General features: G+C 31.8%; 3 protein-coding genes and 1 long non-coding RNA gene across 5 annotated transcripts; 2 read left to right on the top strand and 2 right to left on the bottom strand.

Annotated features, from left to right (window-relative positions):
* The first annotated feature begins 26938 nt into the window (after positions 1 to 26938).
* Positions 26939 to 33668, top strand: LOC127705720 (uncharacterized). Its single transcript, XR_007983942.1, has 3 exons — positions 26939 to 27097; positions 28076 to 28180; positions 30278 to 33668. It is a non-coding gene; the product is annotated as an uncharacterized LOC127705720 (long non-coding RNA).
* Positions 33669 to 38551: 4883 nt separating this feature from the next.
* LOC127705712 (stefin-C-like) lies at positions 38552 to 42098 on the bottom strand. The gene is made up of 3 exons (XM_052210091.1): positions 41870 to 42098; positions 41158 to 41262; positions 38552 to 38859 (listed from the first exon to the last, which is right to left on the bottom strand). The coding sequence occupies exons 1-3, from the start codon at positions 41951 to 41953 to the stop codon at positions 38743 to 38745; spliced, it is 306 nt and encodes a 101-aa protein (XP_052066051.1). The 5' UTR covers positions 41954 to 42098; the 3' UTR covers positions 38552 to 38742.
* Positions 42099 to 56735: 14637 nt separating this feature from the next.
* On the top strand, positions 56736 to 65920 carry LOC127705688 (uncharacterized). Of its 2 annotated transcripts, XM_052210041.1 has the most exons (11): positions 56736 to 56762; positions 57638 to 57703; positions 57965 to 58078; positions 58544 to 58609; positions 59410 to 59564; positions 59917 to 59994; positions 61062 to 61336; positions 61772 to 61986; positions 62805 to 62991; positions 63898 to 64101; positions 65183 to 65920. In XM_052210041.1, the coding sequence occupies exons 1-11, from the start codon at positions 56751 to 56753 to the stop codon at positions 65428 to 65430; spliced, it is 1620 nt and encodes a 539-aa protein (XP_052066001.1). In that variant the 5' UTR covers positions 56736 to 56750; the 3' UTR covers positions 65431 to 65920. The 2 variants fall into 2 exon arrangements, with proteins under 2 accessions (XP_052066001.1, XP_052066002.1); XM_052210042.1 differs by lacking the exons at positions 57965 to 58078; positions 58544 to 58609.
* A 2489-nt stretch (positions 65921 to 68409) lies between these two features.
* On the bottom strand, positions 68410 to 74121 carry LOC127705691 (uncharacterized). The gene is made up of 4 exons (XM_052210046.1): positions 72994 to 74121; positions 72176 to 72341; positions 71609 to 71902; positions 68410 to 70306 (listed from the first exon to the last, which is right to left on the bottom strand). The coding sequence occupies exons 1-4, from the start codon at positions 73190 to 73192 to the stop codon at positions 69514 to 69516; spliced, it is 1452 nt and encodes a 483-aa protein (XP_052066006.1). The 5' UTR covers positions 73193 to 74121; the 3' UTR covers positions 68410 to 69513.
* Between the last annotated feature and the right edge of the window lie 70058 nt (positions 74122 to 144179).

Here is a 144179-nt window from a genome sequence, read left to right as displayed (position 1 = left end):
AGTTTCATATGACTTCAACGTTTAGTTTATCCACTTTAGATTAATCACATTTAAATAGCGTTGGTTTCGTAGTAAGTGACTGTTGCCCGTTCATATTGTTCGTAATAATTAATGATGATATGATGCTCAAACAATACAATATAAATTCTAAAACAAAATGTTAAACTTAATTTTAAAACTTACCTGAATTTTACGATTTGAATGTATTCACAGTGTAGCATAACATCTAGTGCTTATCTACCAACAAATCTTATACATTGCCCCGTTTACTCAAATGCACTATTTATTCTATACGGTGATAGTAAGGGTATTTTAAATTAATTTGTAGATATGTTATTCAGTCTGAAAATTCATATGTGAAGCTATAAAAATATTTCATGTCGTGATACACATAAATATGTATAATACAAAGGGAGCGATTCTACGGGAAAAACATGATATAAAAACGAAGACATTCTTAAAATTGTAATTTTCGTGATATTATTTTGCAGGTGAGAACTCTAGGTGAAGATTATAGTTATCTGCTCCTCAAAATATTCCAGCCCTTAACTATTAAAGGGCAAGCAAAACCTGCTGTGTTACAAGGACTGCAAGTCATTGGACCAATTGATGCAGAATACTAAGCAAACATTTGTGAATGACTGATTGTTTTTTTTTTTTTTATTTCTATGTTCCGTTTTATCTGATTTGTATGTATACTTGTTCATTATTTTCAAAACAATTTTTTTTATGTTATTTTTCATTCCGTTATAACACGTAAAATACCTAAACAGAATGGATCAATCATGCAGTTTTGTCTAATCTTATTTTATTTGTGTCTCAACATTCTGTAAAGTATGACTGGTGTGAGACTTTGTCTCAACATATTTTTAACTTCAAGAATTTTTCTTAAGGTAGATTATGTGTCATCCAATCTGCCTTAACACATTCGTAGCTTAAATTTGTCTCAATCGATTCTTAACATTCTAATTTTTACAATTATAACATTATTTTGTAAACAAATATAAGGTCACACGAAACAAATTAAGCTAAATAAACATGATAGACTCCAATATCATAACATCTCCCGCCTTAAAAAAGTTTGAGTGTAACGAGAATTTTTCATGAACAATATATACAAAACTATATAGAATATGCATGTTTGCAGTGTTTTGATAAGATCTAGATAAGCATCTGGTAGCAAATTATCTGTACCTTTAATATATTTCCCAATAACATCTTATTCCTGTAACAATAAACTCCACCTAGTCAAACTCTGGTTCCTGTTCTCATTTTCTGAATGCAGGTTAAAGATTATGACTGGTGTGAGACTGTGTCTCAACATATTCTTAGCTTTTTTTTAATTTTAGCTGATGTGTCTGAAAAAGTCACCCAATCTGCTTTAATACATTCTTAGCATAAATTTGTATTAACAGATTGTAAGCATTCTAATTTTGTATTTGCAGATTCTTAACAGTCTAATTTTGAAATAAACCATGATAACAGATTCTTATAATTTATTATTTTTCGGTATATGTCTTAAACTGTGTAACAAATTTATATTGAATAAAATGTTTTGGCATAAGGTCTTATGCATTAACAGTTTGATACAAATATATAGTACTGAGGTCTTCCGACCATTCATTTATTAACAAAAGTTTTTTTTTTCTTAGGGCATACATAAAGGCCACAGTAGTTAGTATACTGTTGTTCGAAAGTCACAAATCGATTGAGAGAAAACAAATCAAGGTAACAAACTAAAACCGATGGAAACACATTAATTATAAGAGGAAAACAGCAGGAACAACAGGAACACTGGAGTGCAACCAAAATAAACGTCAACATACATAGAAACGAACTATTTTATAATAACTAATGACAATTAATAATTTCTAATCATTTCATCAGTATATATGATTGTTCCAGTAATTTCTAGATTTTACAATAATAACATTATTTTTGCAAACAACTATAAGGCCACACAAAACAAATTAGGCGAAAATAAGTAAACATGATTACTACAATATCATAACACCTCCCCGTTAAAAGAAGTTTGAGTGTAACGAGAATTTTCATGAACATTATGTACAAAAATATATAGTACATGTATGTTTGCAGTGGTTTGACAAAATCTGGATTAAGCATCGGGTTTGTCATGATCGTGCTCCAATTTAACCATGGCTAAAGTTGCATCTGGTTTACTCTCACCTTCAAAAGTACGTGCATGCTATGTATAAAAAAATATGACACACTATATTATGTTTTTGCGCTGACCTGCAGTTTTTACAATATAATTCAAATCATTGATCGTAACCTCTATTGTATAAGGACCTCAGTATTTAGATATATTTGTAAATAATGTCACGAGACTGGCAAAAATACATATACCTTATCATTAGGCTCAAAAACTGTGTCCCTGTGATCTTTATCATTCCGTATGTTCATCTTATTCTAAACAGTTTTTTTAATTTGAGCAATTTGATAAGCAGAATACAATTTCTCTTTAAATCTATAAATAAAGTCTAGAAGATTCAAGTCATAGTGTTCAGTAAGCCATTTGTCCTTAACCAATTCCAAAGGTCCCCTTACAGTATGGCCAAGCACCAACTCAAACAGGCTTAAACCTTGGAATTCTTGAACAGTCTCTTGGACCGCAAAAAATTACAATAAGTACCATCATCAAAGTCCCTATTTCATTGAAAACTAAAAGCTCTAATCATTTTCTTCAATATTTGATGAAAACGTTTCACGGCACCTTGACCGATACCAAGAAATTCCAAACTAGTAAACACCAAGCTGAAATAAACCTCATGCATCTACATGTAATACTAAATGATCACTTTTTTTTAATTTCAGATGTGCCTATAGGTAACCTATTTAAAACGGAATAGCACATCCTTATTTTTACGGAGATGTTGTTCACCGTGCCCGAAAATTTAGAAACGATCATGGTAAAATTATCGATCCTTTAAATAAACTTATTCTAAAAGAGTATCATGTTATCAATTCAACACTGTCATTAGATCTTTGAATATTGTTTTTATTGGTATAAATATTGATTTTGTTATCTGTTAATTAAAAGAAAAAATACATATTACTGTTATATACATATGCACTTTCATGGATTTACATTATGTCGACTCCTGTATCTTGGCATTTCACAAGGTCATGTTTTATCTCAGACTGTTTATGACGTCTTTACACTTAATCCATTGGATTTTGGATGTGTACGTATTGATAATCTAGTCTAAGATGCATGATTTTTTTTTAATTTAGTTGTTATTGGCTTTGAACTAGCTGCCAGTAACTGCAAGTACTCTCAGATCTGTACTTCGTGTATTTTTGTTGTTGGGATGTACAAGTGTCCAGTCATGTCCACGTCTTTTTGTTATATGTATTTCTATTTGTATCCGTTTGATGAGTTACGCCTTTTCAACTGATTTTTATAGTTCGTTCTGATGTTTTACTGTTACAACACTGTCCCAAGTTCCGGGGAGGCTTGGGATCCAGCTAACATGTTTAACCCCGCCAAATTATGTAGGTATGTGCCTGTCCTAAGTCAGGAGCCTGTAATTCAGTGGTTGTCGTTCGTTGCTGTGTTACCTATTGTTTTTTGTTCATTTTTTAGTACATAAATGAGGCCGTTAGTTTTCTCGTCTGAAGTGTTTTACATTAATTTTGTGATTTCGGGGCCTTTTATAGCTGACAATGCGATATAGGCTTTGCTTATTGTTTAAGGCCGCATACCGGAAATATGTGTTTAATCGATTAATTTTCACAAATGAGACAAAAGTTATATTTTATCTTATGAACCGATACAAATATTGATGATAGTGTATAAGAAATAGGAGAGTCTGTAACCTTTATCATGTATATTGCAGTCTTCTTCATTTAAAAACTTCAAAAAATACCAAACGGATTATCGGATTTCTATATTATGTTGATAACATACTTTCCACTGCAAGTTATAAAAAGACGGCTAGCTACGATTTTTGTTTTGTGCATCAAGTAAAGCAATCAAAACATGTACAAAATGTCCTTTTTCGTCGTTTATATAAAGTTGATCAGTTTTTGGAAACCCATCAACTTACTGATTCCAACACAAAGAATCCACTTGTTATATCCCTGCTGAAAATTATATTTTAATAGAGAAAGGCGCTTCTGACGCGTGAAATTAAAAAATGTTATCTTTAATTTCTACTTGTTTCATAAACACATTCCTTTGACCCATGACCAGTTTAAATGTTATTTATCAGCATTTTTTTTTATTTAAATCACAGTTGTCATCGATTGGAAACATTTAATTGTCATAATGCAACAGTTAGCGTGTAAATATACAATCAGAGCATTTAAGGTTGTACCATGATAGTAACGCCTATCTATTGTTAAACGAGATATATACCGTTTTATTCCAATGATCTCATTATCATTATCATTATCAATTTTTTTAGGTCTCTAAGGTATTTTAGATATATTAATCGATTTGAAATTGTCTGGATCTAATATTTTTAAATTCAAAATCTGAGTGAAATTGCTCACCGTTTTATTGCAGCAATATTACAAACGTCGGAAGTTTGAAATGGAATTACAAACACGCATATATGATTCAAACTTTGACACACTTTCATAATACTGCTTAAAAAAGAACAGAACGATCTTCTCTGTCTTATTTGTCTTATAATGAAATTCAACCAGTCCACACTACATGCATTTTAAATATTCACTAATCAAATTATACGTCAAAACACGTTCAAAAGTAAGAACTTTATAACAATTCATCCTCTTAAACAAAATTACCAAAAATAGGATGAAAAGATATTAAAAAGATATGAAGCTAATTTCAAATAGTTTTTTATTATAGCTTTAACATTTGCAGTTGAGGTATTACATGTGATACATAAAGGTTTGGCTTCTTGTCCTTTTTGTAAATAGAAGAGCGAGAATCTATATTATTTCTTGTGTCAATTCGAAGATTAATGAGCCAATTTTGTCAAGTTATTTATGAAGATACATATATTTTCGAAGAACTTTCCTGGTTGAAAAAAATTGCTATTTTTAGGTTCTCTACTTTTAAAATTTTCCTCAGAGTTCAGAATTTTTGTGATTTTACTTTTAATGTAATTTTGTTTCCGCTTTTTCTAATATCTAAAATAAGACTATGCCTAAATTAAGTGGTAGTTCAATTTGGACTTTTGAATATATCCATTTATTAAGTTGTTCCCAAACATCACATACTTCGGACATGTCGAGAATATGTGTTCTATATTTTCTACCGAGTCCGTACAGAAAGTTCATTTATTGTTTTGTGAGACTTTTATTTTGAAGAGTAATTCATTTGTTCCCAAAATTTTGTGATTGATCCTGTCTTGGAGCCACTGTAATTTTGAATTGTTAGTAATGTAAAATGGCAGTCTATAAACTTTATTCCAAATAATAGTATGTATATTTAGGATTAAGGACCAGTTTTCTTGTTATAAACAAACTCATCACAAATACCAGGATTGAAATTTTGTATTTACGCCAGACACGCGCTCCCTCTACAAAAGACTCATCAGTGACGCTCGAATCAATCAAAGGTTAAAAGGCAAAAAAAAAAACAGAAGAAAGTTAATGAGCTTTGAAGACCAAAAATTCCTAAAAGTTTGCCAAAAACAGCTAAGATAATCTATTCCTGAAATAGAAAAGCCTTAGTATTTCAAAAAATCTAAGTTTTGTAAACAGTTAATTTATAATTATGACCATATCAATGATAATGCATGTCAACACAGAAGTGCTGACTACTTGGCTGATGATACTCTCGGGGAATAAAAACTTCACCAGTAGTGGCATCGACCCAGTGGTTGTAAATAAACGCATCATAGATACCAGAATTGAAATTTTGTATTTACGCCAGACGCGCGTTTTGTCTATAAAAGACTCATCAGTGACGCTCGAATCAAAAAAAAGTTTAAAAGGCCAAAACTTGAAGTTGAAGGTTGCCAAATACAGCGAAGGTAATATATTCCTGAGGTAGAAAAGACTTAGTATTTCAAAAATTCAAAGTTTGGTAAACATTTAATTTATAATTATGACCATATCAATGATAATTCATGTCAAGACAGAAGTGCTGACTACTGGGCTGGTGATATCCCCGGGGAATAAAAACTCAAGCAGCAGTGGCATCGACCCAGTGGTTGTAAATAAACTTATCATAGATACCAAGATTGAAATTTTGTATTTACGTCTACAAAAGACTCATCAGTGACGCTGGAATGTAATATTTGCTATTTTATCTCTTGAAAACATTGTACATTTCTTTTGATCCTTTTGTAGAGTTTTAAAAATATAGCAATATTAGTTTGTATAATTGGCCCATGTCGTGTATTTAAATTCATGGCAATTTACTACAGCCCCGAAATTTTGTATATTCAATGAGTAATAAAAAAAATGCATAGATTCTAATTTTTCTGATGTTACCATTGTGTCTAATATTTGTATTTCTGCTTTAGTTTTCTGTGGTAGATGGGAGATAACTCAAATAGTTACTCAGCCAATTTTGCCACTACAACGGACCTATATTGAGAACGACACAATGATATTTTTGTTCACCGAATACTTTCAAAACATTTTTTAGTCCACCGGTATACATTTGTATGTCCCCTTTGGTCAGGAATCTGATTACAGTAGTTGTCGTCTGTTTATGTAGTTCATACGTGTTTCTCGTTTCTCGTTTTTATATAGATTAGACCGTTGGTTTTTCCGTTTGAATGGTTTTACACTATAATTTTTAGAGGCCCTTTATAGCTTGCTGTTCGGTGTGAGCCAACGCTCCGTGTTGAAGGCCGTACCTTGACCTATAATGGTTTACTTTTATAAATTGTAACTTGGAAGGAGAGTTGTCTCATTGGCACTCATACCACATCTTCCTATATCTATATAGCCCCCAAAGTTGGAAACATTCTTCACATTATCAAGTTTTCATTTGTTTTACTATGTATCGTGTCGAAGGTGAAAAAAAAACGCAATAAATATATAAATCAGTATTTTCCTCTTAAATATTTGATTCATAAAATGTCCTGATAGTGTCTACAAGCACAATACAAAGAAAAGAGGAAGTCAACTGTTGTGTTTCTAAATTTAATAAAAGCTTAAAATTCTAGCTTTTTTACCTATTAATTAAATCCTCAAATTTGACAGCAATAAATCAAACTATCAAACAACCTGGCATTCTCTAAACTCAATGTGTATTTGAGATACTGTAGAGTTTTATGAACATCCAAGTCGATTTGAAAAAGTTATAGAAATAATTAAGGGTTATTATCTGGATTTGATCAACACTGAACATTCTAGCTTGTTTTATCTATTAATTAAATTCTTTAATTTGACAGCAATGAACCAAACAACCAAATAACCAGGAATTTTGTAAGGTCAATATAAAATTGAGTAAGATTGGCTGATTCAGACCGTCTAGACTAAATTTGAAGGTCAAGACTTGTCGGAACAGGTAGAAACTGGTCGATACTGAGTCAAGACTGGTCGAGACAGGTCAAAACTGAGTCGAGAATGTTCGCGATAGGTCGAGATTGGTCGAGCATTTGTCGAGACCATTTCAGACTATATCAAGATTATCAAGTACTGAATGTGACTTATTAAGTAAATTCGAGACCAAAGTCGAGTACAGTTAGTTAAAGTTAAGTACTGTTAAGTACTGTCAATAATATGTCGAGTCTCTTCAAGGACAATATGTACAAAATATTGTCTTTTCAGACTCTGAGCAGTTTGTAGTGATAGTAGTATGAAATGGTGTAGTTTTTGAAGGACAGTCCTTTATAAATTTTCATCTCATTGTTTACACACATATATAAAGTTGTATAGTTGTATATAAAAGCTTTATACATGCATATACATGTATGCCTTGTATACGTTTATTTGAAACACTATTTCATTCTATATGTGCCTGACTTAAGTCACTGGTTATTGTTGGTTCATGTCTGTCACATTTGTTTTTCATAAATAGATCATGTTCTAGTGATGCCTTTCACCGGAAAAGTTCTTGAATCATGTGCGCCTTTATGACGTCATTTACTAGATTGATGGTATCGCATGTATCTCTGCGCTATTAAAATTCATCAAGCGTCTTCGTAATTGTCATTATGCAAGCTGATCAAAATTCCCTAATGACAGCATTGTTGATTATCAATTATAAAACATTAGTTTTCCGAATAGTTGGTGCAATATAACATCATCCTTTTTCAACCACTCGCTCTAAGTGGGAAGGAGGTGACGATGCTCCTAAACGCACGAATGATGTTCACTTAAACCAAAGTTTTTACGGAAATGCAACGAACTCGAAAGTGGTCTATTGTTTTGTTATAAACTAGGCCATAAGTTTTCCTAAACATCTTGAATGTTGGAATGATTAACTACTTAACATTACATTTATAGTATTATAAAATGCTTTTAATTTGTTATCAGAATTGTTGCAAACAGGTTCTAGACAGTTCATGTCAAAAAACATGCACATAATGTTAGCTGGCAATAATTAAAGTTTCGTTTTCAAATTCTTTAAAAAATTGAAACAGGGGTAGGGGTATAAACTGTACTGTAAAAGGAGACTTAGAGTATATGCAGTGATTTCTTTAAGGCTATAATTCTGATAAATAAGTATTGTTGTGAAAAAAAGTGTTTTTAGAGAGTTATCTATTTGAATAAATGTTTGTATAGGTTGCACTTTGTAAATACAGCTGTTTCTCAAACCACGCCTCTTTTGGGGAACATATAACATCCATAGATAATTTGATTTGTTGACATACTGGTTCCCAGATATGATCTCTATGTTTCATCTCATAGAGACATCACTTGGGACTGTTGCCAGTATAAAAAACATACCGTATAGCGGGTTATTTTCGCGGGTGTAAAATTTCGCCATTTTCATTGAATAAAGTATACAAAATATTTTAGCGGTTTTTATTTTGGCGGATTCAAAATTTTTATCAATACCTTTGCATGTACACTTTTAATTTGGCGGAATTTTTTTTGGCTATTAATTCTATTCGCGAAAATAAGCGAAAATTTTCACCCCGCGAAAAATGAATTCTGAAGCCGGCAAAAAGTAAAGGTTGGGGTAGTACAAAATTTCGGTATAAGTTCAAACTCAACAAGTTCGGGGCATATAACTGTTGAAAATATGCCGCACAGCCCTATATTTTGACCTTTGAATAAAATAGAAGTGCATATCAACTTTCTATTCTAAGATATCATTTTTCACGAAACATAGTAAAAGTGTCACAGTTTTAGCCGCAAAGGGAGTTCCTATGGGAAATTGCATTGTCTATATTTACAGAAATGCAACCTATACGATATGTGTTTTCTCATTGTTGAAGGTTTTCCTATAATTTTATATATCCATTTGATTTAAACGTTGGTGGATATGTGTTTCATTGGTATTCGGACTACTTGTTTTATTATTATAATGCATCAAGTAAAACTTACTTTAAATATGTATGTCTATCTGTTCAATGCTGTTGTACTATGTCAGGCTGAGCTGAGTCTTTATTTAGCAAACTACACGAAATCGTAGACTTTGCTCCAAGTAGCAATGTTTGTACTCCAAACAGGGTGTCTGCGAACAAATTAAGAAGCAAAGTAAGGTATTAAAAATAGTAGGATATGAGATACATGAAAGCATGAAGCACCAAAACTGATCGATCGCATGCATAAAATACTTTTCATAGATTTGCATGTTTTGATATTACAAAAAAATTATCATTTGTATATCGATCATAGGACAGCTGCGTACATTTGCAACGGGCTAAAACGTTTTAACAGGCGCTAACTTTCACCCTTACCTAAGATAGCAGTGTACCATTACAACATGAAAAGACACACTATAAAATACTAATTGTAATGGCTTACTCGATCATAAAGATATATATACAAAAACAAGTAAACAAACACTGAACGGATAAGTTTGATCTATGACATATAATATAAATACAATATTAATAACAAAAAGAAAAAGATACAGCAACGGTGTCAAAAAGATAACTCTAACCTGGGACAAAATGATCACAATACGAGTACTGAATTGAAAATGTATTGTCATACTAACTACTTATGAAAGGTGGTACTTAATAATAATAGTGAGACTAGATATATAAAAAAAATTAGGTAAACGTCGAATTACAGAAATGCATTACGTTGTGTCAATATGTCAACTTAACACGAAAAAACGATTTGAGAGTACTCGCAGCTACTGAAAAAAAAAATAGTACAGCAGAGACTAAAATAAATTGTAACACATCCCAAAGATTAAGTGTTTTAACGCAATGAACAGTTAGAGAAGACTTGGTTTGTGTAATGTCAAAATAAAAGTATCGACCGATAGAAGGTTTGTTAAGACCAACATAATATTGAATATGTTCAATGTTATATATAGATAAAGCAATCTCTAAGTAGAAAATAAACATCATACCACATCTTCTTTTTTGATATTGATGGGTATTTAAACATCTTAAAAAACATTCGGAAAGATTATATACCTATATGAAGTTATTTTCTTTCAAAAAAATAGGTCATTATTTTGCAGTATCAACCATTTTTCAATGAAATGTGCTCCAAGGCATAAATAATGACCTGATTAAAAACACTACTATAATTGTTTGTTTACAGATTTTATTCATTTTATTTTACATGAATTAATCATAAAGAAAAATTGAAACAAAAGTTGCAAGTCACAGTTTTTTTGTCACTCTCGTCTGTTGAACATTCTACCGCAGCACTACCAACTGGTGCACCGGCAGCTTTTGATGGTTTTGCCTTCTTACTTCTATATGACGGTCTAAATCCATACAAGAAGTTCGAAGCCTCTATTTGTTGATCGGCAGGAGTCCTTTAGTAAACTCCTACTGCTTTACTACAATGACCTGCAATATATAGCTTAATTTTTTTTTTATGTTAGCACTTTCTTAAAGAACTACATACATTTGTATTCATAATCACACCTACATGGAATAAAACTCAAAGTTTGACCAGTAACTCAAACATGACGGACAAACAGACGAGCGGACGAGTAATGGTAAACCTGATTACCCAAAACATGATCGGGACAGAGACAATTATTTATCTTGATACGTTTCCCGAAGTAAAAGCAATTGAAAAAACATTGAAAAAGAACCTATACATTTTTGTTACAATTATCAGTTCTCGGCATCCGGCCGACGGGGTTACTTATCCAGACACACCCATCCCTCGGTGTATACCTAATACTGATATAACTGGACAATGATTACACACTTTTATTTCTTAATTATTGAGGGGTTTTTTAGTGAATTATTTTCACCTTATTTGCATATACATTATAATTGAAATGTTGGGCGTGGTTATAACCAAACTCATTTGAACAGAGTCTCCCACTTTAACATGTTTAATGATCGGTAAAATAGGATAGAAATTTCTGCTAAATCGTTAAAAACAGAATATTTTTCGACGGTATATAAGTCCGATAATGCATATTTTAAGGTTTTTCTTGTAATAGAACACACCTCGAGGTGCAGAATATTTTTAAACATATTTAGGAAAATATCCACTGTAAAGATATACAACAATGTAGTAAATGTATTAAAGGCTTTAAATGAATGTGTGCAGAAAAGAAATCTTACAATCGTAACAATGCGTACAATCTCAATAGAATCAGCCGTAAGTTTTCGATACGAGGAGTGTAGAGTATCATAACATCGGATTTTAATGAGAATGCAATGCATACAGCTGAAAGATCCTTTAACGTATGTGGTAATTCATAACATATTATTGAATGTTTTATGTCAAATTAAAAAAACGATTAAAAGAACTTCTATTGGATAATGACTGCATCTCTAACGATTAACGAATGTTTTCTTCAACGAGGTACACAAATACACTTGTGTAAAGAAAACATGTTTCATATAGACAGTATGAACATTACCATAGATCATATCATGTCATAGCTTAATGTCCCATCTTATATTTCATTAAAACATTTAATGATAACATATAAAAAGCCATGTGTATAAATGGTAACGACGAAGAATTACAACAATCATATTAGTCAATGCTTTGTTCGACGTTCATTATGTGAAAATTACATTGATCTGATAACAAATCTTTTGCCATAAATCAAAATCGAACTAACCTTTCGACAATAATAAACGAGTTTATGTATTGCTAATGTTATTGGTGCAATGGGGGAGAACAATATTGTCTTGTATTTGATATCTGAGAGCTTAATATTTTTTGTTGTTATAAAACAGAGATACAATTTTCTGTCAATGGATTGTAACTGGCAAATTGATCGTTACTATTTGAAAGTAGCCCATTTCCGATGCTTTGATCGAATATCCTAAGCCCACATCAAAGTTCGATACCAATGTTAACCTTGAATGGATTTTGCTATAATTTTCTGTCTTTTATAGTTATGTTCACTAGTGAATACATTTTAACCTCAATGGTTTTTTTTATCTAAACATCACCTTGAAAGTCGGAACACTAAATTAAGCAATCATGAGGTCAATTTCCAGAATTATTCACTGCGTTATATACAGGACTGTTTACACAGTCAGTTTAAAGTCAATTCAATACTGTTTTATATTCTTTCAGGCCATCCGGTATGATGTTTTTGTGTACAGGTAAAGATAACGAATAAACTGTCTGAACATGGACTGAGCAGTTATTATTTGAGTGCACACAAATTGTTTGAAGTGTTATGCATTTACTGCAGAGGATAAGTCTGAAAATGACTGAAAGACTAAAAATAACTTATAACATTGATCTCATTTCAAATGTTTTGCCGTAAATCAAAATCGAAATAACCTTTTGACAATTATAAACGAGTTTTTTTTCAGAACGTAGATACAAGTATCTTGTCTTGGGGAGGGATAAATCCTACTTTGTAAAGAATCACTCTGATTCAAACAAAAAATTCCATGAAACTGACATTATCAAGATGCTTGATTTCTTGATTGACAACATATTTGTTACGTTTGGAGGACGTGTTTTTCAACAGACTGTCGGCATTCCAATAGGAACCAATTGTGCCCCTCTTCTTGCCGACTTGTTTCTTTATTAATTGAGGCTGACTTCATACAGGAACTCTTTAGGAAGAAAGATAAGAAGTTAGCAATATCCTTTAACTTTACTTTCCGCTATATAGATGATGTTCTCTCACTAAATAATTCAAAATTTGGTGACTATGTTGAACGCATCTGTCCCATCGAACTAGAGATAAAGGATACAACAGTTACAGTCAAGTCTACCACATATCTTGACTTACATCTATAAATTGACAATGAGGGTCGGTTGAAAACAAAACTTTACGACATAAGAGATTATTTCATCTTCCCAATTGTGAACTTTCCATTTCTATGTAGCAACATTCCAGCAGCGCCTGCATACGGAGTATATATCTCCCAGTTGATACGATATTCCCAGGCTTGTATTTCCTATCATGATTTCCTTGATAGACGGTTGCTGCTCACAAGCAAGCTATTAAACCAAGAGTTCCAAATGGTGAGATTGAAATCATCCCTTCGTAAATTTTACATCTTATGTGGAACTCTGATATTACGTTAAATCGTTTTATTATAACTTGATGATATATTGTCTTTATATAATATGGTTTTGACATTATGTAATGATGTTTTGATATAACTCAATATGGAATAGTCATTACTTAATGATATTTCGATATTTCACGATATGGTTTCGTATTGACTTGGTATAGTTTGGTCATTACTTGATATGGTTTTGTCATTACTTGATATGGTTTTGTCATTACTCGATGTGGTTTCACTAGTATTTAATGTGGATGTTTCATTAGGCAATGTGGTTTTAATATTGCTTGATGTGTATATAACTTAACGCAATGTACTTGTTTCATTACATGATGTGGTTTTGTTATTTCGTAATGATGATTTGCCAATTCTTTATATGGCTCTAACATTACGTAATGATGTTTTAAAAATTTGACGATTTTACACTACATGATATGTTTGTTTCAGTATTTGATGTGGTCCTTTCATTCTTTGATGTGGTTATCACATTACTTGATGAGGTAAAACCACGTGACTGATTCGGAAAAATTAGTTCTATTTTTAGATAGATTTCCAGGTTTTATGTGCCTTTGATGAGTGTAGTTACGAGTTAGGGTTCAAATTAAAGTTCGGGTTACTGTTCGAGTTAAATTGTGAGTTAGTCTTCGATTTAAGTTAGAACTCAAGCCATTATTAGAATTAAAGTTCCAGTTAGCATTGATCGGGTTTCGAGTTGAATTTCGAATTTGAGCTTCAGAAAAGAGGGCTAAGGGTATGCGTACAAAACATAAACAATGTTACAGTATACAAAACACAACATAGAAATTGAAATAAAGTTAGATGTGGTGTGGTTGCCAATGAGACAATTATCCACCAGAGTTTAAATGCAATGGCTGGAAGCAACCATAGGCAACCGTACAGCCTTTTACGCACCGTATAGTCATAAAAGGCTACAAGAGGCCACCACGTGAAAGTGTGAAACAATTCAAACGAGAAAATCAATGGTCTAATTTATAATTAAACAATCTACGAAAAACAAATATGACACACATGAAACAACGACAACCATTGAACTACATGCTCCTGACTTGGGACAAGCACATAAGGAAAGTGCAAGCGGCGGAGTTAAACATGAACATGATGAATGTGAACTCTAAACCCTAATCTAACCTCGGACTATAGTGTAACAGCACAACATAAGAATAAAATGTAAAAAAAACAGTTTCAATTGGCTTAATTCAATAGATCGGTATGACTGGATAATATAAATCCATCGGAGTGATCTCACGTGCTCCGAAAAGGTAGGCAGATTATGCTCAATGTGTGGCACCCGTCGTGTTATTCGTGAAATAAAAAATCGAGTGATTTGGTTTTATTTGGTAGTTCACATTCGAGGAAAAGATGACGGGGTTGTGGTTACCACAACTGGAACATATTCGTCGTTACCTGTGAAACAGATATTCCCAAACATTTGTTATTTCAATCAGTAGGATGTATATCAGAGAATGCAATTTATCAAAATAAAAGATATATATTCGTATATGTTCAAATGATCATACACGATAACAAAAAATCAGAGAATTCATATTTTATAAAATTGATGCTTTGTCGCTTAGTCCACACTGAGTTATTCTTCAAACTCAAGATAAAGCATCTAGAGAAAAACAATCTTTTTAATGTTGTTTTTACCGATAAATGTACAGATAATTGTACATTACGCTTTTACACTGACAGAAGCAATATCAGGCGAGACAAGGATTCCGTGGAATATTTTACGAATGTATTATATAATATTGCTTCCATATGCATTTGAGAACTAAGGGAAAACTAGACAAAATTATTACCCCCCCCCTTCCCCCACTCCACTCTAGACACTCTAGAGTAACTACAAAAAGTTAAGCATGGGAGCACATAGGTTTATGATTCACTGTAGAACTACCTCTTATACAAATAAATATTCGAAAAATGACAAGGTTCAACTTTCTCCCAAAAGAGCAAATATCAATAAAAATCAAAACCCTTACCACATGCATATCTTTAATATATGTACAAACAGCCAGCAATGTAAAGACTTCCTAGCATTCAAACTGTAGCAGGAGTTATCAGGAAACGTTTTGCACCTCTTATGCAAGTATATACTCCAAATATGACAAAGTTCAACTATCTCCCAGAAGAGCAAATATCAATAAAAATCAAAACCCGGACCACATAGATATAGGAAGATGTGGTATGAGTGCCAATGAGACAACTCTCCATCCAAGTAACAATTTATAAAAGTAAACCGTTATAGGTCAAGGTACGGCCTTCAACACGGAGCCTTGGCCTAGTGTAAAACCATTTAAACGGGATAACCAGCGGTCTAATCTATATAAAAACGAGAAACGAGAAACACGTATGACTACATAAACAGACGACAACTACTGTACATCAGATTCCTGGCTTAGGACAGGTGCAAACATTTGCATCGGGATTAAACGTTTTAATGGTACCAAACCTTCTCCCTTTTCTGAAACAATAGTATAACATCACAACATAGAAAGACATACTATAAAATATCAATTGGAAAGCTTAACTCAATCAAAAAACGCAAATTAACACACAATGAACGAATAAATCTGATCTGTGATAACTGAATGCAAATACATAGTTAATAAAAATTATAAGGGATAAATAATTAAGGTCAAAAGTAATTAACAGGTTTAAACAAAGTTAAAGTATGATACCACTGTGAAATGTTAAACAATATTTAGAAAATCATCACTTTTGAAAAAAACCTGCGTCAAATTATACACAGGTAAATGAAAATAATTGTGTTGTTAAGTATACTTCTTCTTCTGTGTTTATAAAATCCTCCGTTTAGGAGTACCAAGAAATTTCTTTAATATCAATAAAACTTATCTAACACTTGGTACATATGGGGTGAATATCAACAATAAAACTATACAATTAGTGCTAGATGAAACTTCCTGTACAGGTGCAAGAACAGTATTTAAGGAGAAATGAAATAATTCTGATGTTCATAGTACGAAGAAGTGAAAATTTGTAGTTACGCACATCTTCCATATATGTACAAACATGCAGCAAAGTGAAAACTTCATAGCATTCAAACTGTAGGAGGAGTTATGCCCATAACGGGACGGACGGAATGACGGAGGGACAGATGGACGGACGGACGGACAGGGGTAAAACAATATGTTCCCTTTAAGTTGCAGGGTCATAAAAAAACGGCAGGACCAAGTGGTTTGGGGATATCCCTCGTATGTCCGAAAGGCTGTAAAATTTATTGTACTTTTTTCTTATTTTTGTCTGCCGTAATTCCCCCTTATCATACCAAATAACTCTGAACAACAACTCGAACTTTTATTTGAACTTTAACTCAATGGATAGCGAAATTCATCCAAAGCACATTCAACAAACGACATACGAAAATCGGGTTAAAAATAGAACATATTTTGTCCGAAATGGTCACGTGGTTTTACCTCATCAAGTAATGTGATAACCACATCAAAGAATTAAAGGACCACATCAAATACTGAAACAAACACATCATGTAGTGTAAAATCGTCAAATTTTGAAACATCATTACGTAATGTTAAAGCCATATAAAGAATTGGCAAATCATCATTACCAAATAACAAAACCACATCATGTAATGGAACAACTACATTGGGTTAAGTTACACACACATCAATCAATATCAAAACCACATTGCCTAATGAATCAACCACATTGAATAATTGTGAAACCAAATCGAGTAATGAAAAAACAATATCAAGTAATGACAAAACTGTATCAAGTCAGTACAAAACCATATCGTGAAATATCGAAATATCATTAAGTAATGACTATTCCATATTGAGTTATATTAAAACATCATTACGTAATGTCAAAACCATATTATGTAAAGACAAAATATCATCAAGTTATAATAAAACAACATAACGTAATATCAGACTTCCACATAAGACAGCTGTGGCGTTCCATAGTTATTGAATAACCGTTTCACTGATGATATCTTATATGTTCCTTTTTTCGTAGCTACAATCCACTTCCCTTTTCACCACGAATGTGACCTACCGAATTAGACTATTTACCGGGTTTGTAATATAACATGAGCAACACGACGGGTGCCACATGTGGAGCAGGATCTACTAACCCTTCCGGAGCCTCTGAGATCACCCCCAGTTTTTTGGTGGGGTTCATGTTGCTTAGTCTTTAGTTTTCTATGTTGTGTCTTTCGTAGTATTATTTGTCTGTTTGTCTTTTTATTTTTTTAGCCATGGCGTTGTCAGTTTATTTTCGATCTATGAAATTGACTGTCCCTCTGGTATCTTTTGCTCCTCTTTTATTAATGTATTGTTCAGTTTTTTGCATGTTAGTGCTCTGAAGATAAAAATTACATGTTCAGATTAATATGTTTTAACTAGTTATAGCTCTTCATATGCCTCGCTTCTTTTACATCCTTTGTTCTCATAAATTCGGCTTTGAGCGATCCTGGTGAAAGTAAATCCAGAAAAGAGCTTTGAACGCATGCAATCTATAAGATCTTTTTATTTCTTTCCAGATAAAATATGAAATGATAGTGGCATTGGTCGTTGCGACAAATAAGACCTATCTTATTCGTTAAAGACATCACCAATTGTGACCTGAACATATTTTGTTTTCATTGGTAATAATATATGTGCGATGTAATTATTCACCTTTCTGAAGTATTCTTGTTCTGACATGATTTTTTTGTTGAGTCTAAGTCTAAAGCGCTTAAAAACATGTTAAAGCCCGAAACATTTTATATGTGCCTGTCCTGAGTCAGGAGTCTGTATTTCAGTGGTTGTCATTGCTTTATGTCTGAACATTTGTACATATAAATATTTATATTTATCATTTATCTCAATCATTCTAGACTTGTTTGTACACTATAAAAATTGTCGTGAGCGATTTATTTTTCGAGACTTTCGCGATTAGAAAAATAACTCGAATTTAAATCGTCGCAAATATGTAAAACTTGTATCTTCCCGTTTCTAAGTACATCGAGAAAAAACGAAAATCGGGAAATTAAATCGCCGCGAAATGGGATTGTAAGGGCTAAACGCGACATAAGGTATCAGCGAAAATGATTTGGTTTACAGTACTTCTTTTCAGTAACTGTATAATGAATTGAATCATTTCTTTTACAACATATAAAAATAATGTTAAGTTAGATTGCTCGTAAAATAAAATATAATGTGTATAAAAACTATAATAAAACATCTACACACTCGAGGGGCCTCGGTGGCCAAGTGGTCTAAGTAGTTCTACTACTAGCCAGTTAACACTGAGATTGTGAGTTAGAACCCCACTCGTGCGGGTGCACTCGACTCCAATCCTAATTGACTAGGATTGTCAGTTTTCCTATCGAAGGTCGGTGGTTTTCTCTGGGCACTCCGGCTTCCTCCACCTATAAATACTGACCGCCACGAAATAGTCAAAATGTGGCGCTTAAAAGTGGCGTTAAAACACCAACAATCAACCATCAATCTACACACGCTTATAACACATATCTTTAATCTATCTACATATTCGCCTCTCGTGACAAGCTTAGAGTCCTGGACATAAGGATAAGTGATTGCTGCTGAAATTAATCAAAGGTTTGAGTTCAAAATGCCGTTCTGGGACAAACATTTGTCAGAATAAAAATCTTATTCTATCACAGTTTGGTTTAATTTCAGACTGTATCCTATCTCGTCTTTTTCATTAAACGCATCAGGTTCTAAAGTATGCAGCTGGTGGATCCAAAGGTTCTCTCTTTTCTTACATGTCTTAGACCACATCAAATTAATATTTGAATCTTCAGACACTTTCCCTAAGTAAGGGTAGCGAGAGAGCTAACTACATTTTTTTTAGAAGGTTGATTTTTGGCAGGCGAAAGTATTTTTTACTAACGAGCTGTTTTATTTTTGGAAAAATTTAAGAAAATAAATTCTAGGAAAAGTATTTTATGCAAACGAGCGATCTAAACTTTACATAGTTTTTTGTGCTTCGTGATTTCATATATCTCATATCATTCTTCTAACATAACCCAACGCATCCAGTTTTCAGTACAAAAATGGTAACCTAGTAGCAAATAATACAACTTCTTGTAGTCTGATAAAATAAAGATCCAGCTGTTCAAAACATGAAACAGTACAACAGCATTGAACAGGTAGACATCGATGTTTGATATCAGTTTTACATGATGCATTATAAAGATAAGGAGATGAGGTATGATTGCCAGTTTAACAACTACACACCATAAGGTGAGAATAATTTTTATAAAGTCGGTTTGTTTACGACTTAAATGCAACAGCTAAACATACGAGCCGGTTATAGTATATACATGTATCATTCGAAAGCTTATCTATACTTTCTGTTTTGCGCAGTCGTCAATAAATCTTATGGTGCAGGTTTTGTTAAATCAAGGTCAAATGTCAATATTAAGCATTCCTTAATTCTCTGTAAGAATAGAACAGAATACAAGAATAGAACAGAATACAAGAATAGAACACAATACCAGAATTCTAAATCAGGTGCATATTAAAATATAAATTGCGCAATAGTTACTGCAAATTGCAATTTAAGAAAAACCGTCAGAAATGATAAAATTGCGCTAAAAGCAAAAACAAATTTATGTATCAGTAATTATATGATCAAAATAAAATAAAATTTTATCTTTTATAGGTGAAGGAAATGTTTGCTTTCATTTTTAACTGCAATTAGGGTAGTATTGGACAGAAATCTGCCTTCTAAAGAAGGTTTTACAGTTGCTCTTAAAACCACTATCTGCATATATGGATCATAGGGTGGGGGGGCGGGGGGGGGGGGGGGGGTCTACCCTATTTGAAAAAGGGGCAATAAAAGTTAGTAAGGAAAAAAAAAACAAGCCTTTGATATATATAATGGAAATATATTTTTTTTGATGTCGAAACAAGTTTATTCTCGTTCAATCTTCGAATAGATATTATTGCACCACACTCTTTACATTACCAATCAAGTTTTTATTTAGGAACGCAAGTCTTGTTATTGTGCCATGGTTAATGTTTGTTTACCTATTTTAAACGTTTTATAGTGACTAAGATTATAACACAATGTTGACTGTTATCTATTATGTCTGTTTGTTTTGTTCACACATCGTTGTCAATATAATGGAATTTTATGCGACTGTCATACAAGTGAGAAGTTTAGCTAGATATAAAACCAGGTTTATTCCACCATTTTTTACATAGGTAAATGCCTGTACCAAGTCAGGAATATGACAGTTGTTGTCCATTCGTTTGATGTGTTTGAGCCTTTGTTTTTGCCATTTGATTGGGGACTTTCCGTTTTGAATTTTCCTCGAAGTTTGGTATATTTGTGATTTAACTATTTATTACATATTAATTAAGTAAATTATTTGTTTTATCAAATATGACTGAAAATTTGTATCGTGGAAGATTGATAACCCTTCCTGACCAACTTCTATCTCCACTGGTTTAAGGTAGTGTTCGTACATTTTGTGGTTATGTTTTGAGAACTATTGTTTGTTTGTCCTTCGTTTTTCACTTTGTTCATGGTGCTATATGTGTATTTATAGGAACTGTAGGAAGCATCTTGTCACAACGCCAATTCGTGTTTTATTCTTTCCATTCATATATCCATTTATTAGTCTAAAAAACTTTATAATGAGTATTACTCCTCTTATATCGCTTGTTTACTTTTACTGATGTTCAAAGTTTTGAAGTGCACATTTCAGCCGATGATCCTATTGGTAAGCTATTTTCAAGCAAAAACCATTTTAGATGTTGTTTATTTTAATGTAAAACAGCCTGTATTCAAAGTGACAAAAATTCCTTGTTAATGTTATACTCATCATAAATCTGCATAACTTCATTGATATTCGTGCAGATGTTATTTAATATTGTGCTTTCCGTATACATGAATTACATTATACTAGAACACAACCGCTACATCGCGTTCCGTGGACTGAATTAAGTGTCTAATTATGTATGAGCCTTATTTTAAACTGGATTTTTAGTATTAGTATTGCCATATTATAAAGTCATGCTGATCACAAGATGCACGGTTTTCTATGCTTTTTTCATAATCGTTCTCTTTGAACCCGTCGATCTGGAACTTATTAATTATTAATTATATTCTTTAGTTGGAAAAAAGGGCCTGGAATGGTGTAATTTTAATCAACACCATTGTCCTATATTAGTTACATATGAAGTTGTAATTTTTTATTTGTCGTTTTACCCTATGCCAGCCTACATTATTTTGTATTATAGATTCTTGTATCCTGTAGTCTCGACTTAATTTAAAAGGAGGGATTTTTAGGGTTGATTTGTGTTGTATGATTTATGAGCATTATTTGGTAAGAACTTTTTTAAGCTGACTATGATAAATGACAAATAATTCGAATAATATTACGAACATATGTATATCTGATCAAACAAAGGCAGGTGGGTATGAAGAGTTAACAAAAATCAATACAACTTTTGTTGATAGGATCACCTTTCAAATTGTTTATGATATAAGTTTTATTTTTGTATACTGATTTAGAAAAAATAATTGGCAGTGATTAATGCATTTATTTTTCTATGATTTACTACAATAGGTAAGCCATGTTTTTAATAAATGTCCCCTAGATATCCGTTAAACAGTAACAGACATGCTATCTTTGCAATGGTCTGACCGAAATATATATTTTTCAGCATTCAATATTCACAAAAACGTCAAGTTGGTCTGTTTTCATAAATAAAGTTTCTAATATATTTTCAAATTTGACATGTTTATATCTTTGTAACACTTAAGACATTGAAATTCTTTAATATATTTACATATTACCAAATGCAATTAATTTCATAACATGTTTACGCTTGTATATAAAAATACTTGATGTTTTTTTTATCTTTTTTTCTAATTCGGAGAAATAGATCTTTGTCAATTAAAATTGGAAAGCGGAAAACTTTCGTCAGCGGCAATCCATTCTTAGTTAATAGTATCTAATCTCAGTGACACAGATTTAGTAATAAAAATAATAAACTGAAGACTACTGTCAGTTTATACATGATAACGTCAATTCGTTGATATACTTTCATAGACACAATGATAACAATTATGAACGACAGACGTTTGGTCCATCTACAAAAGACTCATCAGTGACGCTAAAATTGAAAAAAATAAAAAAAGTCAAATAAATTACGATGGTCAAGATCTTGAAGATCCTTAATTAAGCACACTTTGAGAAATAACATTTAAACACCAAACCTCATCATTTCTTTTTTTATCCAGAAAAGAACTCTTGTGCAAAAATTTTGTTTGAATTTTCTATATATGAAGCGCTTTTCTTGATTTACCTTCATGGTACATTTGGAACATTCAAAGTCAAATAATTGAGAGCCCAGTTTAATTTTTTTTATGAAAAAAGGACCTTAAACATACTTTTTCTAAATGAATTGTTTATTTTTTTTTTCCAAACGTTTTATAACCGACCATACGGATAATGTTTATCTCATTTTTGAAGGCTGTACGTTTGCCTATATCTGCTTACTTTCAAAATTCATTTTTTTATACTATACAAGTATTACATAAAATTTACATTATCAATGTTCCATGCAAATGAGGTAGGGACAGATGAACTCTGCCACAAAGACATGTACACTTTGCTACCATTCCATACACCAAATATATTTGATCCACTACTTATGCGATGTTATAGTTTCTGAGATAAGGACTTGACCATTGCAACTTAACCTTGCCATTGATCAATATTATGTGATCGAGGTCAGGTGACCCATGTGTGACTGACATGTAGACCTTGCAAGCATATCATATATTAGTAACAATAATGTTTAAGCTTGCTTTAAACCAGGTTTAGTCCACCATTTTCTACTTAAGAAAATGCCTGTACCGAGTCAGGAATATGACAATCGTTACACATTCGTTTAATGTGTTTGAGCTTTTAATTTTGCCATTTGATTTTTCCTCGGAGTTCGAATAGTTTACTGTGTTGCTGCCGCCACCATCAGATTGTATGCTTAAAACAAATTCGATTAAAAAGAACAACTGAAATTAGAACTCTAACCTTAATTTGGTTGATGAGATGAAACGTATTAGCTTCTGCAAGATTCGGCAATATTTGTATGTTCTTTTGATCTGATTAAAAATTTGATCAATATTTATTCGCGTAATCGTGTTTATATATTAAGCTCCTAGCTATATATGAGGATAACGAAATCAGAGAACTATAGTTAAGTTAGATTGATGTTTTTAACCGCCTTCTTTTTGTAGATAATCTTTAACATGTTTAACTGCATGTCAATTGTAGGTCTATTTATGCTCAATAAGGCATATAAGTGTTTAACATGGAGTGATTAACCTGTTTCAAATTGTTATATTTTCAAATATTCTTTAAAGGAGACCTCCTCCCCTTTTTCACCGAGTGCAGTCTTTCTTATTTCTGTAAAGTAAATATATACTCAGGCCTGCTACTTCAATCCATTCTGCGATAACATAACATCAGTTTTGGAGCTAAATACAATTAAATGTGCTTCCACACTCACCAAAATAAAAATGAATATATACCCAGAAAATCATTATGAACACCTTCTGATAAAAGTCAGGAAAAAACATTTTGAAAGGGCAACTTATAAATGTTTATATCTAAATACATGTTTTAGAGATCACTTGTATTGCATTTTATGTAAAAAAATCAAATTTTGAAATTTTTATAGGTCACGGTCATTGTTATTTAACAGCTGAATAAAAAATGTAAATTTGCACTCTATAATACAAATGTCAATTAAATTTACTTTAAACGCATATATGTAGGGACAGCCAGCTGTCTAAACATGACTCTGCGTTTTCTTTGAAATTTTTGCTTTGACCTTTAACCCAAATTTAAGAAAATCGTGACCACTGTAGAAATCGACGACACGAATATTTCTATGAGACCTGTTCTCCTCTTTCCAATGATATAAAAAAACAGCAGTGTGTAGTTTCATTAACCCAAATCGATCAAATTCGTTTATTGGGCACCCTGCTAAAATAACATAGTAGATATTTACTAAAGGCCACTGTGGAGACTTAAACGAAGACCAAAACCAATACCGCAAAGTTAAGCTATCATTCGAACAAAAACTTATGGCCTGATTTAGGGACAATAAAATAAACGAAAACAAAAATGATTACAACGACCATTGATTTACACGTTCCTGACTTTTGACATTCCTATACTTAAAATGGCAAGGTCAAAATGTTTTCCGATGGCAAACTGTTCTCCTCACCTGTGATAGTGGTGTAACAGAATAATATAAATACACTTTATAAAAAACTCAGCTGAAAAGGGTTTAGAAATATTTAATTGGTTAATAAATTAAATCAGATATTTGACTTCAAAGGTTTTTTTCTGATGTTAAGTCACGTAATTCTGAAACCACACAGGACTAGGGGGAGGTGAACATTGTGAAAACCAAAATAGAAATGATAAGTGTGCGATGAGAATGTAAAGTGTCATAAAATTGCTGCTGGTCGAAATATGGAAACAAATTGAGGAGAAGAATATTCAAAGTGAGGGTGAAATGTTTTGTAACTGTCTTATTTATGGCTTTTGTCAGAAGTTTTATCCAAGATGATAATTACAAAAACTATATGTTCTTGATAACTGCAGATTCAAGCAAAAACGTTAGCCTACATCTGATGACGCAACATAAAGTTACATCTGAAGAAATTATCAAGTAAACAAAAGAAAACATGTCAATTGAATGTGTCTACTAAATATGGTCAAGTTGGAGAAAATATGTCAGAGGGTTGGGCTTTCAATGCACGAAAAACCAAAAAAATCTTCATCAAGCAAGAGTTTTTGGTAAAAAGTTTACTTATGCTCAAATAATGGAAAGAAGAGGGTCCTTAATAAGTAACAGAAGAAATCCAAACAACAACATTATTTTCCTTGGAGTTCGGTATTTTTGTTATTTTACTTTGAGAAGACTAGAATCAAAATAAATGAATTTCTTACAGAATAGCTAATAGCTGGTTACTCGTCAGGAATATCGAGGAAGAACGTATAGTTTAACATCCATATCGAGCTTGAAGGCTTTTTGATACATGTTATATGAGCGATCATGACAAAATTAGATGATTTATAATTCAATCTTTTTTTCTGGTATACCAGTATTAAAACAAAAACCCTAGATTATATTTAGCTGACCTGATCTTAAGTGTCATGTAGGTAGAAATAAGAAAACAAAAACGAGTTTGTATTGACATTTTATCATAATTGACACGTGTACACCAAACCTGAAAAAATATGTTCTTGCCCTAAATAACTGTTACATGTTTATTTAGATCTACAAATTAGTTTACTTTAATTTGTTAAATTTCAATGTTTTAACTTAAATAAGCAAATATCATTCGCTGTAAGATGATGAACAAAAAACAAAATATCTGAGAGTCAAACTATATGTTTCTGTTTGTGAAATCAGGAAGATTAACTACAAGTACTGTCTTGACACTTTGGATCTCTCATCTGTTCAAGTTGGTATCACTAGGAGATGTTTTTCCACAATCCTGGCGAGCCTCATTGGAGGATATAATAGATGATATGTCGCATTCGAATGTAAATTGATCAGCCAACAAAAGTATGATATCAGAAATCGCATTTCTGTTTTCTAACTTGTACAAATAGAGTTTCCTTTTTTCCTGATTCTATTTTGATTCCAATACAATATCGACATTACTGTTAAAGTAACAGAATATCATTTTCTCCTTTAATAGTGTTTAACCATGTAAATTGCTATTGACAACAATTTGATATTAGAATAACAAAATATAAAGGTGCCAGCATTAAATAGCATGATAAAGACAATAAGTGTACGTTTTTATACATCATATATAGCTCTAGAAAAGAAAATATACAAAAATAGACGTCCAGATATTATTAGTATCCAGCACTTAGTTATATTGAATTAATGCTCAAAGCTTTGAAACTCATTTTTTTAAAAAAAAGCAGGAACTTGTGAAGGAATTAGATATCAGGAATAAGTCTACCTTTTGAAGAGTTGATATAACTTTGTATACAACATAGTTTTCTCGTTGCAATTTCAACAATAACGGTGAATAGTAATTGACTATTATTATATTATTGCATTACTTCTATGCAATAATCCCGAAATGGTCAAGTAAATTTTTGTGTAGATAACAAACCAATATTCATAACAATTGTACGTATAATAACCAGACACTTTAATGTTGAAATTTAATAAAGTTTCAACAATTGTCTGCTGATAATTCAATGAGCTAAAGATCAACAATGACAACTCCTTCCTGTTGTTTTGCCATAAAGTTAATTCATAACATATCTTTACAGCATTTTTGAACCGTAACACAACTTAAAGGACATGCGCCAAGTTAGAGTAAACATGTATTTAAAAGTAGTGTGACATAATACGTGTCATATCTTTAAAAAGAACACAATGGGACAATGTTATGGAAGTTATGGAAAACAACCACTGCTTGGAGCCTTTGGCGTGGAAACACGAAGTGATGATAGAATACAACCCTTAGTAGATTGTAATGAACAGGTAAACACTATGTTGCATTCCTTGTAAATGAAAAATAGATTTAGTTGACTGGTTATTATAAATTCTGATTTTTGAAGAAGTAACGTTAACATAAAGTGTAACGCATTCCGTATGTAGACGTTAGAAAACTATTTCTGTCTAAATTTGGTTTATATATATGAACGAAAAGTTTCTCACTGTTAATTGTCTGTTGTTCTGTTCTGTCTTCAGCAGACTGATTGAATGACAATTGTGTGCACGTAATTGTGTTCCTGCATTTACTTGTTCACTTATTGTTATTTATCTTTAAATTTGTTAAAAAATTAGCTGTCGGTGAACTTTCATTGTTTTCGAAGTGACATTCCTGTTTGCATAATATAATCTTCTCCACACCATTTCATGTCAGTATGTACAAAAGATTTTCAGAAGCGTATGTAAAATCAAATTGTATGTTAGAGATTAGCCTTATTTAAGATGAATTTCAAAAACTTCAGATTAGTTTCTACATTTTCCACAATTTTTATATATTTATATAATGTCTAAATAATAGCCAACGCTAAGTGACTTGTTACATGCCAACCATATATCTGACGGGGCGATGAATCATATGAAGAAATGTAGGAAGGTTTATAATTTCTTTATACCCAGTTTAAAAACTCAGAGGTTGTTTTCGGAAGTTGCAAACATTCTAAAATTAAATTTAAATGATTTTACATTATTTGTTGAAATGTGCATCTTGTGCAGTAGAATTGGTACCGTTAATGATACTTCTAAAACGAGCATCGATTTATGTTCTTTTGTATATATATGTTGTTTAACTGTAAATAGAGTGATATGTTGAGATCCGAATAACGACGTCAAAAGTTGCTCACACTATTTGTGATAATCTGTGTATAAATATATCTATGGTTGATACGTGGATATATAGAACTATTTGTTGTGTTTTTTTCTGTCTACTAAACGTTTTCCAACATCGTCTTTTATTCATATTTAATGCAGATGAAAGAAGCTGTGCAGAATTCAATGAATGGAAAAAATCCTGGTGAGTTGAGATCGCTTACCTATCGAACTGCACTTGCAGCAGGGACTTTTTTCATTGTGAAGGTAAGACACTGACTGATTTTTGCACTGATATGAAAGTGCACAATATAACTACCATATTCGTTTTCTAATTTTATAAATTGCTGCTATGTTTGCTTCATGCAAGCACAAAAGTATGTCTGCATGTATACAACTGTTGTTATCATCGAAATTTACATAGAAATTATGCAGAGCATTGCATGGCCTTTTCTGGTATCTGTACTTTATAAATGTTTTTTGATCATACAACTGCAAGTCAAATAAATTGAGCTGACGATCTACATATCGATAGTCAAAACAGTAAGGACTATAATGAACAAGTGAGGAATAACATTGTGCTTTTAATGATGTTTTAATGTAAATTTATAAATTTAAAGAAAGATGTTTTGAAACAATAATTTGGCATAATAGTTTATCATTTCGTTAAAAAAAAAACATTTCAGTAATTAAAACACATAATTCAAAGGAGCAGCACGAACATCACCGAAAACGAGACTGTCAATTGGTATATCATGGTATTCCACTTTCAAAAATAATAAATGTCTAAACAATGCTAAAACTTACGGATGAACAAAACGTGTGTTGGGTGTGCTTTTTTATGTTTACCTCACTTGTGATAAATAATGTCATCGAAAATAACCTATGCGACACAAATACATTCCGTTTTAATACAAAGTAATAGTTAGTAATCTTTTGAGTCGTACTTTCTTCCACGGGAAGCATATTCTGTGAATATTTAAGCTTCACAATTTTCAAGTTTGCCACGGGACAGACCAATCTACTTGATCGATATATTTCAAAAAGTGCGTCAATTTAATTAAAGAAATTATTTTAAATTTACATTGATAATCTTTTAATAGGTGGGTAGTATCCAACAACTAATGTATTGTAAGATAATGGTTGACGGTATGTAAGCAACTAGACAAATACCACATATAAAAAAGGTTTTGATTGCCCTTCAAGAGCACCCGAGATCGACCCAATTTTTTATTGGGTTCGTATTGCTCGTTAGTGTTTGTTTTTTTATGTTTTATATACTGTCCTTTGTCTATTGGTCGTTTTTCGCTTGTTTGTTGTTTTTTCCTATTGTTTTTTCAGTTAGTTTTCGACTAAGCATTTAAATTGTAACTATAATGAAATTATATGGCTCTGTTAACAAATATGTGCAAAGGTAAAACATCCAGACCCTCACTATTTGCAATGTAAACCATAATGATTAATCTTGTATCCCTAGATAATTAAATGGCCAATGAATTATTGCAGATTATATATAGATTCTACCACTGCATCGAGTACGATACGATATTTATCAACTTAAACCGAGCGTCATTTAAAATTTAACTGTTGAGAGTAGATAAATATCGTATTGCACGAGATTTGGTGGTTGAGTCTGTTTCTCTAATGATTTTTAGACGAAATGCAGACAACTTCAATCCTTCCTTTCGAATGATCTGCAAAAAGATGTGTTCTTTCTATGTGACGTCATCAGACATGGTCGTCTTTTGTCATGACGTCACAATTGGAATTTCAGAGGAAAGCAAGACAATATGACGTCATAATCGAGTTTTGACCAATGAACAACTGAGATCAAACGAACCACACGTTGATTAAATAAAAATAATCAACAGGTCAGGAAAAGGATAAATCGTGTAAGAATTAGAGAAATAAATAGATCCATACCTGGCAAGCCTTATGGTTACTCCGAAATACAAATCATGCAAATGACGCCAAAAAATAAAGGCCATGCAGACAGAAAAAACCAACAATGACAACTTAATGTATTCCAAGACGAAATTACATAATGAGAGGAAACTTGCAAATGCAAATACAGCTTAAACGGCATCTACACATATAATTTGGTTAAAATAGAAATGAGCAGCATGAATGACAAGAATAACCAAATGTGTTTGTATTTTTATTGATTTTACATTTCATTCTAAATTAAGAAAAAAATACTTAAAACTATATATAGATTCACAATTGTTGATACTACTCCTACATTTCACGGACGATGTATAAGAATCTGTTTTCAATATATTTTCTTTTTATTAAGTTTTGAATAAGAAAAGGTATAAGATGTTGAGAATGATGATCAATTATATTAATTCAATTATGTTGTAGGTGAGATCAGAATATAGCGGTTATCTGCTACTGAAAATATTTGAACCTCTTCCCGAAACAAAAAAGCCGGTAAAATTATGGGGGATTCGAGTCACCAAACCAATATGAACATTGTGAACATAGATATAAATAACAAATTTTGAATTGACTGGATAACTCCTGTTTTAAATTTTCTTTTATAGTACTTCATCATGTTAAAATGCATTCAAAGCTCTGTAACAAATAGACAACATTTTCCTAAAACGTTGAAACAGTGTCAATTTAGTTGTAAATATATGTAAGAACTTTAACACAATATATATTTAATGCAGATAGTTTTCAATGTGAGCGCTAACAGTAAGTAGTTTATCAAGCATTGTCACTTTTGTATTATATCATATATTTACAGAAAAACTTTTATAAATGCTTATTAAACTTAAGATACATGTAGAAATATTTCTTAGCATAGATCATGTTCAACGCAAGAAAATTATTTTATTATGTAAATGAATGACTATTATTTTATATTTACTATATAATATCGGTAAGGTTATGTTGCCTATAGTTTATACTTTTTAATTCTAGTGAAAATTTGGTATAAATACCAATAACAAAGTCACGATTGATATCTTATACGGTTGTTTTCCTCATTTGAAGTCAAGCAGCATTCACCCCCAGTCTTTTATGGAGTTCGTGTTGCTGTTGAACCCCTATTTGTGATTTTGTTACCTATTGTGTTTGTTTTGTTCACAAGTCGTTGTCAATATAATGGAATTGGATGCGACTGTCACCAAGTGAGAGGTTTAGCTAGCTTTAAAACCAGGTTCAATCCACAATTTTCTACATAAGAAAATTTCTGTACCAAGTCAGGAATATGACAGTTCTTATCCATTCGTTTGATGTGTTTGAGTTTTTGATTTTGCCATTTGATTAGGGACTTTCCGTTTTGAATTTTTCCTAGGAGTTCAGTATTTTTGTGATTTTACTTTTTTCCATATAGGTCTATGCCTAGCATGATCTTAACAGATTCGTTTTATGTAAAGAAATTAATGCATTTTAAGAAAAATTATTATAATTGATTATTTCCGATTATTTAGATGTAAATCGTAAAAATCTAAGTGATGTCCAGGGGATCCGATATAGTTTTGAGACAACAACACGAGCACGATTGCTAAGGACATTTATTACAAATATATATTGATTCGTTAATATAGACCCATAGATTAGAAACTCAAAATAAAGTAAAATACCTTTCTATTATAATTTGCCCTGATATGTTTTACAAATTATTCAAAAAATGTTCTATAGTTTGTATCTAATATAGTAAAGCGGCTACCCATATTCTTTTGTGTTTAGGTTTACAAACACTATTCATGCATGCATGTGGCAAACACATGTGGAGTTGTTTATAACATTTCCTTCAGATTAATCTACCCCGTTATCCCTCATAACTTTTGAACTGATGTAGTGTTCAATTCTTTGTTGTTTAAATTTATTTTTTTTTCTCTAAATAACGATGCTGAAATTCTAATGAAAGATTGTTTTGCTCCATTCATCACTTTCCTATCAAATATAAATTGGATTGTTCATATATTGCAATAGATATTTGTTACAGTTTGAATTTTCGATAACTAAAACAATATTAGTACCGATAAAACATTAAACAACCTTTCAGAATAAACCACTTCAAAATAAACTAGTTTACACGGATCGTGTCTTCAATTTTTGGCTGTATAAACAATATCAACCTAAAAATTAGGACGTGACATCCCGTTTTTATAAGAATTCAACAGGTACAGCTTAGTGTTTTTACCGAATCAATGTAATAATTTGATAAACTGTTTAAAATTATGTTTGGAAACGAAATCACTGTATTAATAATTCATCAGTTACGCATAATTTGGTTCATTGAAATCTACAGACACGGGCAAAGCGAACAAGTTGTGAAACACGCACTGTGTATGAAGAGGCTAAATGAATATCCCCATTCAAAGATTGAAAAACAACAATCTGGAACGAACAATTGTCTCTTTTTTATCATAATTTATGTATAGCATTTTCCGTGTCAAACTGGATTATCCAAATCTAGAAAAAAATACCCTGAATGCTGTTTGTAATTATCTCCGCAGTGAAATTAGAAATTGCCTGATTATTTTAAGCAGATATATTATTCACGGAACGCAATTGGTGTCCATAGGAGTACCTTCAAACTGTCTATAAAATGTATTGCCGCAACATACAGAGATTTTGACAAGAAGAATATTTACAACTTTAATCTTGAACTTCATTAAAATTCTTCAAGTAAGTATATCTAGCATATGTTCCTGTTTTAAAAGAGAAATTTCCATACGAGTTGCAGCAAATAAATCGACAACCAGATTTGTCAAAGGATCATTAAATTAATCAAGAAAACATATGCTTGGTTAAACGAATGCAAGTCTTACAATAACGTTTTTGCAAAGACGTAAACAGTGAAACTTGTGTACACAAAATATGTTTCACATTAACAGTGTAAACATAACCTTAGATCATATCACATCGTAAAGTCATGTTCCATCTAATATTTCATTTTAAAACATTTAATTGTGCCACAGGAGAAGATATGTAGAAAGGAGTGGGCCCAGTAAGATCCCTTTTCGGCCCCAAAATATAGCAGTTTTACAAAATTGTTGAAATGTAAACTTTTAGCTATTTTTGGAAAGTAGAATACTTCTGTTACATAAATATGGACTGTTTTTGACAAAACAATGCACATGTATCGTGTACTAGCATCATTAAGTCATGCTTAATTACTGAAATCTTCACAATTTTAGCATTTGAGTTAATTTTAGACGGTTTCTTGTCTTAAATGGAAGTGGCCGCATTTGTGTTTATTCTTAATATTTAAATGAATGTTGTATTTGATGATAATACATTACATATATAAAGGTTGAGACTGACCACGTATGCGGCCACTTTCATTTTTGACAAAAACCATCTGAAAAGTGACATATTATAGATTTTTCATATTTAAGCTTGAATTTGAGTGTCTTTAATGACTAACTCATTTCAAATCTTTCACATAAACTAAATGAAACGACTGAAGTAGACACTTAAGTATCTAAAAAGTGTCCAAAATCTTTCATCAGATGAACCTGAAGTTTGAGGCCAAAATCGGCCCTTACCGGACCTACTCCTTTAAACAACGAACCACAACAATGATATAAATATATTTATATATCAGAGAAGAAAAGAAAGATTATCAAATGATGTATGTTTATTTTTTTTCTTATCTTGGTAAAACAATAGTCTTATATTGTTATATTTCTTATAACCATGTGAAACCTTAGTCAGGTGGTGCTGAAAGAGTGATGTAAAACCCTGACTATTGAAAAAAAAAACAAATAATAATAATAAAACAAATATATAAATATATACTTTGTTCGAATCTCATATTGTGAAATATTCTTAGATCATATTTCAAAACGTTTGCCATAGATAAAAATTTCACTAACATTTGATTTGACTAATATGAATGGGCTTTTGTATTACAAATTACAAATGTTATTTGCGTAATGGGGGAGAACAAATATCGTTTACAATTTGATATTGGGCTGCGTAATATTTTCATCTAATGGTTTGTAACTGGCGAATCAATTGATATTGGTATTATATACTAGGTCATTTGCTTTAATTATATCGATGTCACGAGCTTACATTAACTTTCAATGTACCATTTCTTAATTCCATGCACACAGTTGTATAACGTCCAGATATTTTTAATTCATGTAAGGAATTCGGCTATTACATATTTTGTGGTAATGTGCATATATAGGACTGAAAAGAGATAACACTTGCAAAACAACTGCAGATATCATTATCACCTAACAGATTGTTTTTATATACCCTGTATTTTGTTTGTACGACAATTTCTCTTATTCTTCGATAATTTATGTTTTTCTGGACCAATTGTTTTCAAAAATGTTCATCAACGTATACGTTGGTCTCAGTAGGTGATTGGTTAAGTTAAATGAGCATAAGCTTTATCAGTTTTATTGATAAGAGAAATGACAACGCAGGGAATTTGGAAGCTACTCAAACGGAATTTTCGTTCATCAATAAATCAAAATTATTTCATAATCATCAGAGGAACAGATTATTACATAATTTATTGTAAGTTTTCGGATGTATGCAATCTCGAAAGTTGAATTTAGATAACATAACTGCGATAATTGACTGGTACTAATGTGAGAATCTTCATGCATACATGTATACTAGTAGCATAGTTTGCACTTTTAATAAAAATTGAACTGCTTTAAACAACGATCATTACAACACAATATATGAAGTATATTTCATTATACTTTGATTGATATATTTCATTTAGTCGCATTTGTTCATGATCTAAAGTTTTCTTTAGTTTTTCCATTTGCGAAATATAGTAGTATTAAGCTGGTCAATGGCGGAGATTACACATATTTTTTTTAGGAATTTCGGTTTTATTTCTATAATGTATTTATATATGAACGTTGATTTAAAGACACTGCTTGTGGTATGTACCCATAACTTTAAGATTACTTTTTTTCTAAACATAATACCCAATAATAGATGCGAATGACACCAAATGGACATTTAAACTCATACGTAAAAACTAAATGCCAATGCCATGGCAAAAAATGATCAAACAACAGTATACAAAACAATAGATAGAAAACGATAAAATGAGGAACACGAACCTCCCCAAGGCTTGGATGATCTCATATGCTACTGAAGGGTAAGCAAGACTTGTGGCACTGTTGTTTTGTTTTTATATACCCGCTGATATGTACAGTTTATTAGGTCACAATAGAAAAAAGGAGATGGATTATGATTAAGACAAGAAGTATCCGTAATCATCTTTGAAACACATTTTCCATAACGGTCAACTTACCCGTGATGGCGTCTGTAAATTTGTCGAAGGGATGAGATCTACTTTTTCACTTGAAACTATTGGTGTAATCGCTTTTTCTATAAGTAGAAAACCTTACCCCGGAAATCATGATAGGAAATGCAAGCTCTGAAATATCAACTGGGAGATATAAACTCCATATGAAGGCGCCGTTGGAATGTTGCTACATACAAATGGCAAGTCTACAATTGGGAAGTTTAAATTCTCTCTTGTGTCGTAAAGTTTTGTTCTCAACTGATTTTCACTGTCGATAGCTAAATGTAAGTCAAGAAAAAAATGAATTGTATCAGTTATATCCTTCATTGGAAGTTCGATGGTATAAATTGTTTAACATAGTCACCAAACTTTGAATCAATTAGTGTTAATATTAATAATCTGTTAACCAGAAAAACAACTTCAACATGATTACATCTTTCATATAATTTGATTATAGTAAGGCACTACACCCCACATCTTCCGTGTTTACTACATGCAAAGCCCATCTCAACAGTAATGGCTTTGCTAATTTCCTTCACTTCATAAAGTGTAGTAAAATTTGTTACAAAATCCCTAATTTAAATAATGTGTTAGTAAAGGTTAATGTGATATCAATATAGTTGCCATTTTCTTTCCATTCCTTACAAAATGTCAATAATTAATAGAGCATTGATATATAAGGACTGAACTCTCATTGGTTTGCTGCATTGACTAGAGGAAAAACAACTGATACGAAAACACACAAGTTGGCCGGTCACCATCACAAAATTATACCTCGACGATGTGCCTGTGTCGTATCTGAGCAGTCTCAAGTTTTTAACCTGCTGATAATTTAATAGTCTACTTAATGTTAAGCTATTGTGTCTCATTTACAATTGTACCGTTGACATTTGGTTGGCATTGTTATTGGTGTGTTTAAATCATTCGATCCATAACCTGTCACCCCTCTGATCTTGCTCCGTTAGGATATTGAGCTACCTCATTTTTTTTGTTTTTAATATGTAACTGCAAGATTTGAAAATCAGAATAATACTGTATTGTTTTCTCCGACAACATAATAACACATTTGATTGTTCCATACCTAACAGAGGTATACCTTATTCATACACAGAACTGTTCAATTTTGTTTCAGAAAACTTAATTACAACTATCTAGGTATTGGAAAGAAGTAATGAAATTTTTATAAAAGCCACTCGGATTCAAGCGGAACGTCTTTATCTTTTTAAAAAAAAATGACATCAAGATGCCACTGATCTTTACATTTGAATCAAATTTGTAATGTTAGGTTGACATTTTTCGACAGAATGCCTACATTTGTCATATGGGGTTCCACATATACAGCCGGATCTCCTATATATTATGATTTCTACCAACGATTTTTTACAATTGACCAAATTAAACTTAGTGTCACGTCTTGATTGGTTTAAAGGAATAAAAAAAAAAGGTATGCAGTGAATAAAATTTCCTAATGTAATAAAGCGTTGCGGCATTTAAATAAAAAAAAGTATTTTGAAATAGTTTAAATGCATCAAATGACTTAGGCCTCCTAATATCGAGAGTGTAATAGCACAATATGAGATCAAACTGACAAACTCTGCTGTTTATTGCTTAACTCAAAAGATTGGTACGAGGCACACCACTAACAGTAAAGCAATAGACACAATGCACACAAATATGAATACTCGCAGCTTATTAAAGATTCTGAAAGCAATTTGTTTTTAAAAGAATAAATCATTTTCTCCGTGACGTAAGTATCACTCAATGGTAGTACCGGCAAAAATCATTATTTAAAGGTTTTACTACTATGCTAAATTGAAAACTTTCAAGAGAATAAGTTTATTCAAAGAATCAATCACTTTACATGGATCTTGACTAAGTTTACGGGCTTTATAAACCAAAAAATTATCACGCGATGTCCTGGTTAAATAATAATTCTAGAGGTTTAGTCAAATTTTTGTACGTTGAAAGGATTTAGAACAGGTGTTAATTGATTGGGAAAACGAATCGAAATGATTTACCAGGTATACATAAATTACATTCATTGGAATCTACAACAGTAGGACGTGGCCACCCTGTAAGAAAAATGTACGAGTGTGAATGTCCCTCTGTTATCTTTTGTCCCTATTTTAAAGAATATCACCGTAAAAAAATATCAAGTATTCTATTCAAAGTACGCAATTGGTACCGGAAGGAATTCATACAGCCTGTCGATAAACTGTATGGCTGAAACGTGCACATATATTGCCAATAAGAATATTTTTTAGCTTTCATCATTTTATCGCAGTTTAAGAAGGTATATCGGGCATATTTCACCGATTCATTGCAAAAGATGCACTAATATAACTTCAGCAATTAAATTGGCAAACCGATTTGCTTAAAGGACCATTTAATTAAATAGGAGTACTTTGTTTGATGAAATGACTGCATATCTAACAATTGATTATTTCTTTACAGACATAAAACACGAAATTTGAGTACACAAAACATGTTGTATATTGTTGATTTGTCATTCTTTTTTCATTTTTTTTTTCTTTGGTAGGTTTTGTCTTTCTTCTATATGAGATCTTTTACCCTCATCCGTATATGGCTATACTTTTGGTTCTGTTGATTATATTTCGAACAATATTTTTGTATTTCTTTGTAGCGTTTTGTGGATTTCATTTTGGATTTTCGCCGTTTATTGTTATTGTCATGTTACATAAGATAATGCCGTACTTGTCTGACTTACGCATTTTTATTGTATTTTTGTGTACTCGTGAATCTCCAAAGGAAATGCGCATATGTTACAATACCAATCTTTACCTTTTTATTTAGGTATGTATTGGCCAATACCCTGCTGTCGGACTGTAGGTTTCAATCCAGGAGCACACTAATACGGTTCTGGCATAACAATACAGATACTTTAAAATTTATGAAACCTTCAATTGCTGTCATAAGACTAAGTCAATCTGAGGCGCACTTATATAACTCCAATTTACACAGCCCGAATTCCTTGTTTGAACAGGACTTTGAAATCATCATTTTTTAGGTCTAGCAGAAGTTCTTTGCCGTTTGAATTAAGTTTAAGATTATTAAATATTTTGCATTTAAAATCGCTTGAGAGACATTATTTCTTGACATGCTTATCTAGTCCAGTAAAAGGTATAACATTGCAAGTTATTTCTACCATGTGTTCGACATATCTGCTGGTAGATACATGTAGTTAGTCCACAATGGTTTCAATAGCTTTTTGGCGAAGTATTTGAATACCAGTATGAACATAATGATACTGTTTTGTTAATTTGAAATGAAGGTACGTATACAGTTCTAACACCTTCTTAACGTTTACATGCGGTTCTGATTTTTATAAATATGCTGGTTTTGGTCGTCACTAAATGAAATCAATTCATTCATATAAATGTAATTTGTTTTTATGTTTGTATTTTTTTAAAGTGAATTCATTTGTATTGATCACAGAATAAGAAAACAAATTTAAATATAAATGTTAAAAAACGACGTCATAAAAACAATTTAAGAGATAACAATAAAATATCAATCCAAAAAGATCAGAAAAGTAAAGTATTTTTTTTTTCAACTCTCCTTTTCAGAATGTTGGAATTGGCGAGGTTACTTGAAGACTTGTCAATGTTGGCTGTTCCTTTGTGTAAGGTAGAGGTTGAAATATCAATAGCAGAAAATATTCTTTATTTTCTGTCAACACCTACAGAATATATAATTTAAATCTAGTTAATGATATGAAAATTTTAAATCAATGATTAAAAACTTCACGTCTAAGGTAAACATGTATTGTTTGTATTTGCAATAATTATCTAGAGCTCGTAAACATATTGTTTATACTGGAAATCCTAATTGAAATAGTATACATATATTTTGTTCTATGTTGGACTAACGATTTTGCTTTACATCCAACCCATGTAAAGCTACAGTTACATAAAAAACCAATTACGAAAATTACTAATCTAACTTAACCGGAAACAATATAAAAAAAGTATTGCAAGACAGTGTTACACCATGCCATTCAAAGCCTGAAAATTATAGATCAATTGATAAAACCTGAGATATATATATAAAAAATATACATAAAAAGTAAAATCACAAAAATATTAAACTCCGAGGAACATTCAAAACGAAAACTCCGCAATCAAATGGAAAAATCAAAATCTCAAACTCGTCAAAAGAATGGACAACTTAACTTATCAAATTATGCATCTGTTGTTCTAGTAACATTTCCCGTCGTATATATTCTTAGGTGTCCACACAATTATGCAGAAATGTTATCTTTATTTCCGTAACATTAAGACATATAGTCTCGAGCTCATTTATACAATTCCGTATCACCAATCATACACCTGAAAGTTAATCGGGTAAACATTCATCTGTTCAATTAAGTACAATAGCAGGCAAACTGAAAAGGGCCTTGAACAATAACACATGAATAAGGTAAGAATCTTATATCCCTTGGATTCAATGCTACTTAATAACCATGATAACAAAACAGGTTTTGATTGTGTTTGTAAACTATTCATATTCTAAAGTAGTTTAATGTAAAAAAAAATAAAGTGTTATTTAAGCAAAACAACTGAACTGTGTTATACATTATTTTCATTTTTTCATAATTGTTTTACATGTCTCCATCATGGTGTTTTTAAGACTACATTTATGTAAGGTTTTCACTCAGAAACTTAAAATTGGTGAAGAATTTACCATGCTTACAAGGTTTGCATTCGATATAGAGTTGCAATATTCTAAATTAATTAAATCCATCGCTTATTATTCACTCCGCAACCAATATTTAAAATTTGTAATTCTTTCGAATATGTATGTAACAAAAATGACGCATATTGGTATGTTCAGTTGCAAACGTGTGCAGCGTAACTACAAATGTTCTTGCTTTGGCAACACGGTTTTTTTAAGTTAACTTCACAACATATCATATTTATATGTACAAACGATACAAATATATGTTAGTTCCTATCTTAATACGAGTACAATGAGAATACAACAATTGATTTAATGTGTACACTATTTTTTAGTTTTACCTTACATTTCGTATTCCTTCTTATTGATTTATTTCGGTATGTTCCTGTTCGATCATTATTAAACTTGTTAGGTGCAACTCACCTGAGAGGATTTTTCTAACTGATCTAGATTACTGCATTCAATATATATATAACATATTTGTGAGTAGTATTTGTTAGTAAAAAATACGTATTGAAAGGCAGAAAATATTTACAGGCTAGTTTAGTCTATTTTAAGACTTGGTTCAGCTGTGTTTCGCACTGAACAATCTGCATCACATTTCGTTACAGTTGTATGTTTATTGATTGCTACCCGCCTTTTTGTCCTTCTTTCTGTATATCCTTCATCTACTAATGAATTTACATAGCCGTCTTTGACATTGTAAAATTTAATCGCATTTATTTGAATTGTCTTTCCTTTTTGTACGACATGATACAAATTAATAGTTTTACCGCATAGTTTCCTCATCTCTTGAAACAACAATAACATAATACACCCTACAAACTTCTGTAAATGTCCTGATCATTTCCCTCCATTTTGATTGTATTTCACCTTTTGTCTTCATTTTAAAGGATAACCGGATATGTGAAACTGATTGACATGCAGTATTAACATCAGATGTCGTATAATAAATCATTCAAAAAAGGTTTGAAATATTTTACCATTAACAAATAAAGATACTGTGCACTCTTTCAATTCCTGTGATATATTTTTTTTAATGTTCTGAGAAGGGATATTCTTTGCAGTTACTATCTATAAAAAAAATACACAATGGAAGGTACTACAGAAAAAAAATTAAATACATAAAAAAAAAATTGCTATTATCCAAGTAGATAAAAATATTTTATATCACGAATAACAAACAACGCTTTTCAATGTAGCCTTTTACAAAAGAATACTTCTTAATGAAAATAAAACAATTATAAGAAATGAAATAAAAGATTTCTAATTTCAGTGCAATAATCATTAGTTTTCCAACCTTAACAATATAATTGGTCCCTGCTACAACTTGTGTTCGGTAGGTAAGTGATGTCATATGTCCAGGATCGTTTCCATTTGTAGCTCTCTGCACAGCTTTTCTCATCTGAATTTGATAAAAAATAAAGTAAATTTTATGTAAATGTTATTTTGAGAGCAACAATACTACACAAAAATAACATAAGACAACTAGCTTTCTAAAATAGCTATTTCAGGTTTTTTTTATATAACCTATCATGAAAAACACTTAATTCAATTGAGTTAAATAAATGGATAAACAAAATAGAAACAATACTGTAAAAACCCGTATTTTCTGAATTGCATTACAGGATCAGGATCCACCTGCATCAAGAATGCCCAATGTCAAAAGGTCAAACAAAAGTGATACGACAAAAAGAAACATAACAGCACGAGGACAAATAACGGGGAAACTATAATAAAATAAAAGGATACATATCTTCAGCACCTTAACTCTGTAACTCAAGACCATCTTGTATCATTTGTGAAGTATACACTGAATTGTTATTTATCAGGTCTTTGTTCTTTCCGATGAAAGTTTTGAGAAAAAGGAATAGACGTAATTAATTTTTGGCGTGGACACCGATAACGGTTTACAAAGTTATACGTTGTTTTCATGGATAAATGATCTAACAAACGATAATTGCATAAACTATCACCACTTTGTTACAAAAACATAAGAGTAATTGACTTACCTCTGGATTGTTATCTACCAAAGCTTGTACTTCTACATCGCTTCGTTGTTCGTCTCCATAACCGCCTACATTTACGTCTGCCATTTCAAGTGATTCCGTAACAGTATTATCAAACTTTTTTTAATTTATATGTGTTAACTTCAATTTAGCGCATGTCAGTTAAGCAGTGTAACGGTTCGAGAATTTTATGACATACTATCAGTCACTAAAACAACTTTCCCGTGTAGTTCTTTAAATACAAATTAGTAAGTAAATAAAACCTTGAAGGACCTAAATATATAAATGTTAAATCTGTTTGATAAAAATTTTGTTTATTACTTTAAAACATTCAACACATTCATTTCATAAGTAAATTGCATGTCTCCTTTACGTAAGCAGTTAGTTGAAAACAACAGCCGTCATTAAAATTGTGCTTTCATTTAAATAAAAGGGGTTAATGCAATATATTAAAAACATTCAGATGAACTAGAATGAAAACAATCAAAAGGAAAATAATCATAATCGACATGATCATGAAATATGATGGTCAACATTTTGACAAGTTACGCAATTGTTTTCGAAAGAAAAACCTCATTTTACTAACAAGAGTGATTGGTTGTTCGACTGTCAGTAAGCTATAATAGGATATGAGAGGAAAACGTCACTACTACAACAGTACTACTAGTCCAAATACAAAAATAACTAAAAGACATCTTAAAAACAGGATGACGTCAACACAATCTGTAAAGCTCTTAATCGGAAGAGTGTGTAAACGTTTGAATAAATTTAAGGGAATCATGCCAAACATCAAATATTTGGCCAGCCTGGTATATGGGAGTATCGCTGGTCACATTTGAGTCAAACATGGAGGGTTACCATTTAACTTTCAAATTGTCGAAAATGTACAGATTTCATGGCTATCATTTCTTTCTGAAGTATAGAATACCACATGTACAGAAACATTAATACTGTTCCGTTTCGTTTTATAATTTTATTGATAGAGGGTTGCCGCTTGGAAGGAAGCTGTTGGACAAAGGGTTACAAGTGATAAAACTGAAGTCGTCTCTTCGCAAGTTCTACGGACACCATTCTGATTTGGTTTACCGTATTCAAATATCTGTAAACTATGATTTCTTTTTGTTTCAAATATTTATGAAAGCCAAATTTTGAAGGAAAACAAAATTATAAGCTGTCAGTTTGTCCCAAACTTGTCAGAAAAAGCTCACAAATATCACTGATGTATTATTGACTAGCAAGTCAATAATTTAAGCTCAAGGAACACGTATTTATATCATCTTCAAATTGTTCCTTGGCTGGAAATTAGATTCGCACGTACAAGGCGTGCTTAGCTATTAAAAAAAAAGATTGTCAAAATTTAAAGTGAAACAAGGGTCTGATTCAATTCCCTTAAAATTATTCTTTTATAGATAAAAACGATGGCTAACATTTTGTTACTTTATATATTTAAATCAATCGAACCTAGACAAATATTATTGCACATGCTCGCTACCTTTAAATCTACATTATCCTTATTTGTCAAAGGTTTCAATTATTAATGTTACTGTCATAATTGGATAACATGTACCATGTTTCGTCAACATCAGTTTATTTGCATCTCCGTGGAGAAAACAACTCTTAGTATATTGGTAGAGATTTCGTGGACTTTTGTATGTATTTTCGTCGTTGTTACTTTGACCATTGTAGAGCCTTTTTTCGACTCATGGGTTTTAAATGTCCGCTTCCCATCGTTTCCTCGTATAAAAAACGACCTTAAGTTTCATTAAACATACATATGCATTTCATGTTAAATAAAACGCATTTAAAAGTATAGGTCCTGTTCAAATTCGTTTAAATATTCATAAAACCCTCAGATTGTCATTTAAAGTACACGGATGTTTGTGAACCCAATTTTAGATTTAATGCAAGTCAAACAGTTTTTTTAAACAATGATTTCTGATACATTTCTAAAGAAATAAAGTAGTTATAAAATGAATGTGATCAACTAATAAAACTAAATTACATTATTATAGACCTAGATACTCTTTGCTTGTATAGATTTTTGAATGCACTGACAAATATGGTGGCTGGTAAGCCTTTTTGAAATTTCGCGATTTCGCCTGATTTGTTATATAAAACGCATAACGCGAAGTCGAAAATGAAAAAAAAAGGGGGGAGGTTGGAATCGCGAACTGATTTTTCCTTCTTTATTTTGCGTTTCGCATTTTCGACTTTGCTTTTTTTCCCGTTTTGGACTTCTTGTGCTCGGCCTATAAAAATATGAAAGGCGAAAATGCAGAATTGCATTAACCGGTCACCATAGAGGATATGGTATGTTCAGTGTACGCTGATGAAAACAAAAGGACAAGATTAACATTTCCCTACTGAGCAGTTTATACCAACAGATATTCAGTACCGACATCTAACAGAAAACAAATCCCGAATACAAACCCTAGAATATGCAAAGGAAGTGTAGAAAATTGAATAGACATGCAAATGTATTACACATTATAAAGTAGAGGTTGATTTAACATGCAACCGGAGAAATAAAACAAAATCAAAATTTATGAGGATTTTGTTGCGATTCACATTGTTTGTAAACATGAGTTTCTGCATTAGTGTGTCGTCGAAAAGACTTATTGAAATGATAAAAATTAAATTATTTCATTTTACTATGTATCTCAATTGTGTTTACTGTCAATTCAGAAATTATTGCGATGTTTTATTATTACGAAAAATGCGACATGGTTATAATCGCAATAATTTAAACTCGCATTTTGAAATTTTTTATATGAATTAAACAGGATTTTTCTCAATATCGCAAAAATGAAAATCGCATTTAGTCTTAGATAAATGCACGCAATAATTTCATAATTTTCAGTATTATTTTTTAGCTCACCCCTTGTTTTTCGTCATCTTTAATCGTAAATTAAAGTGTAATCTATGTAAAAACGTAGTTTCCGCGAATGTTTAATAGGTGCAGTTCATGTCATAACTTCTGACTTGTCGATAGGTTAATTGCATCGATGTTACTTACATATATGTTGCAAAGAACATGTGCAATTTTAGTCATATTATCACAGTTCTACGAAACATATCCAACGTTTTACACTTTCCAATCCAGGAGTAGCATTTGTTACAAAATGAAATTTTAAGTATTTTCAAAAATTACATTAGAGGTTGTATCATACTCTAAGCAATTATCAATCAACAATACAAATATTCACTTCAGACTAGTACTGACTGGTTTCTTGATATTAAATTGTGTATCAGTTTTCACATGTTTTAGTTTCCAATATCAAAAGTTTTGGGATTACAGAATTTATATCCTGTTTAGAACGTGTTTAGAATGTTAAAATGTTATTGACTATGTACATACCAGGTGTAGTCAAAGACGCTCCTGTTGTGATGTATGTGATATAAAATTGAGAATGGAAATGGGGAATGTGTCAAAGAGACAACAACCCGACCATAGAACAGACAACAGCAGAAGGTCACCAACAGGTCTTCAATGCAGCGAGAAATTCCCGCACCCGGAGGCGTCCTTCAGCTGGCCCCTAAACAAATATATATACTAGTTCAGTGATAATGAACGCCATACTAAACTCCAAATTGTACACAAGAAACTAAAATTAAAAAAAATACAAGACTGACAAAGGCTAGAGGCTCCTGACTTGGGACAGGCGCAAAAATGCGGCGGGGTTAAACATGTTTATGAGATCTCAACCCTCCCCCTATACCTCTAGCCAATGTAGAAAAGTAAACGCATAACAATACGCACATTAAAATTCAGTTCAAGAGAAGTCCGAGTCTGATGTCAGAAGATGTAACCAAAGAAAATAAACAAAATGACAATAATACATAAATAACAACAGACTACTAGCAGTTAACTGACATGCCAGCTCCAGACTTCAATTAAACTGATTGAAAGATTATGTCTTCATCATATGAATATCAGGCACAATCTTTCCCGTTAGGGGTTTAGTATCATACCATCATAACATATATGAGAAGAACATAACCCGTGTCATGCCAACAACTGTTTTTTAAATAAATGTGTTTAGTGCCGATGCAAAGACCCTATAAGTGAATCAATATTAACGCCAAAATATGCAATCTTTAATGACCTGACAACAGTATCGTAACTATATCCCTTCTTAATAAGTCTATTTAAAGGTTTTGTTAGCTTCAGAGGTGAATACTGACATTTTTGTGCTTTATAAAGAATATTTCCATAAAAAAATGGATGTGAAATACCTGAACGTATAAGAAGTCTGCATGTTGAGCTATATTTACGAATGATGTCCTTATACCGATGATAAAATTTAGTAAATGTTTTTACTAGTTTGTGATATCGAAAACCCTGGTGTAATAATTTTTCAGTAATACATAAATTTCTCTCGTTAAAATCTAAAACATTGTTACATACACGAGCGAATCGTACAAGTTGAGATATATAAACACTATAAGATGGTGACAAGGGAACGTCACCATCTAAAAATGGATAATTAACGATAGGAAATGAAAAATCATCTCTTTTATCATATATTTTAGTATTAAGCTTTCCGTTAATGATATAGATATCAAGATCGAGGAAAGGGCAGTGGTCATTGTTAGTATTAGCTTTATTTAAAGTAAGTTCAACAGGATAAATTTCTTTAGTATACATACTGAAGTCGTCATTATTGAGAGCCAAAATATCATCCAAATATCTAAAAGTATTATTAAATTTGTGTAGCAGATGTTGTTTCGATGGGTCTTTGCTGATTTTTTGTCATAAATTGTAACTCATAGCAATACAAAAAAGGTCCGCAATAAGTGGTGCACAGTTAGTCCCCATTGGAATTCCGATAACCTGACGATATACGGAATCTCCAAAGCGAACAAAAATATTATCTAGTAAAAATTCAAGGGCATATATAGTATCAAAGCATGTCCAATTGACATAGTTTTTTTGTTTATTGCTACTAAAAAATGACCTAAAAGAGTTTGAACATATATATTCACATTCTGACTTTTTAAATGCCCATTTAATTAGGTGTGTGAATTTTTTCTAAATGAGAATGTGAGGCAATGTGGTATATAGGGTAGAAAAATCAAAACTTTGAACAGATTCAAAATCACCAATATATGCATGCAATTTATCAAGTACTTCCAACGAGTTCTTGACACTCCAAAAGTAATTAATTCCACTATTTTCGAAGGCCTTATTTGAACAATTTATTATCAGGTTTTTGATTGTACCAAGTGTACTGGTAAGAAGAATAGACAATTTAGTAGTGGAACAATGGCTTGAAGACGAAATGAATCTATATTTGTAAGGTGTTTTGTGTAGCTTCGGAAGCCAATACATAGTTGGGACTTTCATTGTATTTGGTTCTGCTTGTAAAGCGGTAGCTAAAAGTTTATGTTTGTTACAGATGTCGTTTTCTGAAAATGGAGTCAGTTGGAATGTTGGTGAATTGATGATTTCTTTTTTCAGAACCTCAATGTAAAATTTACGTCAAACAATAATAATATTATTAGCAGCTTTATCGGCTGGGACAAAAACAAATTCCTTGGCTAGTTCTTTTAGTTTATGTTTGATACGAGAAATAGGTTTATTGTGGTTATTGTTAAGAGTAAAATGTTCTTTAAAATGTTGAATACGTATATCAACTATGTTCATTACTGATTTAAAAAAAGAGTCCAAAGATTTTTTGTCAGCTTTTTCCCGTTTTATCCATTTCAAACAGTAAGTATGGAGTGAGTCGTGGATGATATTACGACACTCATTCCAATTAATAATTGACGGGGGGCGATATTTAGGTCCTTTACTGAGGAATGATTTTAACTCTCGGTCTTGAACGATGTTAAGATCTCCTGTTATAACATGGGAAATGGGTCCATAAATGTATTCGGAATTACTGCAATTACATGAAGTAGGTGTATTTTCACTGATATTAACATCTTTACACAATTGGCTATAATTAAACACAAATTTCCGGGTAGATTTCTTGTAAATATAACAAATAAGAGGGAGCTCAGTATTATCAAAATATCCCGGAATTTGTTCTTTAACAGAATGGTCGTTAAAAATACCGGCAATATTTACAAAATCAAAACCTTTATTGACATACTTTATTTTAATAAACTGTTTTTTATGATCTTCAGGGCGATCAATTTTGGGAAACAGTTTAGAATAACAATATGCCATTATAATTTGAACGATTTCATACTTAGGACTGCTATATGAAATTGTGTTGCAATCCTCTAAAATTTTATTTAACTCATTAACCGGTAATGAACAGAGCTTTGTTAACAGATAATGTCTGCCGTTGTTTTTTGAAATAGAAATTAGGTCCGAAATATTGGTATGATTGGTCCGAAATTTTCTTTGATTGCGATTTTTTCTACGACCATGAGAACGGTTTTTACGAACAGTTTTAGAAACTATATCCAAAATGTTAACAGAATCGGTTCTTGATATATTACCAATTCCCATGATATTATCATTAAGACCGAGAGGGTAGACTGTCTGTAATTTTTCAATCCAATTAAATTCAATTATTTTCCGCGATCGTACAAACTTTGAATAAGATTCAACAGGCTGCTTATTTACTACTTCTAAAGGTTGAACTGCTAAATATTTAATAGGATGATTGTGCTTCTTAAGGTGTTGATAAATGATACTTTTGAATTTATTGGGTCTTTTAAAACGATACAGATGTTTTTGAGTGCGTTTAGATAAATATCGTCCAGTTTCACCTACGTACTGAATACCGCATCCCGGTTTGTTTCATGTGAGTAAATAAATTATACTGTTTGTTTTTTAAGTTATATCAGTTTCAAAATTTAAAGAAAATGTGCGACCATTAAACGTGGACCTTACCGTATTGTTGGTGGAAAGACGGGGACATGTAAGTCATTTTTTGGCATGACACTTATCGATAGAAGGGTAACCACGATTTTTATTGTTAAAAATGTTAGCGATGGTAGTATTTTTAGATAAGCGATTTTGAAGATTGAGACGTGTAGATACCCTTTGAACACGAGTTTAGTATTTAATATTTTTCAATTTCTAAGCTTCATATTTGTTTTTTGTTTGTGAATTATATTAGAAAGGAGCAAAGACTTGCGTCCAGAATATGAACCAGCATACAATGAATGAAAAAAATGATAAATCTGTTCGGCTAAAGATGTCAAACGCTATCCGTATTAATTACCCGAAAAAGAAAGGGTATATCAGGGTAGCGACTGACGTCTGACTAAATAGTAGAATGGGGCTGAATATTGAAATACTACTTTTTGATAAATATTCCTAAAGTAATGAACTAGAGAAGTTCTCGCTCGGACACACACTCCATAATCTAGTATATTATAAGAGCATAAACCTGAAGCACGGGGAGGCACTCTACTGTCTCCACACGGATATGTATGACTGAAGACATTCAAATCAAAAGAGATGTTTGGGTTTAAAGTATTTTTCATTGCAAGATGCTTAAATCACTCTTCAACTTCATACTTTATTTGGCCTTTTTAATATTTGTTTTATTCGAGCATCACTGATGAGTCTTTTGTAGACGAAACGTGCGTCTGGCGCAAATATAACATTTCAATCCTGGTATTTATGATGAGTTTATTAATAAAATGCTAAGGCTTGTCTTCCTCAGGAATAGATTACCTTAGCTGTATTTGTCAAATCTTTTGGGAATTTTTGGTCCTCAATGCTCTTCAACTTTATTTGGCCTTTTTAACATTTAATCATTCTAGCGTCACCGATGGGTCTGTTGTACACGAAACACGTGTCTGACGCAAGTATTACATTTTAATCCTGGTTTTTATGATGAGTGTATTTACAACCACTGGGTTGATGCACTGCTGGTTGAGTTTTAATTCCCCACGGTATCACAAGCCAAGTAGTCAGCACTTCTGTGTTGAAATGAATTATCATTAATATGGTTTTAATTATAAACTAACTATTAACACAACTATGAATTTTTAAATACTAAGGCTTTTCTACCTGAGGAATAGATTACCTTAGCTGTATTTGGCAAATCTTTTAGGAATTTTTTGTCCTCAATGCTCTCCAACTTCGTACTTTATTTGGACTTTTTAACATATTTTTATTCTAGCGTCACTAATGAGTGTTTTGTAGACAACACGCGCGTTTTGCTCAAATATAAAATTTCAATCCTAGTAATTGTGATGCATTTATTTATTCATTTTTTGTTTGCCTTGTGCCTTTTAGTAATTAATTTCAAAATAGGACTCTGAATGACTTAAAAGTTTCATTTTACTACACGTTAAATCAACTAACTAGAACCTATACAGCATGTGAAATTATAATCAGTTATTCCGATCAAACAGCTACAGTGCAATTTTTTCCCATTGTTTTCACTGTCTTTAAATAGGTTTAATTTTTCTATTGTTTATTTTTGAAATTCAGAGTTAAAAATGCATCTTTTTATTGCCCCTTCAATATTTATAATTCTTTTCGGATGGATATCCACTTAACAATGATAGGTAAATTACTTTTGACGAAAATTGAAAAAAGATAATTTGAACAATTTTGTTTGCACATTATTTGTTCGTATAACACAGGTATGATTGAAATATTAGATCAAAAATAGTGTTGTCTGCTTTTGATTCGCACAAAAACTTCAAGTTGGTCTTTTTTCATTTAATTTATTACATCTTCAAGGTAATAATTTTCCGATCCGGATACTTATATATTGTTGTTTAATCTTTAGTTGCCATTGTTCAACACTGTAATAGAATATAAATTAATAAAAGTGTTGTATTTCATAACATATTTACGATTTAATTTAGAAGTCATTACGGGTTTATCAAATGTTTGTTATAAAAAATAGATTTATAGGGCAAAAGTTGGAACTCATAAAAACGTTTCATTTGTTCCAATTTCACTAAGAGTTAAAACTTTAAAACATAAATTTAAAAATATTTTCTAACCAAATTGAATTGTCAGAAATTATCATACGTTTTCAGGCAGGAAAAAAGCAACATAAGACAAATCTTTGAAAAAATAAAGTGAAATATTTGTATGTGCTTTAACACGTGTTTTGTAAGATCCGGCCAAAAATACCTTTGAAGTGATACTAGCTGCCAAATTCATGTTTACCGATTTCACTCACATTCTCATATTAAACACTTTTTTAGCAGTTATTTAAAAAATAATTCAGGAAGCTATATATAAATTCGACATTTTTAGCTTTAAATTGGGGCAAAAAAAAGAACAGCCACACACGCTAACGCACAGCATAACATTCGAATATCACTGCCTAAGTCATGTGTTAATTTCCAACAAATCTACGGCTTCCATGAATTATTTCTTAGATATATAATTCTCAATATGTTCTTTTTCAGTCAATTACAAGTTTTTCTAAAAAGTGTCTGTATGTGTAAGCATTTTGCATTGTTATGTGTTGAAAAGGTTTTTTTATTCTATTTGTTTGAATCAAAACATTTTAAAAGTTACATTCCTCTTTTATATTTCAAAAGAGTGCTTAAATAATGAATATTTTCTATCACAACTGCTAGCGTACCTTATTTATATTCAAGCTTTCAAGCTTCCGTTGCATGTCTTACATTTCTTATGAAAAATGTAGTCTGTCTATTATAAACATTTTGTCTGTTTCGAATAACTCAATCAAGTAACTCGACAAAAACATGAACCGGACTAGAGAGTTATAGTTAAATCATATATGGAAATATAATCATCGAACAGTTTTTTGCATAAATTCTTGTTCCGTGTTAGTAATCTTAGTGCTGAATAGGGTTACATAAATACATTTATACGCAGTCACGTCCGATTAAAAATTAAGAAGTACAATTAAATGCATCGTCTGTCACGCTATGTGCACATTTAAATGTGCACTTGGAACAACTCTTTTGAGGGTCCGAAGGCGGTCTCCTGCAACGCCACATGTCTTCCTTCAAACGTTCCTTAACTGTCTAGTGGCATTGACAAACACTTTATTTTAATCCAGATTGCAGTGGTGAAAGAACCATAACTGTAGAAAAAAAGGAAGCGTTTTAGTGTTTTTTGTATAAAATGAATTGGATGGACATTGATATTCTCAAACTTTTTGAACTTATTAAAGAAATGAATAAAATGTTTTACAAATACCGAAAAATGTTAAACTCAGACAATTTATTCTTGACAAAGAAAATGTACATTTGCCTCGATATATTTGGACATTAATGTACAATCCTGATATGATAAACATTAGGTGTAGGAAATCTGTGGCGTTTTGAAAATCCGTTTTTATTATTATTAATCTATAGCAACAACACACTCCACATGAAAAAGGGATGCATGACACTTTATGTATTCAAAATTATATTTGACAGTGTGTTATTGTTCCATTTGTTTTTAAAGTACTTGCATAACTGAGGTATCATGTCGTAAGTTGAAAAAAAATCTTTTTTTTTTGTAAATGAAGCCACGTGAAGGATGTTCGCTTGTCATGTTTTGGAATTTTTGTCAGATTTTGGTTTTATTCATTTTAGTGCCTTAAAAACATTTGCCCACTATTATTAATAATTATAAGCCATCTGCCAAATTCTAATAAAGTTTTTATTATTTTTTAACAGTTTTTGAGAACAAAAATTGTCAATGATAAATCCATGAAAATTCAAGAGAGAACATTTTCCCGCCAAAATTTCAATGGCTTATATCTCGAAAACAAGCACACGGACCTATATTTGTTTTCGCTCTTTTGGTTCCTTCAATAATCCCCTATCAATATATACACGTGTTACGAAAAGCTTGATATTTGGAAACTGAGTAGCGAACTTTCTTAATATTTTGTGGTTATTAAATAGTTTTATGGTAAAAGTATAAACACAAATTTATCATAGAAGCCTTACAAACATTATCTTTTATAAATTAACTGTTTATCAGCGTAGGGGAGTGGATATATTTTACAATATTAAGGTAAGATACGACTTTATGAGATGGAACACACGGTGGGTCACTTGTCCACAAGCTGTAAAACACACGTAACTTCGCGAGGAATTTACTTGCACGATTATGAAAATAATTTTAATGTTCATGCTAGCTCTAATTTAAAACTTGAATCTTTTCAACAAAGTTATAAAACAATCGCCAGAAAAAATTACAGCGAAAGTGGCACGTTAACTTAAATAATAGACTTGTATAACTTAAAATATTTATTGATGATATTAATTTTCTATCACAAATGTAAGCTATTTCAAACTTCTTCAGAAAAGAAGTCTATCTGTTTGAATCTAACATTATATTCACGTGAAAAATGTTGTCTCGGTCAACAAACCTGATCATTTCAGAAAACTACACGACCGCAACCAGACACATACCTACTGTGTAAATTTTAGCGGTTTTGGAAATATAATTCCCGAACATTTAATTTATTTGCACAAATTTTTTTCATTCAAATACTTTAAGTGGTGACTAAGGTATCAACATATGGTATCACTGGACCTCTAGAATCTGGCAGAAAATCTTTATAATTTAAATATTATTTTTTTTAAGCTGAGCAGGATGTATAAATATGCAGCCACTTCCGATTCGAATAGACAAGTACGTTACAATGCCTGTTCTGCTCTTTGTCACGCTATCTCCACATCGAGGAACCCTTGCAACAATTATTGAAGGGCCAGAATATAGCCCATTGCTAGGCAACATTTTTCCCTGCAAAATTACCTTTACTTTCCAGTGGTAGTCAAAACCCTCAGCTTTAATTCAGATCGACCCACTTTGCAAACTCTACTTTGTTCACGTACTGAATATATATAAAAATATGTTTGCTGCTGGACGGTAAGCAAACAACAACTAAGCAATTAATCGTGTTTATACTTAATTTTAAGTAAATACTAGAATCACATTCGTGGTGTAAGAACCACAACTCTAGAAAAAAGAAGATATTTTATTTATGTAATACAAGTATCGAATAATTTTAAACTCGGTCAGATAAGATAGTCTTGTTAAAGAAAATTTCAAGTATATTCATACATTTGTACATAGGATCTGTACATGTAGAAGCTTGATAGGTTTCGTTGTTTCAATATGTAACCGCTACCATATCACTTACTTCTTTTTTAATATAAAAGTCGAAGACACTATGCCACGACTTTTACAATTTTCATGTTCTGTTCAAGAATTTATCGAAAAAAGTATATATATATACATGTACATAAACAGGGTGCAGCACAATTTAAGACATAAAAAAGAATGGTCTTCAGAGTTCCAATATTGGATTTAATGTGTTTAACATTTTCTTCGGCAATACTGTTTATCACACTGGGTAAAATTAAAGTCATTGGCTTAAGTTCATTGGACCAAAAGGCCCAGGGTTTTCAATTCATTTAAGGGCTACCAGAGGTCCAATATCAGAGTCTGACTTAACTGACTCCTTATCTATCCAACAGATAACGCCATGTGTTCAAAATCGAAGTCTTAAATTTCCTTCCCCTTACCAACCCTGAATTTTATTTGTAAAATTTCTCTACGAAAAAACTTCAATCCCCACTAAGTGTATATATAAGGCAGTGGCTTATATTTTCCCATACTGCAAGGAAAACTAATAATTCTTCAAATTGAATTGTTTTCGTACATTTTGAAAATGTTTATGTTTTCACAGAATCTATCGTCTTCATATTTGCAGGTTTGCAGGTGGTGTCAAAACAGTTGGGCTTCAGAGGAGGGGCGACAGCCTTAGGTGCTGTGTGCAAATTTTTTTATGTCACGTGGTACGAGTTTAGCGTCCCTCGACAATTTTTAACCAGGTTAAAGATCGATTTGTGCATGTTTTTATATCAAATGTACTCTCTTGCACTCGAAAAAAAACATAGATTAATCAATGATAGAAGATAACTTTATATGAAATGTTTTCTTTATGTTTTTTATCTTTTAAAGTAAATTTTATCAATAAAGAAATGCACTGTTATGGCGGTAAATTTTATTCGATCTCTGCAAAATCAAGAGGCACCGATTGTTTTTAAATGTCAGCACGTGAAAATCATTCAAATTTATGTCAATTAAAGAACACTATTCGAACAATTTAAATCTTCTTAAGCCTCCTTAAGTCTCCAGTCGTTGCTTCGTAATAAGTCCCTAAAATATGATTTCCGGTAAGTAAAATATCCAAATTATTTGTGAAATCCGCGAGTAATTATGTTATTTTAGGCATATAAACTCTGATGTTTTTTAATTATTTTGAAAACAAAATGAAAATTTTGTCTTATGAATAACCATCATGAAAACATATAGTTTTTTTCATAATTGAATCGTGCATTATTTGTGTATTGGATTGCTTAATTGCATTCTCTCTAGTGTTATCTCTGTTTTGATTAGTTACAAATGACAAAATAATGCAATATTTAAAATTTAGTTTTTTACAAATATTTGATCCGATTAAAAACTTAAACCGACTAAATAAATTAAGATATTGGAGTTCAGTGATTATCGATGTCGAAATTAGCCCTTTGTAATAAACAGTCACTTTTGGTATAAAGAAATACTCTAGTTGGGTTTATATGATTATATTTTTTTAAATAAAACGAACAATATTACTTTAAATATCGAGTGCGTCTGATGGGCTTCTCTTGATTTGAACGTACATTTGTACTTGCATTTTGTCATACCTCGTTACAGTAAATTCAAATTCTTTATTAACTGCATATCAATTGGCTTTTCAGTGTCTTCAAATAAAGTTTTGACACATGCATGTATTAGACAACAAACAGTATAAACAATATATATGTACACTCAGATCGACGTCCGGTCTCCAATCGACCCCCATTACTCATTTCGACGTACAATCTGACGTAACATGCTCAAATCAAGGTCTAATAATTTTCATCCTTTAATCGATCGCAGTCGCCTCTAATAGATATCCAATATGATTTTAATAATTTATTTTTTGTTCGATCATTGTTTGTATTACCTGAAGTGATCGTTTTGTTTTGGTGTAAAGATGCTGACAATGACTAATTGTTTTCTATTATCTTAATACATTTCAAATCATAATGACTTAGATAACTTATGAGAAGAAACAATAACGTAAGCTATATGTCGTTCTCTTAAGAATCAACTAACCAAGGTCATTTAGAGATCAGCCATATTCTTATATCCATTAATTTTATTTGCATATTATTGGCACTCGATCTACAAGATTATGAGTGGCCGTTCGTGTTTTTGTCATTAATTCTATTCTCGTCTACAATGTTGGAGAGTGTCCCTGTTGAATATGCATATAGACCAAGGTGAGCGACACAGGGTCTTGAGAGCCTCTAGTTTATTTATCTTGACGATGATTAATAAAAATTGATTTAAAAGAAATGGTGTTATGCCATGAACCCCCCTTTTTGAACACATCTTGCTGTGTTGTTATGAAGTATAAATGATAATACCGATAGGTCTGTGAGATTATATGCTATGAAAATGAGTTTATTTGATATGCTGATTGTGCTAATATTAATTGTCATGATTGAATTCTATCGTGTTTCAAGCGATCAATGTTATGACTGGAATTTATTCACGGTGACAAATTTGCAAGTTTGTCCACGGAGTGCTTTTACCTTTAGTTCTGTTGTTTATTTGAAATATTAACCTTTTAAATGTATTCTTAAGTTATTCTGTATGTGTAAAAACCGTCAGGTTGAATAAATATGTTGTTTCTTATTGAAATTAAGCTGGAAAACATCTTTATTTACACAAAACTTCCAGTGTTTACATTTTGAGTTAACATTTCGGGAATTTCCCTTAACAGAAAGAAGGCTGCTGATTGGTTCAACATATGTAAAAGCATCTGTGATTGGCTGTTTGTGGAATAAAACTAAAAAGATCAACTACGGAGGGTAGTGATTATTTGTTGTTTGAAAGTTACAGAGTGCAATATTTAAAATGTCTTAGAATTTAAATATGATAGGAAAAGTAAGGAAATTGCACCTATATTAACAATGATTTATTATAGATGCAAGTTGGTGACATTTCCTAGGTGTAAATGGTTGGGTGAGAATTTTAAGTGTAAATAGTTGGTGATTTGTATCATTGCAAGTAGTCTGTGACTTTGCTAGGTGTAAATAGTTGGTGACTTTTCAAGGTGTAAATAGTCCCTGACTAATTTGGGTGTAAATACTTGGTGACAATTTAGGGTGTAAATTGTACCAATATTTTAAGTATTAATGGAATAGTTGTCTTTGTGACCATAATAGCAAGTAGTTTTATACTGATAGTTATTTGAAATAGATGTTGTTAAATTAAGGCTACATGTATTTATTTGTAAGCCTGTTCAAGCTATACGCTACCTGTAGTTTCTAAACTAGTCAAAGTTAACAGAGAGGTGACTGGATAGTTATATATATGATTAATATATAGATTAAATAAGATAGACCAAATATGCCGTGGACCCAACCAGACCAGTGACAGAGCCTGTACAGCCATTCTCTCAGCGGTTTTAATTGTCAAATAAATAATCAAAACTGTTATATGCTATGACTTTTATTTCTCAATCATATATAAAATAGATAGACCTGTAGAACATAGGTTAAATGAAGCTGTAAAGTGTATTGGTTCGACGGTATTCTAATTAGACATCAGGCCTGACATTCTACAGAAATAAATAATACCAGTTAAGAAATCCCTTTTCTATGTAATCTGGGATCTCTGGTGGCCAACTCTTAACACCAGGGAGGCAGCATTATAATATACCACCAAATTTTGGAATAAGTCACCTTGGGTGGTTAAAGTAGTCAGACAAATAGTGTTTACTTTTGATTTACACTACACGAGTAATTCTACTTTTGTAGGAGCAGGAAAATAATGCTGAGTTAAATCAATCAAGCATCATTGATGTAACAGAAGAAACACCCCCAGTAAGTGTTAATTTAGCAAGATTATTATTAGGTCATATTTTACAGGTAAATCTTTTCTTCTTAATAAATGACTTACACTGTTAAATTTGGTTTATTTTTTATTGGTATAATACTATAAAAAACTTGTAACAACCACTAAAATTACAAGCTCCTAATACTAGGGACAGGTATATTTAGCATTTTTCGCAAAGTTAACTTATAGAACCTTGTAAAAAAAAAAATTGCTAGTATACTGGTGATTGAATGATGAATCTCTTTTAGGTATCCCAAAATAACTCAGCAGGTACAAGAAGTACATTATCAACACCAAGAAGGAGAAGACTGTCAACACCAAGAAGGCCTCGAAGAAGTACAGCTATCAGGAGTGGAACACAGGTATAAACATGATAAAGTCAATCAATAGCAGATTCCAAACAATTCAGAAAGTAAAAAGAATGTCTTTCTGCAGTTTACTGGTCAAATGAAAATTATAACTTATTAAGTACACTGGTATGTTTTTGGCTTTCTTGACCCAAAGGATGGGTTGACCTGTTGGCTGCTGTATTTCAATCCCAATTTTTTGCTCATTGGCAGAAAAAACGGAAAGTTATTGACAGTCATCACAAACACTTTATAGTTTTGATATATATCATGTATATGGTAGGTTTGAATTTTAAAGCCTTTATTGACAAGCAAAGGAATAAAAAAAAAAAATACAGAACTATTTTTATTTATTTTAACAAAAATTGATAAACATTGAGTTAAAAGAAATATATCAACAAATTTTTGAATAAGTCACCCTTGGTGGTTAAAATAGTGTTTACTTTGATTTACACTACACCAGTAATTCTAATTTTGTAGGAGCAGGAAAATAATGCTGAGTTAAATCAATCAAGCATCATTGATGTAACAGAAGAAACACCCCCAGTAAGTGTTAATTTAGCAAGGTTATTATTAGGTCATATTTTACAGGTAAATCTTTTCTTCTTAATAAATGCAGTTTTTGAGCATATCTAATTAGCATGTGGTAGTAATATTCAGCAGGTCAGATCTATATACCCTCAATTTTCAAATGATTCAGACAACCCATTGTTGGGTTGCTGCCCCTGAATTGGTAATTTAAATGAAATTTTACAGTTTTTGGTTGTTATCTTGAATATTATTATAGATAGGGATAAACTTTCAACAAAATAATGTTCAGCAAAGTAAGATCTACAAATAAGTCAACAAGACCAAAATAGTCAATTGACCCCTTAGGGATTTGTTGCCTTTATAGTCGATTTTTAACATTTTTTGTAAACTTTTACAAAATCTTCTCTGAAATAACTGAGACAAATTAAACCAATCTTGGCCACAATCATCTTTAGGGTATTAAGTTTGAAAAAAATATGTCTGATGACCCCACCTACCAACCAACATGGCTGACATGGCTAAAATAGAACATAGGGACAAAACTTTTGCCACATATATAACAAATCTTAGGATGAGGGAGATATACTTTAGATAATTCATATATGAAATTAATAACAATAAATTGAATGATAATTTTGAATATTATTCCAGGTACTAAGTCAACTGCCTAGTTTGAGAGTTTGACATTTAGATTGTCACACTAGTAAAACAATTTTGTAGTTGATACCTATACAGGCAAAAAAAAAACACCCAATAGTATGCTATTTTAAAAAAAGTTTGTTATTGGTTTCTTGTAATTTCTCAATTTGTAATAGGAAGTGGTTGCAGCAGGATATCGCACTGCCACTGGCGACTCACCAACAGTTTTATACAGAACATCAGCACCACTAATGGTAGATCAGATGAATACCCATTCCATATCAATTCCAAATCAAACAAACAGGTCTCAACAAATCATTGACATAACAAGGTATGTTCTTACAGTCATAATTAATACTGTATATGTAAATTTCTTGATTTATGTTCTTTTAAATGTTTATGAAAGCATGCCATCATATGTGTCCTATGGACAAATTCTTCTTTTATTTTGGTGTCGAATAGGTTCTGTTTAATGTTTACTTTTAGTTGTGGTATCACAAGTGAGCAGTCACAAGTGAGCAGCAGCTCACAGATTCACTTGTTGAACATACATTTATATAAGCTGGTTTTCGTAGAGAAAAGAATGTGCTTGAGGTTCATTTGTCAACAAACTTGAGACATAAATTCTCCAATCTTCATATAGGAAACTATGCTCCATATTACATATTTTTTTTCTATTTCAGAGGACTGCATGTTAATGAAACCAATGACAATGGTTTGAATGACTATATACCAGAAACAGCACCATTTGGTGATGTTGGGTAATATTCTATTATTTTGTTATAAACCAACCAAAACTCAAGTAAATATACATTAAAATGTAACTCTGAATCTTTTTGGGGTAAAAAAGTGTTAAATTAGAAAATGCTACATGAATATATTTTTCTGTCATATTATTTTTGCTCAGGGCAATTCCAGAATTAAACATTCTAGGGTAAATTGTTCAGATCCAAACCACCCATAATAACAAAAAATTATATGAAATGCATTTTAATTTTTTTTTACCACACAGTGAAATTTGGAACAGCTCTCAAAAAAAATAATTAGTAAGAATAGCAGGTTATTTTCACGGGTGTAAAATTTCTCGATAGACAACAAAGTATAAGAAAATTTTTGGTGGTTTTTATTTTGGTGGATTCTAAAATTTCAGTTAAATATTTTGGCAGATACTGAAATTGTTGCAGATAAAAATGAGAAGCAAGTGTCTTACTTAATTGACATTTTATTTAAAGAATATATTCTGATACTGAAAAAAAATACCAGTAACAGTAAGATATTTGTCACAGGTATACACACTTCTGTTAAATTTTACAGATGAATAGTAACAAAAATGACCGAACCTTTGATGTACTTACTAATTAGGTTAAAAATTATCAAGAGTGATTTACAACTCTAATGTAGTTTGACACTAATAAGTAAGGGTAATTGCCTGATAGAGTACCTTACAATGAATAATAAGGGTACACACCCGACAGTCATTTTATAAAATACATCTGTACAATACCCTTATGTGTACAATACCCTTTGAGCATTTATGTTGGTAACACTAACCTATACCATTATTGACCTGCTGACAGGAATAGAAGAAAATCATTTACTAAACGCTTTAGCTTTTAGAAAGTACAGAACATATAAATAAATTTTCGCAACATTTTTTTTTGCTATTTTCATTTATCTATATAGTTTAACATTGTAAGCCATCTCAAACCTAGTACATTTATTGTTTGATATTAAAGTAATTTATGAAAAAAATATTGAATTGAAAAGATGTTATATATTTGTTGGGAGATAATGTTATTTATGGTTAGCATTTATATCCTTTACACAGACAAAATCCCTCTGCTGATGGGTTGAAAGATGTTCTGGTTGAACATAGGGAACTGTTCATAAAATCTACATCAGAAGAGGATCCATTGCTGATGGAGGTTCGAAGGGGTTATGTATTGGTGGACTCCATCACCATCATCAGATTCTCAGGAGATGACCTACATAGTCCCTTGAGTATAAAATTTGTAGATGAAGAAGGTGTAGACTTAGGTGGTCTTAGAAGAGAGTTTTGGAGCCTTTTGCTTCATAATATTAGTCATTCATGTTATGTAACAGGTAATGTTATTGTTTAGTTAAAAATGGAGATTTAATGACATTTTAAATACCTGAATGTATAAAATACTACGGTACTACTAAGTACTTTTATTTAACGTGAGCTTAAATGTCCCACAGAATATAAGAACTGTTGTCTAAATCAAGACTTAAAAAGATTTTCATTACCTCTCATGATCTAGAGAATACATCAAATATCAGGAAACACACTATGAATACAATATACAACCTCAGACATGATTTTAACTATTCAATCATAAAAAAAAACAAAAGACAGTTGGTTTCCGCTCTCTAACTTTACTTTGCTTAAACAAAATGTTATGAAACTTAGTTAAAAAAAAAGTTAATATTATTTATGTTTATCATACAACAAACTAAAATTTGTACACTCATCTTTTTTTTTTTAATTTATTAAGAAGATTGGTATTCTTTTTTCAGGAAAACCTGGAAGACAAACATTCCAATCTAATTACCTGGAAAAGAAAAAGAAAACATTTTTTCACCTTGGTCAGCTGATAGCCCTGTCAATAATTCAAGACGGTCCTGGTTTGCCCATTTTTTCAGATATTGTTACTGACTACATTATAAATGGGCAAACCTCTGTGATAAATCCTGATGATCTACCTGATGGACTGAAAGATGCACTGGAGAAAGTAAGTATTTGTGAATGACTATATTGCACAATATCACAGTTTTGTGCAATAGCAACACATCTTCATTTGAAATTAGTACAAATATTTTTTTATTTTAATTTTTTGATGATCTTTCACATCATTTATTTTGTGTCAGAAACCTTTATTATGTCCAAAATTTTATGACAAAACAAATTTAGACAGTATCAAGGTTGAATATTGCATCCAAATTTGCACCAACTGATCATGGTTCGAACTCCAGTCATATCAGGCTGCACTCTGCAAAGCATTTTATTATTTTAATAAGATAATACAAAGAAAAGTGTATGAAGCAACCATTTTATTTTAGAAGGGGCTTGGATTAAACTAGGAAGGCACTTTTTATTTTACACCCACCATGCATACATTTTAAATTGGATATTTCATTTCAATGTTCAAGCAATCTTTCTTGAATAGCCACCACCCATCAAATTTTAATAAAGGGCCATCCTTCCCCCCATACAATTAATTCTGGAAAAGCCCTTAAGTAAACAGTTAGTAGGAAATTCATAAGTGAAAATTCTAACCTTAGTCCTTCCGTTAAATATATTAATATTGATTCACAGAGGCTCATAAATTTTCAAAATCAGCTTATATATTGATTTATAATATTTTATATAATACTCAAGTTTTCATGGTTCACTGAATGTAGAAAAATTATATTGAAGGGACCATATAACTTTAAAGAGATAATATATTCTTCTTTTTATGTTGCGAATTTTTAATATGTTGCTGATAATATACAAGAACAGCAGATGATAATGTCATGTATATTGATCTATTTATTTCGTTGCTTTCAGATGCAGAATAGTGCGTCTGATCGAGATGCAAAAGAAGCATATTCATCCATTATGGATATTGCTACAGATATTGGGTTTATAGTACCAATAACATCCTTTACTAAAAAACATGTAAAACCACTGCAAGCAGCTTTTATTGAAAGTCAGATTTCCAGCTGCAAAGATGAGCTAAACCAGTTTATTGAAGGTTGGTTAATCTATAAATAGATTTACAGATAGCATCAGGCATTATTTGAAACATATAAGTTTTGTCACATTTCCTTGACTTCATTTTTATGGTTAATCAGTCAAAATAGTGCCATGTTCATGAAGAGTTTTAATTGAAGATATTTTTGATAAACAAACTATGATATTAGAATAATGGGAAATCAGTTATGTATTCTAAATATATAGTCACAAAGAATTTAATTAGATTTGTATTTGATCAAAATCAATTTTCTAATTTTGTTGAACTAATGCTATACTTGTAGTAAAACCTTCAAGACAATAACAATCAAAACTAAGGAGTTAACAAAGACTTTTAAAACAAAAAGACATTTACATCAGTTAAAATAAATAAGAAACAACACAAACTCCATTAAAAACTGAGAGTGAAATCAGGTGCACCAAAAAGGGTAGGATTTCCTGCACCCTATACAGCACCCATCATGCTATAAAACAAAACATTGCCTCAATTGAAGTACCATTTTCAAGTTATCTTTATCAGTTATGCTTCAGAACTCAATTGCATGAAGAATAGCAGGTACAGTCATGGTGTTTGTTAGTTGATATAAGGGGCCTCGGTGGCTGAGTGGTCTAAGTAGTTACTACTGTAATCACTAGCCAGTCAACACTGAGGTTGTGAGTTCGAACCCCTCTCGTGCGGGTGCACTCGACTCCAATCTTAATTGACTAGGATTGTCAGTTTTCCTATCGAAGGTCGGTGGTTTTCTCCGGGCACTCCGGCTTCCTCCACCAAAAAAAACTGACCGCCACGAAATAGCCCAAAAGTGGTGCTTAAAAGTAGCGTAAAAACACCAAAAATCAAATGGTAATTGATATCAAAACTACAGGAATTTGAATATTAAAGTTTTTTTTTTATATATTTGTATAGGTTTAGATACTCATCAAGTCATGAGCCTTCTTCGACAGCCAGAAAACAGGGCTTCTGCAAGATCCCTGTTCAGTGGGAGGGTAAAACCCATCACAGTTGGAAAATTTAGAAAACTTCTAAAATTTAAATATGCAGAGGGAAATGCTAATCAGGATCAGAGGGCCACTGGGATAGGTTTCTTGACATTCCTTCAAGCCACCAAGGGTTTGTATATTTGTCAGGACTTTTCATTTCCTCTTTAGTTTTGTAATATAAACTTGTAAGTGTCTCTGTTCCTCAATTTTATAAAACATTATTTAAATCAAAATGTTTTAAGAAATCAAATAATTCTTTTAACCACTGTTACTTTATTTGTCTGTTGATGATCATACTTCACTGAAAAAGTGAGAAAAAAAAATTTAAACAAAATTGGCTAAGTTTGTGTCACTATATTTTTCCTATACATACAATTTGAAATATTTAAATCAGTTTGTCCATTGATGGTTTTATTCAATAAGAATTTTAACTCGTATTTAAAGTGTAAATTTGATGTTTTAACCATTATCTGATCAATTAATGTGTGATTAATGTTTCTACTGTTTATGCCCTGAAATATATAATTGTTTATATATAATATAGATTGCCTTTTGTTTTCTAAACAGTTTATTTATTCAAGATTGTGTGATATAAAGTAAAGGATATGAACATGAAAACTCTAATCAATAGTAAATATCATAGAACCCATGCTGGATGTACATAAAAATTCAAATACAATACAGTTATCTCTGTTCTAATGCTAAATACATAGATAATTTAATTTTAGTCATTTTTTCACTGTAAACTTTTCATTAAGAAAATAAGTTTTGTGAAAGGATCTTCATTGGCCCCTATCTAGGTGACCTCATAGGTATGCTTCCGGCATCAAACATAAATGCTTGGCATTTTTCTGGCTTCTTGGTCGCCTCAGAATGAAATAAAATTTGATGAAATAAGGTTTTCTAGGTGGAAAATGTAAATTTTTTGTTCGATTTTTTTTGGGAAAATGTCAATACATTCTGCAATTCAAAATGTCAGCTTCCTTAGTTACAGTCAGGGAGATTAAGAATTTTACGCTTACTGTCATCCAATCAGTGCCGTTGATACAAAATAATTGTATTTATAGAATTTTTATTTAATTATTGTGTGTAGAGTCATACATAAATTAAACAGAATAATTAAGGGGACTAAGAAATTAAAAACATGCAGATATCCATCAATCACAAAAAGTTATATAGATAGAAGTACAATGTATAATTTTCTTTTTTAGGAAGAGCAACTGAAATAAATGGTATAAAACTTGAACTAAAAGATGTCATGATGTGGTTAACGGGATCAACAATAATACCAGCCATTGGATTCCACAAATTGATTGATGTCGATTTTGCAGACAGTACTTTTGTAAATACATGTGCCCTTGCTTTAACTTTAAAGACACAACCAGACCTATCATCAGAAGATGCAGTTTCCTACTATACTGAATTGATTATCAACAGTCAAACATTTACAAAAGAATAGTTTTTGTCTTTCTTGTTCATTATAAACTTATTGACAAAATTGTGAAAAGTTTAATGTTTTTGACCTGTCCATCAGTGTGAATGTCAATTGTATATTATGATTCAATCATTTTCTAGAATGTATGCCCATTTGAGCTTAGATTTTGCACAAAATATACTTGATCTGTAGAAAACTGTTTCCATAAAAAAAAATCAATGTCTGAAATCTCAATAATAAGCAAACTGACCAATAAATTTTTTCTGCATTTCTAGTTTGTGAAGTTCTATCGATTTTTTACAGTCTTATCAAGCTTGTTATTTAAAAATTGAGTAGCGAACATCTTTAACACCTTTTGTGTAACTTTGAAGCACAATCCCAGAGGTTTCTGAACAAATATATATAGAAATTAAAAACCAATTGTTTAGAGAACAATTGAAAGTCTTTTCACATCAATTTTCAAAGATATTGAAAAGAAGCTAGTTCCGGTTTACTCAAAGTTAAAATTAGCACCCAATTATAAGTTACTTCATACTGATGAGATAAATAAATAGTTTCTATATACTTTTGAGTGAAATAAGGGATATAAAATGCTTCTTCTGGTGAAGTAAATGCACTTTCGGTCTCATATTCATATGATAGCTTCTTTCATACTGATTCCAAAAATATAAAGTTTTTTATACTTTTGCTTGTTAACCAGGAGATAATTGGCCACTTCCGGTTGATGGAAAGTCTCTTATAGTCTTTTGTGATAAGTTAATTTATATAAATTACAAAATCCATGGATTTCGAGTACTTTTCCATGTAAAAAGTGCAAAAATGGCTACTCCTGGGTTTCTGAAGGTCACTTCCGGTTATCATTTTTCAAGGTCAGATGTCACCCAACCTTTTGTTAAAGGTCAAATTGCTATGGAATGAACCAAGTTGAAGTAATAATCACTAAAACTAATAATTAGACATTTCAGGGGCAGTAACTCCTATAAGATGCCATTAGATTGTTTCAGACCAAATGTAGCATATCTTTATTACAATTCAGCAAACATTTTGCACTTATACTTTATATCTTTAAAAGTGTTGGAGAAAATGCCAAAACAAGTAAAAGTCAAAATTGAGAACTTGGCCTTGACCTTTGACCCTATTTTCTTAGTAAGGACCTAGTGGCCTCAACTAAAAACATTCTAGGGTTATACGGTTAATTGTTTATGAGTTAAAAAAAACATACCAACAAATTTATTTGATCAAGGTAGATAACTCCTATATCATTTCATCGAAATTGATTAGATCCAAATTGACCTAGTGGCCTCAAATAAAAACATTCTAGGGTTATACGGTTAATTGTTTATGAGTTAAAAAAACATACCAACAAATTTATTTGATAAAGGTAGATAACTCCTATAAAATTTCATCGAATCGCTTCGATCCAATTAATTTGAGATGTCTAATTGATCTATACTAATTTAGAAGGAAAAAATTATACTGTGCTTTTGTAGATTTTCAAAAAGCATTTGACTCGGTTAGTAGAGTTTAACTATGGCAAAAATTGTTACGAAATGGTATTGATGGTAAAATGCTTATTGTTGTACAGAATCTGTATGAAAATGCAAAATCATGTGTAAGAGAAGGTAATAATTTCTCTGAATATTTTGCTTCAAATGTAGGAGTCAGACAAGGAGAAAACCTCTCTCCTTTTTTATTCTCAATTTTTCTTAATGATCTGACAGAGTTCTTATCACATGCCTATGATGGTCTTAATGATGTATGTAATATTTCTCACTTGCTGTTTGATAATGATGATATTGAAGTTTACTTTAAATTGTATTTGTTACTATATGCAGATGATACTGTTATTTTTGCAGAATCTGCCGCTGAATTGCAATCTGCACTAAATGCTATGTTTTTGTATTGTGAAACCTGGAAACTCAAAGTCAATGAAGCTAAGACCAATGTTGTTATATTTTCAAAAAATAGGCAGTGTGAGAATACTCAGTTTTTATATAATAATGAAAAATAGCTGTTATAGAAGATTTTCAATATCTGGGTACAGTTTTTTCAAGAAAAGATACATTTTCAAAAAATATAGCTCGACTAGTCCAACAGGCTAGGAATGCCATGTTTTATGTATTGTGTAAAGCGAGAAAAACTTGTTTACCAATTGATATTTTGTTACAATTGTTTTGATGCAATGGTTGCACCTATATTGTTATATGGTGCTGAAGTGTGTTGTTACGAAAACAATGATATTATTGAATCTTTGCATACAGAATTTTGCAAGTATATTTTGAAGATTAAAAAATGTACTCCAACTTGTATTGTTTATGGAGAGCTTGGTAGAGTACCTATGTCTATTTGTATTAAAGCCAGAATGGTTGGTTTTTGGCAACGTATTTTAAATGGTAAAAAAGAGAAAATATCTCGCACGTTATATGATATGTTATATAGACTTTACGAAGGTGATGTATCACTCTAAATGGTTATCATGTATCAAAGAAATTTTACTTGAATGTGGTTATAATCATTGTTGGAATAAACTGTAGAAAGAAATGTTATTCTGTCAAGACAAGTTAAACAGTTTCTTCATGAAAAATTTGTTGAAAATTGGAAAGCACAAATTTTTAACTCACCTAAGTGTATCAATTATAGAATTTATAAGACTGAATTTGGTTTTGAGAAATATCTCTCTGTTCTCCCAACTGATTTGATGTATAATATTATTAAATTTAGATGTGGAAGTCACAAGTTGCTAATTGAGGCTGGTAGATTTTTTTCTATTGATAGATCTGAAAGAATTTGTGATCTATGTGATAAGGAACAACTAGGTGATGAGTTTCATTAAATATTTAATTGTAACTTTTTTAGTGCTGAAAGACAGAAATTTATACCTCTTCCTATCTATAGCAACAGTAACATTATTAGCCTGTTTGACTTAATGAATAGTCACGATAAATATACACTTATAGGCAAAATTTTGCAAAATTGTTATGTCTGTATTCAAATAATCATATTTGTAATGTTCAACTTCCAGCTGCAATTACATCAACTTCATATGTATATGTTCATGCATTAATTATATTTGTTGTTAAATTTATTGTACTATAATGCCTCATGTGAGGCTTTTAGTGAAATAAAAAGTTTCAAGTTTCCAAATTAGCCAAATATTTCTGAGGATGTAACGAACAATTAAGAAAAAGAATTTTGTCGATATCTTTTTTTGTTACGAAGGAGATGCACACATGTAATAAACAGTGAATAGGGAGATAACTCTTTTAAAGAAACTTGTTTGGCTTAGAATGGGTGAAAATAAAAAGTGCATAAGCTTTATGATACTATATAAGAAATATCTTAGCGACATATTGCGAAACAAAAATTTACGCAAAACAAAGTTAAGCGGAAGAAAAAAAATTAATAATAATGATTAGCAGAAAAAATACAATAAGTCTTTCCACAGGGAACTGGAAAGACTTAATTATCAATAGTTAGACACTTTATAATTCAGGAGTTATGACTCTTGAAAGATGACATGACACACAAGCAGATAAAACCAAACAGTTAACTTTCATTTTAACAGCTCTTGTATAAAATATTGATTGACACTTTTTGCCTGATTTTTTATTTTGATTACTGGTATGAGTTTGAGGTCCAATATATTTTAAAACACTATAACAATATGCCACAGGTCATTTAAGATCTGTAATTCCCTTTGTTACAACTTGTTATTGCATATTTATCTACGATGTTGCCTCAGTAGTTTTTGAAAATATGTTGCCAAAATAAATTGCTGAAGGATATACAATTTATAAGATATAAATGTAAAAAAAACTCAAACCAGAAAGTGTGAGAATTTTATAGAGTTATTAGTGTCTAAGAACTATGCACACATAATGTATAACTGTATTTGAAATGTATGCCAATTAATAAAGACATTATGTAATTCTACATGCTGTTTACAATGTTTTATTAGCAAAGTCATAGCAAGATTTTGTTATCATATGAAGATACGAGGTTGCAATGTTGTGACCTCATTATACTAGCAAAGAAAGAAAAGTAAGAGACATTAAACTGAACAATCTGTAAATAATGACAATCTCTCAATTTAAGCTGAAAAAAAGTTTAATTTTCTTCTGTGGTAACAATGCTTAATGCTTTCCTAAATAGTTTAAGCCCATATTCCACATTACTAACGTTTTCTAGTGGGTTGATTGCTGCATCCAATCTTGAAAGAAGATGGTTTTCATGTGTCCGTTGAGGAATTGTCTGTATGTCTTCATCTTCACTATTAATGGCGACATCCCCATCATCCGAATCGCCAACTCCATAGTCTTCTGGAGGTAAAGAGTTCTGAAATTCGTCATGATTTCCAGCATTTTCGACAACTTCTTTTATTGGTTTATTTCCTGAATTGAACTTCGTCAGAACACCTGTTATGAATAGCTGACTTGGTGTTTTGTGACTCTCAGTTGATAGTGGGTGATTATTGTACTGATAGTTAAACATAACTAGGCTTTCATTTAATCGTGGAATAAAAACAAAGAGAAAGCAAAGCATGTGTACTTCTTCAGTTATATCTAGTATATTGTTGTGCTCCATGTATGTAAACAGGTCGTAGTACTCATTACTAACATTCTCCCATACGTCGACCCACAAACGTTCTATTCTCTGATTGTGGGAGCTTTTGCCCCTTATAGCACTGCCCCTTCCGTTGCCTCTTAGATCTTCCATGAATATGCATACATCATTGTTTTCAATGCCCTTGTCTACCCGTACCCTTGATGGAATGCCGTATTTTGTGGTTGCCTTGATAAATTCATTAAAAACTGTTATTGATCTGTTGTTATTGCTTGATTTTAAGAAAGTTACCATTCTACTGTAACCATCAATACCACCATGGATAACAATTTCCCACCTGTGAACAAATATTTAAATTCTAAAACATTGAATAAAAATATTGACAGATGATTTCTTTTATCAGTTGTTTACGTCTCTATTTGAACCAGTTGGTTTATGAATGAGATTTGTGAAAGAGTGAGCTTTTGAAGACCTTCACCATAGTTTTAACCAAGGACACCATAGTTTAAACCAAGGACTGCTGCAAATTATAATGCACCCGATAACCCGATATTTTTTGCATTGAGACTCGTTAGCGTATGGTTAAAATAGAAATGTGATTATTTATGGAAATTGATATATCAGCAAAACGACAAAGTTTTCATGAGTACGTGTGTGTTTAGTTTACTCTATCGCTAATATACAAAATTTTCCTTTTATCTTACAGACTAATAATTCCCTATCTAAGAACAGTAGAGTGATGTGGAAAATTGTCTGTAGAAACTAACAGCGCACATAATGTTTTAGATATAAACATAAACAACGACATAGGAAAATAGAGATAAACAGACTACCATTTGTCATTACAGGTAGCAACTCCTTAAAACCTGTTACAAAGTAACTAGATGTAAGAAGATGTGGTATGAGTGCCAATGACAGAACTCTCGATCCAATTCAAAATTTATAAAAGTAAACCATTATAGGTCAAAGTACGGTCTTCAACATGGAGCATTGGCTCCCACAGAACAACTGTATATTTATTTTATTATGTAATAACCGTAAAAACGGACAAATCCGAGTTCTGTCTATATGCAAAAAATATGCTTTCAATGTCAACTCGTATTGAACATGAGCAGATGTGACTTCGACATTGATTACATTTTGATATCTTCAGATATTAATTAAGTAAAAATACCAAAATCATTCTCTGTTGAGAAGTTTTAACTTTAGTTATATCTACATTTGAATGTTTCAGTTTCAACAAAACCACAGACCATACACGAAGGTGTCATATAATTATTTCATTTGAACAGAGACATATAATACAATATATGTCTCTGATTTGAATAAGAAATATTCAAACTTTAAAGTTCCCGTTGGGATGGATAGCTTTTTGTAATAATTAGGAGTTATTTTTTACTCTTAAATCAAATATATAGCAATAGATACAAACGTAGTAACTACTAAGAAGGTTTTGCTATTAAATGAATAAATTAAGTGTTAACAAAATGCCAATCAATTAAGTTCGACAATGTGAACTTTAAGAGAAATAAAGAATATCATTGTATGGTAGGTCTAAAAAAAGTCTACATGAGACCCATCGTACAATATTTATTTTTAAAATATATTTGAGCTTTATATCAAAACTGCATATATATACCTTATCAACTTGTGGTTTCCATCCAGATGCCACAGGGAATTTGGTCCAGCAACCTTGTAAGTACGACGTTTTATATTTTTTCTCTCTAACGATCGTAAGGAACATCCATCTGGATCTACACGTGCACATGCTGTCCTCACTCTCTCTCTGGAAACAAATATTTTCTTTTGTGCAAGTCGAACTCTGACTGAAGTCGGTCCAATATGGCGATTTGTACCAATCACTTCAGTGATTGATTGATCTAACTCCATGTCGGTGATATGTGTTGTCTTTCTCAGGCTTAAACCAAATTCTCTAAAAATACAAGTATTAAAATTTTATCATGATTTAAATGAACCAAAGAAATCTTTTCCGAAAATGTCAGATGGAGCAATCGACACACAGACGTATTCTACTTACTCCTAACAGATACTGGGCAAATATGCACTTCCCCCGACGGAAGAATTATAAGTGTCGCAAATTACATTATATTGATTATCCTTTACAAAATTGCAGCAGTCTTTTTGTTTTCGACTACTTCAATGTAAATTTAAATTTGTTTTAATAGGAACACAAGATAATTAATACCTCAGTCTTCGACGGACAGTTGACTCTGATATACCAAGAACATTACTCATCATTGGTGCTGTAAACCCATATTTGACTAGGTATTCCAGTTGTTCTTTTGAAATGCTGAATTTAGAATGTCCATTACCGTCAACTGCAACCCGTTCACTGCGGTATTGATCTTTTTCTATGGTAAAAAAAACATAAAAATTATGAGGTACTACAACTGAGACTGTTACTTAAAAAGTCACAACATTTCACGAAATGTATCTTTTTTGTAGTTAGAAGTCATGATATTGCACATTAAATTAATATGAATAGGTATCGTTAAACAGACGAGACCTATACTAATTTTATGTTTAAATATGCTGCTGAATATTTCATGTTTTTTTTTTAATGTTTGAACTGACGACTGTTACATATTCATATGCAAAATCATCGGACAGTTTATAACCTAGAATACATACCCCTTTTTAATAGACATTCTTCTAACGATCATTCTCATATAATGGCGGCACATACCAATAATGAAAAAGATACCATTTCACTGGGTTAGATACGGATTTAATAAATCTGATCTAGTTTTCTTTAAATGATTAAATATTCATGGCTAGAAAATACATGTAAAATCACCACTGAAGGTCATTAATTTCACAAAGTCTTGTTTAAGACTGAAAACACACTAGCATGAATGTTTCTTAATTTCCCTTGTATGCACTTCCAACAGTGCTAGATTTTATGAGCTTATATATTAAAATTCTTTTTTTGTTTTGTAGCGTATATTCATAAATTGAAAGTGGGTTCAACCCATATATCTATCCAACTCAACTGATATATACCAGATCTACAAGCTGCAAACCTAGCTGAAACTTCTTTTTCCATGTCATCCAGTAATGGAATGAATTCGGCACATTCTTCATTGGTTATCAGTCCACCACTGGCTCTTTCAATATCTCGACGCAACAACTGTAATCTGCAAAATATTTTTGTATAACAAGTTGAAATTCGAACTACACCGTCGTAGGTATTTTGTTGCATATTGACTTTAGTGATTTCATTATTATTTCAAGTCAAGAGAGTTCAAGAAATTTCATGAAGCCTCTTGTGTTCTAAATATAACCATTGAGCTTGTAGCTGACTAGAAATGGTGTATGTTATTAACATTTCTAATAAAAATACTTCATGTCTGCAGCTTCCCGACATTTTTGGCAAGAGTGGTAGACAAGGGGAGTCATTGATTCCAATCCTCTGAATTCCAACTTCCGTTCCCAAACATTCAATCTCCAGAATTCCGTTCCCCTGTTATTTCATTTTATTTGTCAAGTATAAATTAATCATATTTTTAGTCATCTTTCTCCCAGTTCCTGCCACTGATTCCCGCTGCTCTAGCCCTTGATTTTCATCCCTCATTCCCGGGTTCCAATAACCAGGTACCAATATCTCATACTACTGTAAATTTAGTGTAAATACTTTACTATATATAAATTGCATATAATTTTTTAACGAACATCTGATAGCAACCTATCTGAACGTTATTCCTTTGAAACGCAATTGTTGTAACTTTCATGGGTGCAGTTCGTTTCGTAACCTGGTCGTTTCGCACAAAGACGATTCGGAACAAACTAGGTCGGTTCGTAACTGAGACGTTTCGTAACCTTATCACAATATATAATAATATGAACTGTAGGTTATGGGAAAAATGTCGAATAAATGTTTCTACAAAACATTTGTAATTGCTTGTACGGAAAAAGTTTTGAAGAAGTTTTCCACCTAATTAATTTTCTTTGTAGTGGGTACTGCTTGAATGTATGCTCTGACGAGAACACAGACTATCAAGAAATATATTTTGACTTAATATCATGTAGTTTTTATTAACCATAAACATATATCAAACATGTGTACCTTCCTCGAACATTTTCTGATGTATCATCGTCCATTGTATCCGAAGTGCTAATCCGGCTGCAATAATTCACCATTCCCTTGAATCGATCTTAAAATCGCTCCCGGTCTCCTCTTCGTGTAGCCATGTAGCAAGTCAGTAAGTATCTTCAACAACGGAGGATATTTTTTCCCGCCAAACTTAACAACAATCTGGAGTCCGTCCGAACGGTTGATAAGATTGTACTTTGTTACAAAGATGTTGATTGGTAGACATAAGTGGAAAAATTACGGTATGGAATTGAAAACCAACGCGTTGGTTTTTCATACCGTATGAATTACGAACCAACGCGTTGAAAAGGAAGACCAACGCGTTGATAGTGAAAACCAACGCGTTGAAAGTAAAAACCAACGCGTTGAAAGTAAAAACCAACGCGTTGAAAGTAAAAACCAACGCGTTGAAAGTAAAAACCAACGCGTTGATAATAAAAACCAACGCGTTGAAAGTAAAAACCAACGCGTTGATAATAAAAACCAACGCGTTGAAAGTAAAAACCAACGCGTTGAAAGTAAAAACCAACGCGTTGAAAATTTCATACGGTATGTTCATACCGCCAATGACACGAACGGCCACTCATACAAGATCGCATAACGACAAAGATAACTGAAAAAATCCTAGAGAGCAGCTTTAAGTCTCCAACAATAGACGGAATAAAGAAACACAGCCAATTGGTTAGAAATTCTCATAATTCGGTCTCTGCAAGATAATTTTACATTCTAGGCTCTTTTGTTTTCCACATAATCAATAATACCAATAATAAATAAGTTCCGGTTCGAATCCGATACTGATACCAACAGCATATGTCACATGTAGTTTCCCGTTGTAATTACCTGTTACCTTCTGTAAATCCCTCCTCTATCAGGAGAACCTGGAAGTCTTCCTGAAGTTATTTTACATGTTTATCTATGTTACACTATAGTACTATATTTCACACTTGCCCTATTCCTGGTGAAAATATATTTTCACAGTCTAGCCCACATAATTACAAGTTCTATCCTCATAGTTATGCTAAATGCCTCGTTTATTTATTGTTGTTGTTGTTTTGTTTTTGTTTTTGTTTTTGTTTTGTTTTTGTTTTGGTTTTTGTGTGTGACGTACATGCATTGACGACCCATTGGTGGCCGTGGGCTGTTTTGTGCTCTTTGGTCTGATTGTTGATTCTTTGGCACATTCCCCGTTTCCATTCTCAATTCTACTCTTCCTAAAAATGACATCGATTAGAAAGCTACTGAATAACTAAGTTGATTGGAGAACCAAAATAAAAGACCTCGATTACAGAGGCATGAAACTGGAATCTTATTTGATTATGACGTCAAATTGGACTTCAATTAGAGGAACGGACGTCGATTAAAGACTGGACGTCGATCTGAGTCTTACATATATAAATAACAAAAGCTGACGTCAGAAGTTTTATGTTTACATAATATCTCTACAATACACTATCTTAATTTAAAAAAGAAATGAATATAATGGTCCTAGGTTACAAAACTGGGTTGTGCCTTCAACAGAAAATAGTTCTATCAACTTGAAACGTACGACCTAGACCAGTAAAAATGACATTCTATCATTCCTATAATTACCAACATAGCGTCAAGTTTCATTACAAACTTATGATTGTGGAGATTAATCAGATGCGGATCCAGGATTTAAAAGTGGCGGAGGCCAAACCAGACACAATTTGGAGTGATCTGCATAAACTATAAATTTAGCTCCCTAAAGGGGGAGCAGGCGTCAATCCCCCCTCCCGTCCTTAATCCGCATCTGTAATCCTTGTATTGGACAGGAATTCATGTCTGTTAGAATAATTGAAAAACTGTAGTTGTTACTATACGATTATATAATCTGCACTCTTAAGACGTATCTAATGAAAAGGTAGCTCTTGTTTGGCTTTACCAAGTTCAAACGTTGTCTCATTAACGGTAAATATGAAAATTACAAAAATAATTCGTAATTATTGTGAATGTGTATTAAATAAAAACGAATGTTAAATCATTCGAAAGAGAACATTCAGTAATTGCATTCATTATGTTCAAGATTAGTGGTTCTTGATGACACTGTTACTTTGAAAATCAAAAACAATCCTATTATATATTTGATAATCAAATGTTCAGTTACGCTTCAAATTTTCCTATGTAAGAGTAATTGTATTGTACCACGAGAATAACATACATCTTAGGAATTTCAAATATCGTAATACGATATCAGTAGTCATCTGTTATTTGATGTTTAGGTGTTTGTTTCATAGTACAGCTCAGTCGCATGAACTGCGGTAACATTAACGAACATGTTTTCATGTTGATACATAGCAAACTAGTAATACCTGAAATAAACATATAACATATTTTGATTCTATTTAGCATAATAGTTTAAAAGCGAACAGAGTGAACCCGTACGTAAACAATTACACGAGGTCGACACCGTCCGCATAAAACGAACATTTCACACACAGAGTTTCAGAAAATTGCAAATATTTACAGTTTCTGTCCACTGTGGTGTAGTACGCTGATTAAGGATTGCATCAAATCTGATAATATTACATAATGCATGGTAGACAAGGTTTCGGTAGTGTCTTGATGAGGTACATTGTACATTGTAGTAGTTTATAAAAAGTACCAAAACTTGGAATGCGATTTATATGGCACTTTTTTCTTTCTTTTTTTTTTTTATTGCTATTCTGTTCTATTCTTATTTTGATTTCGAGGCTGTGAAACGTTTTCCATATATTTACTTACTTCGTACCTATTGAAGTTTTACGTTGCTAGTGTCCATAAATTACGCATGGTGGTCATTAAAATTGGGATCAGAATTTTTTGTATGCAGCTGCATAGATATATTTGATTTAGACATTTATAAAGTTATTATACGTGGAGTGCACAAGATGTACTAAATCAATCCTCAAAATAAGTATACGCTACATGTATGTTGTAAATATGTTATCTTTTCAATGGTCAAAGAGAGGTAACTACTAGTGAAAACATTAGCTGTTTTAGCAATGTCAATTTCTTGAGTCATATATTTGTTACCTATTGATAGCTATAATGTTCATCACAATGTTGTTGTTTTTTTTTGTGTGTTGCTTAAGCGTTTGTTAGTGATTATAGTCCAGTGTTTGGCATTGCGTTTCATTAAGAAACTTGGCATTCTTATGAAAACCAACTGTGCTCCTCTTCTGTCAGGTACCTTTATTCATATTTCATTCATTTACTGGAAGATTTTGTTTTCCAGGAATATAAATTTTCACTTTTGAGCACTTTTTTTGCTGCATTTTTTGTTGGGCATAATTATCATCTCATATTTTTTATATTTTCTTTTAAACATATTTAACTCAGAAAATAACTGAAATGAATTTTGTAGCAGACTAATGCCTATAAACACCCTCTCCTCTTGCAAGGTTTTTTTCCAGTTACTTCCAAGCCGGAAGATTCATTTACAAAATCTTCCTTCCTTCCACCCAATCCATAAGATGCATTTACAAAATATTCCTTCCTTCCACCCAATCCATAAGATTCATTTACAAAATCTTCCTCCCTTCAATCCAATCCAAATCCTACCCCCAGAATGATAAATGGTCTCCCTCTTACATAATTTCATGGATTAGAAATAGATTTTAAGAACCAATCACATTGAAAAAAGTATAAGTACTTAAACTGAATGTGATGGAAAAAATACTTAGTAATAAAATTGAGAATGGAAATGGGGAATGTGTCAAAGAGACAACAACCCGACCATAGAGCAGACAACAGCTTAAGGCCACCAATGGGTCTTCAATGCAGCGAGAAACTCCCGCCCCGAAGGCGTCCTTCAGCTGGCCCCTAAACAAATATGTATACTAGTTCAGTGATAATGGACGTCATACTAAACTCCAAATTATACACAGGAAACTAAAATTTAAAATGATACAAGACTAACAGAGGCCATAGGCTCCTGACTTGGGACAGGCGCAAAAATGCGGCGGGGTTAAACATGTTTTTTGAGATCTCAACCCTTCCCCTTTACCTCTAGCCAATGTAGGAAAACAAACGCACAACAGTACGTACAGTAAAACTCAGTATAAGAGAAGTCCGAGTCCGATGTCAGAATAGGAAACAAAAGAAAATAAACAAAATGACAATAATACATAAATAACAACAGACTACTAGCAGTTACTGACATGCCAGCTCCAGACCTCAATCAAACTGATTAAAAGATTATGTCTTCATCATATGAATATCAGGCACAATCCCTCCTGTTAGGGGTTTAGTATTATACCGTCAGAAAATATATGAGAAGAACATAACCCGTGTCATGCCAACAACTGGTTTTAGAATAAATGTGTTTAATTCCGATGCAAAGACCCTATAAGTGAATTAATATTAAAGCCAAAATATGCAATCTTTAATGATATGACAACAGTATCGTAACTATATCCCTTCTTAATAAGTCTGTTTAAAGGTTTTGTTAGCTTTTGAGGTGAATACTGACATTTTTGTGCTTTGTAAAGAATATTACCATAAAAGATTGGATGTGAAATACCCGAACGTATACGATATCTGCATGTTGAGTTATATTTACGAATGATGTCCTTATACCGATGATAAAATTTAGTAAATGTTTTGACTAGTTTATGATATCGGAAACCCTGGTGTAATAATTTTTCAGTAATACATAAATTTCTCTCGCTAAAATCTAATACGTTGTTACATACACGAGCGAATCGTACAAGTTGAGATATATAAACACCATAAGATGGTGACAAGGGAACGTCGCCATCTAAAAATGGATAATTAATGATAGGAAATGAAAAATCATCTCATTTATCATAAATGTTTGTATTAAGCTTAGTAAGTTTAGATTGGGGCTGATTTGTGATTTTTACTGAAGAAAAAAGAGGTAAAATTGTCAAAACAATTAAATAAAGAAGGAATAAGGTATATAAGGGGCTTTTATTAGCCCCTCCCTAAACAATTTAACTTAATATTATTCTAAACCTTCGTATAGAATCACGAAAAAAAAATAATATTATGTTCCAGTGAAAAGAAGGTTAACTAGCAACGGTTTTATTTAATAGCCAAATTAGCACTTACGGATTGCTTCATCTGTACAAATTGGTACAATTCCCAAATAAGGATTGTTAATTTAGGAATAATCTGAAGTTTAGAATGAACAGTCACTTCAATATCAGTTCACTTAATGCTTAGCAACAACACAGTAACATAAACATTGCCTAGCAACGGTTCAAAAATTATTGTTCGCTCTCTAAGATATAAATATAGCAAGGTTTGAAGATTAAGCTTCCATAAATGTTTTTTTTTCATTCTGGTATGATATCGTAGTCGTCATTATTCATTGATTACAAAGTTTATATTAAGCAAAACAACACAAATGTTGCATAATAACAGCCAAAATATATTAAATTAATGACAAGTACAAAATGAATTTGTAATTTCATTGTACAAATAAGAATTAAAGAACCTTTGTGAGCACGCTCACTCACCCCACATACCCCAGGCCCCTACATTGACAGTGGGCAAACAAAATCTTACTAAGTTCAAAGACTCATAACTCCTCCAAAAGTAAACTGATAATAATTTCTTGAGGAAATGCACATCAAAATAGTATGACCTTATTATCTACAAAGTTTCAGGAAATTCTGTTGTGTGGTTTTAAGAGGAGTTGCGATGACAAGAACAGGACTGACGGACTGTAGTATATTAAGGCCAATAAGTTCAAAGGGGCATAACTCCAAGAAAAAAATGAATCATAATTTCCGGTCGATATACACATCTACATAGTATGTCCTTATTATCTACAAAGTTTCATGAAATTCTGTTGCGTAGTTTCAGAGGAGATGCGATGAAAAACTGTTGCAGTAGTATATTGATCCCAATAAGTGCAAAGGGGCATTACTCCTAGAAAAAAAATGAATCATAATTTCCTGTCGATATGCACATCTACATAGTATGTCCTTATTATCTATAAAGTTTCATGAAATTCTGTTGTGTGGTTTCAGAGGAGTTGCGATGACAAGAACAGGACTGACGGACAGACAAACGGACGGGTCAACAACATTATACCCGACGCAAAAAATTACGTCGGGTATTATAAAAGCAAATTTAAAGATATGAAAGTAATTATAAATGTAGTTTAAGTTTATCAATAACTTAGCAATCAAGTTAGTGCTTAGTAACGGTTTGATAATGGAATCTTTTTGTGATCTGAACTTTGAATTTGGCAATTTTTAAGGAATTTTCTTTCATATATGGAGTACACTATAATTTAAGTATCTTCATCCATAGTTTTTTTTTAAATTTCATATTGAGGATAGCAACATAAATGTTGCTTTATAGCAACTGCAAAAAATGTCATATTATTCTACAAATTCGCATATTGAATACAATTCAGTTGTCTAGATCTGTATACGAAAACTAGCAGAAACAAATGAAAAGTCAGATCGATCGTAATAACAGAAATAGTGCTGAGGAACATTTCTAAAGGATTTTTTTGTTTGAAGACAAGTATGAACTTTGCAGTCTTCGAAGAATTTATCTACACATATTGTGTTGCATTTTATTTTTATATCTTAATCATCATTATTTTTGTTTTATGTTCATATTGACATTAATTATTTTCTCATATGTTGCTAACAGCAACAGCACAAATGTGATTAACATTAAAAACAGCTACAAATAAATTAGTCATATTATTCCACAAATAATCATCTATGCAAATCAGATTGTCTATTAAAGAATAACAAACACTATAAAATGAACTGTCGGTTCAATTTAACGCTTAATTATATGCATATTAACAACCACCCCAAAAAAATAATGGTTTCTCTAAATCTTTGGCAATTTTACCCTTTCTGAACCCATTGTTCAAATAATCAACATATGGTTACCGATAATCTCAGTAGATGATTGGCTTACAAGTTACAAGTTCACAACTTTTATCTGGGTTGAGTTCAATATCATAGCAGCTACGTAGCGGCTACGTAGCTGCTATCAATATCTATGTAGCAGCTAGGCTAGGTACACGTTCAATAGTCATAAATCTACGTAGCACTACGTAGCCGCTACGATATTGAACGCAACCCAGCTCTCTGGATGGATCGAAATGTGCTAACAGGTGTAAGAGAAATCGATATTTTTACATTAATATGACGTAGAAATTTGGAATGTGTTAGGCACTCGTTATTTGGTGTTTCTATATAGAATATATTGGAAACTTGAGATTACATTATTACTATAGCTTGTATACAGGAAAAAATGGGTGACCATTTGATTGGTTAACTTCCGATGATAGTTATTTTCTTATATGCAATGAAATGTTATGTGAAATTTTTTTCTATAGTACTGGACAGGATAAAACTTTACTCATGACAAGTATTTCTTTATTTGAAATAAAAATAATTTCTGTACAATTTTTTGAAAGTGCAAATTTAACAAAGACTAATAGGGGAAATCAATGGTGGTATTAAACCTACACATAGTAAGACCCTTTCACACCACGCTGCGGTTCCTGAAAAAAAAAAAAAAAAAAAAACAACAGAAGAAAAGAAAACACACAAATTTATGGTACGGCGAAGACAACTTTTTTCCGTTTGTTTTTACTTGCATGTACACAAAGGTCAGTTTTTCAACAGAGAAATATTGGTTAAACAACAAACCACCAATATATACAGGGATGTTATGTCATTACACTTGTAGTTTTGTCGGTATACATGCGCATAAACTATTTTCTACTCAATCGTACTAGTTTAAACCGAACTCTGCGTTCACATTTAAAGTTAGGTCGGTTCACTTTAGATCGATTCAAACTAAACTACCTCTTTTGGTGTTTTAGTTTAGACCGATTGAAGATCGAGTCAAAGCGTTCACATGATGCTTAAACCGATCTAAAGTGAACCGATCTAGTTTAAATCGATCTAAATGTCCTAGTGTGAACGGGGTCTTACTCTTGGATTATCGGATTTATCCAATCTCGATAATTCAACTATCTTGTTTTGATAAATCCGATTATCCACATGTACCAATATAAGAATCTTTATAGACATATAAACACCAAAGTTGTTGAACTGATATACAGCAAAAGCAGTTTTAGCAGAGAAAGATATCATGCCAACATTGTTTTGCAATTAGATAAAATCATTTTATCGATAATAATATTTAGTGTTAATGTACAAATTCAATAACGTTAATTAAAGTAATCATTGTGTTACACTCAGATTTCATTTAGTGATCGCACATTAAAGCATAACAGGCATTGATAATTATCAATTTCATAAACATTTTGCGTTTACATACAAAATAATTGATATGGATCTTAATCATATGAATTTTTATGATTCCATTCACAGGAATAAATGATGGTTCTTTACATTAACAACATTTACACATTAAGTTACATAAAAGAATTTTATAGTGACACTTATATGCATAAATTATAGTCCCAACTGTGAATATAGCATTGGCGGTTCTATTTACATGCATGTAATGGTTGCATTAAAATACGCAAACTGGTGAATAATTGCTATTGAAAATTCCGTATCTGATTAATAATGTTTCTGTATTTGTAACAAAATAGTGTTGTTTGTACAATGCAATTGTTTGTCAATTTTTAGTATCCAATACTGCGAACTGTTTAACAATTATAGCAGCATTTTAAATAAAAGTTACAACGACCGCAAAATTCAGTGTTCTTGTTAGAGTGTAAACAACACTCACGCAGATGAGTGGACGAAGAAGGCGATGAACATTTTCAATTTTCTCTGGAAAGTCATAACTTCTTCGGTATATTTCGTGAAATCGAACATGTTTAACCCAACAACTTTTCTAATATGCTTTTCAGGAGCCTGTAGTTCAGTTGTTGTCGTTGGTTCATTGCTGTAATATTTGGTTTTTGTAAATTATTGTATTATAAATAAGGCCGTTAGTATTCTAAATTGAATTGTTTCATATTTTTCATATCGAGGCCTTTTATAACCGATTATACGGTATGGGTTTTTCTCATTGTTGAAGGCCGTCAGGTCACCTAAGATTGCTTACACCACTTCATTTGAACTTTGGTGTGTAGGTGTTTCATTGGCAATTACCCCACATCTCCTTAATTTTGTACATTTGATATGTAGTGAATAGATATCTCATATGCAATCATACAACATCTCCTTATTTTAAACAGAATTCGATAATAATGTGTATATGGAAACATATACATATGTACTATTTAAGAAATATTTCACTGCGTCTTGTTATCTATTATATCTTTGTTTAAGAGATAAAATTGAGAATGGAAACGGGGAATGTGTCAAAGAGACAACAACCCGACCAAAGAGCAGAAAACAGCCCAAGGCCACCAATAGGTCTTCAACAAAGCGAGAAAATCCCGCACCCGACAGCGGGCTTCAGCTAGTCCCGAAACAAAAATGTGTACTAGTTCATGAAAAATAATAAAAAATGGACGTCAAACTAAACTCCGAAGCATATATCCTTATCTTTAATTGAAAGGAGCAAAGACTGGCGTCCAGAATATGAACCAGCACAATGGAATCGAATCAAGTAAAAAGATAAAACTGTTTGGCTGCGTGCCACTTATTAACGTTTTCTATGTACACTTTATATTAAGTAAAATCATTAATATAAGAAAAGGTGAGATTGAGATCTGAATAGTTGCATCACTATCCATATGCATATGTCTGTCGAAAGGCAGGTCTCTGGTGATTGGTAAGCTTATGTCATACTGGTATCATAATCTTTTTTTTTTATTGTATGTCTGGTTTTTCTTTTAGAATTTTGTCTTGAATATGAATCTTTGAGTGTTTTTGTTAGTTTCTTCTACATCTTTTACACACTCATGCTGAGTTCACACGTAATTCAAATTCGATTCGCATTAACTAATTCGAATTAGTTTAATTCGCATTCGAAACGTTTTACGTCCGAACGTAAATTCCAATCCGAATTGCAATGCGCGTCAAATTCGCTTTACTGTCCGAACGACGTTAACTTTTAATTCGTATTAACAAAAACTCATTTCTATTTCAAACTGGATAATGCGAATTACTTAATTCGAATTGATTTGAATTAAAAAAGAAGAGTGTGTGAACGCGATTAGCAAATTCGATTCACATTCGATTTGAATTCAATTCGAATTAAATGTACGTGTGAACCAGGCATCAAGATGATTAAGAGTCTATTTTGGATCTTAATTGACATATATGTTTCTCTTATACAAAAAAAAATCTCATAGAACTGCTATGGGGATATATAACGACCTGGATTACCCTTCAGTGTCTTGCAAGGTCCAATTTCATTAAGACGACGATGGGAGTGTTTAACGACCTCGTCTGGTTATACAGTCCTCGAACGGTCGGCCGGGTGCCTTGATGACATTTGTTGAGCTTTGAATATTTCGTTGGTGTGAAAAAATTAGTAAAGCAGGAGGCAGCCATTTTGGTTTTTGCGAGTTGATTTTGTTTCTTTACTAATTGTTTTTTTTTTTTTTTTTTGTAAATGGCGGGAAAAGGCTGACCCGGACTTTTACCTTATAATTGCATTGGTATTATTTAGATTCTTACATGAAAAGAAAAATTAGTGTTATTGGGCGAAATATTTTACCCTGTTTCGTAGGTAAAACCGAACATCTGACAAAAATTCCTAAACCTGACCTACATCCTTAAAATTACAATACATACAAAGTCCAGGCTCAAGGAATACGTTCATTTAATTTATAATGCAAAAAATGTTTTCTTTTGTCAAAATAATGTTAAATTATCATGGTAACCATTCATTCAACATGACAAAGTGAAACTAAGTAAACTTAATTGTACAATACCGACGATGTAATTTTTGTCGAGTCTTCACATTAGTTAGCCGAGGGTCTTGGTAGAGTTTACAGAATAGAGAATAAGGGACCATCTTTAAAAAAAAAATGGACAAAAAGATGAAAAAAAATATAAAAATAAACAGCTGCGCCATAAGCGCATGATACGCCCGTTACCTTTTCAAAGAATAAATGTATCAAGAATCTATTAAAAAAAACTAAAGGGAGGTTATTTTAATAGATATAAACCAGTCACCAATTTGAAAGTTTCATGAAAACTGCTCAAAGCACTTTTGAGTTATTGTCCGAAAACTGTAAAATTACCCCTTTTTTATGAATAAAATCACATAATTCGGAACGGTTCAATCTAAAATTTATAAAAATCGAAGAGGGGTTTACGTCAATAGATATAAACAATTCACTAAAGTTTCATGAAAACTGCTAAAAGCATTTTTGAGTTATTGTCCGAAAACTAGAAAATTACCCCTTTTTATGAATAAAATCACATAACTCGGAACGATTAAATCTAAAATTTATAAAAATCGAAAAGGGGCTTACGTCAAAAGATATTAACAATTCACCAAAGTTTCATGAAAACTGCTAAAAGAATTTTTGAGTTATTATCCGAAAACTAGAAAAATCCCCCTTTTTTAATGAATAAAACTATATAACTCAGAAATTTTAAATCAAAAATTCGTAAAAATCGAAAAGGAGCTTACATCAATAGATATAAACAACTCACCAAAGTTTCTTGCAAATTGGTGAAAGAGTTTTTGAGATATTGTCCAAAAACTGGAAAATCCCCCTTGTTTAATGAACAAAACCCAATAACTCGCGATCGATATCGTAAAATCTATATTTTTTTATAAAATGAAAGGGAGCTTACGTCAACAGATATAAACAATTCACCAAAGAGTCATGCAGATTAGTTAAGGGCATCCGATACAGTTTCACGTTATATTGTCATTTTTATAATTTTGAAATATGTTGTAGCCCTGGACGAGTTGTAAAAAAAATCACCAAATAAAACATAGGTCACCGTGCTTGTTTCCGAGAAAATTGAGGCGGAAAATTGGGGATTTTTGCAATTTAGTAAAAAAATTGAGCAAAGGGATAAGCATTTTGAAATAGTTATTCTTCTTCATAAATTGATAAGATTGGATTCAATCTAAAGCTGTGATTAGTGACAATAAGGGAAAAATAAATCCCGTCAAGAATGACTTGTCAATTATTCGAGCCATGCATAGAATTACGGATAAGATGCTCAAAGTCGGATATTTTTGTACCTTAAAATGTGAGAGGTTCTTATAATGTCATTTTTCTCATTTTTCTACAATAACTGTCTTTTGTCATGCTTTCTCTAAATAGCAAATAGAAAATATATGTCACCGTGCTGGATTCGAAAATAAATCACGATTTATCATTAAAATTGCGTCCCCCCTTGGTAGCCTCAACGTTAGCGCAAAAATGCACGACGTCGCTGGCTTACAATTTCGACTTCTCCCGCCAATTATTCCTGCAAGGTTATCGGCGACACTTTCCAAGTGTTTATATATTGCTTACAAAGAGCTACCTTAAAATAATAATATTGTTTTGGAAATAAAAACTATAAATATGTGTAACATAAATACCTCTCTTTTTTATTCTGGTTGTGTACCAAGTAAGAAATGTATTAGATATTAGTTATTGCAGACTGGTTTTTTTTACGGCTTAGTTTAAAGACTCACAGCAATTTGGAGCTAGACATGTCGGAACTGTACACACTCGTGTGTTTTTAAAAGACAATATGTTGACCTCTAGATTTTGTTTGGTTTTGATTGGTGGGCTACTGTGTCATTGACATACACCCAAAACATCCTTCGCGGATTATTCAATGTGAAGAGTCAAAAATTAATTTTATGGTTCAATAAATTCAAAATAAATTATTGTCATTCATTATAAATAAATGTCTATCAAAAATAAGGCTCAAAGAGCTTTTTATATTATTTATATTAACAATAACAACGTACACACGTGTTGGCGTATGAATACACAACGTCAGAGTGGGCGTGTCGCCATAAAAATTGACAACATTGAAAATAAAGGTAATACTTTTAACCAATCAGAAGACAGTAAATACACCAAATTTATTTATTCACATTTCAATCGCTTTTAATAATTCCACATTTATTCATAAAATCAAACTTTTATTCGGGTGAAGGATAATCTTTACAATAATGTTGAAATATTTCATAATATTTGATCAGGTAAAATGAAAAAAACCGGGACATGTTACTTATACATGCATACATCATAACTTTGTTTTTGGTTTTTGTGTCCTATTAATTCACCTCCTAAATATCCAACATATACTGCCTGAAATTACAATTTCAAAGCAAGTCAATTAAAGCATTCATAGTCTGGTTAATAAATGTTTAGAAATACCATATAATGTTTTCGAAACCTCAAGGTATAGCTACGATAACTTTTACAGATTTAACGACCTTTAAGAAAGACTATAATTGTGTTATAAATTTATGGAAAACTGGCCCTACCTCTTTGGTTTTATACTATAAATTGGCATACATTCTCCTCGTAATAACCAGTATTTCATGGTTTTTTTTTGTGAAAGTGTCGATTAAACTCGGAATATATTCATTATAGCGTAATTTTGTTAGTAAATGATATATATTATTTCCAAAATTGTATCATCGTTAAAAATTGCAGCATACCATTAATATTGCGTCCTCTCATTTTTTACATAGATGAATGGAATAAATTGTTACGTGAGGAAATTCACTTCTTTTGTTTTTTGGTGGAATTACAATGATTTAAACTGGATTTTTGCGTTATCTGAACTTTCGAAAAGAAATTTGACGCAAATTAATATTGAGTTTGCTTGTCACTAAAATGCGCCGTAAAACTATTTTTTATGTTCTGTCAGAAAATTGGATCCAAATTAAAATTTGATCAGGAATGAATGATTATAAAAATTATAATTGGCATGCATTATGTTAACACCAAAAGAGTCAGTCGTCCTGAGATTTCATTTTATACGATATTTAGTGACTTCATTGTTCAAGACCTCAGAACAGACGCTTCAAGACGAGGAACAACAAAAACAGAAATAAGCGTTTAATTTCTTATGATTTTATATATCAAAGTGTTAGACACAAAAGCGTTAATCTTTAAGGCATAGATGTTGACGTGTGTAAGAAAAATAAGTTGAAGAATCGTTCATACTAAATACCGTTCAAGCGTTTCCTTTCTATTACGGAAAATTACACGCAAGACGCCCCGCCGAAAGTGACGTTTTGCGGGAATTCGAACGCTTTAACGTCGAGCCAGTAGTTAGCTCCCTTGAAACTGTATCGGATGCCCTTAACGAGTTCTGTGCCACAGGGCCGATTATCGGCCCAAAGTCATACTCCTGTCAGTGCTAAAGGGCCGATTCATCGGCCAATTAAAATAATGTTTTGAACTACGTAATGTACTATGACGTCGCCGTTTTTGCGCTAAATTTAATTCCTCCATCTTGTAATTTTCGCGCGTTTTTTTACCAACATTAAAAATATGGATGATGAAATTTATGAAAATAAAACTATGTAAGGATTCTTTTATAAATATTATAGAAAAATAGATATAATAATTTTATTATATTTAGAAGTATAGAGTCTCAAATTTACTCTCTTTTTTTCGGCGCTTTTGCAGTATATTTTATATATGCATTTTAGGCTTACTTTCCTGAAATTTTCAAGGGTTTACTTTAAAAAATGTATCATAGTAAAAAGAATATAAGTAAAAATGTAAATACATAAAATATAGAAAATAGAAATTATTCAAATAAGAACAAATTACCTTTACAAAGAACGGATGAGAAAAAACGCAAGTAAAAATATAAAAAAAAACCCCTCAAAAACGCGAAAAGATGAAAAGTACACAAAAAGTGCAGTACACATTATTGACGTAATTGAGCTAATGACGTCATCCATTAATGCATCCATCGGATTATGGCTTATCCTAACCCTTGGTTTCGAGTTTATCCTCCGGCCGAAGTTAGGGATCACACACAATTTTAGAAATGTAGGACATAAAAGAATGCTGCCGAGAAATGCCAGACCCATTGCCTATTTCATGCTGATTTTCAACAATTCGTTCAATGAAGAAGTTTGTCTTGAAAACAAACAGGTAGTTTTAAGCCCATGTTCCTTTAAAAAAAAAAACACCAGTGAATGTTTATGCATGGAATAAATTTTAATGAAAAAAATTTACTGCGTTCAAATTTTTGAGACTATATTTATAAATACAGCATACGATAGGAAAGGCCAAACAGTTAAACAGAAATAATAAATCAAGGGGTTGGATACAAGAGATACAAATAATCCAACTTCGATCGGTTCATGTGTTTACTCATTTATTATTTTGTCCCTTCTCTCAACGTATTATCCCTCCATACTAGTCTTTATTAAAAAAAAAAGAAAGAAAGAAAAAAAAAAGCGCACACAATCCTCAGAACTTTGTGAACAATTATAAAATTTTAAATTACAGTGAATAATTATTGTACGCCTGTCAAGAGTTAGGAACACATTATTTTTCATATTAAGGTATGATAGAAGTTTTATATTAAGAGAACTCTCACAATGTTAGATCTCGCCTCCATTTTATACAATTATTAATTGATGACATTTTCCGAAGATCATATGACAAGAAATCGTGCCTCTCTTGGGGTCTTGAATGATGAAAGAAATAACCAACATTTGAGAAAATTGCCGGGTCGAAAAGAAAGAGATTGTTCTGTATGTTCTGTACGATATGTCCCTTGTGGCAGGAAAAGGTCGAAACGTATATAATTATATGTGTTCTTTGTCGTAAAGTTGTTCATAAAACATGTTATAAGAAACACAGCAGACGATGTAACGCTGATGAATAAACAATCTTTCTTGATAAATGATTATATGATATGAATCTTGACTATTGTATCCCAAGCTCGTGTAATGAAATTATTTATAAAGAATAATCACAAACTTTTTTTTATAAGTAGTGATAACTTAATTTGCAATAGTTCTTTTTCATATTACCGACTTTTGACTCTGAAGTATATGATTTTTAGACAGGTTACCTTCTCTGTGGTAGGACATTTCTGGTCTCTATTCAAGTAAGATCAACTGAAAGAAGTAGGGTCAAGCTTACAATCAGTGAAATTAGTTTGTCATGTATAGAAAACATAAATCAGTTTATCCCCCCCTTCCAAAAAAAAAAGTTTTACCAATTGTAAGCTTGATTTTACTTTATCTAGTTGCTCTTACTCGAACGGGGACCAGAATATCTTACAACAGAGTAGGTAACCTGTCTAAATATTATTAACTCCGGAGTCAAAAGTCGGTAATATGAAAATAAACTATTAAAAGGTTGAATTCCCGCCAATTTTCAGTTAAAATCTTTTGGCGCCATCAAACCTGTACTATGACGTTGATGTTATTTGCGTAATCGTAAAGATAATCAAAAAAAACCTTGGCATTGAAGGGGTTTTGTTTACAATTTGTTTTGGCAGCGTTTTTGAGTTGTTGTCTGACATGTTGACGACGAACAGACGGACGTACTGACGGCCGGTTGAATAATGGTATATTATTATACGTCCCGTAAACGGGCGTATAAAAAAGAAAAATTAAAAATTAGAGAAAACAGAAACGAAGGACCTTCCATCAAGACCATTATACATGCACTAGATATAGTGCAGGTGAAGTTTTTATTCGATGAGACAAAATCTTGTTTATAAATTATTTATATTGGAGCATTCTTTTATTTTAATCTAAATTATTTGATTTTTTTAATTTCATAATTACTTATTATCTAAATTTTGAAATTAAACTACATATTTCCCGTATTTCACGTTTGGAACATGTAACTGATAAGCGTTAGTTGATGATACTACATTGAACGAAAAGTTATGGTATTCATATACACATACAATATTCAAAACGTCGCGTATTTTTGTATGATAATGTTGTTATTGAATTAAAGTTCCTTTATATTATTAGTTTGAATTTTATTTTCATTGAAAGACCTATAACAGTATGTTTTCCTGACGGAATAGAAGGTTTAAAATAGGATCAGTTTTTATAACTAAGTTTCCAGAGCAACTGATGTTGTGAGGACCACATATCCGTTTAACTTACAAAGTACATTAGAAATTACACAAGAAATACATACGGCTATACTATCATAGATTGGAGTGGATAAGACAACATTAACATTTTGAATGAATGTTGAAGATTCCATATGAATGTATCCGACAACAAATTACCGGAAATAGGCAAGTAAAATTGAGAATGGAAATGGGGAATGTGTCAAAGAGACAACAACCCGCACCAATGGGTCTTCAATGCAGCGAGAAACTCCCGCACTCGGAGGCGTCCTTCAGCTGGCCCCTAAACAAATATGTATACTAGTTCAGTGATAATGGACGTCATACTAAACTCCAAATTATACACAAGAAACTAAAATTAAAAATGATACAAGACTAACAAAGGCCAGAGGCTCCTGACTTGGGACAGGCGCAAAAATGCGGCGGGGTTAAACATGTTTTTTGAGATCTCAACCCTCCCCCTATACCTCTAGCCAATGAAGAAAAAACAAACGTACAACAGTACGCACAGTAAAACTCAGTATAAGAGAAGTCCGAGTCCGATGTCAGAATAGGAAACAAAAGAAAATAAACAAAATACAAAGTAGTTGGTATTGGTATACCAAAGCCTGTAGTTATTAATTATGAAGACCTGCGTCAGGTGATTCCAATAAACGTCAGACTAAATAAAGAGATTTCTCATATGTCAGTCTGTTATTGATTTGAGATTAACATCATCAAAGTTATCAAAACTGACAAACTTCTAGCACACAGTCATTATTTCAAGATCAACTGATTGCTCTTAATTTCTTTATTAATCAGAAATTACTTAGATAAACATTAATTTCTGATATGAGGAAAAATGATTGAAAACGCTTCGATGTCTAGCATTTCCGAGTTCTTACCTGCTTCTGATGTTAACGTTCCAAACAAGACAACAACAACCCACACACCAAGGGATTGGAAAGACCTGCCTATTTACGGCCTGGACAACAATCGTTTTTGCCATTACATTTGACAGCACTCTCGTGCATAAGTATTAGTCTTACATTTTCGGTGATTGTAATTACATTCTCTTTCCGATCTTCAAATCGATGATTTTTCAGCAGGACAGAAAGCGAGCGTTTTGTGGTGTACATGGCTTTATGCGATGGACTGTTTAATCGAGCTCATTCCTTGGACCATTTACACATTTTAATCACCAAGGACCACGTGCGACCACGTGGACTATGTACATTTTACGGCTACATTATTGGAGAGTTCATATCCGCACAAATGTTCATGGTAAACATTGTTTCTATTAATGCTTTTAGCATGATATACATGAAGAAAGATATGAGTTTTGAAAAATATGACTGGAGATTATTATCATTTACTTTTGGAATTCCGTTTGTAGTTTATTTGTCTGCAGCCATTCTTGGAAAGCTTGGTCCTACCGGGGCTTTGTAAGTAACAAAAAGTTTGTAACTGAAATTAACGCTTTATTTTTTATATTCCAACTTTTGATTAGCATATGTCTCAATACTCCTAGATTTTTTATCTGATAATAATATGAGAATATTTCTTAGTATAGAAAGAAAAACCTCTTTAATATGTTATACGTTGTTGATTACTTGCTTTATGTTATAACGGTTTAATTATAGAATTTTTTTTTGGTTATCTGAAAAGTGAATCATGCATTTATACAAAATATTTCAAAATCTTAATCGTCTATAAAAAGTTGTGAATAAATTTACAAAAACAATCGAAGGTCTGCCGTTGACATTCAATTTACGAAAAACATTTAAGATATGACATACTCAGTGTATATAAAGTGCGAATCCAGTTAGTTAATTTTCACTGTCGTATGCGAGTATGTCTTTTTTTAGATTAGGATGATGGGAAAAACTGCGTTTAGATATAAGAATATGTGGTATGAGTGCCAATGAGACAACTCTCCATCCAAGTCAAAATTTATAAAAGTAAACCATTATAGGTCACAGTACGGTCTTCAACACGGATCCTTGGCTCACACCGAACAGTAAGCTATAAAGGGCCCCAACAATTACTAGTGTAAAATCGTTCAAACGGGAAAACCAACGGTCTAATCTATATACAAAACGAGAAACGAGAAACACTTATGAACCACATCAACAAACGACAACTACTGGACATCAGATTCCTGACTAAGGACAGGTGCAAACAAATGCAGCGGGTTTAAACGTTTTAATGGTACCAAACCGTCACCCTTTTTCTGAAACAATAGTGTAACATCACAACATAGAAAGACACACTATAAAATATCAACTGAAATAGCTTAACTCAATCAAAGGACATATTAACACCATTGAACATACACTGAACAAATAAATTTGACCCATGACACAATGCAAATAAATAATAAATAAACTAAGGGAAGAATAATATAAGTAACATCTTATATCTACGGAAGCCGATAAGGGCCATTCAAAAATTGTTTTTTATGTCGTAATTACGACATAACATGTCGTAATAACGACATCACTATGTCGTAATTTCGACATAACATGTCGTTATAACGACATCGCTATGTCGTAATTTCGACATAACAAGTCGTAATTACGACATCACTATGTGGTAATTACGACATAGCTATGTCGTAATAACGACATCGCTATATATATAAAAGAATATGTTTTATGATTGCCAAGAGACTAAATGACACAGAAATAAACAACTATAGGTCATCATAATGCCCTCAATAATGAGAAAAGCCCCCGCATAGTTAGCTATAAAAGAGGGACGAAAGATACCAGAGGGAGAGCTCCCCGAAATGACAGCTGTTTAACAATTTAATTCAAACGAGTGAAAATAACGGTTTTAATAATTTACAAACAAAGACCGAAACACGAATATGTAACACAGCAACAAATGACAACCACTGAATTACAGTCTCCTGACCGCTATCTGATAATAACGACAACCTTATAGTTTAACTTTTCACTTTTTGAAGCGATAGGAATTTCAAAATGGTCGCCAGTAAAGGCAAAGTTTGTATCGTAAACAAATTCATTTTTTTTTTGAGAATATTGAACACTTTATGCAATCAAGCTTAATTAAAGTTATTCACTAGCACCTCAGACTTGCACATACTAGAACAGGTTCTGAATAAGATGAATTTTAAGCTTTTCCCAATAAAGACTATGTTAAACTTTGGACTCATAGTGCTCAGACCCACGGATCTCTGTACCTTCATTTGTACACACTTGAATCTTAATGTACTACTGAGGCTTGATGCAAATTATAACTGCATTGCTATTATTGGTTCTTAATGAGATTCTCCAAGCGTCCTCCCCATTGAAGCCCTATTAAAACTTTGTACCCCAAGTTCTTTTAACCACTGTTCCCTAGGACAACTATTCCTACAAACTTAGAGGGAGGGTTAGGATCCCGCTAACATGTTTAACCCCGCCACATTCTTAATAAAATTGAGAATGGAAATGGGGAATGTGTCAAAGAGACAACAACCCGACCATAGAGCAGACAACAGCCGAAGACCACCAATGGGTCTTCAATGCAGCGAGAAACTCCCGCACTCGGAGGCGTCCTTCAGCTGGCCCCTAAACAAATATGTATACTAGTTCAGTGATAATGGACGTCATACTAAACTCCAAATTATACACAAGAAACTAAAATTAAAAATGATACAAGACTAACAGAGGCCAGAGGCTCCTGACTTGGGACAGGCGCAAAAATGCGGCGGGGTTAAACATGTTTTTTGATGTATGTGTCTGACCCAAGTCTTTAATTTACATATTTGTTTTTCGTTTATTTTTGTACATAAAATAGGCCGCTAGTTTTTCTCGTTTGAATTGTATTACATTTGTCATTTCGGGGCCTTTTATAGCTGACTATGCGGTATGAGCTGTGATCATTGTTGAAGGCCGTACGGTGACCTATAATTGTTAATTTCTGTGTCATTTGGTTTCTAGTGGAGAGTTTGCGTTTTTGAACAAACCAGCGTATCCCAAAGCCTTGATAACCTCTGTAGGCCCCAAATAAGACGAAAAAACATCAAAATTGGAGAGAAAACTGAAAATAAATGGTTTCTAACCTCAGGGATATTACATATTCGTTTTTCGATGATTTTTTTATGAACTAGATAAATATACAGCAAACAATGCCGTTCTTTGACTAAAATCATGAAAATTTGATAAAAAATGAATAATTTCCAAAGAATTGTTACACAAATTCAAAAGACACGTACATGTATGTAGAGAAGATATTCTTTTTTTTTAACATTAACAAATTCTTCATTGCACTAGTATCTAGTTGTTTACAACTGCCCTATACATTACAATTATATACACATGTAGGTTTATCCCTGTGTGTTAATCGTCTAATGAACCAGGGGATTGACTTGACGAAATTGTATACTCTTCATTGTTAGAGTAATTTATATTTGCATTTTTACATTTATTTTTCGGATATCTGTTTTCTCCTTTTACTGTTTGTTATTAACAATGTTTTACTTATAAACCCTACATGTGTTACTTTCCTTTGGATTTAAAAATGTGTCTATCTATTGAGAATATATTCAAGATGCTTTAACACAAATCCGCTTGCGTGTATCTTTTGAAAAAAAGTTAAGTATGCCTTTCCAAAGGATAGAAATAGCGAAGAAACCGAAATTTAGACCCCATTGATCTCTAAATTTAGCACATGAAGGTATATTTCTATTACACATTTGAAATGACCATGTGAAGAATAGCTTGACAATGTATACAAATTTACGTAAAAAATCACAGTGGGGTCAAAACTGTATCGTATGCCCTTAAGCTAGTATCTGATCTACAGCCATCAATGAAAAGACGAAAAACGCAATAGAAAAATAAACTCTATTCTGATCATTTGTGTATTGTTTAAGTAGCTTAAAAATTGTATCTGTGCAAGAGAAGAATTATTGGCGACACTAATGCTTAAAAGAGATTAATGAAACATAAATAATCGTTAACTACTAGTACCATTTTGATAATTGTTTCAGACTTCATATGGCACTTTTTGAAGGAGGAAATGGAAAATTTTACAAATATGACAACGCTGAATTTAAAGATACTGATTATACAATGAAGGTTTGTGTCATGTTAAAGGATTTCAAATTTATTATAAATAATCAAATATTTTTATTATATTTATGATTTTGTAAGAGCTTAAACCGAGTTAAGAACGACAGAAAAACAGTATAATCTTCGTTTTTACGGCATTAAAGACATATATACCAGTCTATGCCATGTTCATGGTGGTGACAAATATGGCATGTGCTTTGGGAAAAACAAATTCAAAAATAGAATCAAAAGCTACATTCTACCACTACACAATGAGAAAAGGAAAAAGACGCACATAGGCAATAAGAATCGAGCAACACGAACCTCAACAGAACTGGGAGAGAACTTTTATGCTCCGGAGGAGTAAGCTGTTCCTACTTCACTTATGGAACCCGTGGTGTTGCTTGTTTAAAGTGAAAATCAAGTAGAAGCTGACACAGGGGGTGGCATAAACGAGAAAATAAGGAAGAATTTACAGCTATAAGATTTGTGTTGGGATTCATATCTGCTGACACTTTTGATGCAATGAATTAATAACTGGAACTATAGAGATAACGTCCGCTCTACCTATCAAAATGCCCGTCACATGCCAGGAACCCTGTCGTTGGTTGTCGTATGCCATATCGTAATTATTTTTTTTTTTTTTTTTTTTTTTTTTTTTTGGGGGGGGGGGGGAGGGGAAAATTACCCTTGGTTTAATAAATTTTTTTTAAGCAGCAACACTCTTCGTAAAAAACTAATGAGAGCATTAACCCTAGAATGTAGCATCAACCTGAACATATATATTCCAAATGAAGTTGCTCTGGGTTGTTTTTACAATTTGAAAAGTTAAGATTTAAGAATTTTATATTTTTTTTTTGCAATTTAAGTTCTAAGCAGACCGTCACTGTGAATTTATAGATGTAAAGTTTAGGAGTAAAGCAGACAAAAGTGTTTCTGTTTTATCGATTACATCAAATTCAATGGAATTAAAATATTCACCTATTTTTTTTTTAATTATTTAGTTAGAAAGCATCATTCAATAGCTCCGCGTGAAGTTAAAGAAAAATGCTTATTTCTAAATCAGAACCCCCTGTGTAGAATTTTCTTCATACGAATGCATCATAAATCGACATTCTTTTATAACAGATGGACTAAATTCTGGAAATCTAACCCCTAAATAAGGTAAATTTGGGGGCAAACTTTGGTTTGCAAAGTGATGGATATAATAATTGATAAAGGTTATGTGGGACATGTTTTATATCTGGAATAACATGTTATTTGGGTATCCAATAAGCAAAAGAAGTTTCAGTTGTTCATCTTTCTTTTCAAGTTAGACGAATCATTGTTGAAGGCCGTACGGTGATTTATAGTTGTTAATTTCTGTGTCATTTGGTCTCTTGTGGAGAGTTGTATCATTCGCAATCATACCACATCTTCTATTGTATATGTACGCCATGCTGGGGAACAGTGATCGTTCAGGATATCCTCTGTATAATGTGTCATTGGAATATATGTTGCATTTTCAGTGAATTATCAGTAACATTTGTCTATGTCAAACAGTTGATATAATGCGATAAATTCATAATTATATTATTCAATACTGCATTTTTTTCTATTTCATGAAAGTTCTGTAAAATATATATCACAACTATATGCCGGTGCCATTTCATGTGTACGTAACTTCAGGTGTTTTTAGACAAAGGGATCAAGAAGGCGAAAGTGTTTCTCCCTTTCTTTCACAATCACACAATCATTTTATGAGTTGATAAAACTAGTAGGATACTGGATACCGTAACGATCAACGAAACCATACTGGTAAAAAAAAATTTACAAGGTAATCATAACAGACGCTCATTCTTCTAATCAAAACATAGTAGTGGTTGAGTTATCCTGAACAAAATCGCCATAATGGGTCTCTCTCTCTCTCTCTCTCTCTCTCTCTCTCTCTCTCTCTCTCTCTCTCTCTCTCCATTTTTGTATTAACGTCTGCGAATTATTATACCGGTCTTCCAATTGCCTAAATCATCCTGTGTTCAGTCAGTCGGTAATTCTATTAGAGGTTTCCCAATTTGCTACTATACCAACCGTAGTACGACCTGAGAGCCGTCATTGAACTCTTGAAAATAATTGATGTATATACTTAATGTCAACGTATGTTTTATGAATCATGATCTAAAGTATTTGGAAGATATTAAGCTGTATCTTGGTATTAATTTCACGTGGATATTTTTCGCATTTATAGTAAACAATATTGTGTTTTCGCTATTATGCTGACAAGCAACCGTTTTGAGTAACAGTAGCACGAACAGTTGTAATTTTAGATTTATTTCCACTGTAATTGCAAAGGCAACAAGAAGCTAACATATAAAGCACATGTGAAATCTTTCGCTTCTAGTATTCTTAAAAAAATATAGAATGAATTTGTTAAAATATTGTAGGTAGGCTTTTAGAAAACATTAAAAAACAATACCCATGTTTACATAAAAAAATATTAACCTCATTAATATTGTAATCGGTAACACGGGTAGTAAGGTCGTCTTATCAATGAGCGTTTAGTACAGTGATTTTGTCATATATTTGGTTAAGTTGGACATGACTGTGTTAAGTGTTTTTTTTTATGACAAACAATAACACAATGTAAACATTCTCATTTTTTTGCTAAAGAAACGTCTGAACATGAATTAAAGCTGGCAAATATCTTTGTTTATAGCTGATATGTTAGTAAATTCAAATATGTATCATGTATTTCATTATTTGACACAGAATAATGCTTGCGTATGTCAAAATTTAAAAAGTCGCTTAATCGTTTACTAACCATATAAAATGATTTATTTATTGTCTGCTACATCACATATTTCGTTACTATATACAATTGGCGTCAATGTTTCCGAAAAAATAGCTTCTTTTGCACATAATTACAGATTACTGACAATTCAGGGTCATGGTTTGGTTAAGAAGTGTCATGATTTGGTTTCTGTTCGACATGGTTCAATTATGTGATTCTTCTTATCGTTATGAAGGAAAAGTAACGATGAAAGTAAACATATATTATACAACTATTGAAAAACGGAGAAAAACAAATATTTCTCGACTACTTTTTTCGCGTTTAACCTTTTTCTACCCTATTCCGCGACAATATATGATGTCGCCATTTTCTAATTTTCTTGTTTTGTTCATATACAATCAGATCCAAGTTTCACATATAAACGTTGATTTTCTACTCGCGGAAAAAAAATCCCTCAATAAAATTAGTCGTTAACAGTCAAATTTCTATGTTAGCGTAACGGTTATAGAATACGCATTAATAAAGTAAGCACGAGGGTAATATATTACTGCGTTCCAATGGTAACTTCTTTTGAAATTGTTTCATTTGGAATTTAAATGTAGAGGCTCTAAACAGCCTGTGTCGCTTACCTCGGCCTATGTGCACATTCAAAAAGGACACTCTCCAACATTGTAGACGAGAATAGAATTCTTGACAAAAATCTCTGTTTTGTTGATCTTGTATTGCTGATCATTTATTTTGTTCAGTTTCTCTCTATCTTCTTTAGTTTTTGCTCAAAACACAAAAGAGGGTTAAAAAAAATCCTCATTTAAGGGCAAGCACTCCTATAAAGAGTGACAGTCGACTAGCTATTTCAGAAAAAAATGACTTGTTAGTAGATCTTGCCTTCCTGATAATTTTTGTGATTTAAAGTGTCTATTTATCTATTACAATTTTTAACATGCAAGGCAAAAAACCCCAAAAATGGTAAAAATCGTAATCAAAGTGCAATAATTCCAAGGAGATGTCGGACGATTTCCTTTATATTGTCTTAATTGTAGATCTTGTCTTACTGATCATTTTTGCTTATTTGAGTTTATATCTATCCATTAAAAGTTACAAAGCAAAAACGCAAAAAATTGATAAAAATTATCATCAAAGGGCAATTACTCTAATAAGGAGTCGGCTGGCTATTTCGACCATGGACTTATTTGTAGAACTTGTCTTGCTTATCATTTTTGCATTCTAATGTTTCTCTGTATTTATCATACTATTCAAGATAAAAGGCAAAAATGTGAAAAAAAATTGGTAAAATATGTCATGAAAGGGCAATAACTCCTATAAGAAGTCGTCTTATTATTTGGACGTACATGGACAATTGGTAGGGCTCAACTTTTTGAACATTTCTACTTTTATCAGACTTTCTATATTCATAACGGTTTTCAAAATAATAGACAAAACTTGCATTTTACCCCAATATTCTATTTTTAGCCATGGCGGCCATCTTAGTTGACAGGCTGGGTCATAGGACACATTTTTTAACCAAATACCCCAATAATGATAGCGGCCAAGTTTGGCTAAATTTGGTCCAGTAGTTTCAGAGGAGAAGATTTTTGTAAAAGTTAACGAACGACGACGGACAACGGACGACGACGACGGACACCAAGTGATGAGAAAGCTCTCTTGGCCCATTGGGTCAGGTGAGCTAAAAAAGAACCTTAGAAATTACATAGTAATATATAATAAGTAGATACAGTATGATTTCCAATGAGACAACTATCCAGCAGAGACCAAAATGACGCAGATGTAAGTCGTATGGCTTTCAAGAATGAGGAAAACCAATACCCCATAGCAAGCTATAAAAGGCCTTAAGAAAATTCAGTGTAAAACCATTCAAATGCGAAAACCAAATACCTGATTTATGAACAAAACAACAAACGAAAAACAAACATAATATACAGTAACAAATGATAGCCACTCAAAACATTACAAGCTATCTTTATAAAACGTGTATCTTGGAATTTCGTCATGCGGTAGTACGAACCCAGTAGTTAACACTCCTGCACTGACATTAAATATCATTTATGTTCTGTACATGTATCGTTAAAAAATAAATTTTCTGCCACCATGCACAACTTTATTGAATATTTGGTTGTCATTGCTCTTCATCTTTATCATTCTTTAGATTTCCAAATGTTTAGATGCGGGCACAACAGACGAGTCGCACAAATACTTCAATTTTAGTCTAGGTATTCACGGAATAAGCATTTTCAGGGATACTTTACCTTAGTCTTATCTTTGTCCTAAACTATTTTCATTGAGATTATACTGCAAGTTCAGGCGACTACTCAGTAAACATTAAAATTCGCGGTAGTGATCAACAAGCTCTTGTAAAGCGCACAGACAATGAGAAAATTCAGTTTAACCTTTAACAATTTTTTGAAATTTCAAACTGGGGAAATTCCGGCCAATTTTATCTGAAATCGATATTGTACAAGTACCAGGCAATGTATATTTTGTATACTTTGAATGTTCCTTTCCATGAAATTCACTGTTTTGTATTCTTAAAGTTTTTTTTAACATTATTTAGTATATATGTAACACTCCCAAACGTGTCCATCCCCCCAAACGTGTCCGATACCCCCAAACGTGTCTATTCCGCCCAAACGTGTCCTTCAAATCATAAATCGCCCAAACGTGTCCGATTTCACATCCCCAAACGTGTCCGATAATTGTTATTTGCCAAAACGTGTCCAGATGAAAACGCCACAACGTCTCAAAACTTTTAGCGCCAATATAACTCTTTGAAGTCAAAAACGTTTACGGCAATTATATGGCGTGGGATACGATAAAAGACGTCGGGTTCGGTTGAATTCTTAAAAAATCAAAGTAGCTACCCAAAGAAATCTGGAGGAAAGTTTAGTAAGCCGTATAGACAAATGTTCAAGACATGCTTCACTGTGCACAGTGACTTCTGCTTTCAAAAAAATAGACACCAGGTTAAAAAAGAATCCCACAATAAAAAGTTATTTTTACTTGCAGCGGTTTTAATAATGTTTTATATAAAGTTCAGATAGAGGTATTTCACAAATAAAAATTTAATATATTTTATCTTGTAAATTTTCACGGTGCTTCACTGTTAATAAAGTGGAAACTTATTAGCATTAATTTGTTCAACGCCGGTTATTTTTTATTAAGTATGAAAGCTAAATTTGCAACACCTAATGAACTATTGAATGTTGATTGCTTAATGTCCAGTGGCAAATATGTCATGCGTATTTAAAAAAAACATAAACATTGCAATTTATTAGTTTTGTACAGTTTTAATAATTGTTTTCTAAGTGGATTCTATTGTACTAATATTCTTCGATGATACCTAAATGGCTACACTACAAAAGTCAAAAAGTCTGAAAAGACCAGTTTTTGTCTGAATTTGCATGAATTTTTACTCGACATTCTTAATTTGTCTGAATAATTTTTAAAAATTCTTGACATAGTATGAATTTGTCTAATAAGGTTCTTGATTTTTCTTGACAAGTGTCTTGACAGTATGAACATTGTCTTAAAATTTCTCGACACTTCCTGTATCATCTGATAAGAGTCTGGATTAGTCTCGACCAATTCTTGACTGTCTTAAATTTGTCTCGATCTGTCTTGACATATTCTTGACATTCTTAATAATGTCTGAATATGTCTCGACATATTCTTGACATTCTAAATAATGTCTGAATATGTCTCGACACATTCTTGACAGTCTTAAATATGTCTTGACACTATCTCAACAGTATAAATTTCGCCTGAAATGTGAACAGACTTATTCTGCACTGTTTATGACATTCTATTGCTGTTATATACTCCATTTTATTATGGCTAAACTAAACTTTGAAGAATCAAGGATTAATTTGGTATATATAGTAAGATACCCTTTTGGTACAACTAAGTTGTAATACCCTGAATAATCCCCCATGTAGTTTAATTTTGATTTATTTTTATTAAACATTTAAGTAATTGTTTTCACTTGGAATATAAGTAGAAGGTATTGACAAACAGCATTTAGATTTTTGCCGTTCGCAAAACTGCCAGTCAAATTTGCTTTACTAAAATAGGTGTCTTGTATCTCTTTTGGACCCCACAATTCATCTTTTGGGTTTGTGTAGCTAAAAAAAGAGGGGGAGGGGGGCTTTCGTTTAGGTCAAAGAATTTGTTCCCATCTTGATTCAAAAACCTTATTCATTTTTTAGAACAACCCAAAAACATTTTTTATTCAAATTTGAGTGTTGAATTTTATAATTTTTTATCAAAAATAAATATTAATAAATAATAAAAAAAACTCCTTCCTGAAAAGAAAAAAATGTTTAGATCTATATTATGCATGTCTGTTTGAGAACCATTTCTATAGAAATCATTGATGGGACCCATTATAAATACATTTTTTTTATTATTCCTGGAGTAGATAATAATTTTCTTTTAATCTTTGGGAATTATTCAATTTGTTTTTATGTTAAAATAATTAACTTTATAATTTTGATGAAGAAAATCCATTTCAATTCAATTTTTTTTCATCAAAATGATGATTTTCATTTTCATCTATCAACAAACTTTTGTAGTGGCATGGTCGGTCAACTGATAAGTTGTATGGCTGATTACAGGTAAAGCAATAACTTCTATTTGACAGTTGCGTGTACTCTGAGGTGTGGAATACCTTAATTTTATGGGGAACATCCTGTCCATGTGTAATACTTAATATATTCCAACAGATGACATTACACAAATTTTTCTTCTGTTAAATGAATGATTTGTATATCATCAAAATTTGCTATTTATATAAACCACATTTTGGTATAATAATTATTTACCATATCAACATTGAATATTATGAATGTAGAATGAAATATGTCTACAGTATGATTGGTTTGAATCATTTAATTTATAAGATTTAGGAATCAAAATTTGTAATTATTTAAAAACCCACATTGAAATTGTTTTATATCAACACAACCACATTTGAATTATTTTATACTTTAGATTTCATAGCCATATTTGTGTTTGTAAAAATATTTATATACCCAAATTTTTAATTATTTTACATGCCCAACTTTTATTTTTGTTGTAAAGAAGTGTAACTTGAAACAACAGTATATCATATAAAGAGAAATAAAGATTAAAGTTATATCATGAATATTGGTCATGATTTGTAAAACTCAGAACTGTCAAGTAAATTTAAGACACGATTCAAAATGTTCAGAATATGTCAAGCCATACTGAGAAAAAATAAGAATGTCGAGAATATGTCGAGAAATTTCAAGACAGTATTCAAATGTCAAGAATTTGTCAAGAAATTTTAAGACCATATTCAGAATGTCGAGAATATGTCGAGTAAATTTCATACAAATTTAATATAAATGAGAATTTGTCAAGAAAAATTAAGACACAAGTCATACTTTTGGAGAATGTCGAGTAAAAGTTCATGCAAATTAAGACAAAAACTGGTCTTTTCAGACTTTTAGACTTTTGTAGTGCTATATAATGTATGAGGGTATTGTACGACCTGCTTCATGCAAAAGAGGTTTGTGTGCTTTTAAAAGTGAGACTTTACGGTTTCATATAAACCGGACACGTTTGGCCTTTTTTTTTAATTAAATAGACACAACTGGGCGCTTATAAACAAAACACGTTTTGGCGCCCTTTAGCAACTAGACATGTTTTGCAGTTCAGCGACGTCATATGGACACGTTTGGGGGAATCGGACACGTTTGGGGGGATGGACACGTTTCTGAGTGTTACATATATGAACGAATAAAGACTTCTCTAATATATAATTAACAATAAGACATACGAATATGTGTTAATGTTGTCAAATTACGTTTAAAACAATAAACGAACAACAAATAATTTATGATAGACATCAACCAACGAGAAAACTCATTTTCCTAATGAAAAAAAAACACTTGAAAATCAGGTTATTCTCAGAATTAAAAATTACAGGTAAAAACTGGTGAATTACAAAACTATTCAGCAAACGTAATATTATTTCTTTGCGCAAACGTAAAGCTTGTCATATCCAAATTCGCGCAAATGTATGTCGTTCATTTTGATTGTATGTGTTTGATTTATTCTAGACTTGGGGCGATTAAGAGATTGACATGTTGTGTAGACATCTGTCTTTTGTTGAAGACTGTATGGTGCCATCTCGATATCGTTTGGTTAGTTGTTGAGTTACCGCATCATTGGCGTATTACCCCAACATCTCTTTTTATTCATCACAGAGGTAATCTGGTTATTATAATTATGATAATAATAATAATTTTTTTATCTAAAGAGGGTAACTCACTTAGAACTAGTCTAATTTTCATTGAAGCCCTCAAAATAAAAACAACAGATGTATAATTTCAATAGAATCAAAATGTTAAAGCAATTTATTAGCTGCTGCGTTTTGCAGCTTTAAATAAAAGTCTTTAACCATTTGACTAGTGATGCCGCTCACGATATCTGCAACTCCCCGATAGAGTCATCATTGACATACGGAGAAAGGTTCTAGGTGAAACAGGAACACGTTCTGTTTTTGTAATTTATTTTACCGAATGCCAGTTCAAAAGAGCTATACATATATAATTCAATCTTATAAAATCCAAGAAAAGTAAAAATGTCTTATGTACGGTTTGCATATTACGCTAACCAAATTTGGTTAAAAAAGCTTTTTTTTTTCTTTTTAGTCAATTATTAAATTGCGTATCTTTGTTTTTTCACAAGCGGCTTCAATTAAACTAACAATATCAAGCTGAAACACAAATGTATTAATTGGATCTAAGCCATGACAAATTTGATCAAAACCATGACAAATTTCTAGAAACTTAACTGAACCATGTTAAATGCTTAACCAAACCATATCAATCTCCATATCTTGGTAACCCTGCGTTAATTTCTTACAAATTACAATTCCTATGTAGATCGCTTGACTTACATTATATATTCAAACATCTTATTTGCTTTTTGTTTGCTCATTTGAAAAGAACTGATGCAATCGTTCTCGGAAGTAGCTTTACTAAACCATGACCAACTTAACCAAACTATGACAGAATCACTGTACTAAACGCTTCTCGATATGACGACCTTACTACCCGTGGGTAAGGCAAGTTCTAAAATCCATATTGTCAATCTGACAAGTCAAGTCAACACATTGTAAAATTTACATTGTGTTAATATGTCTTTTGATTGAGTTAAGCCATTTCTATTGATATTTTATAGTGGGTCTTTCTATGTTGTGATGTTACACTATTGTTTCAGATAAGGGTGAAGGTTTGGTACCATTAAAACGTTTAGACCCGCTGCAATTGTTTGCACCTGTCCTAAGTCAGGAATCTGATGTTCAATAGTTGTGGTTTGTTGATATGGTTCATAAGTGTTTCTCGTTTCTCGTTTTTTTATATAGATTAGACCGTTGGTTTTCCCGTTTGAATGGTTTTACAATAGTAACTTGTGGGGCCCTTTATAGTTTTCTGTGCGGTGTGAGCTAAGGCTCTGTGTTGAAGACCGTACTTTGACCTATAATGGTTTACTTTTATAAATTGTGAATTGGATGGAGAGTTGTCTCATTGGCACTCATACCACATCTTCTTATATCTATATACACTATCTTCACGTTCTTTAAAACCATTATCGAGCGTAATTCACATGAACAAATATTAATCATCTTTACCTTTTTTCATATTTGTAGATTTTACCAATAATTAATGTTCGAGAAAAGAGACAAATTATATGATACGCTTTTTCAAGAAGAATGACAGTGCAATTAACCAGAAATATATGATAATTGTTCTTGTTTTTTCAACAATTCTAGACATTGATGTTTTTTCATCGGCAATAAAGTCGTAAATATTTATTTTATCAAGATACTCAGTTTACTTTTTTAGAATGCATTTCCAGGATAAAAAAATCATCAGCTGTTGATGCAAAAGTAAAAAAAAAAACATAAGTATCTAGTGCTCTTTTCTCACTCAAGATGAATTCTCTACTCTCTCATCTTTTCAAGACACAAAAATTCTGTTATTATCGAAATAAATTATTTGATAATAACTAATTTCAAAATTATGCAAGAACTATATTGAGAAATCAACACACTTTTGACATGTAAACGAAAAAACCAATATCAGAAACTCGTTTTTAAAACAGTCGTTCATTGATGGTATCTTAATTATTCCAGATTCTGTTTATACTGTTTGCAGTAGAAAATATTCTTCTAATTTCCATATTCTCTTTATAATTATATTCTTTATTATATGTAAACAAAACAAAAACACTGCATTAAGCAAACATAAACGCACATCTAAATTTAGAACTGAAAGGCCGTCTAAACTCAGTTCGTTGTAAGGTATGTTTGATTCATAAACTTGTGCAGTAACTAAATAATCTTATATGAAATCTCAAACAAAGTGTTCAAGAAACGGTGAAATCACATTCAAATAATAAAATTAAGGTATACTTTGCTGATATGCAATTCGGTTCTTTTTACTTTATCATGATTAATAAAAGGATCTCCTGTTTTAAATGATACCTTCAAAACAACAATTACAGTTGGGTTACGTAGCAAATTTGGAAATCTCCATTATGGATTTGAGACGTTGGCAAAACTTATCAGTGGCGTAATAATGTGGGAGGTTAAGTTATCAGCGATGTCACAAGTGCAGGGAAATGTTACCAAGCTTTACTTGTGTCTGGCGTAAACTGTTTAAGAAAGGAAACAAACAACTGTTACCATAAATAGCACGATTTACAGATAGCGGGTTTTCTGGGAATACATGTCGTAAAATATTGACCGCTCGATACAATGTGAAGCTTTAAGCTCGTTCGTTGCTCTCTTGCTAAAAATGTTCACAGAGGCTGATATTTTACGAAACCAATTTGTAGAAAACCGATAATTAATACATATTTGCGAGTGTCCAGACGATATCCAGTGTGAATTCAAAGTATCAGGATCAATCTACTTACAAAACTACTATGTTCGGATATGAATTGTCGATTTTATTTTTTTGAATTTTTATATTTAAGGAACCAGCCTTCGGCAAAAAACCCTACGTTAACATCACTTTAGTAAAAAAATAGCTGCAAATTGAAGAAGATTCAGGGGCTGCACAGATGCAACACTACATATGTAAACTTGGATTCTATTTAAGACCACGTTTTGATGATTTTTATTAAATTGTTAATTTTCTGTCTACTGATTAAAAAATGTATTAATAAAAAGGAATTTTCATTTATTGATATTGATTTCGTTCTCCGTCACATCTCTACACATTTTGAGAATAGACTGAAAACAAAACAAACTGGCATGAGAATAATCTGGTATCAACTTCTAAGCAGTGAAGGAAAGGAATGACCGAAATTAAAATGCCATCAAACAGATAGAAACACAACAAACCACCCAAAAACCAAGGTTTTTGGAGTAAGCAGTTTTTAATCCGTATGCAACACTACCGTTCAACTCATGTTAAAATCGTTGGTTTCTGATTCGATGTAGAGGCACGTATTAAATGTTCTATATTTTACGAGATTGTTTGAACTCCGATTCACAATATCAATCTTCATAATATTGAAAAACATAAAAGTTATCAAAATGATTTCTACGAATTTCGTTGTACTGCTTATTCCTGTAATAAGCGGATATGTGATTCGTCTATATAAATTTCATATAATTCACGAAAAAGTCAATTCTCTCCTATACAACTGCATGTATGAAAAAAAAACCAGATGCCATGTATATGTGAACGGGATAACATCAACAACAACAATAAAACACTAAACACATACATTTCTATTTGTACGGAGGTCAGCAAAAAATTTTAAAAATGTATACAAAAGTTATTCGTCAACCTAATTTAACGCTTTCAGTTGATATGTTGTTCTTGTTATAAAGTTAAACCTTTATCATTTGCGTTGCTGATATGGCTTGATTGGAACAATTTACAGGCTAGAGAGCTGATACACGGGCTTATAAATATCTGCTTTCTTTGCAATGTCCGTATAGTGGATGGCCGTATCAGCCTTGTAATAGACCAACTTCCGATTTATAGGGTCGTGTACATTTTGTGAAACTTACTTGATTTCAAATTGATCCTGTCGTGTATAACATTATTGATTGTTGATTACTTAACGTTTAAAGTCAACTATTTCATACATGTTCAAGACGAGAAAAAAAAACAATAACTACAGTAAGTAGGTCCTGTAATTGGGATCAACTGTAACGTAAGGCAAGAAACTTTGAATGACACTGGAACATGTGGGTTAATCGGAAAGAGAAAAAAACTTAAGTCTTTCAACAGGCCCCTTTCGAACCCATCAAAGAGTTGTCGCAAGAGGTTTCTACGTACCAAGAGCGTGGCACTCTTTCTACACTGCAGCATAGGATTTAACTTCTTCGTTTCGGTCGCTCGATCGAAAGTCGCTGTACATTAATACATCCCGAACGAACGCCCCAATTTCCAGTGTTTTACTATAGGTCGGAAGAAGACCACGGTGACAATACTTCGATAACCACGTTATCCCTTTGGGTTTAGTTCATAACAATATTATTGTTGAAAGTGTAGTGATGAAACACCATAAGTTCATCTTTAATCATAAAACATGAGGGAATGATACATCCGCACAGTTAAACGGACACTCCAAATTGGCAAGGGTTTTACTACCGATCCCCGTGACCATACTTAAGTACCCAAGCTACCATTTGGGGTTTATTTCATAAAAAAATGTAAAGTTATTACCTTTTATGGTCAAAAGGAAAATTTCGACTTACTATGTTTATTTATAAGTCCTAGAGTGACAGTTTATTAATGAATTCTTTTAATATATACTATCTTTTTCATTTTTTATTATTCTATTGGTGAACTATTTTCCTGTTGGACAGTAACTTCTACACACATGACACACTTCTGTACATGTCATTTCTTTGTCTGTTTACTGTCTTTGGTCTGTTATTGTCGGTCGTGTCAATTTTAAAAATATTTTAAAAATAAACAGTAACGGTATATTGTAACCGGAAAACACCCGCTTATATGATTATATAACTGAAAGAACTGTTTAGTTGAATAAAATAAAAATAATGTTCACCATATATATCACAAAGATTCCAAACGCTTGCAATATGGATTAAGAATTAAATTGCAACATTATGTACATGTTAAAAAAATGTAAATGCCAATTGTAATTTAAAACGTTGTAAAAGTTTGTTTGAAATACATCTTTTCCACATACGTTTCATAGAATGTCGATATTGCATTTTTCAAATAATTTTAAACATTTTACTTTGTTCACTTACGACAACTGAACTACAAATGTATATGAAACAAATGTTAAATAAATGAAGTTAAAGAACACAACATTCTATTGTGTAGACATGTTGTCAACCTTGGTAATACTTATGTTTCAAATGCAAATAGATATTGGGTACAATAGTTTAATTTAAACCAACTAAGATGCAAATAATAGCTTCTCTTAAAAGCTTCATTATTGTACTTAAAACAGATTTATAGCTTTGTCATCGACATGATTATTTTTGTCAATTTATGTATTAAGTTATTTTGTTATTATCTCTGCCTAACTGCATCGACATTTCAATTTGGACAAAATGTGCATATAATTTATGTTTTATGCCTTTCGACACATTATCAGTTAAAATGTTTATTAACACACATTATTGAAAAGAACTATAGATGCTATCGTTTCGTAACATTAAGGTTTAATAATACAATTGACAACTCGTTAGCCTATTTATATACCATTACAGAATTTAAGATTGAAACCATATAGTAACATTTATCAATTGTTTACCTGAATATATCAAGATTAGTGAAACAAGCTCAAACTTCATTCATTGAATTTAAAGGGCCTTAACTAGATATCTTAGAAAAACCAAACACAGTATAGGGTTGTGCGTTGGCTACAAGATCGCATGACAAAGGGTTTATGTAAATATCTTAAGACTATTTCAAAGTCCTAAATCTAAAGAGACGAGAATTCTTTGTTCAATACTGTCCTCAATATAACTTTTTTGGGCTTTATCAGTAGCCCATTTTCCGTGTACTTTTAGAAGTCTATCCGGTACCTTCATATTAGCGGCGCCGCTCCTTAAACTATACAACATGTACAATGCATAGTGAAACAAGCTCAATTTGTTGAGCTATCCAGACCAATTTTTTTGAGAGCAGACAAAAGAATTTCTGTTGCTCTTGTATACGACAAGGGTTTCAATTTGTTGGTAGAAATATACCTATTCTTTTTATAGAAGTTAATTGCTGTGAACAAAATTTCATCTGAACCTGGCGTCAACCCGGTAAGGGAAATATACCTATGGAGCCAGCATAAAGGACATAATTCATTTCCAGTTTTCCGATGATTACGGAATTACCTCTGCGATAAATATCTTGTTTTACTCTGGAGGATTTTTACTTACAGATATGTTTAAACATAAAGAAGCCTGAAAAGCCCCGAAAACATAGAACGCAAGTACGCAGGTGTAAACGATTATTAGCATCGTTAGTATAAAAATAAACCAGCTTCAACAGTATTGTTTTAGTGATGGGTTTTTTTTTTTTTTGAAAGGACGAGATAATATACGTTTTTCTCCTAACATAAGAGTCACATGGGTTAAGTTTCAGAGAAAGTTTGTGATGCCAATTTTTACTGTAAAAATAGGCTTCAAGAACTGATTAAACTTTTTGTTGAATATGACTACCCGGGAAAAGGGTAACTGTGGAGACTGAATGACAATAAATATATTTTAAACACCAGTGCTCAAATTCAAAAAAAATTAATTGTCATATTTCTTGTTTGTTGCAGCAGCTTTCGAATTTTTTACTATATCCATGATATCTGATAAGAACTGGACAGTATTCGAAAAGTCACTGTGAATCCTGAATTTTCCAAATCGTTCTAGAAGCATCGATCTGTTGTAGAATCTTTCAAATATATCAGAATAATAAAATATAGGTTTCGAATAAAGGTATATTAAGTATGATTAAGTCTCTGTATCTATATTAAATATACTTATATAATCCTAATTGGATCAGATATCCATAAAGATCAAAATTAACTTTGGTTGCCATACTCAATATTCGAGATATAACTTATTTACAAAAGTTCATCCGTAGAAAAATATGAATATGTAACTTTACATCTTCATATACATTATCCATTAACTAGAGAGAACAGTCCTCTCTAAAAGAGTGCAGCTCTCCTTACAATGTTGATATCAGTACATAACAACAGCTTCGTAAAATAAATTAATATATTGTAGCGTCTATTCTGAAAACTATTACAATAATCTGAAATGTCCAAAAAGCAAAGATGCTATTTTTATAAGATCCAGTAGTAAACAAGTTTGTAGTGTTCTTGTATTCGATATGATTGACAATAAATAGTAAATAATTACCATTTATATCTACTAAAATAGGCCAAGAGGAAGCAACTTCCACTTCGGTACTTACTATGTACCTTTCGCTTTGCAATGAATAAAATCATGGTTAATAATTTTGTTAATAATATGTACTGGTGGTAAAAACCAATTCAAATCAAATGACCAATCAAGTGCAAAAGCGTCGACGACTGCTGTACCGGGGGTCCAGAAAGGCGAATAACATATGTTGACCTTGTAGTTAATACTACTTGCAAAAACATCACACGTAATAGGTCCCCGGGTTATATTAAAGAATTTTAAAATGTTATAACTGACACCCCAGTCATAAAAAAATCAAAGATTTTGCTGAAAAAAGTCGGCCTCCTCGTATAGTTCTCTTCATACCCTAGATACAGATATATTAAACATTAAAAAAAAGAAAATGCAAGTGATTGTAAATTTGGTTTCATACTGCCAATTTGTGATATAAGAACTGAGTTATCTGAGTATAATTTAATTATCCTTTTTTGTTTAAAACTCTTCATCTTTTTAATAAGGTTTAGATTTTCAAATATTTTTTGGCCTCGAGCATCACTGAAGAGACATTGTTTCTCGAAATGCGCATCTGGTGCAGAAAAATTGGTACTTTTTATGATATTAACAAACTTATTCTCTAATTTATCTCCAAAAGTATTCAGAAAAAAATCTACAGCTTTGAGTTCTGTGAAAGTTGCACTTTGAGTAATGGTTAACTCGTCCCAAATACAATGAAATATCTGGTTAAATGAATTTATGACGACTCCCGCACCTGCATGATCGCTTGCGTCTGTATAGATGAGTATCTCCCGTTTCCGAAACCAAGGTGATATAACTCTATAAAGCTGCCTAGTAGACATACCCCCCCGTCGAAAGTTCCAGGTTTGCTTTGTGCATAATTTGTTAATTTAATTATTTATTTATTTAAAGAGGATTGCAAACAGCCAGAACATAATTTGTTGGATTCCTCGTATTAGGGGTTTGGTTTTGATGTCATTTCTTAGAGGCTGCTGCACGAATTTTTGTGGCGTCTTCAGCGTTATCAACTTTATCAGTTTCAGTATACTCTCTAACGATTTCCTGACCATGTTTGTCTTCTAGCTTTAAGAGTTTATTTCTGTAGGTTAAGCTTTCTTTTCTAAATCATTAAGTGAGAGGGTTCCTTTTGGGTCACCAAACGTTATTTTGTTTGCAAGATTATCAAGGTTGCGCATTCTTTCTTCAATACATGAATACTGCAGCTTGTTAATCTCACTCTTGAAGTCAGCGTTGACCTATAGTTTGTCCTTTAACTCAGAAACAATGGAAATGCGTTGTTTGTCTAGAGCGATATCAATTTTGGTGTTGGACAAGTGTGCTGCATCAACAGCGTTGAACTCAGTTGTATCCCGGCTAAATTCACCAGACCTAGAACCTGCACCTTCAGTAAACGATTGACTGTTTTGATAAGAATTGCTTTCTGAATCTGACATTTCAAGATGGCGTATAGTATACCAAACTGACTACTTTATCCTTAGTATCTTGTAACGAATGTCGCATTGGTCAAGCCGGCTTTAACTTTTTTTTATATACTGACCGCCGAAATCGTCCATGCGGAAAGGAATTCAACGAGTATTACCGTAAGTAATTTAAATATTGAAACCGTTTTTTAAAACATAGGACCGTAAAGAAATGTAATTAATCAAAGAGAAAAACACAAAATAAATAGTGATATGACATACCCATATAATTTCATTTTAATGCACCTATCTAAAACACGATCATATTATAGATAATTCGAAAGCTATCATCTGTACTTTCAGCTGTGCCCTGTCGGAAACAATAGTACCGTGCAACTTTCGTATAAAAAAAGAGGGGCGAAAGATACTAGAGGGACATTCAAAGATCAAAGATCAATTTCTGATATTTCAAGATGTATGACAATGAGGAGAACTGTAAAGACTGTTGAGAGTTTCTTTTTTCAGAGACATCTATTTTAGCAAATTCATTTATTTACTGGTTATTCATTTAGTTACATTTCCCAATTTATTCGGTATTCAAGAGCTTGCAGCTCCTACTCAGACTTTGTAAAACGTCACCAGTGTCTGAGCAAAAAGTTGATGAACCAGGGGTATGTCAAAGAACGTCTCGTCCTTTTTCTAAAAAAGTTCATCGGAAGGTACCAAGAACTTGTTGATAAATATTCCGTATCAACTACACGATGGTCTTGAAGTATGGATTTTGCGTACTGACGTTGTTTATCCTCTTAATAACGTTTTATAGTATTCTTTTATTTGTCTTAATTAATATTACTTTTACTGTTAAGTCTGTTTTTTTGTGATTTACATTTGACGTGACTCTGTACTTATGTATCCCCTCATACTTTGAACCATACAATTATTATTTATTAATATTACTTTTACTGTTAAGTCTGTTTTTTTGTGATATCCATTTTACGTGAATCTGTATTTATGTATCCCGTCATACTTTGAACGACAAAATTATTTTATGTCTACCTGTGCGAATTTCAAACCCGCGATTTTACGCCAGTACTTAAAACCTTCCTTCCTTTATAGGTGGATTTTACATAGATAAATAAAATCGTATAATATAAGCAAAATGAGGATGTTAAATTTGAAGTATGCCTTTTTGTGATTCTTCGTTACATTTGTTTGTTTTTATAGTGATTAAGATGATAACACAATGTTGACTGCTGTACCCCTATTTTTGACATTTTTACCTATTGTGTCTGTTTGTTTTGTTCACGCATCGTTGTCAATATAATGGAATTTGATGCGACTGTCATACAATTGAGAGGTTTAGCTAGCTATAAAACCAGGTTCAATCCACCATTTTCTACATAAGAAAATGACTGTACCCAGTCAGGAATATGACAGTTGTTATCCATTCGTTTGATGTGTTTGAGCTTTTAATTTTGCCATTTGATTATGACTAATATCTAGAAATTGTCTATGAGGCTCGGTTGAAAACAAAACTTTACGACAAAAGAGATGATTTCAGCTTCCCAATTGTGAATTTTCATTTCTAAACCAAGAGTTCCAAATGGTGAAGTTGAAATCATCACTTTGTAAATTTTACTGACGCCATCACGAGTTGGTTGACCGTTTTGGAATATCCGTTTCACAGATGATATCGGATATGTTCCTTATGTCGTAAATACAATCCCGTTCCCTTTTCACGAATGTGACCTACCGAGTTAGACTATTTACCCCTATTTGTGACGTTGTTACCTATTGTTTTTGTTTACTTTGTTCACACATCGTTGTCAATATAATGGAATTTGATGTGACTGTCATACAGGTGAGAGGTTTAGCTAGCTTTAAAACCAGGTTCAATCCACCATTTTCTACATAAGAAAATGCCTGTACCAAGTCAGGAATATGACAGTTGTTATCAATTCGTTTGATGTGTTTGAACTTTTGATTTTGCCATTTGATTGGGGATTTTTCTTTCTGAATTTTCCTCGGAGTTCAGTATTTTTGTGATTTTACTTTTAACGACGGTACAGAAGCAGCTTCTGTCTGTTACTTACTCCTTACCAAAACTATTAACAAAATGAGGCTGTTCGACCAACGAATGAAACTGTTAAGAGTGTACCTTTGATATCAGAATATAATGGAAGAGTCATTAAAATCGAATTATCAGAGACATTAATCAGGACATGCGAGTTGATTAGACTGCGAATGACCTGTTGAGAGCGATCTTCTGATAACGTCATTTTGCCGTCGAGCCTTTTAAATAAAACTAACCATGTATAAGAAATGAAACAAAAATACTCACTACACATGTTTATTTGCTAAATAGGATCGCTGCTTCGGTCGGTTAACATCCGCTGACCAAAGGATGTGGGGGCTAACATCAATAACATACAAAGTCAAAACTAAATGGGGAAAAAGGGGGCGATTTATTCTATAATGCAAGCTTTTTTCGGTGAATGATGTTTAAATAGAAACAAATGGGTTCTCCGATGATTAGATAAGATTGATATATTTTACAGCTATAAACGCAATGCAAAAGACATACAATATTACATTGAGAAGTATTAACAAAGGAAGAGGGGTTAATGTAGCCGTACACAAATGTGTGTAGAGAAAACTAAATATGCACAAAAGGAATATGTTTTGTTTGTTTATTTAATCACTGTCGTTTTACGAGGAAAGGTTTTACGCAAACATCGCGATATGTTTTAAACATATTTATGCCACTATCGAGCAGGCTTTTCTTAAAGGGGTTTATATAACTTCGATATTTCGAGTTAACTTAGAATAGTAATTAATGTGAGACAGCATGGTATGCTATATGTCAAAACGGTAGATGTACATGTAAAAACACAGAGATGTCACAAGTGCGTTCTGACTAATGATTACAAATGAAAGACCGACAGTTCTTCTTTTTGGTAGTCCTGACACCCGAGGTCAGTTAAACGACAAGAAATTATCTGACTTATATACCGTCAACAACTATTATTTTCTAAAAAGATTTGCAGTATTTCCATTTATTTTACCGACCACACTAAAGTGGGATATTTTTTTCTGATGCGTTCACGTTTTTATTGCCCTACGGCTCATTTATAATGTGTAATAAAACTCACTAATCAATCAAGATATAAACTCACTAATTAATCAAGATATAAACTCACTAATTAATCTAGATATAAACTCCAGAAATCATTGTTCAGTTGCAATAGAAATATTACTGTAACTGCGCGAAGCAAGACACACATGAATTGTTATTTTACTATGTATGAAAAATGCAAGTCACTTTGTAAGTAATTAATTGTATCAACATTGTTTATGAACACTATGAAAGGGGAATGTTATGGTTTGTTTTTGGGTGGTTTTTTTTCATGACATTTTTATCGCAGAAAAGCAGATTAATTTTTCAACATTTTTTTAAACGAACTAATCAGAATAATTGTTTTCTCTTTTTTTGTCTGGCAATACAACCTTTTATCAATAAAACTCAGAATCAGGATTAAATATCATACCCCTACCCATTTAAAAAGTACGTTGGTGTATTTCTATAGAAAATAAGAATTTTGGGTCAATTGATCATTATATAGTGTAAAAGGTATATACAGATGTAACAAAACTGGTATGAAGAGAGCATGAAATCGTGATACACGTACATGTTACACGAAAAACGAATATCCATATGTCAAAGTATGATTTCCAAAACAATGTAAATTAGATTTTCAAAATCCTACACACGAACGGAGTAAAGGATTGTTTCTGCCTTAAACGGACCAAATATGAAACATTAAAAATTAAACTCCCAATTGGCAACAACACACAATAACTATCAACCGAATTAAATTTTATGGTAAATTACAGTTAGCATTTTAATAAGGAAATTAATGACCTCACATAGGTCATTTTTATGCCTTGAAGCAAATGTCATTGCAACTTAGTATCGTCCGGGTTGATTCTTCAAAAGAATGACCTATCGTTCTGAAAGAAATAACTCCATGTAGGTATATGGGAACACATACATTTTGACACATTACCAGTTAAATGGTTATTTATCAAGCATTATTTAGAATGATTTAAGATGCAGTCGTTTTGGAACATTGATTTTATATAATACACTTATAAGACATAGCATTTAAGATTGTAACTAAAATGTAACACTGATCATTAGTTAAACTGAATATATATATGGCTCCAAGGCTCCGTGTTGAAGACCGTACTGTGACCTATAATGGTTTACTTTTATAAATTTTGACTTGGATGGAGAGTTGTCTCATTGGCACTCATACCACATCTTCTTATATCTATGATTATTTAAAGAACCTCAAGTATTTACGTTAGATCCCATTATCATGATGAAAAATACAATATTGCATGCGTATTTAGATGTTATACAGTTATGTAGTTTAACAATACATATCTATCTTTAATGAATATAATAATGTTCTTTTCTTTTTGGCTATAGCAATTGAAAATATGAAAAGAGATTCAAGAAAAAGAACAGCGGTGTATAGTCAATGGCTATGTTCATAACGTATTACTGAATAGTACAAACGCACTCAACAATACAATTAAGTATATATATTAAAAAGTGTCTAAAAGAAACACGGTAGTTGAAGATTTTTCTCTTTGTAAAGTTTCCTATATTTGCAATTAAACGAGTTCGATTAGAGGTAAATCATTTATAACCTCTCATGTTCATTTCAATTGCTTTGAAATAGTGTTCATTATATAGACATTTTAAACAGAACGATATGTCCTCTAAAGTTATTCAACGCACAAACAAAAAGGCAACACAAAATATTGCATGTCACTAGGTAGTAATGCACATGTCTTTCGTATCACTGTTTCACTTTGATAGTTTTATTATTTATTCCATAGTAAACATACACATGAACAGACGATGTTTCTTGACGTCCTCAAACATGTAAATTGAAACTAGAACTGCAAAGTCGTAATGCCTGTAGTTTGAGTGTAATGACTGACCTATATACATGTAGTGCATCAACTCTACAATACTCGAATGTTTCGAAATGAAATAACCAACACAAATATATATGTTTTATACTTTGCCACACACTTTCATTTCGTGCGTTTTGACCAACATAAGTTAAATGAAGATATGAGGTTAACTTCAAATATTTGTGTAGCTTTTATATGGCATGAATGGTCAGTCTAGGTACCACATTTAACTCTACTTCATCCTCGAAATCGTGTATTCCAGACTATAAATTAATCCTCACTATCTAGTTTTCCTGATTATTATATTAATAGAATAGACAGATCACTGATTTGTGTTTTTTTATTACGCATTATCATGTTTGTCTTTTGAACTTATGTCAGATTTTTTTTCTGGATAACGGGAGATAACTTAATTATGAAACAGATTCCACCATTGATTTCAAACTGATTATACGTATATTTGAATATCTTGTATTCTTACGCTGTTTTCCCCTATACGATTTCAGGGCTCGTATGGATGCAGCTTCATATGTTTAGTGTTTCTTTCGTAATCACGAAAGATAGGGAAACTCTTCTATGTTTGTCCACCGCGCGATACGTTGCAGGGTACATAGAAATACCAGGTGTCCTGTCTTGTCAGCGCTCCCATGTGTACAATTCTTGCTAGATGTAAAAAAAACTAATATCATATGTTTATATCAGCAATGTCTTGGACAACTTAGAAAATCAGTTAACTTCAACTACTTTTCAAAGAGTTATACTCCTTGGAAATATTAATTCTATGGACAATTACACTGTTATATCTCTGATGTGTACTATTCTCGGCAATTTTTTTCAAACTTATATCATATGTTATATCAGCTGTGATTCGGAAAAGTTTGAAAATCAGTGTCGATAAATTAATTTTAAAAGAGTTGTGCTCTTTTGAAACATAAGTTATATGGAAAATTGCATTTTAAGGACTCTCATGTGTACAATTCTTGCCAGATTTTTTATCAAACTTATATATAAGGTTTATATTAGCAATGTCTCGGACAAGTTTGACAATCAGTGCCGATCAAATATATTTTTAAAAGATTTATGTCCCTTTGAATGATAAATCAGATTCGAAATTGCTTTTTTTTTTTTTGCTCTCCGACATTTATTTTTCTAAGATGTGATAAAGAGTTTTAAAGCACAAAAAACAAAATGAATTATTGCCCTAGGATAAATAAAATATATGCAACGAGAAAGACATTGGAACTCTGTTCTTTTATTACTTAAGTGTGGTATGCATATATCATCGTAAACTTATTTTTTCCTAATAAAAATCTTAGTTGGTTCGCACGAGCCGACTCTAAATCGTAAGTGGTATGCATATAAATTCATTTTGTTGAAATACTCAGTATTGTAAGCAGAAGAGAATAAATTAAAGAGGAGAAAAGGAATCTATAGGTAGAAAAAAAAATCCGGTTGATACACTGTACATTCTACAATTTAGAAAAGGGTCGAAAATATGATTTATGCCAAGCTATTTTTAAGAAAAGAGTATATATTAAAATTGAGAATGGAAATGGGGAATGTGTCAAAGAGACAACAACCCGACCATAGAGAAGACAACAGCCGAATTGTTTTCATTTAATTTCAAGAAAATATTGTCACTAGTACGTAATTCACATGCTAATACTTTGCAGTAGTTATCATGGTTATACAAATATTTCAAAATTCTCAGTAGAATTCATTAATAATAACAAAAGTACAAATGAATATTAATCAGATTTTGGCTAACTTAACATCAGTAGACAAATAGCGATTTTCTTTTGTCAATTCATATAAAAGTATATATAGAAAACATAACAGCATGTGTTAAAGGCATGTGATATTTGCTTGGTATATCTTATTTTGTTTTTACTATTGTAAAGCAAACAGCTGGTAAGACACATTATATTAATAACATTGAATGATACAATTTTAATTGATTTTCAATAAATGACCCGTTTCAACTTCTGTCCTACAGAGCTAAACTGCGTCATAACCCCCTTTAAATGTTTTATAATTCATTACGTACAAAACATATAGTCCTTGGATGGTGCAAACTTCCCACTAACACCATACACCATTACACCATTAACTATTCACCATTACACCATTAACTATTCACCATTACACCATTAACTATTCACCATTACACCTAACCCGAATAATTCAGTCCCTCCCCGTGATCGACTCTCCCACTCGCGAGGGCCTGAACTCTTAATACGATAAAAATGCGTCACGAATCCAGGATTTTGATTGGTGCTCTCTGTGAGGGAGAGCCAATCAGCTAATAGCTAAATGTTACAGATAGGTAAATTCCAAGCTAATTCCGAATGATTATTTGACGATTTTTCATTGACTAGGCCTTCAGGCGTTAATGTAGCCATCGTAGAGCAGCGGAATATAACGACTGAATTATTCGGGTTACATTACACCATATACGTTACACCTTTGCACCATACACCTTACACATTACACCATAATGCAATTTGATTTCAAAGAAAGCGTGCGACTACGAAATTATTTATTTATTTTAAAAAACGAATTTTCATCACAATATTGTAAATTAATGTATAAAATAAAAAATCAGTTCTTATCAATATTTTGCATAGTTTTAAATGTCTTACACCATTCATTCACACCATTCCCGATCCCACGTTACACCATAACGCCATTCCCCATACACCATACACCATAGCACCATACGCCTTTTACCATTGCACCATATGCCATACACCATTACACCATACACGTTTTTTTGGGGAAGTTTACACCATCCAAGGGCTGTATACATGCAAAAAGATATTCTTTGATAGACGTCCTTAAACATGTAAAATTGAAACTACATTTTGTAGAACTGCAAACATCGTAAAGGCTGTAGTTTGAGTGGAAAATCTCGCCTATATATTACAACAACACTACAATAGTCGAATGTTTTAACTGAAATTACAAACATGAATACATGTGTTAAAACTGTGCCACACACTTCCACAACATTGCTTATAACGGATGGAACAGTCTTTTTTGTATTATCTGTATTTCCACGCGGGTGAACAACAAATTGAAGTGTCTGTTATAAAAAATCACGTTGATTGTGTGTAGAATTAAATAATTTCAAATATTTTATTTAGCTAGTATATGGCATAAATGATCAGTTTTTGTACCACATTCCATTCTTCAAAGTTAGCTGCTTGTTTTTTTCTTCTTATCAGAGAGTGATAATATGTTTTTCCGATGCATCCATTGGAATATTATTCGTATTGTTATTTTTTTTTAAGATATCAACTTTCTGGTTTGAGAAAATTAGTTTTTTGTAGGGTGGATATTTTTGTGATTCCATCTATAACCATTTTTTAATTGACAATATTATATTAATCAAATGGACAGTTCACTGGTTCGTCTTTCATATGATTACGCATTATTAAGTTCTTCTTGCAAGCTTATGTCAGAGTTTTCTAGACGACGGGAGATAACTTAATCATGAAACAGATTCCGCACCCATTACACATTCCGTATTCGTATGTTTGAATATCTTGCATTCTTGCCCTGTTTTCCTATAAACGATTTCAGGGTTCGACATCATGAAGCTTCTCACGTTAAGGTTTTTTTTTCGTAAACAGATACAATAGTGAATCTCATGTTTTGTAAACAACTATGAATAGGTCACACATCTTATACAGCTTTACCAAACAAATAAAGTCAAGGTTAATACTTATAGCTATTACTATATCATAACAGTTGGTTTACGCCCGCCAACTCTAAATCGTAAGTGGTATGCATAAAAGAGGGACGAAAGATACCAGAGGGACAGTCAAACTCATAGATCGAAAACATACTGACAACGTCATGGCCAAAAATAAAAAGACAAACAGACAAATAATAGTACAGATGACACAACATAGAAAACTAAAGACTAAGTAACACGAACCCCACCAAAAATTGGGGGTGATCTCAGGTGCTCCGGAAGGGTAAGCAGATCCTGCTCCACATGTGGCACCCGTCGAGTTGCTTATGTTATTACAAATCCGGTAAATAGTCTAATGCGGTAAGTCACATTCGTGAAAAGGGAAGGGTATTGTAGTTACGACATAAGGAACATATCCGATATCATCTGTGAAACGGTTATTCCATAACGGTCAACCAACTCGTGATGGCGTCCGTAAAATGTACGAAGGGATGACTTCAACTTCACCATTTGGAACTCTTGGTTTAATAGCTTCCTTGTGAGCAGCAATCCTCTATCAAGGAAATCATGATAGGAAACACAAGCCCGGGAATATCGTATCAATTGGGAGATATATACCCCGTATACAGGCGCTGCTGGAATGTTGCTACATAGAAATGGAAAGTTCACAATTGGGAAGCTGAAATCATCTCTTTTGTCGTAAAACATACTCTGTTCGAAATGTCAACTTGAACGAGTTGAACAAAGGAAAAGGAATATATTCTTAGAGCAAATCATTTATAAAGAATCAGATGTGGATACTAAAATTCCATAGATCTTTTAAGTAAATACAATCTAAGACTCTTTCATCTTGCAATAATATTAAAACATTTGATATTTTTACACTTAACACAAGTATTCCCCATTCCAAACTAAAAGACAAATTGAAAAAGTTGGCCCTTCTTTGTTTCATAAAAAAGGACAACTTAGATACAAGTACCTTGTCTTACGAAGGGATAAACCCTTGTAAAAATCACTCTGATTCAAACAAACTATTTTCTGAAACTGACACTATAAAGCTTGATTTCTTAACTGACAACATATTTGTTACGTTTGTCAATCGGAATTCCTATGGGAACAAACTGTGCCCCTCTTCTTGCCGACTTGTTCCTTTATTCAGATGAGACTGAATTCATACAGGAACTTCTTATGATGGAAGAAAAGGAATTATCAGTATCCTTTAACTATACTTTCCGGTATATACATGCTATATGATGTTCTCTCACTAAATAATTTAAAATGTGGTGACTCTGGTGAACGCATCTAACCCATTGAACTTCAGATAAAGAATACAAGAAATACAATTAAGTCTGCCTCATATTTTGACTTACATCTAGAAATTAACAATGAGGGTCGGTTGAAAACAAAACTTTACGACAAAAGAGATGACTACAGCTTCCCAATTGTGAACTTTTCATTTCCTATGTAGCAACATTCCTGCATTGCCTGCATATGGAGTGTATATATCCTAGTTGATACGTTATCATAGGGCTTGTATTTCCTATCATGATTTCCTTGATAGAGGGTTCCTCCTCACAAAGAAGCTATTAAACCAAAAGATCCAAGTGGTGAAGTTAAAATCATCCCTTCGTAAGCTGTATGGACAATATCACGAGTTGGCTGGCCGTTATAGAATATCCGTTTCACAGATGATAGCGGATATGTTCCTATTGTCGTAATCACAATCCTGTCTCCTTTCCCGAATGTGACCTTCCGAATTAGACTTATTACCGGGTTTGTACTAACATAAGCAACACAACGGGTGCCACATGTGGGGCAGGATCTGATTATCCCTCCAGAGCACCTGAGATCAACCCCAGTTTTGATGGGGTTCGTGTTGCTCACTCTTTAGTTTTCTATGTTGCGTTTTGTGTATTATTGTTTGTCTTGTTGTTTTTTTTTTAGCCATGGCGTTGTCAGCTTATTTTCGACGTATGAGTTTGAATGTCCCTCTGGTGTCTTTCGCCTCTCTTGTAAAACAATACATCTACGACATGTTATTTTTCAGAGAAAATGCTATAACAGAAATGCTTCTATGCATATGTTAATTTCATTTTGTCGAAAAGAAATGTATATGTTGTCACTAGGACGTCATGCACAGACAAATTTCGCAATAGATATACAGTTCTGTTTAGGTCATTTTAATATCAATCGTTTATTCGGAACAGATAAAGAAACAAGGATTACGGCCCATGTATTTCCAGTACACAAATAGAGATTGCTTTGCTCAATTTATAGAATAGAATATATACAAATATACAACAACTCATATAAAGATCATTTGAGATCAGATTGGTACGTCTGATTATCTTTTGCGTGTACTGTAAACCAAACATCTTGTCAGATACTTTACATTTATAAGACGAAACGACGTTCTCTTCTTTGTATTGAGAAATTTAAATTGATTTCCAATAAATATTTTTTTCTCATTCTGTCCTGCGAAATTATATTGCATCATTTCTTTACTTTACATGTTACTTATTTCAAATAATCATGTACATGCACATACGATATTCTTAGATACTAGATAAATATGTTTACAATTCAATCTAAAACTGTAAACGTATAAAGCCTGAAGATTGAATGAGATTGCTAACCTTTATAGTGCAGCAATACAACATACAACGAAAGGTTGAACTGATGTTTTACACACGCATAATACTTTAATATATCGTATATTAGTAAAAACTAAACCATTATAAATCAAAGTACAGCCTTCAACACGGAGTCTCGACTCACACCGAACAGCAAGCTATAACAGGCCCCCAAAATGACTGGTGTAAAACCATTGCAACAGGATAACCAACGGTCGAATCTATATACAAAAACGAGAAACACTTATGAAACACATTAACAACCGACAACCACTGGTTCCTGACTTAGGACCGGTGCAAAACAATGCAGCGGGTTTAAACGTCAACCTTCACCCTCAACTGAAACAGTAGAAAACATTACAAATAAAAAATTTCAATTGAAATGAGTAACTCGATCAGGAAAGACATATTAACAAAAACAAGTAAACATACACTGAACGAATAAATTTGATCTATGACACATTATAAACAATATGTTCAACAATGTAAAAAAAACTATAACCTTGGACAAAATGGCGTTAAAAAATACGCCTGTAAATTACCATAGGTCGTTGTGTATAATATGAGATAAATTACTTAAAGAGGGGCGAAAGATACCAGAGGGACATTCTAACTCATAGATCTAAGACACTATGTTGCACTAGAATTAACAAAAAAATATCTTCACATGTATATCTGAATTAATTTTACAGAAAGCTTAAAGAGTATAAAAATAACTTATGATTCCAAAACATTTATGTGAAAAGTTTCCTAAACATCATTCCTCCTTTCTTGTATTTTTTGGTCTTTAAATAAAGCCCCCCAAATCTCCTTATAAGGCGTCATATGTCAAAGAAATATCTGGATTTTTTCTATTAATGACTCTTTTCTTGCAATGTAGGTTATCAACCCATCAAATCGGCTTTCATGTCAGATGTTTTACTCATATTTTGATCAAAATTCCTGAATTTTCTCCATTTCTTAATTTCTGAAATACAAATGACCAAATTCCACAGCTGAAAGAGTGGATACTAACAAGCCTATAATATGGACAACTAATCTTATACTTGCTGTTTTCTTTCTTAGATTCTGACCTTCTAATACAATTTTCTTAATTTTTTTCGTTGGGTAACACAACCGTCATAGATACAGAATCAACAATATTGCCTAAAAAGACAAGTTGTTTAACAAAATTGAAATCAGATTTTCTTTTATGAATCAAAAAACCAAGCCACTCCATCAAATCATTAGTATTTGTACATTCTCTATGCACTCATCTTTAGTTTCTCCAAGCAACAGAGAGTCATCAATATTAGCTACATTCATATAACCATATTGCCTTAAAGTTTCAAAAACAGGTTTCATAAACTTTGTGAAACTTCTTGGTGCTGATATCAAACCATTTGGTTAACATGTATTTTTTAAAAATAGTGTTAAGTAAAATCACAAAATTACCGAACTCCGAGGATTTTCCATATAAAACGTAAAAGTGTTTGGTGTTCCTCTGCTATAGAAACAGAATAATATGCATGGCGCAAAATCAATTGAACTGAACTATTTTTAATTAAGAATCATTCTATGCTCTTTTGTATTTTTCTTTTCTTCTTTAGAACTGTAAACTTATATTGATCTATATCAAAATTGACTTCCACTATCACACCCAATTTTTTTTCAAATTTTCTATCTTCTCATTTATAATTTTCCTGGTTTTATTAAAAGTTTTTTGATAAGGACAGGCTTGCGTGGGTCTTGAAGGTGACAGTAATCAAGTGCATCCAAAATAAATTTATCTGAAGTATTTTTTTGGCCAGTTTTCTAGAAAATGTTTAAATAGACCTGCTGTAAATTGTTTGTTATTAGACATACCTGCCACACTAACCTGTTTAGCATCATTTATTTCGTCAAGAAACATGGGACACCTCTCAAGTCTTTTGAATCCCCTCCTGCCATACTTTGATCGTTGTTGTATGTTGTGTATTATAGGCTTTTGGTAATGTAAAGATTTTTGCAATATGATTGTAATGGAATTAATAGCTCTTTAAAGTAATTGAACACAGGTCTTATTGCTCTACATATAATTATAAAAACATGAAATTTGACATGCGTATAATATACTCTGACTGACGTTTTGTGCTGCTATGCATTACACTACTTATGTAAAGATTTGTTCCGAACGGACGGATGTTTCTACATGTCCTACTATAAGTAGTACGATTGGATATCTTAACTTAAGCGGTTTTATGCATATCAACCCTGTACTTAAAGTAAAACAAAACTGAAGAGTGGAAATTAAATCTTTATCGTTTGTAACATTTGAATTAATAGAGTGCATGTCATATTATGTATGTCCTTGGTTTTATACTAAATGAGGGATCGTCTTATTCAATTTTGACATCTCTTGATGATTTACCATTACTTAAAAACCGTGAATTTGCCCTAACAAACAAATTGACGTCTATATCGACATGTGAACATTAAAAACATATACAGTTTAAATTATCCATCGCACTTAAGCGTTACCACTGACGCACTTCTGCGTAGCTATCCGCAAGATAGCGTCACAATGCCACCATCGCACTTCAGCGCTATCAAAAACACACTTCAGCGTCAAACCATCGAACTTCAGCATGACCATCGCTGTTCGGAGTACCATTGCAGTTCAGAGCCCTAAATATAAAAAAACTGTTGGTTTCAAAAGTTTTCAAAGTGATCTATAACTGATTGAACGAACAGCGATTGATCAATCAGTCGTATCCTTTCCCTTTTGGTAGAGATAAGCAACTTTCCATAACATGGACTAGGTTATATCTGCATATACGCACTATATTCCGATACCACTCCAAAACTCCAAATCAGACTAAAATGAAACTTTCCCAGATTATCAACCATATAATGCCAATGGGGGTAAACTGTGTATCTATTTCGCTTTGTTTCCCCAATAAAATCAAGGACGTTGCGTGAGCAGGGGTATCAATTTGCCACAGTAGTCTTGCTACACACGAACTTAAATTAGTTGATTAATGAATATATATCAAACTCTATGTATTACGAATATAGACAAAATGTTGTAAGGGACACTCCAATACGACAAGAAACAAAAATCTCCAAATAATATTTTAGCAATTCTGACGGCATGTGTGTTATGTGTTTAATTAAACTATCTAGGTTATTCTCGTGAAATGAAGGAATATAAAACTATGAAAATATGGACTGTCTTGAAGGCTGTGTTCAATCGTTAAACAGGATTAAGTTAACAGGTGCATTTCTCAAATTACAATTATATAAAAAAAAATATATATCACTGTTATTTCTTATTCCTACCATTTGTTTTCTTCTGTTGTACTAACTTATGATGATAAAACAATGTTACATACGAAGTTGTTTTACCGATATATTTGCCAATTACGTGTCTGATTTATATGCCTGTATAAGTATGATATCTTTAATAGTGGGTGACATTTTTTTTACATTTATTGTAAATGCGTGAGTGACAAATTCTATTTTACTGTTGAAGGGTCAAAGTGTGTGTGTAGCTATATAAAGAAAAGTCACTCTTCATTGTATATAGAAATAGGAAGATGTGGTATGAGTGCCAATGAAACGACTCTCCATCCAAGTAACAATTTATAAAAGTAAACCATTATAGGTCAAGGTACGGCCTTCAACACGGAGCATTGGCTCACACCGAACAGCAAGCTATAAAGGGCCCAAAAAATTACTAGTGTAAAACCATTTAAACGGGAAAACCAACGGTCTAATCTATATAAAAACGAGCTAATCTATATAAAAACGAGAAACGAGAAACACTTCTTTCCACTTAAGTGGATCATTTAGTATTGTATTGTAAATATGTAGTTTTGACTACTGATACTCGAAGTATCAGTTTTGAACTTTAAATGCTTTTGTTGTAAATTGACAGGTTAACACGTCGTTAAATGTATTTTAAATGAATAGTGTTCCTTCCGAAACGATAACATCTGTAGTTCTTATGAAAATGTATGACAAATTATATTTTCTGTTGAAATGTCAAAGGGAGTGTGTTGCTAAATAAAGAAAAGACACACTTCATTGTATACATATCTTTCCTACATAAGTGGCCAATGTAATAGCGAAATAATTTATTCAAAAATATGGAAGAAATTATCGATGATCGTTCGATGAAACGTACATACAACTTGATCAAATATATCTATTCATAATAGGTTTATTTTCTTTTTATCAATCAGTACTGACAAAACTATGGTTTGTATAGCTCAATATTTGTTATGTTAACAATTGTGATGACTTTCTTTCTTGACATTTTTTGAAGACTTCAATTTTATATTAAAAAAAGAAATATTACTCCTTGTGAGTTATGAATAGTAATTTAATTGCAAGGTGTTTGCAGATATGCAGGCCAAAGTTTACTATTTAGATGATTTTATTTGAATAGTATTTAAAACTTTAGCATGTTATATCAAGGATAATTTTAAAAGACAAGTTTTAATACTTTTCTCCCATCGACGTATATTAACCGGTATCGAAACTTGACCGAATGCGCTGGGTCTAAAGGGGTATTGTGCAGATAGATTGATAGATAGTTTTAAATCAGTAAATTATATCAAGTTTAATGCACCGGATTTGTTTATTCAAAACTGAAAAAGTAAGCTCATGTACAAACGATAAAATTCGTTTTCAATGAATAATTGATAGTGTTCAAAAACAGACTGTCAATCCTTGGTGATACAGTTCAGTCGGAAATAATTTTCATCGTGTCAGTTTTCATAATAACTGATCCACAAAACATCAATGTCATACAATATTGATATTTAACTGGAATACCATCCACTAAGTATTACGGTTAAATATTATTGATACAGTTTAAATAATGTGAATTACGTATTTTCGTGTATTAAAAACAAATGTATTTACCTAAAAAATTGATGCCATTGTTTTACTGAAGTCCAAAATTTGTATTTCGTTGAACATTAAATGCGTGGCTCACAACTAAATTTACTATTATTGGTATCATGAAAATATTTAACATTGCATCATTTGTTTACTTTGACAAATATTTGAGTCTTTTTCCTGCTTCTAACATTAAAAATGCACATTACTTAAAATACTTAAATATGGGCCAAATGAAATATCTCTAGTTTGTAGTTTGTAATTTGTCATCATAGCAGAGTATGTAATTAAATTACCAGATAAAGGCCAAATAGTATGCAAATCTATTTTTTTTAATAAATGCCCCTATCCATTGAGACGCAAAATCTGACGTCCCGAGTGACAAATTATATTTTGATGAACAATTTAAAAACCAATAAATCATACCATCCTCAACTTAACGACGTCATTACGAGTTGGTTGACCTTGGTTTGAACAAGACGAATGCCACATGTAGACTACATTTCCGGAGCACATGGGATAACCACCAGTTTGTGATGTGCCTGTGGTATCTTTTGCCTTTCTTTTATAGTAATATATTTGTTTTCGATAATTCACTTGCTTAATATATTACTTTTCCGATAGATCACTTACACTATGGGAAATTATTTCTGATCATGTTATAGATAATACTATTGTAATGTGTTTCTCGTCGTTCACAACACAAAGGAGTTTAGAGCTAATCAAATGAAAGACCGTACGGGTAATCTTTTGGCAGTATTGACACCATGACGTGTTTTATATAACAACAAAAAACCCTAAAAATGCATTTCCTGACTAAAATGCCGTCAAAATGTTCTTTAAATATTTTGAGAAATTGTATCCTATTTCACCGATCACATTGAAGTGATATAGATAAAAGAAGATGTGGTATGAGAGCCAATGAGACAACTCTACATCAAAGTCACAATTCGTAAAAGTAAACCATTATAGGTCAAAGTACGGCCTTCACCACGGAGCCTTGTCTCACATCGAACAGCAAGCTTTAAAGAACTCCAACAATGACTAATGTAAAACCATTCAAAAAGGAAAGCTTCGGTCTAATCTATATAAAAAAATCGAGACACGTATGAACCACATCAACAAACGACAACCACTGAATAACAGGTTCCTGACTTATGACAGATGAAATAAAAAACAGCGGGTTTAAACCTTTTAATAGGTAACAATCTTCACCCTTACCTAAAACAATAGTGTAACATCACAACATAAAAAGACACACTAAAAATATAAATTTAAACGGCTTAACTCAATCAAAAGACATATTAACACAAACAAGTGAACATACACTGAACGAATAAATTTGATCTATGACACAATGTAAATACAAAATCAATAAAATCAGGGTTGAAATGTTAAACGATATCAGAAAGACAACCATAATCTTGGACAACATGCCGCCAAATAAGATAATGTGCACAGGTAAATGAAAATAAGCTTGTTGTAAGGTATACAGTAATGGAATACGGAAATTTTTTTATCAAAATGAATAATTTTGTTGTTCATAGTACGAGAAAAGAAGTGAAAATTTGTAGTCATACCAAACACTTATCAAAGTTCAAAGATATGATTTTTTCTGAGACGTTTATGTATAAACACGCCCTACGACTCAATTCCAATATGAAGTAAAACTTACTTATTATTCTAAATATACACGTTAGAAGTCACTGTTTACGTTAAATATAAATGTTACATTAATTAAAGTAAAAAGCAAATGATTTGTTAAAGGATGAAGCATGTAAGTCACTTTGTTAGTATTCATTAAATAAGATATATAAAGGTGGTGCTATACATCTTTCTCTTGTTGAAGACAAATAAATAAATTTGATCTATGATACAATGCAAATACAAAATAAATAAACTAAGGGAACTAAAGTAACATGTTATACTGCTGTGAAATGTTAAACAATTTAAGAAAAGCAATATACTTGAACAAAAATATTAGCCATTTACAATTACTTTAAACACAGGTAAATAAAAATAATGTTGTTGTTAGGTATACGTGTACAGTTCAGATAGAGAAAGGAAATATTTTTACAAAATAAATAATTATGCCTGGCAACTGAGAATCAGTTTCACATATTATACCCACATTCTTTTAAAGAACGTGGCTATTCCCCTATCTAGATTAGAAGTATGTTGTCATTCAATAGAGAAAATGGAATTTATTCCAGCGTCGAACGGAAAAAAGAATTTGTTTTTGGCTTAACTTTAAAAAATGTTCAAGTTAGAAAATTGTATAGTAATAACACAATTGTCAACAACACACGAATTGAAGGTTTTTAAATCCCTGCAAATTATATTTTAACCATGGTAAATAACGACACAGGTCATTTTTTATTTTACTTAAAAAACATTTCATAGAAACTTGGTTTCCTCCAGGTTGTTGCTTCAAAAGAATACCATGTCGTTCTGAAAGGACATAGCTCAGTATTGTATTTAATTGTTGCTTATTATTTGATTTATATTAACCACTTGATTAATCTGCAATTCAACTAAAACAACAATTATATTTTCGTTTAGTATTAATCATCCGATTTAACAACATATCGGATATTGTACTATATATTTTAGGAACTAGTTCATGAATTTTTACATGTTAATGTCCTCAAAACAAATTAATCTCACTAATGAAACATTGCATCTAAGATTTAAGTTTGAAAGTGAGAGCATTGGGTACATTAAGGGCTTGCTCAGAGACAATCGGCAAAGCTTTACTCCAAGGAATACAACAGTAAGAAATGAAGAGTGATGGATTCCTATTGTTTTTTCCCAGTGATTTACGTCGCCCATGAATTATTAACACAATGTGGCATGACAAATCTACTGTATCAATGGTTATAAAGACGCATTGATTGAGGGACATATTCGTAAAATGGTCCGTTACATAGCCCGAATTGAATGCTACTTAAATTAGTATCGTTGGAAAAGCAAGTTTCGCTAATGTAATTTGATGCTTCGATGGAACACATAAACAAAATCAAGCACTAAGGAACCGAGATTTGTAAACTACATAGGATTTCACAGTATAATTGCTCAGGGAATTTGTGACCTTTTTATGTAAGTATTTTAGGGAATAAACTAATTTCCGCCCATCTTCGTCTTTCAACATTTGTCTTCTCTCAATACATTCGATACGTCACTGTTTTGTTTATTTATCCGTCTTAAGGTTGCAATTCTGTAAACATAGACAATGCAATTTCCCATAGGAACTCCCTTTGCGGCTAAAACTGTGACACTTTTACTATGAAGTTTCGTGAAAAATAATATCCTAGAACGGAAAGTTTATATGCACTACTATTTTATTCAAAGGTCAAAATATAGGGCTGTGCGGCATATTTTCAACATTTATATGCCCTGAACTTCTAAGAGTTTAAACTTATACTACAATTCTATACTACCCTTACCTCCATTTTTGGACCTCCTAAGAATTAAAATTTAGGCGCTACCATGTTTTTCTATACTGGTTACATTCCAAAGTGATGTCTCTATGAGATGAAACACAGAGATCATAAATGGGAACCAGTACGTTAACAAATTAACATATCTATGAATATTATATATCTCCCCAAAAGAGGCGTGGTTTGAGAAACAGCTATATTTACAAAGTGCAACCTTAAATAACGAGGTCCGATCTAGTGGCCGACATGACGTTAACACGACAAAAAAAAAAATAGATATATACATGGTATAATTAATATAGGACAATGGTGTGGTAAAAATAAATTAATCCATTTCAGGCCCTTTAATTTTCTAAACAATTAATATCACCAATAATTAAAAAGTTCCTGGTCAAATCCGATATCGATGCCAATAGTATATGTCACGTGTAGTTTCCTTTTGTAGTTACTTGTTACCTTCTGTAAATCCCTCCTCTACCATGAGAACCTGGAATGCTTCCAGTATTTGTATATCTATGCTATACTATAACATGTATAATACACTATTTAACAAGTCTCTGTTCTTCGACCTCAATACCACTGTTAATATGGTTTATTAGTTAAAACATTAAATTTAGTTTATAGTAAAAAACCATAACGGGTTTAAACAGAAAAAATTGAATGCAGAGAAAACGGTTCACCTTACAATCTGAACGACTTTATCGGACGACAATAGGAATACTAAAAATCCAGGCAAAAAACAATACATACTATGTAGTTACTTCACCTGAGTCAAAAACCCGATTTCATGTGTTGAAGTAAATGGAGTACAATGCGAGGTAACTTTTACCTGTTAAACGAACTGCGATTGATTCTTCTGACTACTTAATGAAATCTATATCTGGAAAGAGTGCATCTGATTTCTAAATAGAAAAACATTATGAATAAAGGAAAGTTAGAAAAACATAACAACTTTATAACAAATAGGTTTTGTGTAAGATTAATAGTTTTATGGACTGTTTCAACATAAGAAAATGCCTGTACCAAGTCAGGAATATGACAGTTGTTATCCATTCGATTGATGTGTTTGAGCTTTTGATTTTGCCATTTGATTAGGGACTTTCCGTTTTGAATTTTCCTCGGAGTTCGGTATTTTTGTTTTTTTTCATTACTTTTTGTTTGTGATTTCATCTTTTTTTTTCAATTGAATTGGCCATTTTTCTCGATTTTTAATTTTTAATTCCTCTTTGATCTTCTGTTTTTATTGCATTTAATCGTTCCAACTAAATGTTTAATATTGGTTTTTTTTCAAAATTAAGAAGCAAGGTCATTTTGTTACTTAGTGACCAATTATTTATTGCCAAAATTGCATAACCACATCTGGCAGATTTTTGCATTTTGTAGTCTTCATATGATTTACTAAAGTTTGATGTGTTAAACCGTTTACATAAATGAATTAACATTACTAGTAAATGTTTTACAATCATAAATAGTAATTTGAACCCTTATATAATAAGGGTTTTTTTTTCCAAACATATATACAATTTGGACAGCAGTGCTTTCTTTCACTTGTTCCTGTACATCTTCTTTCATATATGCCCCACAACCAGACTGAGCAATATTCTGTTGTATGTCTTTCAAAATGATTCTCCAGACATAAAGCTCTACATGTACGTTCAACAAGCATAATTATTGTTAAACTTCTTAATATTAGCATAACGATAAAAAAAAAACATGTTTTGCCATGAGCATTCGTGCTGGAAGATCATCTGCAGGACCTAAATTGGTGAAATAATAAGATAAGTTAGATTATTTATGAAATCTTTCAAATTGCTTGTCCCTGTTTTAAAACATCATATTGTTTAATTACAAATTGTAACTAGAAAAATTCGAGCACGATAGGCAATGATGATATTTTAGAGAAATAACCAAATATTTGACAACCTGAAGGCCGTGACAACTGTAACAGGGACCATTGTGTAATCATTTGTTTTGGATAAGTTAAACAAAACTTTCAGAACAATTTTGTTCTTAACCATGTGCCTTTAAGTTGTATTTATATCAATGAGACCAGAACAGAATGTTTTCTTAAGGTTTGTGTTTAGTAACAGTAGTAACAATTCAAAGATAAGACCAACTATGTGCAAAGAGTTCTTTAAGCTTTAATATTCATGGTAATAACGTAGTTGTTTCATTCTTGAAACCTTAGTTCAGAAAGGCCAGTTTTGGTGTCACTATGATGCCATAAACATGTCAAAACGTACTTGGTAATTTTACACAAAAATGTTTAATATAGATAGATATAAGCTAGACCTTTCCCTAAAAGATATTCCTCACATTTAAGCATCTTTGTCAATTATATTTTTAGTGAAATATTATTTGGTGATAAGTTGTAGCTCATATCTGAAATTTAAATCAAAAGATGCTTATTTAGCCTGTTTGGTTTATATGTTTAACACTACATGTTAAAAGACGCATTAGGTTTCAAATATCTGAAGAATAGTATTTGATAGATTTTCGAATTAAGAAACAAACAAATAGGATGCCGTATACCTTCTACATTGTTGCGTCTGAAACACTTAAACCTAAATCTTGGAACTTGCATTTTTTGACTTCTATAGACAAGAAAACAAATAATCATCGTTTTAATTTATTGTGTCCTCATATGAATATTTATAGATTAAAAACAGTTTTAAGGCGAGTACATGACTTCTAAGATTACATTATAATATTTTTCTTACATGTATCTATAAACATAGAAAAAACGCTTTTGCTTCAAAAATGAAACACATTAAATTTTACAAATATGACTATACGTTTGTAGAATAAAATTGAAGAATATGCACCATTTGAGGATAAATGTGATAAAATGAACTGTAATTGACAGCTTGTGAACAAGGTATGAGATTCTAAATGATACATGTATGAGCTAGTCAATGCGGAAAGGTACAACATGTATTTTAATCAGATGTCAAGTGTAAATATCTTATGTAGTAAATTAAAATTTCAGAAAATTATAATCAAACATAATGGTATATATACGATTTCCATTTAATTTCCTAACTAGCTTGTTTAAAAAAAAATCGCATAAGTTATAACTCGTGCATATCAAATTGAAACTTGGTAAATACAGATAAAATGTAATTAAAGTTATAGTTATTTCCCCTAGAACGTTTGGCCAAATTTGAATTTATTATTAAATGGTTCTTATTTTCATGTAGGGATGGTAAGCCAATCCCAGCATTCATTCCTATAAAAGTAATACCATTGAATAATTATTAAGGATGTACACCCCTGAGGAGCCAAACATTTCTAGAAATAAACTTTTTTTCTTAAAATTGAGAACGGATTCTTAACCGATTTTTGGGTTTATATGAATGTAAAAAAATATTTGGTGAAGAAAAAACCAAAAGGTGATGCACTTATTTGTTTTGCTATGCCCATTTGAAAGTACCCAATTCTGATGGTTTTCCAATTTGCATCAATTTTAACCATTTTTTCGGTTATTATCATGAACAAACTTAGTTTCAAAATTAAACTTTTCTTCATACTTTCAATAAAGATGGAGTGGACCAATCTGAATAAAATTAACTTACAAATAGGTGTTAATATAAGAAAACTTTATAACTTGTTCGTGTCAAATTTACCATGCTGTCAATATCGTAAATTTGAGATTTTTCTCTATTCTTAAACGCAAAGCATATTATTTCAACTTCTTTGTTATAAATGATTATAGAATACATATCTAAGAAATTAGAAAAGAAAACATTGATAAGGGATGTACATGTTTCTGGTAAAATAATTTCATTTACCCCGCACCTATTTTCTCAACATTTTGGCTAAAAACGTGAAAATTGTATAATTCAAAAACTACTTATTGTAAATACACAAATTTTTCACAGGTTAAGTTTGATTAAAATATTGTTTTTAGATTCATTGATATTTTACACTTCTATCATATGTTTTGGAAATATTTTGGAAACAAGATATCAACAAGACTGAAACGTCAGACGAATACATCCTTAATTAGAATTCGAAGTAGTTGAAGAAGGTGACAAGTGCCATTTTGACTGATTCAAACAAAGAAAGCATTTGATTCAATCACATTTCAGTAAACAGAAAGTCAACACAAGTCCTCTGGAAAGACGTGTTTTTTTTTTCAAAACAATAGATCGATACCTCCATCGTGTCATACTTTTTTTTCATATAATGTGTAAGGCTATCCAAAAAAAATCTTAATGGGTTTTTTACAGAAGAATTTCGTCCATGTCAGCAAAAAAGTCAAGGAACAAGATCAATGCGAACACGTGGAGCAAGCACAGAAAATGACACATGCCAGTCAACATGGAAAACTGCTGACCTATGCAAAAGAAATTAACATACTTTTTATGGGTTGACTATTTAGAACATTTGGGAAACACGAAAGTATAACACCATGAGTTTTACTTCCTGATTCACATTTTGCTTTACCACTATACAACACCAACCCATAGTTGTCTCCCTGTAATGCGAATATACATTTTCTCTAAAATCTTACTTGAGAATCTAAATTATAGTATAAAATGTTTAACTTCAGTGCTACAGTGAATAGCTTGAATTTAGGCGTGAAAGCTGATATAAGTTCGGCATTGGCAAATTGTCCTTAAATCAATTAGAAGTTCGGCGGTTTCGTTTAAAGCACAGCAGAAAAGCGAATAGAATATTATATAGCAGCAACCAATTTGATTGGTTAACATAATTTTGCATTGCTTTTCACAATAAAACGAATCGATCCATTGTATGGTTGACAAAAGTGCATTCTTTTTTGTATGGAATAGACAAGGTCGTTATTATGAAGTAAGGTGTACATTATTGGTCACGCCTTAAACACCCTGTACACATATAAACCATTCACTTATAATTGCAATAACAACACACGTTAGATAAGTTTCTCAAATTAAATTTCTTAAAAAGGTTTTTTACTGTGAAATAGTTATACAATGTAATTCAATAGAATGAACTTCTGTACGCTAAACATGCATGCAGTAGACAAAATCTATTTAGTCTACCAAATACTTGACGATTAGGTGAATTTTTGGTTTTAAAACGTTTATTCACTTGTATATATTCATAAACAGAAACGTTTGGAGGATACATACAAAATGAGAAAGTGTCACTACGTTGAAATTCTAAAAAAAAACATGTTTTTAATTGGCTTTATAAAAAATCATGAACAAGATTATTACTTGAGTATTATTTTCATGAGTATAGAGTTCTCTTGATACCTCAAATGAATAATTGATGAAGTATGGTTCAAAATGAATACAAAGCATATTTCAAATTAAGACAATTTAGACAATAAAGGACTGTTTGCTTTATAATATAAAAGTAAGAAGATGTGATATGATTGCCACCGAGACACATCTTCATGAGATACCAAATGATATAGAAGTTTACAACTATAGGTCACCGTTAATTGAAAGTAATGCAGTATGGGGCTGTTGTTTTTGTTTAAGCCTTTTCATAGCATAAAATGCATCTACAAATACATCTTAATTTGAAATTAAATTATTGAAAATACTCATTAAGTCTGGGAAGCAATTTGTTTACGGATTTGTGGACTCCATTTTAAAACAATGGAACTTCATAATTAGAAATATCACCAATAGTAAACATGTGATAATCGTTTTTAGCAAATCATTTGTTGACTATAATATTCGCAGAACGTTTTTTTTTAGTTGTCTACAGAGGAATATGTAGTGTTCGTATTTGTACCCGTCTTGAATTAACAATGTAACAAAACATCTTTAAAATTCCCTTTAATAAATACATTTAAGCAGCTGTTCACTAAACCAATTATATATAAGAAGAAGTGAAATAAACGCCAATGAGACAACTCTCTATCCAATTCATAACGTACAAAAAAATAAACAATTATAGGTCAAAGTACAGCCTTCAACACAGAGCCTTGGATCACACCGAACAGCAATCTATAAAGGGCCCTTAAATGTTTAGTGTAAAACAATTCAAACAGGAAAACCAACAGTATAATCTATAAGCATTTTTCAGTTGGTATGTAAATGTACTATGCTGAGGAAGAAAAGCAAACTTATGAATCTAATGTGAATGTTATGTGCATCCTCCTTGTACATCTTCATGCAGTAATTGTTTTTTCCATACAAGAAAGAGATGAAGTGCTATCCATAAACATATTCTAATTGTCTGTTTGAATGCGTTTGCGTTTTTTTTAATTTTTAACCATGCACTGTTTTGGACAATTGTATCATTCTATAAACATATGAAGCTTCTTAAATTAAAACTTAAAGAATTTTCTTTTCATAGCTCATAACATTGAACTAAACAAAATCAGGTATTTTGTTATAAAAATCCAGCGCGAGATGACTCATACCACATATTCTTATGTCTATATAATAAGTTTAACACTTTTCACAAACAGAAAATCAAACGCCTGTTTAATACTAAAAACCGTGAAACGAAAAACAAATATGCAAACAGCAGGAAGAATTTCCATAGGTTTATTGGTTTTTTCCTTTGGACAAGCACTTACGAAATGTGGCGAGTTTATATGATACACTCTAGAAAGAAAGACACTATATTGTTACTGTTTCTGTTTTTTTTTTATCCCGATTGATAAACATATGTTTCATTTTGACTTGCAACATAGGGATACTCTAGACTGTGAATGTATCCGACACATTTGTAATTTGTTCAGATTTATAAATCTATGACTGAAAATGAATTTATCTAGTCCGGAAGGAAGTAGTTGTAGATAAACAGATTTAGTCAATATATAGCACATTGATATCACCAGAGAGAGAGAGAGAGAGAGAGAGAGAGAGAGAGAGAGAGAGAGAGAGAGAGAGAGAGAGAGAGAGAGAGAGGCGTTACACGTTGGGCCCATAATCAAAATGTTTATTTAAGACAGACAGCTAGATACCGTATACAAACTATGTACACAGGTCAGAGTAGGAACTTGATAGCTATATGATATAAAAACTAAGTGACGAAATAAGGTAATTTTTTCAAAATCATAAAATGCAAAAAAAAAAAAACATTTTGCAAATAAAACATTTGACATAAAAGTTCATATTTAATACAAGATTATACTACATAATTAATACGAAATTACATCTACTGTCTAAAATCAAATATATTTCATGACCACTGTTTTATCTTATTAAAAGCTTGTATTATCGTACAGATTTGTCATCAGATTAAAATATACATCTAAGTTCGAATAACTTTATAATCAGTATAATCATACTTCTTTAATATCTTCCTTATGTTTGCTTGTTTTTTTAGCTGCATATTCGCAAGTATATCTAAAATACTACAGATGAAGAATATTGTCAATGTAAATATATATAACTGTTGATGTATGTGAGAAAAATAAAACCCAAACAATCACCTTGATAATACATTTAGGATAACAATCGTAAACATATACGATAAGCAGAAGTTTTGTTTATCCAAAAGAAGGAACCATATCTTTTAACAAAAAGAACCCACTTAAACATTGTTACAGTACTGAAATAATTGTAATGGTATAATAAAACGAAAAGGTATACACCATTTTAACATGTTTCAATATATTGCTTGTGTTATAATCAGAGATCACTTCTGGCTACCATAATTAATATACTTTTGGAGCGTTTTTTTACTATTTCAAGTTATCCTGATATAAAAAATAAATAGCAATCCCCATAAGAAGAGCTTGCTCCATCTGGTAATATATATGTTATGTATTGGTTTCTTTGCATTATACCTTTACACATATATTTAGGAAACGTAGGCAGAGCGCTTACATTACCTGAGAGGACATCAGATATTAAATGTAGGACCCAGGTTCTATTGCAATGCAAAATTTTCTTTCATCATGTACGACCACATTTATAGATCATCCTTATTGAATGTAATTTTAATTCGTTCTTCGTTAAAAAAATGGTAAAGGTCACGTCATATCTTAAAAAAGTTTTACGACTGCTGTCCCGTATATTTTGACACTTTTACACTGATTTTAATTATCTTATTTCAGTTATTGTTGATTCTATGATATGAAAATGACACTGTTAATGTAGTGTGTCCAAAGTACTTACTGGCTTTACCTTCGTCAGGAATATAACAATTGGATGATTGAGGTTGACTTCAGATGTGTTGGGAAAAACATGTTTAAATATACAGGTCTCAGGGGCAGATCCAGCCATTTTAAAAAGGGGGATTCCAACACAGAATAAAGTGGAAGTTCCAATCATATGTCGCCATTCAAAAGCATTGATCGTCAAAAAGAGGGGAAGGTTCCAACCACCGGACCCCATTGATCCGCAACTGCGTCTTATTTATCCTTTGCTTTAGTTGAGCGTGCCTGATGAAGGAAATCAAGAAAAGCGCTTCGAATGCACGAGGTTTTTTTTTCATTTAAATGCACGTTTAAGTTTTTGTTTTGGTCGATTGAGATATTTTAGATTCACAATGAAGTGATATGTATATATTAATGGGACAACAGGTAGTATAATTTAAATAGTTATCTATTTATATGGAATCAAATTAAATTGGTAATTGATTATTGATTAAGCAGCTTAACGTTGTCAAATGTTAGTACTTAATGAAAGGAAATGTTATTATTATAACTGATCGTCTGTTAAACAACTTTCATTATAATTCTGTTCATTATGTAAATACATGTGTTTCATTATTTTCTTTAACTAATATATTTACAAAATTTAGTACGTTTTCTTCTTTATGTTGTAAAGTATAATGATTGACGCTAGCAGCACCATTGTTCAATCACAGGGAGTTTATTAGCGGATTTACATGTTTGTAATCATTGAATAATGTTTCGTATTTCCTGTTGTTTTTTTTGGAAATTATAACATCAACTTTGGCACTAATATTTGTATATTTACTAGCAATCTGCAGTCTGTTATCCATATCGTTATACTGCAATAGATTTAAACATAGGTAGTAAACTGTGTATTGCTAGAACCTATACAATGATTGATGCCAAATTTAATAATATGTTAATGAAAAAGATCGGTGTGGCTCAATTCATCGTTTAATGACATATGGTTGGTCGACTCTGTGGTATTATGTTTGTAATGACGATTTAGATTTGACGACGTAATAATTTTGGTGAAAAAGATATATTCCGATACTATTGTTCAGTAGTGCGGCGCCAAACAAACTAATTTGACATCATGGATGCAAAGGGGGTACATGTCTATAAGAATTGTTGAATATGGAACAAACAAAATTATATAAAAGCAAAATTTCATCAAAAATAGGTTTTTCACATCGAACAAAGTCAAATACCGAATGGTAAGTAATAAAAAGCTTTGGATCACAATATTTGTAACTTAAAAAAAAGAAATGTAAACACAATGACCTGACTTGACACAAACAAAGTAACGACAAACAAGTATGGCAACTAAGTGAATAATAACGAATGAAGTTCTATTGAACAGCATACGATTCTCAAAAAATCTGATACATTCAAGACACCACAGTGGTCTAGGGCTAAAAATACGATATAGACTTACGATAACAACATAACTGAATATTGTTTTTTCGTATTGGCCTTTTTTTCTACAAAAACTTCCATAATTTAATCTATTTTCCCTTTCTTTACTTATCCACTTATTAGTTTGTCTGATATGGTTATCACTCGTTGTTTTTAGTATTTAATATGTTCCTTGTGCAAGGTAATCTTCCCACTTTTCTTCTGTTAGGAGCAATTTGGTATGATGTTTAATTACTATAATTAGGATATAAACTATTAAAACTCATTCTTTTCTTTAAAAAACATATATTTCGTATTACCAATATAACACTAATGATTATGGAAAGTAGATTTTAAGTCACAAGTGTGATTAAACAGGAGCATATATACCTTTTGATTGTATTGTAAGCAAACCTTATTTTGGAAACGTTTATCCAAATATAACATACCTTTTTATGTCAGGTTATGTTTCGGACACATCAAATCAATTGAATATTTTTTTATATAATTTTACAAACAAAAGCCATAGTTTTGCAAATTATAAGTATGCTATTACATATTATAGGTTTATTGTTAGTAGAACTAGAATCCGATGAAAGCAATTTGGGGGTGGGGGTTAGAAATTTAATTTGTTTTTACCTATTTTTTTTATTAATATAAATAAATAATTTATTACAAAAACTAATTATTTTTCGATGATCCCATACAAAGTTTCCAATTGATAGAGCACAACGGCTGGCCTTAAGAAACAGCAATTCGTGGAAATGTATATAGGTTGATTATTTATAACATGAAAAAAAGCCAAAAGAAAAACAGCAACGAGTTCGGCAAAGAAATTGGTTATAAAGTTCGGCTTTTGAAATTTTCCAAAAAGTCATCAGAAGTTCGGCATAAAATTGAGAATGGAAATGAGTATATTTGAAAGCAAATTATGCAATAACCAAGACTAAGCTACAGTGGATTCGATTTGGTCATATCCTGATTACAGTGTCATTCATTATAACGAAAATTGATGCATTGCGTGTTAAACAAAAATCTGACATCGTTGTAATTTTGAAATACGACGTACATAATTAGTCACGCCCATTGGACTTGAAACAATACAATTATCATTAGCTACACCCCTTAACACACCCTAAAACTCCTTTGTTTGTCATTTTACAAAATAGACCAGGATTTCTCGGAACTTGAGGAATTTGGTAGAACTGAAAGCACCTGCCTTTTTAAAATCCTCGTCTTTTAAATAAGAAATATGGTTGTAATCAGAAGGAATATAACATTAACACATCATTATTTCCACTTTAGATTCTTACAAAACAAATGAAATCAAATTTAAGAAAGTTTTGTTAAGGTATGGCAAACTCAATTTGATTAAAATAAAGAGACGTAAAATAGTTTTCAACGAAAAACATTAT

Source organism: Mytilus californianus, unplaced genomic scaffold (assembly GCF_021869535.1).
Source record: "Mytilus californianus isolate M0D057914Y unplaced genomic scaffold, xbMytCali1.0.p SCAF_6, whole genome shotgun sequence".
Classification (NCBI taxonomy): domain Eukaryota; kingdom Metazoa; phylum Mollusca; class Bivalvia; order Mytilida; family Mytilidae; genus Mytilus; species Mytilus californianus.
This window is presented reverse-complemented; position numbering and strand designations above follow the sequence as displayed.

Bases quoted from the DNA above. Each gene is read 5' to 3' on its own strand.
- LOC127705712 (XM_052210091.1), bottom strand. From the start codon at position 41,953: ATGGCAGACGTAAATGTAGGCGGTTATGGAGACGAACAACGAAGCGAT. The intron at 41,263-41,869 runs GTAAGTCAATTA...TATCAAATTCAG, and splicing joins TGGTAGATAACAATCCAGAG to ATGAGAAAAGCTGTGCAGAG. The intron at 38,860-41,157 runs GTTGGAAAACTA...TATATTCTGTAG, and splicing joins GGACCAATTATATTGTTAAG to GTGTTGACAGAAAATAAAGA.
- LOC127705688 (XM_052210041.1), top strand. The intron at 58,079-58,543 runs GTATAAACATGA...CTAATTTTGTAG, and splicing joins CTATCAGGAGTGGAACACAG to GAGCAGGAAAATAATGCTGA. The intron at 61,337-61,771 runs GTAATGTTATTG...TTCTTTTTTCAG, and splicing joins TCATTCATGTTATGTAACAG to GAAAACCTGGAAGACAAACA.
- LOC127705691 (XM_052210046.1), bottom strand. From the start codon at position 73,192: ATGCAACAAAATACCTACGACGGTGTAGTTCGAATTTCAACTTGTTAT. The intron at 72,342-72,993 runs GTATATATCAGT...TTTTTACCATAG, and splicing joins GTTTGCAGCTTGTAGATCTG to AAAAAGATCAATACCGCAGT. The intron at 71,903-72,175 runs GTATTAATTATC...TTGTATTTTTAG, and splicing joins ACTGTCCGTCGAAGACTGAG to AGAATTTGGTTTAAGCCTGA.